This window comes from Diplotaxodon limnothrissa, linkage group LG3 (genome assembly GCF_057381915.1).
Source record: "Diplotaxodon limnothrissa isolate DT_005_m linkage group LG3, D_limnothrissa_male_GT1.1, whole genome shotgun sequence".
Taxonomy (NCBI): Eukaryota; Metazoa; Chordata; class Actinopteri; order Cichliformes; family Cichlidae; genus Diplotaxodon; species Diplotaxodon limnothrissa.
In genome coordinates, this window is record NC_140598.1 from 45930356 (window position 1) to 46060100 (window position 129745).

General features: G+C 40.2%; 3 protein-coding genes across 6 annotated transcripts; all 3 read right to left on the minus strand.

The window, feature by feature from the left end:
- Positions 1–9744: 9744 nt before the first annotated feature.
- LOC146636110 (uncharacterized) lies at positions 9745–26412 on the minus strand. 2 transcript variants are annotated; one of them, XM_085350714.1, is made up of 21 exons: positions 26273–26412; positions 25723–25768; positions 25548–25607; positions 24012–24068; positions 23860–23925; positions 22152–22211; positions 22015–22071; positions 21643–21702; positions 20921–20983; positions 20761–20811; positions 20598–20675; positions 20223–20282; positions 20085–20135; positions 19857–19931; positions 18369–18446; positions 18035–18076; positions 16216–16293; positions 16076–16115; positions 15956–16001; positions 12380–12794; positions 9745–10265 (listed from the first exon to the last, which is right to left on the minus strand). In XM_085350714.1, exons 2-21 carry the CDS (start codon positions 25765–25767, stop codon positions 9786–9788), a joined length of 1962 nt encoding a protein of 653 aa, XP_085206840.1. In that variant the 5' UTR covers position 25768; positions 26273–26412; the 3' UTR covers positions 9745–9785. The 2 variants fall into 2 exon arrangements, with proteins under 2 accessions (XP_085206840.1, XP_085206839.1); XM_085350713.1 differs by lacking the exon at positions 26273–26412 and having other exon boundaries at positions 25723–25779.
- Positions 26413–34033: 7621 nt separating this feature from the next.
- LOC146636111 (uncharacterized) lies at positions 34034–45195 on the minus strand. Its single transcript, XM_085350715.1, has 30 exons — positions 45178–45195; positions 44938–45009; positions 44232–44297; positions 43671–43712; positions 43170–43226; positions 41919–43064; positions 41651–41770; positions 41463–41552; positions 41265–41324; positions 40675–40734; positions 40528–40563; positions 40373–40429; positions 40228–40278; positions 40079–40147; positions 39669–39734; positions 39480–39587; positions 39289–39348; positions 39121–39186; positions 38952–39005; positions 38780–38833; positions 37527–37589; positions 37217–37327; positions 37028–37126; positions 36868–36927; positions 36715–36783; positions 35891–35959; positions 35733–35772; positions 35577–35631; positions 34611–34956; positions 34034–34438 (listed from the first exon to the last, which is right to left on the minus strand). Exons 1-30 carry the CDS (start codon positions 45193–45195, stop codon positions 34034–34036), a joined length of 3669 nt encoding a protein of 1222 aa, XP_085206841.1.
- A 14338-nt stretch (positions 45196–59533) lies between these two features.
- On the minus strand, positions 59534–108568 carry ndrg2 (NDRG family member 2). Of its 3 annotated transcripts, none has more exons than XM_085349452.1 (16): positions 108326–108568; positions 79834–79919; positions 75696–75737; positions 71052–71157; positions 70833–70953; positions 70173–70235; positions 69817–69877; positions 64857–64943; positions 64545–64601; positions 64340–64443; positions 64208–64246; positions 64064–64115; positions 63894–63941; positions 63768–63803; positions 63206–63257; positions 59534–62500 (listed from the first exon to the last, which is right to left on the minus strand). In XM_085349452.1, the coding sequence occupies exons 2-16, from the start codon at positions 79906–79908 to the stop codon at positions 62337–62339; spliced, it is 1107 nt and encodes a 368-aa protein (XP_085205578.1). In that variant the 5' UTR covers positions 79909–79919; positions 108326–108568; the 3' UTR covers positions 59534–62336. The 3 variants fall into 3 exon arrangements, with proteins under 3 accessions (XP_085205578.1, XP_085205580.1, XP_085205579.1); XM_085349454.1 differs by lacking the exon at positions 108326–108568 and adding an exon at positions 107459–108289; XM_085349453.1 differs by lacking the exon at positions 108326–108568 and adding an exon at positions 99995–101078.
- Positions 108569–129745: the final 21177 nt, after the last annotated feature.

Genomic DNA, 129745 nt, shown 5'->3' on the forward strand with positions numbered 1-129745 from the left:
ATAAATGTAAGCATATTAAATTAAAGTACTGAACAAGGTTATCTATTTACTGACAAATTATTTTCAATGTCAATCCTGCAGATTTATTCTTTCTTCATCCTTGGTAGAACTACTTTGTTTTAAGGGTTGTAAGCTGTGAAACAGACCTTTAGCCGCTTATGAATTGCCCCAGTTTCATTTCTAACCTGCCAGACAGTACACACCTTGTTCTTGAACTATTTTAGTTTTCACTGACTACCCCGCAGAAGAGTAAAAACAAGTAGACTGAATTTCTTCTTCAGACAGCCTGACTTTGGATTAGTTTTTGTCACATGTTATTCAGCATTACATTTGTTGTAAATGTATAATGACAATACAGGGCTATTCTACTCTATTCTGTTAGTTGGCGAGAAGACAAAAAAAACACGTCACCACATCCATGCTGACAATGACGGTGTTTGTTTATGGAACATAAGACGTACGAAAGGTTTCGGAGCTGTCGTCATTCAAATTGGAGCATTAAAAAAGAAAGAAAGTGAAGCATAAATAACACATAAATTTCACGATTATTCGAGTTTTCCGAACAGAGAGCGAGAGAGAAGGACTTTGTCATTAAGACTAAACAAAACAGTTCACACTCGAGCAAAAATAAAACATCTGCTCCAAAAGCCCTTCTGTATTATGAAATTAATGAATAGTGTTGTTCTATTTATTTCCTCCATTCACAGGGTTTTTTCGATGGCTCTGTATGCATACTTTAAAATAAATTGTCTTTAATGTGCAGTCTGGCTTCAGAGTTTCTGTAATGGCACCTTTAGGTTTCTTTCTACATTTCTTGGTAACAGTTGTGATTCTTCCATTTGTCACTGATGGTTTTGTTGAACTTCTTGCTGAGATTATCAAGCATTATCATGCATGATAATCACCATTGACAACGGGAAACTAAGATAGAATATCTAAACTTCCCCATATCTGTGTTTCCAGTGCTTCTTTTACCGTAAAAGCTTTAAACATGGTCATTTTTCCTGTTTGAACAAAAAAAAAGTTCACCATTCCTGGGTTACGGTTACAACATAATATTTATGCAGGAGGTGGACACTGCATGTTACATAAATATATTAACTGTTACAGTAAATTAACTGTTACAAAGTAAGGCTAAATATGCCATGCCAGATTAGAAGAAACCTCTACAACAGGGATGTCAAACTCATTTTACATTGTGAGCCATTTGTTGGCTGGACTAGTGATACTCCCTATTCTGTCAGTGTAAAGTGTAATTACACATTTAATCCCTGAAACATGTTAATATTTTTTTAATGCAGTTTCCAGAGTTTTCTTTTGTTTTTCCTCTTTTTTCTACTTGATTAAGACTACATCCACACGTACATGGGTATTTTTGAAAACTGAGATTTTTCGTTTTCATTTTTTAAAAAGTCCCATCCACACGTACATTCTTGAAAAATATTTCCGTCCACATGTAAACTCCAAAAATGCAGTCAAACATTGCCAAGAACATGCCAAATCCAAGCCGTGTTGAAATGTTGGCCAATTGGAAGTCTAGAAGCCTGGGCAGGAAAGAGTAAACAGGGTTTTATGCAAACCTTGAGTACTTCTGAAAAGTTTTTGTGTTTTTCTGGAAATTTACATTTTCAAGTGTCTTCATCATTTCAAATGTTAATAACCAAGAACAGTATTTTACCTGGTGTAGACTCACAACTTAAGAATGAACAAAAAGCATACAGCATGCATACATTTCTTTTTTTTTTTAAATTAAGTTTATTCAAAACGACAACGGATTTAGGTTGTGAGAGCATCTTGAATAGTTGAATGCAGAAGTTCACTCTGACGACTTTGTCTTTCTAAATGGAGGGAAAGTAACTTAGTGTGCATATGTAAGCGTGTAAAAACTGCAGATAGTCAGATTAACTGCAACAATATTTTGTCTATATCCGCCATTGTAGAACTTCATCTCATGTAAACAACAACGCGGCGCACAGCGTCACATCAAAAAAAGCGCACACCTTTGACGTTGCGTGACTAAATCTCAGTTTTCCTCGTCCATACGTAAAAGCAAAAACAGAGTTTTTGGTAGGAGTTTTTAAAAATCTCTGTTTTCAGAGATTTCAACATTTTTCTGAAAATGGTCAAGTACTAGAAATGGACTGAAAATAAGTTTTACAAAAAAATCATTCAATGTCCAAAGAAAAAGTTTTTCAGACCTTCAGAAAGTCTGGAGAATTACTTCTCAGGGTCAAGTCTGGTGCTTTGGAAGCTAAATGTAAAGATATGAGAGATAGCCTATGACTTTTTACGCAGTACATCATTAAAGATACCAGAAGTTATTTATTGATAATTTCCCCAAAGCTATAGTGAACGATTCATAAAATGCAGGGTTAATGTTAGTTAGTTATTCCTAAGATATGTTAATATAAAATAAAAATGAAATAACTGTGTGTGTGTAAGTGTGTGTGTGTGTACGTGCCAGTTTTTGTACTTCGATTTGTAGGTCAGAAGTATTGGCCCTGTCAAAACTGACACAAAGTCAAGGCAGAGAATATTTAAGAAAAACTGTTTTGTATTCTAAAGTCTGTGAATTTAGGCTTTAACACCAGTGACTGCATCTTCAGCCATGTTTAAAGTTATGCTTCATGTTGTGTAATAAGTAATTAGTACAAAAACATAAAGTAGTTTGACTTATCATTACATTTCTCTTTGGCTCTCGGAGGAGGCAGACGCACTTTTTCTCCTCTCCCTTATCTTCCCTGCTTATGTCCTTGTCTAGTCTCGTGGTTTTTTTTGTATTACTTTCCCTGGAACACTCTCTCACAGTCTGTTTCTAAAACCTAAAGAGAATTATGGAGCCCTGGAGGGACTTTCCCTGCCGGATACACGATGGACAGGTGGCAGAAATGGAGGGTCGTATGCCTGGCGGGACTGTCCATCGAGGACGCTGAAGATATCTATCTATTCGGAACCATGATAACAGGGTTCTTGCTGATCGGAGCTGGCTTGGCCCTGGCTTATCGGAGAATTAAGAGAGCGGAACCGGCTGTTCAAACCCCCCCAAGGCTGCCCGCTGGGATTGAAACGATGGGACGAGGCGCGACTTCTCAGAACGGGCTCGAAAGCAGAATGGTTAAGACCTTGGAGACGCTTACAGCTGCCGTAAATACTCAGAATAACACCTCTGAACGTATATTGGGATACATCAAGGAGAGGCCTGCTCAAAATAACCCCTTGAGCGAAAGTTGGATTGCATCGCAGAACAGCTCACTGCAGTTGTGAGTTCTCAAAATCGGCTGTTTGAGCAAAAGAATGAAAACACCAGCAAGTTTGATACCATCATCGGGAAGCTCGCGGTTCTCCAACGGGAGATTGAGAGACCAGTGTCGGAGTGTTAAAAACAGCTTTGAAATTCTCATGAGTTGTCGCAAAAGAAAAATCACCATCATAATCCGGCTACCCCTTCGGCGCCAGCTGTGGGCTCAAGGCCGGAGCTGAACAAAAACTCCCTGATAACGACTGTGTTGAGTCTGTTCCTTCCCATTCCCTACAAGGCCACCTGGGTTGGCTGGAAGACTGTTTACTTAGCTTGGCAGGGCGAAGGACACTGTCTCAGCTGAACTATGGACACACGCTGTCTGGGCAGAGCCAGTGCTCAGCACAGCACCCATTGCCTTCGTGTCTGCCAGAGGACTCCGTGCCTGCTGGAGGGTCCAAGGGGCCCATCCGGCCTTCGTCTCATGTCTCCGCTGGAGGGTCCAAGGGATCCGTCCAGCCTGCAGCGCCACCACCTGCGGCTCCCACGCCATTCCCTGTAGCGCCACCACCTCCGGCTTCCACACAGTCGCCTGCAGCACCACCATCTCCGGCTTCCACGCCATCGCCTGCAGCGCCATTCTCGTCTGGTCCAGCCTCAGAATCTTCAGCCTCGTCTGATCCAGCCTCAGAGTCTTCAGCCTCGTCTGGTCCAGCCTCATCATCAGCTTCTGCCTCGCCTGGTTCAGCCACATCATCAGCTTCTGCCTCACCTGGTCCAACCTCCGTGTCTTCGCCTTCAGCGTCGCCTGGTCCAGCCTCCGCCTCGCCTGGTCCAGCCTCTGTGTCTTCAGCTCCAGCGTCGCCTGGTCCAACCTCCATGTCTTCGCCTTCAGCGTCGCCTGGTCCAGCCTCGTCTGGTTCTGCGGTTAACTTGCCACTTCCTCGTCCACACTTTCCAGGCTACTGGTCGGGCGTCATCATCGTCGTGGGCGGCCTCCAGACCCCCTTCACCTGAGTCGCCACCTTTGCCTTCCGCGCGGTCGCCCCCCGGACCAGTGCTGTCATCGCCGCCGCTGCCTTCCGCACGGCCGGCCTCCAGACCCCCTTTGCCTGAGTCGTTGCCATTGCCTTCCGCGCGGCCGGCCTCCAGACCCCCTTCGCCTGAGTCGCCGCCGTTGCCTTCTGCACGATTGGCCTCCGGACCAGCTCCGTTGTCTCCTTTGCCTGCGTCGCTGCCCTCCGCACGGCCGGCCCCCTGAACTGTTCAGACTCCTGTGCTGTCGGCCTCCGGGCCGGCTCCCTGAGCTGTCTGTTTTGGACATCTGTGCTGATCTCCTGGTCGGCTCTTTGAACTGGTTTTTCTTGGGCTCCGGTGTTTTGTTTTTTTTATTTTAGACTTGTGTTTTGTTTTGGGACCTTCAGATACTCCTGTTTTGTTTTGTTTGTTTGTTTTTTTACCTCTGTGCTTCCTGGGTCCTAAATCATTCACACACGGCTTGCCCTGGAAACCCGTGACAGTGTTCAAAAAACAAATCTAAAACTAATGTGATTGGGCCACTGAATCCGATTGACATGCTGTGGCATGATCTTAAAAAGGCGGTGCGTGCTCGAAAACTCTCCCACAAGGCTGAATTACAGCAACTCTGCAAAGATGGCTTTAAGAGAAAATCACTGTTTCACACAGGGCCATGTACATAAGTGTGACAAACAGAGAAAAAACAGGAAATTGGGAAGAGAGGGACACACTTTTTCACACCACTGTGTATTGCAGGAATTGTTGTCATGTGGTTTGCTATAATTTGTAATTATTTTTCGTGCAAAAGAAGGAGTTAACAAGAAATTCTCCTTCAATTTTAAACATCAATTTGGACAAGAAGCCCGGTTTTAAAGCATTAACGTGAGTGTGTGACTTAAAGAGTAGGAAAAGGACCATTCCTAAGTGTCTGCTTTGAGGCAGGTGCAAGAGCAAACCTTCCTACTCTAGATGCTAACTACTGGTCGTTGCAGAACTTTACAATGTAACAAAAGATGTAATGTAAAAAATGTTTGTTTTGTTTTTTTGTTTGTTTTTTTGCCTGTCCCGTTTGGCTCTTTTGCCATCAGAATTGTTGTCTAAAGGCAAAGAAAGATGCCCAACGGATTTACTTTACCAAATTGACCATCCCAGCCTTGCCGTAATGGTCCATTTGATTCACCTTTTATTGTTTATTTTATTTTCACTTGCTGAATATGGGACAGACTTGACTGGGGGAAAGAAGGGGAGAAAGAAAGAGGGAAAGAGAAACAGCTGAGAAGAGGGACGGGGGAGAAGGGCAAAAAACAAAAACCAACAGAATATGCAGAGAAAAAAATGCATATATCGATCACCTGGATCACCTGTCGAGAAAGAAAAAAGAAAACAAGCAGAAGAGAACAAGAGTAATAGAATAAACAACATCACAATGATAAATGGGAATATGACAGTAAATACTAAATATTAAACATTATTGTGCAGCACGCAAGATAGACAGAACACAGTGTGTTTTGAGGTAGGATGTAATGATCTGCTAGAGGGTGTGGGGGGGCCACAGCCCCGTCCTCCAGGGCATGAAGCAGGTATGGAGGAGATCAAAACTCCAGACATCCAGAGGCCCCCAGAACACAACAGACCAAGGAAGACCAACAGAGGGGCAGCCGCGCCACTGTCCCAGAAAGAGCTGAGGAGAGTCCCAGATGAGGGCTCACTCAGCAGCCGCGGAGCAGAAGCCAGGGGGAGTTGCAGTGACGCGCCCGTGAGCTCCGCCGGCAGCCAGCTGTGCCTGAGTGACTGAGCCCCAGGCCGAGAGGCCGGGGGCACCCCACCTCCGAAGTGGCCCGAGTGAGCCCCAGGCTCCAGGCCCCGATAAGCGGCCGCCAAGGAGTGAGCCGGTGTGTACCTGGACGCCCATCCCCAGACACAAAGAACCACCAACGCACCGATGTCTGAGGGAGTCCGCCACTGGCAGGGGAAGTGGTGGTAGGGGGAGATAGGCCTCCAAACCTTGGAGGGCCTGAGATGTCCCCAGAGAGGTGGCGTCTGATACCCAACCTGACATATAGACACAGACATACAGGCACACACAGATACAAACATCCATTCCCACCCTCATGCTCTCATATGCACTTACTCCACACTCAACCAACGTGGAGACAGACATAAAGAGACGCTGTACACACGATCACACTCCCCAAGCGTACTCTACAAACCGGGTCTAGGTACCCCTGCCCCTGGAGGGGGGAACTGCACCCAGACCCAGGTGGTGTTACCCTTTTCCCTGCGGTGGGGAGAGGCAGACCGCCCCGACTCCGCAGCAGCAGGGAGGCCCCACACTCCAGACCGCAGTCGGACGGCCAACTCCTCCTCCTAGCCCCCCGCTCCAGCAGGCCGCAGAGAATGGGGGTGAGAGAAGAATCCAAACCTCCCTCTACCCGCTCATTGTAATGTTGATGCATGTGTGTTCTAAGGTGCATTTAAAACCCAGGAGGGCTTGGAGCTACCTGCCAGAGAGCAGCAGGTAAGCGCATAGTCCCTCCTGCTAGCCCTCAATGTCTACGTGTATTTAAAATTGAGAGGTGGGCAACGATGCCAGGGGTGAGGTGTACACCCTGATGGTAATTTGGATTCCGTGTATCGTGCCCACCCCCAAGATCCTATATGTATGTGTAATGAGAGTGTGAGTAATGTGAATGTCTAAGTTGTGGGATAAAATTGAGGCAGAGGCAGCCAGAAGGGGACAGAAGGGGGGGTAGCCTCCTCTGCACCCTGGGGACATACCCCTACTCCAAGGCCCTGCATGTGTGGGTGGTTGTGGTGGAGCGGGAAGAGGGAGGCAGCTGGAGATGGGGAGGGAAGGAAGGGAGGGGCAAGTGACCCCTCCCTGGGGCCAGCTCCCCCGCTGACCCCAGTAGGCACCCCCATACTCCGTGACCCGCCAGGGAAAGGGGACCCAGGCCCATCCAGACCGGGCCCAGTGCATCAGCGCCTCCCGGCCCCACAGAGCCCGGGACAGTCCACCCAACCCCACCACATAGAAAACTGCACCCACCCCACCATCCACTCATCTTCCAGACTACATAAGACAATAGACGCCCAGGCTGAGATCTTCCTCCACCTCTCCTGTATCTCCCCCTCCTGTAAAGAGTTCCTGAAGAGAGGAAAGCTCCTGCAAGATGTGACAATCTCCCCCACCAGTTGAAGAGCCCCCCAGGTAATGTAAAAAATGTTATCGTCCAGCCCAGGTCTCCTTATCTTTACTACACCAATGCACCAAATATTTTTCTTGTGATAAATGAAAAATCACAAGTGCACATCTAAATCTACGGGCAATTGAAGGTTAAGAGAGCTGCGTTTCATGCAGGTTCTTTGTTGAATGATGTTTGAGAGTGTGTTAAGTGACGATAAGGTTCTACTTTAAATCAGCAAATGTCAACATACGCATTACTTTCAGAATGATAGCTGTTCAAATGTTGTACTTCGTGTTTGGCGTCCATGTTTCACGCTCTCTAAACACTCACATTCCACAGTATTGTGTCAGTGCAAAGCAGTGTGTCTTTACATTTCCAGGCAACATTACAGTTTTCTGGCAGTGACGGTGCAGCCATCCTGCAGCACCTGCACACGACTGTCACCACTGTTCCATTAGGGTTTTGATGGTCAACTTTTCTGGTTATGATAAGCTCTCATACAAAGTACGAGAGTGCAAATTTACACAGTGCACATAATACCCGGAAAGCAGCATACGCCCTTAAAATACACACCGTACAACATTAGTCATGGCAACTGAAAATTACATGAAAATCTCTGTTTGAGAAGCAGCTGCAACTCTTTTCTAATTCTTAAGTTATCCGTGATGTTGTCTGTAAGTTTTACCGATAACGTTATAATTATCAGGCTTCTTTATGCTCTTCTGTCATGCTCTGTGTGCGTAAGATTGACCAGTCTACGTCACCAGCTTTATCCCCAGGATTAGTCGGACTTTCCGAAAAGAGCACACACTCTGACAGCAAGGTTATTTTTACTTTTCTGTGGGATGCGGCTTACGCTTCTACACCTCATTACATCAGCTCAAATTAAATACCATTAGCCTCTACTTCGACACACACATGCTCAAGAATTTTGCACAGTACGGTACAATGGAAGCTGTTACAATTACTGCCTGTTGGTCATTGCATGGTCAATATTTCTGCTTTGCTACTTTACCAGTCTTGGATTTTCCATTTTGTTGCCTGTCTGCAATCAAATAAGGCTAATTAAAATAACCAAACAGGCTGTATTTGGTATAGATGTCACAAAATGTCAGTGGCTGGAAGACTAATCAAAGGGTTATGTTGGTGCTATATTTTTAGGTAAGGAAAGGGGCACGGGGGTGGATTATGCGAGTAATATGAAACTCAAACTGTCCACCTCCACTAACTGGCGGGCTAACAACTTTTTTTTTAATTTCACCTCAGAAATCTCAGAGACCTCTATAGCTCACTCCAGATTTGTGCAGATTGCAGTAGCAAGGCTGCTAAAAAAAAACAACTAGCCGGTGGTCACATATGACACCTATTCCTGCACCTTTGCTTATGTAGCTGAGCTTCTAAAACCTTATTACTACAGCTGACCTCTCCAGTCATCCAGCCAGGTTCCCCTGACTGTCCCTTACTCTGATGTTTAAAGCCAGAAATGATCATGTATTTCCAGGTCAGCTGATTCTGTTATTTGCTTTAGACAACTACTGAAAACTCATTTTCATAGGTTACGTTTCCCTTAATCTTTCATATATCCATCATTTTTGGCCATAGTGAAAATACTTGGGTGTATATGTGTGTGTTAGAATGAATGTCTGACCATGTGGTTCCTTATGTGTCTGTTTATGTGTTTCTGTTTTCACATGTGTACTTATCGACTTATGTGTGGATTTTATTTAAACTGTGAAGCACTTTAAAAAGTGCTACACAAATAAAGTTATTATCATCATTTCATCATGTAAGATAAAAGCTGATCACTCAAAACCCATCTGAAGGTGGAACAGTACCCTGCAAAGATCCCCAAAGTAAAACCAAGTAATATGAAACCCTCACTGTACGGACTCAAAGGCTGTCATTTAAACTGTGTTTCTTCAGCATGCATGTGCCACATGTCAGCATAAGATTGATGGCTAGGAGCACCCTAACTCCTGGACAGATGAAAAACTGAGATAGACTAGGAATTCATGATTATAACTTTAGGAATGAGATAGGCAGACTCGACCTTTAACATTCTTTTATTTCTGGCCTTTGACCCCACCCGTTTGAGTAAAAGGTCACCTCACCTTGTCCACTGATAAAAGTATTGCGGAGCGTAAGTCAGATCAACTCACCAATGCAGCAAACCAGCAATAAATGTAATACATTTAATTAAAATTGACTTTAAAACAAACAATGACAATATATTAATATAAGAAACTACTGAGAACTATTTATCAGCAATTTCTGCTTAAACTTTATTTTTGGTATCAACACAAGACAATGAGGACCTTGTTTTGTTTTCTAAACACTGCCCTTCAGTCTTCAAGGTCAGTGAGTTTCTTCAGATCAGATTTCAACTGCTCTTCATCCTCCACCTCCTCTACCTCCACTTCTATCCCATCCATAGTTTTCTGAAGCTGTTCCTTGATTCTGTTCAGCTCCAGCAGGCCATTCTGTAGGTCCTTGCAAACTTCTCGGATCTTGACAGCGAACTCTGTTTTTGCCCCCTTTTTCAGTTCCATGGAGTCCTTTGCCAGGAAAAACACATCAAGAGCCAGGAAGAGGCCTGACATTACTCCGGTAGTGACACTCATCACCTGGGCAGCTTTGGCAGCACCACCAGCAACATTCAGGACTTGAACAGTATTGATCAGACTGTCTGTGTTGACCACCAGAGCTTTGCCAGCTCGACCACCCTCTTTGATTACATGCTTGACGTCCTGGTTTAAGTGGTTTTTTGCGATGCTCTCTGCATACTTCTCAAAGTCCCACTGCTGGAGTGTCTCCATCCCTTCCTGTCAGGTATATGTGAGATGAAAATTTTACATTAGCAGCTGTGGCCATACCAACACTAGAATTTATTTCTAAATGTAGATTAGCTGAGTGACTTTTTTTGTCCTTGAAACTGATTGTACTGAGATACACTTTTAAAAAAACGATTTTCTGATTTCTGAGAGAGAAAAAGATGCAAGGTTAAGTCACATGATTAATATAGTACTGTAGGTATGTTTTTTCTAAAGGCCTTCCACAACTCTTCTTTCACATTCTTGTCTCCCTAAAAACACTTCCTCATTGTTTTGTCAGCATTTTTTTTTTTCAGTTTCATTGTGTTTTATTTAACTTCTACTGTGGTTTTTTTTTTTCAACATCAGTATTGTTTTGTATGCTTTTGCTGCATTTTTCCATTTGCTGTTTTCTCAAGTTGGAGTGTATTTTACCTTTAAGGGCCACCATAAAACTTAGACTCATCTAAAGTTAAAGCTTACTTGGCTCTTTATGTATACTTACTATATTTCCTTGCATTATTATTGCAGTCAGTTGGTTAAAAAACAACAGTCGTACCTGACAGTCAGGTACGATGGAAAAATGAAAATAATGCTGCATGACAGCATCTCATTGACAGAATGATTGTTTATGTGTTTCTTGTTTCTTTCTCGAGAATTCACTCCGGTAAATGGTTATCATGAAAGTTCAATTCAAACTATGCATCAACAGGAACAAGGCAGCTGAGCTGTCAATGCTTCTGTAAACACTGTAGTTGATGTGGTTTAACCACAGTGCTAAATGATGCTTCACTGACCTTGAGCCAAACATTCAGATTAACAGATTTTTCTTTATATGTTGAGTAAATGGAAGCCTTTCAAACGTGGCATACTGAAAGTATTCAATGCACTCCTATGCCCCATGACAAATTCTTGAGCTAAGAAATAAATTATGTTGCCAGCTCTTCACCAACATCTTACAGGTTTTACATAAAGGACTAACAAACCCAGTGTCAGGGGTTGCTGAGTGGATGTGGAGAAAAGGACTCAAACGCAGGACTCACGGTGAAGATGCAGGGTGTTTATTGTGAGGGACGAATGACGAAAACAGGAGATGGCTGACTGACTGAATAACTGAATGAACGGCTGACTGATCTGAACTTGGAAGGCAAACATGGGGCATAGACAGCAGTGACAACATTAATGACGCGACGCCGACCAGGAGGGAACTGAGGACTTAAATACACTGGCTGAACAATGACTGATAGGTGACAGGTGAGTGAGCAGCTGAACACAATTGAACTAACGATGCATGGAATAAGAACTAGAACACAAAACAGGAAGTGGAACGTACAGGGGATAAACAGTGAACATGAACTGAAAATACTGGGTCAACGACCCAGAAACCCTGACACCCAGTCAGTGAATTCATCAGGAACCGACAGCTGTTTAATTGTAAACATATCACCCAACGCTTTTCAGCAATGTGAGCAGAGTTTGCAAGTAGGGTGGGTTTAAAGAATAGATTTCCCAATTCATACGCTGTCGGGTGCTGAAAGTCGACATCTCAGAGATTCTAAAACTGCAGGTTTTATTACTCTCCAACCTAAAATCACTGATCCAACAACAAAAGAGCAAACTTACGTTTCGCCTTTGAAAAACATTGTCATGAATTTCCTCTTACTTTCGTGTTCTTGCTTCCACCATGATAAAATTGCACTTCCTGCACAGCTCTCTTTTTCAGTATGCTGTAAAACCAGTTTCCCATCAAAAATCGTTTGGCTGCCTGCTGTTTCGTCTTGTTTATACGGTATCAGCAGTATCATGTAATGTGCATAGGTTGATTCACGGTTTTCTTTAGTTTTTCATCTACCGCTGAATATTTTTATTTCAGTCACTTTGACACAAAGGCGTCTGCTGTGATGTTTGCACCTCTGATGAAGTCTCACAAGTGTCGGCTTTGTTTTTATACTGAGATAGTTTACACTGAGTTTTTAATAGCAAAGAAATAGGCAAATAATTTAGAATTAAATATTTTCAATTTAAAAGGTTTAGAGGGATTGAATCAGTTGTAGAAATACGTGACGATACCCAGCCCTACTTGTAAGCCAGCCATCGTGTGTGTTCCCTTCTTGGTACGTTCTTACCTGTAAAAACTCCAGGCACTCTTTGATGTCCTTGATCTCCCCCTGGTAATCTTGAATCATCTTCTCCACCTTCTTGCGGTCCGTCTTTGAATGGACAGTGTCAGTGATATTGGCCGAAGCAGATGTCACGCCACCAGCTGTAGCTATGCCAATGCCTACAGCTGTGACAATCAGCGATGCTCCAGCTGTGAAGGGAGCCAGGATGAGGCCGGTGATGGTGGTGATAGACCCGGCGACACTGGCCAATCCACCACCGACACTGGCCGTGACGGTTTTTTTGTGAAAATTGTCTGCTGCATCAGCCAAAGCAAGGAGCTCAAGGATGCGCTGCTGCAGTGAGGCGCCATGTTGGTTAAAAAAACGAACAAAAAGTCGAGCAGCCATGAAGACGCGATCAGCTGCTTGTTCCACCACTCTGAGAAAAAGGCACAGGAGAAGGGTTTCACAGGGAAAGCAATGAGTGAACTTCAACCAAGAAACATGTTTTTATATTAAAACTGTAGCTCAACATTGCAAAGCTTCCTATGGGAAAACATATTCTGTGAACAATAAAGAACACGTCTACCTTGCAGCAAGAAATGACGGAATGGTAAATACTTTACTGTCATGGCAAAATAGTCTGAGGTTTTAGGCAGTGTACTGTAACAGAGGTTAAGACTTATTTTCTCAACACAAATGTGTGATTTTAAATGGGATCAGCATCTCAGATGTGGCTCAAAGTGCATCAAAGAAATGTGATATTTGAGATCTCTCAGTTTGTGTAAGAAGGTGGCTGTGAGATTCCAGCAGCAAAGCAGCTGGTTAACATGGAGAGGGTGTGTTTCAGCACTTCCTAACTACTTCCTGGACAACTCTTTATGGCTGGTGGACTATATGATGGGATAAAGGAATGGAAACTGTCTTTAAGAGAAAGAAAGGAAAGCACAACGACCAGTTATTCGTGTGTTTACAAGAAGGGTGGTGGACAGCAATATATCCCGTGTGTTAGTACAGTAATCTGATCCACCCATCAGTGCCTCAGGTCTCTCCATTATGGGCTTAAAGCTAAGGGTGTCTCACAAAAACCTGATAGACATGCAAAACAAGAGACCGTCTTGTTCTGGCTACCAAGAAAAGACAAGATGTGTGGGCAGGTGAATGCTGAGAATGGAGATAGGGAGACATCAATGTTGTTGTTCCAGTATTCCAGAAACCAGGATTACACATCCTGAGTCAGGAACCTACAGTTGGTTTAGCAATGCTGCAGCTTACAGGTGACTGGCTGCAGGCTGAGGACCACACCCTCTGTAAGGAGTGAAGATGTCAACAATCTGCAGAGAATAATTTGATTTCCCTTTCATCCAACCAGCTACAGCAGTAATTTTTTGTAAGTTGCAGCTTTTTCAGGTGTGAGCTGGCGTTTGTTCATTTTATACCGTAATTGTCGGGCTATAAGCCGCTACTTTTTGCACAAGCTTTGAACCCTGCGGCTTTTAGTCAGGTGCGGCTTTTCTATGGATTTTCCATGATTTTTGTCATATCGTAAGACGATTTGTTTTGTTTGTTCCGCTGTTGTACGGCACTACGTTGCCTGGCGGAAGGATCGGGGTTCAAGAGTGGTATGTTAGTCACATGTCCGTCCGCCAGGCAACGTAGTGCCGTACGAAGTAGCTCGAAAAACAAACTTCAAAGTAGCGCTACGCATTCAGCGGGAGGCGTGGATGATGAGCGGCGATAAACTTGCGAAAAGCAAGTTATGCTCAACTCCACCGGTGGATTCTGACAGCGTGGAAAAGTGTGAAAACATCCACAATCACCAACGGATTTTGAAGGGCTGGACTGCTGCATGATGGAGAGGAGGACACCGCCACGGCCCTTCTGAGGGTGTTCGACTCTGACACTGACAACAAGGATTTCTTTGGTTTTGAAAGTGACAACGAAGGAGAGAAGCGGAGAGTGGATGACGAAGCCATCCTGAGCCTGTTCGTATCCGACACTGGAGAAGAGGACTTTGGTGGTTTTAGTGCGCAGGAAGAAGAGAAAGATGGTGAATGACTGACTTTTCTTCTTGTTAAAGCCGTGTCACTGCACCTGAGCCTAAAAGGTAGTCCGAATCTATTTTTCTGGTGTGCTATAGGTTACTGTTATGTACTACATGTGCAAATATGTACCTATAACTTGTTTTTCAAAATATTAATAAAAGGGATGTGTCTCCAAACAGCCATCTCTTTCCTGACAATTCGCTTTGTGCATATTCTCTTACATATGATAAGTCAACATTGAAACACCTGCGGCTTTTAGTCAGGTGCGGCTAATGTATGTACAAAACAGGATTTTCCCCTGATTTTAGCTTGTGCGGCTAATATTCAGGTGCGCTTTGTAGTCCGGGAAATACGGTAACTATTTTGCCTGTTTTGTTAGTCTAGGGAAGTAAACCCTTGTTTTTTTACAGTTTGAAACTTCCAGGCAGGTTCTTCAGAGTTTGTGTTGGTGAATAGTTCTGCCTGTTGTTTGTTTCTGCTTTAGACTTCCCTGAAGGTTTTGTAGTCCTGTGTTTGTGAATCTGCTAAATCCTAAATAACGCAATAGTCTTTAATAGAGAAGTTGTTTCTGTGGCTATGTGTGAGTCAGTTATTGGTGGGAAACACTTTGGTTAAAGTTAGTTGTGTTAATTGTGCTATACACTCACCAGCTACTATTTTAATTCTCCATAACATGGATGCAACAAGGTGCTAGAAACATCCCTCAGGGATTATGGTCCATATTGACATGACAGCATCACACAGTTGCTGCAGATTTGTTGGCTGCTTGATAAGAATCTCCTGTTTTACGACATCCAAAATGGTGCTCTATTGGACTGAGATCTGCTGACTGCTGAGGGCATCTAAGTAGAGTGAACTCATTGTCATGATCAATAAACCAGTTTGAGATGATTTAGCTTTGTGACATGGTGCGTTATCCTGCTGGAAGCAACCGTCAGAAAATAGCACCACTGTGTTCAAAAAGGGATGACTCTGGTAGGCTGTGGCATTTCATGATGTTACGTTGGCATTAAGGAGCCAAAGTGTGCCAAGAAAATATCCCCCACACCACCACAACCAGCCTGAACCACTGACACAAGAATGGATGGATCCATACTTTCATTTTGCAGCCAAAACTCATCCATACCAAGTAACAATTTTCCAGTCTTCTACTGTCCAATTTTGGAGCATCCATATGAACCGTATCCGATCTGTTTCAAGGTTCAAAGAATTAATTGAGTTACTGTAGTCTGACCATTCTACCCGGTCATCAAAAAGGGATTCTTGCCCAAAAAAATGCTGCTGACTGGAGATTTTCTCTTTCTTGGATCATTCTCTGTAAACTGTAGATGGTTGTGTGGGAAGATCCCAGCAGATCAACAGTTTCTGAAACACTTGGACCAACAACCAGGTTATGTTTAAAATCAGTATCAATTTCAGTGAAATCGCATTTGCTTGGCTTGAACATGTCTAAATGCCTCAGTTGCCGCCATATGATTGGCCAACTATTTGCACTAATGTGCAGTTTAAGAGGTGAAGTGGTCAGTGAGTGTAATAAACTGATTGTTCTACTTACTCTTCAGTTTCATCATTCTGGTTTGCCTCATTCCACTCATCCCAACCTAAGGCACAGAAAGACATTATGAGGTGCAACTTTCAACAACAATAAATAAGGTTAACAGTAAATCAGTGATACCTTCGACTGTTCTCCACCAGGACAAAAGGCCTTCGTCATCCTGGAAATAAACAGTCTTTTAACTTACTGCTTTGTGACTGTATGGAGAAAGAAATTTAAAATCCACAGAACATACACCAGAAAAAATAAGATAAACATACGTCTAGAGGATCCAGGTCCGTTCCTTCCCTGCGCACTGGTACTTCAGCACACTGCAATGTCTGAACTTTAACTACCTCCTGGAACAAGGGGTGACACATGGAACACTAGACAGAATTTCTAAATGAGCCTAAAATCTCGTCTAAAAAGATTAAACCTGCGTTTGTGTTGCGATTTCAGCAAAGCTTATAAATCATCTGAGGTTTAACACAGTGACGCTTCCTGTTGTGAAATATTAATGTAAGCTGTAAATAACAGCTTCACAAAACTGCCTACAACTAGGCATTAACAAACAAAAAAATGTTACTGTGTAAGTTTTTTTTTCTCTAAAACATCTGTACACTGCCGCCTTAGCTTTACTATAACTGTATTTACATGCTTCAAAATTTTATGCCAACCTCGACAGACCTGACTAACCACCTAGTTTCACTTTTCTATTTTTTCATTTAAACTGTCACGTAATCATATCAGGAACAGCAAAAATGTAAATCTATAAACTATATAAACACTATAATTACTTCTTAGAAATTTCTGTTAGCGAACAAGAAAAAAAGAGTTTTTGATGTTGTTTGTGTTTATATAAATTTAATGACGTTGACAGCAATAGATTAATTCTTAATGTTTTGTTATATGAAAGGCAGAAACCCGTGAACTGCAAAAAATGAAATCATGTTGTACTCAAGAGGACTCGATAAAGAGAGGACAAGATCAAGTGAGCCAAAGAACCCATGCATTAGACTAATAATGCATTTTTAGTTCATTTAACTTCATGAGATGATAGATGATCTAGTTTTGGTGAAAAGAAATAGTCCCAAATTGAAAGGTTACTGCAGCGTTGTTTACCAGGTGTTTAAAGTAAAATATGTCAAGCATGGGGACCAAAAACTGGAATGACAACTTCAAAGTCACAAGCTAACCAAACATGGAAAAACAATTAACATCTCTCTTTTAAATCACCAACTGTTTCTGGTAAGTTGTGAAATGCCACGTCACCCTAGTATAATATTCCTACCTCAACATCTTTATATGTTTAGTATTTAAACATAGCAGTTTAAACCACCCTTTTTCTCTTTCCTTTGTTTGTCGTTACTCAATGGGTCAAATGTAGAGCAGGCTGTATCTTCTTATGTATACGTGGCTGTCATATGAGGCACTGTTCCAATAGATGTAAGCACGTTTAACTCACTGATTTCAGTATTAGTCGCATTTATATTAGCCAGTTTATGAAACAATTATTCTTAAGAGGAATTCTGACAGTTTGATCACAGTATATTCTACCTAAGTACTGCATTAGAGATTACATGAGTAAATAAAGACCGAATTCTGAAATGTCTGTGTGTAGTTTTATTTACACAATGACATAATAGCACTGTGCAAACATATTAGCATGCTCACCTCCCAATTGTATCTTGAAAAAAAAAACCACCGATAAACATTTGATTAAATTGTGTGTCAAGGTTCTCAGCCATCCAGGTCACCGTAGTCTAGGGAGCTTGGGAAGAAAAGCGTCTGGACTTCTATAATTTTCTTGAAGACATTTCACCTCTCATTGGAGAAGCTTCACGAGTTCTAAGAGCAAGTGGTGACAAGTCCCAGATTTTAAATCCCTGCCTTAACGCCCACTCACATCCTGGGCCATTTGACCTCTTAGAACTGAAGAAGCTTCTCGGATGAGAGGTGAAACATCTTCAAGACACCTAAGAAGTCCAGATGTTTTTCTTTCAAGCTCCTTAGGCATTTGATTACATTTATCTTTATTGCTTAATGTAAAGATAGCATGTAAGTTAGAAAGGTGCTATATACATTTACTTCATTACTAACCTGGGGCGTGGCTTGAGTGTCAGAAAATGCATTTGCAGAGTCCTGTGGGGTCAAAAACAAAGCAAATAAGAACTCGATATGTTTGAGAAGAAACTGCCGGTGGTATTTCAGTATTCCTGTGAAATCTGGAAAATAGTTTAAAAGTCTTCAGGAAAGAGGAAAAAAAGTCATTACAAATATGTTTTTCTTGATTTTTTTCAGCCACCCACATGAAAACAGTGACATCAAACCATCAGTATCAACATGAAAAGAACCAGGCAACATGTAAAACAATGGTGAATATTAAATTAGTTTATTCTGAATTCATAAGGACCCAATACTCTGCATAACATACCCTGGTTCTTCTCCTTTGGGCCTGTGTTGGCTGGGTTTTTACATCACAGCTGGTGTCAGCATCTATATACCAAACAGACTTTGGAAAGGGAGTGAACTGAGTGCTTAGGGCTTAATACTGTGTAAATGTTACACTTATGCACCTGACAAAGATTTTCAGAAGGTACAAAGTTTCTTGTTTGTTTGTCTGGTTTTCTTCACTTTTTCTCCAGTGCATTTGGCTTTATTAGCATAGTCTCTAAATCAGGGGTGGGCAATCTCAGTCCACGAGGGCCGGTGTCCCTGCAGGTTTTAGATGTGTCCTTGAACCAACACAGCTGGTTTAAATGGCTAAATTAGCTCCTCAACATGTCCTGTAGTTCTCCAGAGGCCTGGTAACGAACTAATCATGTGATTCAGGTGTGTTGACCCAAGGTGAGATCTAAAACCTGCAGGGCCCTCGTGGACTGAGATTGCCCATCCCTGCTCTAGACACATTCCCGTACACTGTTCTTATCAAACTTCACCAGTCCGGGAAATATGAGTGCCATTTTCCTTGTTATCAATCAATCAATCAATCTTTATTTATAAAGCACTTTTCATACAGAGAAAATGTAGCACAAAGTGCTTTACATAGTTAAAAGCAGCCCACCCCACCCTCCAACTCACTCCCCACACTCTCAATACACATATATCCCCCCACCCACACACACATACACACACGCGCACACTTAAAGAGTAAAAATTGGGCTGGGCTCGCATGAGCCAAGTGAGGAAACACTATAACAGGGAGCCGTCTGCACCGGGAGCCGGTCACAGACCGCAGCCTCCAGGCTGGGCACACAGCAGGAGGGAGGCAAAGGAGCCCCCCAGCCAGGCTGAGAGGACCCCAGAGACCCAGCAGCCACGGTCAATAACAGCCCCGGTACAGAGAGCGCCCTCCGAGGAAACACTGGAGATATGACGCAATACAATATATATAGGGTAAAATGATAAAATAAATAAGAACAGGATACAATATAAATATAAATAGAATAAGAAGATTAAAAAATGAATAAGAATAAAATCAAACAAATATTAGGTAAATCCTAAATTAATAATAAAATAGCAGGATAGAATAAATAAGCATAAAATAAATAAACGCTAAGTAAAAGCTAAATTAAAAAGGTGGGTCTTGAGCCTGTTCTGGCTGCAGTTAAGACATCGACAAACATCATGACGAAAATGCTGATCGTTAAGTAAGCACTGCTTCAACCTGGTCACATGCTTTGCATTTTTGCAGACTGACAACATGCTAGTATTTTTCACTGAACAATAGGTTCTGGAAATCACCAAGTGCGAGAAGATGGTAAGATAAAACAACCATTACAAGAAATGCAATTAGGTTAACAAAAGGTGATGTACTAAATGAAGTCATACATTTCTGTGTGTAGCAGGTGAACAAGAAATAACTTTGAGCTTGGAGGGCTGGGTTCATTTTAAAGACAAGGAGATGTGGTTATTGCCTTACATGTCTCTCTATTGTGCTGTCATCCAGGCTTTCAGAGCTGGTGGAGTTGTCACTGTGAATATCTGCTTGGTTTTCCTGATAATTGTTGAGAGGAAAACGCAGGAAATCACAGACAGAGCCAAGTACACTTCTGTTATAATAAAATCTGTCAAATGTGTTATGTTAAAAGTCCTTAACCATAAGAAATACCAGACATGTGCATCTTTTTATTTCCATCTTAGGCCTTACCAGTGTCTTGACAGAGGTAACCGTCAAATCTCTCTGACATTGATCCTGAATCTAAATTGCAAACATACTCACATTAAGTAGAAACTCCAGCTAGGTCAGTGGGAAACTCTAAAACTGAATTGATCGTCGACATCATACCTGTGTGTACGACTTAAAGGGATTTACTTTCTGCATCGTCTCTTTGAACCTTCCAGGGTTCTAAAAACACAAAGTAGAAAAGAGCAACAGACATTACTCCTTTAAATCTATGTGTCTATTAAAAGCTGTAAACAATCAATGTAAGCACTATTCATGAAGTGGATTCAAAATTAAAATTGAAAGGAAACAAAATGGTCAGGAAGTATTTGGTCTGTGGAGATTCTATTGTTTTTGCTTTGGCAACATCTTGTGGTCGTGGAAAGAACAACACTGAGAGCGTACTCTACTCCAAATTACACAGCTGACTTTCTTAAACTAAATGTGGGTAGGAAAAATAAACGTGTATGTAATGGTATGAAACAGACAGAGATCGACCTGCTTCTCTGGCAAGTTGATTTTGCCTGTCAGGCTTCCAGCGCTGCATGTGAGGTCATTGTGTTGAGGCTCGACATCCTGAAAATATAAAATGCAAGAAGAGGACAGTTTTCTGTTTGCGTTCAACAATTAAATTATCAGTAATTATTATTAAAAATGAAACCTTTGGCTGTGAGGATCTGAATGGGTTGACTTTCTGAATCATTCCTGGATTCTAAATTATTATTTAAAAATAAGTCAATAAATAAGGAGGCCCAGCACTGCAAGAACAAGCCACAAATTAACACAGAGGGTAGTAGATTATGCAGAACTTGGAGCAGTACTTGTTTGTCTTGAAGTTCTTTCCCAGTCTCTTGATGATTTGCAGAATCATCTGGAGGATCACTCTAAAGTCAAAGGAGATGAGAGGAAGTTTCAGGTTCAAAATCTGTTTTTTTCTTTATTTGTTTTTGTTTTTTTGCAGAAAAAGGTCTCAAAGTGAGCAACTAAAATGTAGATGTTACAGATTCAGTTTGTACTTTAACTGATAGATTGGAGTCGGACCAAACAGGAAGTGAAATGTTGCCAGCCCACAAATGTCTGAGCCAATGAACAAGACAACCACTTCCTTACAAAGTTATTATGAAAACATTTTCAGGTTAATGTTTTTTGCTTTGCGTGTCGCCACAGGAGCTCCAGATGAATGCAAATAGTGACAACAGGCTTGACCTTGTTTTCCCATTGCCAGTGGCTTTAGGACCCATCATAGTATTTGCTTCTACTTGCGTCACCTGCTGTGTCTTTGCATTGACTTTGTATCTAACTTCTCTAATCAGTCTGAACACGCCAATTGGCACAACTCCCAAACTTTGTATTAAAATAAGAATTCAACAGGCAGAATTAGAAAATTTCATTCAGTCATCCATAGACTAGATATTGGCGTCTGACAAAGATACAAAGCTTTACAATTTTGAAACTGCGGTGTCTTTAAACATAGTTCATATAAAGATGATTTGACCTCCGAGGCCGCATGCTGAGAACAGACATCAAAGGTAGAGTTGCGTACCTGTGCAGAAGACTTGAAGGGGTTGACTTTCTGCATCATTCCTTTCAACATTCCAGAGTTCTGAAACAACAGCATAACTATCAGACTTTGGGGTTTTTCCTTCCACATCTGTGTGAATTTTTGTGTAACACGATGATCAGATGTTAAAGGTCATATGGTATTTTGTCCCCATTTTGACCTTTTTTGTCTTGTGAAAATCTGTAGGGGCTTTTCTGCAATGTCATCTCAAATGTTAGGAAATCCAGTTTCAAGAAATGCGTGCGGATGTACAGGTCGTCACTAGTGACTTGAAGGAACCTATGATCAAGTGATTTTTTTTCTACCATCAGATTTCTGACATCAAATTCATGCAGATTCTCAACTTTTTCCTACCTGAGTAGAGTTTTCCTTTCCCCGCTCCGGCAACTCTGAATATGGTGCTTTGGAGACCTGTGTGAGAAACCCAGCTGAGTGGACGACCTATTATTACTGCCACTATTTTCTTGGTAACATTGAAACAATCCTATTACCTGTGAGGTAGGCTTGAATGGGTTGACCTTCTGCATGACCCCTTTCAGCATACCAGGGTTCTGAAAGTGAGCAAACACTGAGTCACTGTGCACCAAACCATGACTAGAGGAATGCACATTTAATATGCTAACTGAAGGCAACTAATCACCTTGACTCGACCTCGCTGAGAGAAAACAAGAAACAGCAGTACTGAGGTTAAGTCTTCAAAACACACATTTCTTGTAGGAAATCCCTGCTGAGACCCCGTTACTTAAATGAAATTAGCGACACCACATTAAGAATATTCTCATAATCAGGACAGAACTTTTAAATTTTGTAGTTTTTTGTGTTTAGTTTTTTTCTTAGCTTTCTCTTAGCTTCTTAAAGCAGCTGTGAGTTTCTAGGAATAAAAAGAAGCTATTTTTTGTGACCTTGAGTTAGTTAATTAGTTTTCCCTTCCTTCCTTCCTTCCTTGACTGATGGTGGTGCTGTTTGCTCCATTTTGGGTTCTTTGTTTCCCTCTATGTTGGCAGCTGAGGATCACATGGGGGAGCAGTGATGACTAACTGTTTGTTTTTTTTAACTCTGTGTTTGGTAAATCTGGCTTTACTGCATCTGCATCCACCATTTACAAGCACCAGCTGTACGATTTAGAGGTCATGTCTTTTTTGTTTTATAAGTCTTCTTTATTTGTTTAAACATGGGAATAACTTTATAAATAAATTACTGGAACTAGTTTTTGTGCAATGTACTGTTTATAAGGTTGCAGAAGCCTGCAGTCAGCTGAGACTGAAGAAGTCACTTGGATGAGTGATGAAACATTTCTCCTACTGAAAACGCTACGTCCAGATGAACAGAATCAACCTTTTAGGGTGCTGGAACTAGAGCTTTCCTCTTTTCATTGAAACTGGTCATTCTTGGGGGGGTTGTTCATACTTTTAGAGCAGCCATGCATCCCTTCCATCTCTCCATCTACAAGTTGTACCATAGACTCTTTGATATAAAATGTCTATAATTTTTAAATCAACAGATGAATACAGCGCAGTAAAACGCAGTAGATTTCATCCAATACAAGGCTTTATTCAAGAGTTTTGAATTGCTCAAATAAGCTGCGTCTTTCTGCATCCAGTTTTAAGATAAAACCATACAGCACTCGCTAATTTTACACTGTTGCGGTATCACAATGTCTTGTTTACTGTCGCTATCTATGTATTTGGAACTACACTGATAAGAAAATAAATTCTTAGCATAGAAAGCAGGTTTCAAGTGAAATATTTTGGGAAGATAGGCAGCAGGGTGGTGCAGTGATCAGCACTGGTGCCTCACAGCAACAAGGTTCTAAATTTTGACGCCACCATCTAAACCGGGCCTTTCTGTGTGGAGTTTGCGTGGGTTCTCTCCAGGTACTCTGGCTGCTCCACACAGTTTAAAGACATGCAGTTAGTGGGGATAGGTTAATTGTGAGTGGTTGTCTGACTCTCTGTGTCAGCCCTGTGACAGACTGGAGACCTGCCCAGGGAGTACTCGTGCCCTATAGTAGTGGGGACATGCTCCAGCCCCACTGCAACCTTGATAAGCAAATGAGGATGGATGGATGGATAACTTTGGAGGAGTGGTAGTTGTTGTTCAAAAGTGACTTTGCATAACTGTACAACTGGCAAAATTATCGTCCATGGCGTACTTTTTACACAGAAGAATATCACATATTAGCAGTACTTTGCACCTCACCTGAGCTGTGTCTGCGGGTTGTTCCAGTGAATCTGAGGAGGGAGTTGTATTAACCGTGAAGGAGGCCTGCATAGAGAGTTAACGTCCTGTCATTTTCAATGAGGTACCGAACAAAGAAGCTCTTGTGTGTCAGACTGTCCATGCATTTTTACCTGAGCAGTGGATTTGAAGGGATTGACCATCTGCATGACACCCATCACCCCCGTCCTCTGATGTTTATGATAACAACACATTTATTATAAAAAAAATTCTTTCTGCATCCAGTTAAAGTCGATCTTATTCACCAACAAGAAATGGATGGGCCTTGGCCTTGTCAAATTAAAAAAAACATCCTAGAGGGGTCATCATCACTTAATAAAAGATTGAAATATACGTTTGCATTTGACCCTGTGTGGATTAATTAAACTCCAAAATAAATTCAAACCTGTTCCACTCAATTATTGTTTGTTTTGCTTTTGTTTTTTAAGTCATGTGCAATCATTCCGCCCTGGAAAAAGAACAGTTCAAAGAACTCATTATAAGCCCAAACTTCCCGTGACATTCATGCCCACGAGGAGTGTATGTAAGCTTCCGCACACAACTGTAAAAGCTTGTGAATCAAGTGTTTGTTCTGCAATAGCCATTCTGAGTTTCTTAAATCAGTCCCTGACAAAGAACACTGAAATTTTAAAACATGAAACTAACACAGAATCTTAAGAGGAACAATTAAAAGTCATAGTTGTAACATTTTCAAAAAAAACTATGATACACTCAGAGTGGAAAGGGCCAGGGCTGTAGTAAAAGTTTGTTTTATGGTGTTTTTATTACAATATTGTGACTTCAGCCTGTTATGGGATCATTGTGATGTCTTGTGGTGTTGTATAAAAAAATTAAAAAGTGTTTGTACAGCTCTCTCTATGCCCTTTCATATGATATATTACTCAATATGGTTTCTTGAATTTTTTTCCAGCTCACATTGTGTACTAACGGAGTCAGTTAAGTCTTAAGTTTCAACTGATTTACAAATTTGTTGTGACCTTGACCTGATTTTCACCTAAATTAAATGAGCTCAACGCTGGACTGCTACAAACAAACAGGCAAACCATCGGGATCAGACTGAAATGAACAAACACACTGTAGGAAGTAGCTGAAACTAAATTCATAAGACAATTAACTCAAATTGAAAAATAAATATTTAAATAAAAACACTGATTTAAATTGAAATTATTTTGGAAGAGTGACAGATGTTTGTAGCAACTGATGCAGAAGTCACTTTGCATACTGTACAATTTGCATAATAGTTGCCTAGTGTGTACTCAGCTTTTCCACAGAAGAGTTTTTCACTATTATCAAACATAATAATTTTCCCTGTGATCACATTCAGGTATACCTTTTTTTTTCTGTCTCAAAAGAAGATTTGCTTGCACAACTATGTCAGGAAAGGCACCAGCATCTTCATGGTGCATTTTTACCTGATAGGTCAATGTGAAGTGATTAACTTTCTGCATGCCCCCATCACCCCCACCCTCTCGTGTCTATGCAAAGCAACACGTTTATTACAAAAAGGGAAATAAATGCAAAATTCAAATTGAATCGTGCCAACTAAAAACAAACTCTCAGCTTTGTCTTTGGTTTAAGTTCAATAGCGTCCTCAGTGGTGTCTTCCTATATGAAAAACTGTGTTTTAATGTCCCAGTGTGAACATTCACCTGTGAGCCATCCCCATCATCCTGCTTGTTCTGGCTGTGTCTGACGGCACTGCCGAGCTCCTGATGATAAAGGAAAGCTTGTTTGAATGGCAGGGAGACATGTAGTATTAAAAAAAAAAAAATCAGGACGTTATCACACTTCCTGTACTTCTCTCCTGGATATAGGTGGGACTACCTGAGTAGCAGCCGCTGAGCCTTTGTCTCGTTTGAATATATTCATTCTGAAACACATTAAGTTTTCATAATTTCGTTGTACATATACAATGACAATAAAGGGCAATTCTGCTCTATTGTATTCTGTTAAGGAGCTGTTTTAGTGCGTTAAAGCACTTTCACTGTTTTCACGGCAAAGCTAAACAACAACATACTTAACAAATTATAGCGCTATGCCTGCGTTATAAGCCAAACACCAATACTAAAAATGTTAGTTAAAGCGACATTAATAATAACAGTTGCAGTCGTGCTCTCGACTGTTATTATTGCGTCAACTTGCGCAACTCTGCGCAACTTGGCGGAAAAAACTTTCTGCTTATTGAGTCACTTTAGACGACATAAACAAGAAAGGCGGCACAGCCCGAAAGTGTCAGGGTTTAAACACAGCCCCGCGTGAGATGCACAAAGCAAAGCCACGTTCAAAGCTCTGTGCACTGTGGCCGTTTTGTCCGGAGGAATGTTTGACAGCAGCAGAGCCACAAACAGCACGGCGAAAAGAGCACGGATCCTACCTCGGTGTCGAGTCTGGAAAACAAGGCAGCCAACACTCACACACACAAACACACGACACTAAGTGGGAAAAGTGAGGTACTGTTGTCAAGCCAGCGTCCAGTTCGAGAAGTACAGACGAGCGAGTCCCCACTTTTTTGTGTGTTTTGTGTGTATACTGAGTATTATGGTAAGAGACGTCGAGACCTGATTTCAAAATAAAAGCCCCTTCAAGTGAATTTAGGTTCAACATTAACTAACTTATCTGTCCATTATAACAATAGTTAATTAGTCTCCTTTCCACACTCTAACGATAGATTAGTACTCTAGTCGTACCCTGTCAGTATCAAGGCACTCTTCTTCTGGATTTCAAAGTAAAAGCCCAGATTTTTACCTTTTTGAGCTATCTTTCAATGACTTTAGAATCCCGTTAAAAGGAAAATTCCAGTTTCCACATACTAAATGCAGCCTATATCAACAGTACACACCCTCACACAGGTACCATGTCAATATCAAATCAATCTGATTTTGCATTTCAAAGTAAAGGTCCTTTGAAATTCCTTGTATATGAGGTACACTTTCAAGAACTTCATGATGCTAGTAGGAGCCATTTGAATTTACCTATGTATGAACTAGTTTTTGAACGTTAAGGACACTGTTAAAAGGAATATTCTTGTTTTGATGACAGGCAACCAGTCAGCAGCCTGTAGAGAGCAAATGAGGTGAACAATTTTTTCATGGGGTTCTGTTTACAGGTCTCTACTGCCTCTTGCACTGCACACTCTGGCCTCCAAACATCTCTAATGCCTATGATTATTTACTGCTCCTCCTGTTCTTATCCCCGAGTAAACTTTGTTGCTATAAACCTGACAAACATCCTTTGCTTGACTATGACTTCGGTCCTGGTTATGTTGAAGACTGTTGGAGAAACTACACTAGGGTAAGGAAGGACAGGTTATGGTTGGTATTAGCCCCAGGGTTCTGAGCACTCTCCCAGCTGTCTATGATCTTGAGCAACATTTACAAAATGTTTCTGAAGCAGGAGAAGATACTGATGTTACACACATTTTATGTTGTACATATTTTGCCCAGTTCCTGATGAATCAACACCGTCACAGTTTAAGAGTGTCCTCCTAGCCTGATAACAGTGGCCACACAGTGAGAACTTCGGAAATCAACATCACCTTGTTTGATTTCTAAAGTGAATGTAACACAATCATTCTACTTCTACTGAGGGAGACAGTACACGAAATACCAGCAAGCACATCCACCATCTCATGGACTGCTGGCCAGCTGTCAGACAGGCCACAGTATGTGAGACTGGGCAGAGCTCAGTTTGATTTGATGGTGTGTAGTACAGGAGCTCCACTGGAGACAGTGATCTCTCCACCCCTTTCACCTTCTACGTCTCAGACCTTCAGTACACCTTCAGGAAATTGTCACAATGGGTGTGGTTTCACCTTACTGATCTGGTTACTCCTCACGTGGCATGTGAGGGGAGAGGGCGAGTAGGGCTCAGATATTTTCTGTTGTCCATGTCATCGATCCTGTCTCTTGCTCTCTCTTCTTGTCTCTTTATCAGATTCTGATTTTACTGATGCAAACACAATGGTTTTCAGAATGGATTTTGTTGAAACAGTCACAGTAAAGAGCTCCAATTAGCCTCTTGGATTTCTTCTTTGATTTCTTAAAGAGAGTTATCGCTACAAGACAAATTTCTATCCTGGGACAGGATGTTGACATTTTGAAACAGTAGTACTGCCCGGGTGTCCTCGATTACAACTGGATGAACTGGAAGACCAACATAGTAAAAATATATAAAAACAGGATGTTGATCTTCAGCGCTATAATATGTTGTTTTAGAATTATTGTGTTGTCCGTGCCGAAATGTGAAAACATTGATACACTTCGTACACTTCCTCAGATTTATACTATATACTCATTTATACTGTAATGAAAGTTAATAGTGACCTGTACATGTAAATGAAAGAGAGAGTAGAGGAGAACAAGTTATCAGTACATCATGGGGAGTCCATATACATATACTGACCAAAAATAACCACGTTCCTGACAGTAATACCGTGGCCTAGGTAAGGTCATCTTCAGAAAGTATCTGGTTAGACACATTGTTTCTAAGGTCTTTGGTAATTGTATTATTTTTGAATTTAGAAAACAACTGTTACAGGTCAACCTGGCATTACGCTTGTAGTTTGGCTAATTGATTTGTGTTGATTTGCTTTCAGTACCATCCAACCAAGCTCACAGAGATTGGAGTAGATTCCTCTTTTGTTTCCTGGATGATAGACGACTTGACAGAAAGGCCACTCTTTGTCAGATCCAGGAAATTCGTTACTGGGACATTATTGAGCAGCACGGGGACTCAACAGGGGACCGTCCTGGCCTCATTCTTTTTCACATTCTTTTTCTAGCCAAATCCAGAAATACTCAGATGACACTGCTATTGCAGTGGGTGTCTGAATCTGAATACAGGGGTCTTGTAAAAGCCTTCACAAATTGGAGTCACAAAAATTACCTCATAGTGAACACCTCTAAGACAAAGGAAATAAATAGATTTCTGACGATTCATGCCCCCCTCCAGCCTGTCAAAGTTTGTTGGGGTGGTCATAGAGGTGGTGACAATATATAAATATATAATTTTACACTTAGATAACAAACTAGACTGGTCCCTGAATACAGACAAACTTTACAAAAAGGTGCAACACTGCCTCTTTATTTCAGAATGCTAAGCTCTCTCTGCAGTAACACACGGAAAGTATTCTATCAGTCTGTGGTGGAAAGTCTGCTGTTCTTTGCTGCACTCTGCTGGGGAAGCATACTTGTTTGTGTGTTTTGTGTGTATACTGAGTATTATGGTAAGAGACGTCGAAAGCTAGTGGGAAAAACTGGCTCTGTAACTGGAACCACGATGGAAATGGTAGTGGAAAGATGGACACTAAAGACCTTATTTGCACTCACAGCATCAGGCTTTTCAATTCTCATACAAATATCAGATTAAATATGAATTACCCTCTAGGATCAATACATTTTTTTCTTATTCTTATTATTGTTCCTAAGCAGTTGTCTGGCAAACTGCTCCACAGTGGACCATCTTTGGTTATAAAAACCTTTACAGACTCCACTGTTGGATTATATGTGATATATGTTGACATGAACTGTTGTCCATGGAAACAGAAATTTTCCTTTTAACAGCATTCTGAAGTTACTAAAAGAATAGGTCAATTCTGAGGGCTTTTACTCTGAAATCCAAAATCAGATGAACTTGATGTTGACATGATACACTGTAAGGGCATGTATTGATGATATGGACTGCAATTAGTCAATGGAAACAGGAATTTTCCTTTTGATAGCGTCCTCTATTAATTATAAAACGTATCTCAGATACAGGTTATTTCAAAGAGCTTTTACTTTTAAAATCAGGCTGACTTGAGATCGACGTTATACCAGCATGAGAATCATCTACTGATGATATGGACTGCAATTAGTCTGTGGAAACAGGAATTTTACTTTTAACAGCATCCTGAAGTTACTCAAAGTGTAGCTCATATACAGGCAAATTCAAATGGCTTTTACTTGAAATGTAAAATCAGATTGATTTGATATTAACATGGTACCAGTGTAAGGGTACTGTTAATATAGACTGCAATTAGTATGCAGAAACTGGAGTTTTCTTTTTAACTAAAGTTATTAAAAGAATACCTCAAAAAGTTCAATTCAGAGGACTTTGAAATCCCAAAGAAGACAGCTTTGATATTGACGAGGTACTACTAGAGTACCAGGGTGTGTCCTGTGGATCTAACGTTAGAGAGTGGATTGATTATTGTTATTATGGGCAGATGTATTTGTTAATGTTGAAGGTTAATCAATCGAATGTGGCTTTTATTTTGAAATCAGGTCTCGACGTCACTTACCATAATACTCAGTATACACACAAAACACACAACAAAGTGGGGACTCGCTCGTCTGTACTTGTCAAACTGGACGCTAGCTTGACCCCAGTAAATGGGCCTGTGTTTAACCTAACAACACAAACGAGTTTTCAGACGTGTACACCGCAGAGTAGTGGGCTTCCTCTTCAGAATTAAGGGAGGGGCGACATGGCAGTCACACCGTGCTCTGATTTCAGCACAGTGTTGCTGCACATTGGCCAACAACAGCTACTTGGCGTCACTGCTCGACACCCTGACAGCTGTGAGAAGGCAGAACGTGACACGCCATGCTTTCATTAATTCTACCAGTTTTTTCCTGCGGCACCGTGTTACCTATAAGGGGCGTGGCTTTGCGTTTACCCATTCCCTGGGGCTTGTTTTGAATGTGTGCCCAGAAATGTGGAGCTGACTGAGCATTAAACATCCACAGAGGCAACACTAAACTGTTTGGCCTGGATATAAACACCCTTTGTGGGCCTTTCTTCATTTGTCATACCTATTTTTTAATTAACACATAATTAATCCCACAGGATTACACAACAATCTTCAGCCCTTATTTCTCAACATACTGTAGCCTACTCATGGTTAACTTTTTTAACGTTTTGCCTGGAGCATCAAACTTAAGACTGTGCAGTTTTCTTCATTTCAATTGCCACGGGATTAAAAAGGATTAGATTAAAGTTTTTGTTTGTTTGTTTGTTTGTTTTTTACAAAGGTAGTCTTAGTTTTCTAAGACTTTTTTTAACATTCTCTGTTAAACAAGTATTAGCACCACATTAAGAAGAATATTGATAGTTTTGAGAATAAATTCAAAATTTTGAGATTAAAGTCCTAATTTTAATTGTAGAAAAAATCCTGTTTTGAATTTTATCTTCAGAATTTTACTTTGAGAGAAAAAAATCAAACTGAGTAGATTACATTTCTTGTTTCAAGATAAACTGCTAGGCCAGCGACGCATATTTTGTGACAATGGTACATCCTCTTCTAATGTCTAATCATTGATAACGTTTCATTTTGTACAAATGCATTTTTCCAAGTTTATGTTTATGGGACAAAAGGAAAATAATGTCTTTTGTTGTCACTTAAACTGATTCTGAAGTACAATTTTACTAACTCAGAGGTCATAGCAACTGTGGCAGTAGATACAACTGTAATGTCCACATTTTGACTTTTTTTTCTCAAAATGCTCAATAATTTGTTTTTCTTTATGTGCCTCTAATTCTCCTTTCTACTATCCTTCCCACCATCTTCAAATAGATGTGGGGGAAGTATCCGATATCTACAGTATCACTGCCAACACTGATGTTGGTACAGAATCAATGGTAGTGCGATTGTCTAATAACCGGTCGCGGCAGATGGCTGCTCCTACTTGAGCCTTGTTTTGCTGCAGGTTTCTTCCTGTTAAAAAATTTTTTTCTCCTTCCCACTGTCACCAAACGTGCTTGCTCACAGGGGGTCTGTCCTGATTTTTTCTGTGTTTTCTTACAATATAAAGAAGGTTTAGGCGACAGTGTTGTGATTTGGAGCTATATGAATTGAACAGAATAGCATGGAATTGAATTGAAAGTAATTTGTTTCTATCAAACACAGCTCAAACATGCACTATGAAAACTGTTTGAACCTTTTTGTGTGGACGTCTCCTTTTTTATAGAACATTTAAACAAGAAATTTGACCCAAAGTGCATTAGAGATTTATTTTTATTTTTCAATTATTAAGCAGTGTCACTGTGGTACTTTAAAATGCTCTTTCATCAGCCTCTGACTGTTTGGATTCCTTGTTGCCTTGTACTTGTGACATGTGCAATGACAATAAAGTTGAATTCTATTCTATTCTATTCTATTCTAAAATACCTTACCTACCCAATGGCACACTGGTTTAGTGTGTCTAATGCCACTTGATGTCAGTGTTGCGAAGCTTTCAGCTGAAATTGTCAATACAAATGATTGCTTTTAGTTTCCAGGATATGAACTCACCTTTGTTTCACATCAGTTGGATAGGGACTTTCTGATATTTTACTCTCTGTGGTTGTTGTTTTTTTAAAGAAATTAAGAAATATTAAGAATCATGATTTTCACAGCTTAAAGTTGCCTTATTGTTAGCTGCTAATGGCTAAAACATTCTTAACCTGTAAGGTGTGCTCTTCTCACCTTTCTTTTAAATGATATTTCTTAACAGCAGAATCTTTTAATGCTTTTTTGATTTTTCATTTTTTGGACAAAGACATGACTCAGTGTGTGCATTAGCAGTCACCTAGACAAGATGGAATAAACTAGCTGTCCTGTGAAGGAGTCTTAGGATATTGGATAGATTATATGAGGTGAAAAATGAGTGCCTCCACTGTCTTTTTTTTTTTTTTTTGGAATCACAGTTCTGTAACCCAAACTATTGATTCTAGCATTTTAATTATGACAGTAAATACTCACAGTTACAATGTTACAAACAAACCTTTTATTCTAGCTTCTCACTAATACACATCTCTACCCTACAAACCTATTTACTAACATAACAGCCTGTTCATTTCTTTGATTTTTAATTTGTTTTGGTATTTTTTTTCTATTCACGACTTCATTTTTAACGCAATTAAAGCACATTTTCCATAGATTTACAACAACTTGCTTTTGACAGCCAAAACACAAAATGAAGAAACTAGCGTCAAACTGTGGGCCCAGTCTTTAATTCTACCATAATATATACACTTACTGAGCTCTAATGCTAATTTCATGTCTATTTATGTTAGGTTTGCCAAGTCAAATTATAGAAGTAAATATTTACTTTAAAGACCTAGTTACATTACATATAATTACATTTTATGATTATTTAGCTGTTGAACTAGTACACAAATAACAGTTTATTTGTGCGTAGTCTACAGTACAATACAATCACCCCTTTTCAGTTTATGCAACCAGAAGTGCAGGAATCTGCCAAACAGGACAAAGCTTCAGTGTTACAGGAGCATATTTCTTTATTTCACTGTCTTGACAAACACATCTTACTCAGGTTAAAACTAATGCAGGAAGATTCACAAACTAAAGCCTTCCTTGATTCATAGTTAGGTTCAATATAGCAGTTAATATAGAGACTCATTCAGATTACCAAAAATAAAAGAAGGGTTCTCATCAGAAAAGGAAAATGTTAAAGTAACAAAGTAAAATCTATAGTAATCTGTAATATATCTAGCAGCACAGAACATCTCAAATCCATGCCATGTAATATAATTTAAAAAAAAAAAAAAAAAACACCAGTAAAAAGCTGCATTATAGTGACATCACCAGTATTTAAAAAAAAAAAAAAAAAAAAAAAAACATAATGCGCATGCAAATGGGTTATTTCTCTTCATAAACTTTAGGCTTGTTTGTAGGAGAACAGTACAATGATATATTAAAAATAAATTAACATTCAATAAATTACAATTACCCAAACATTTGATTGTGAATATGAAGCACTGTCACATTTTCTCTTTAAACATCTAAAATGAGTTCAGCTCTTCTAAAGTTTTTCTTACAGATAATTAAAAAAAAAAAAATAGTTGCGAGAGTAAAATTTACCAAACACAATACTACTAATACTTCCACTGCAAACATTTTAATACGTGTGACAGGAATGTCAATCATGAAACTGCATTGTACTGTCTGCAGCCAAAGTGACCATTACAAGCGTCACATGTGTTGCACTCCTTGCAGCACAGTTGTAATTTACTCAAAGTACCTCGAATAGAATAAACCAATCTGAAACTTCATATTTAAAGGCAGGTGCAAAATGAATCAACAGTTCGATCAGTGAGCCAGGAGAGGGTGTTGGTAATCTTTTATAAATGAGTAGCAATGTGCTGGAGTTGCTCAAATACTTCCAGTGGCCTCCTGAAGCTCCTCTCTGAAGGTGTTAAGTTCCACTATTGTGTCATTGAGCACGGCTGCAACTTCTTTTAGTCTAGCTACCATCTCCTTCTTGCAGCTTTTCTTCAGCTCCCTGGAGTCCTTGGTGAAGAACTTATCCATGCCTTCAAAGAGTCCTTGCACTGCGGCCACCGCTCCGTCAGTCATTTCCGTCGCTCGCATCACGGGGGAGTCGACCAAGCTTATTATTTGGACGGCCCTGCGGATCTCCCAGTCCTCTGAGTAATGCTGGGTTCCAGACCTGAGAAACGGATGGCCTCGCAGTTTGTACAAGCCCTCATTGACAAAGTGGAGGATTTTGTTGATGTCCAGCAGGTGAGTCTCATACTCTTGCAGCACTATCTCAACCTAAAGAGAGTCAGAAAAGAAAAAGGCAGGTTCAAGCATGAGATGAGACGTGATATTCAGTTTTAACTTTTACAAAAAAGTTGCATTAAATCCTCAAATGAAAAGTAAAAACACTGCTCTGAGAAGTTTCCAAGTAATCTACAGCACTGCGCTTTATAAAACTGCAGCTTACCTTCTTCTGGTCCTGCATGTTGTTAACATTGTCCGAGATGGCTGCAGAGGCCGAAGTTATTCCTCCAGCTGTCGCCACACCCACACCTATAGCTGTAATTACCAGAGAGGCGCCAAAAGTGAAGGGTGCCAGAGCTAAACCAGCAATAGCTGTCACACCGCCCACAGCTGTGGTGGTGCCACCAGTGATCCCAGCAATCTTGGCTTTCTGGTGGAACTCGTTGATGTCGTCAGCAATGGTGTGGAGCTTGATGATGTCCTGCCAAAGGACCTCGGCTCGCTCTGTGAAGACCTTGTTGAATACACGCAGGCCTCGATGAACCTTGTCTGCCAATATGGTGAACGACCTGGGAAGTAATCGAGAGCCAAAGCAGAGAATTGGAAGCAGCGAGTTAAAATCGGGTTCTTGATAAAATAACATCTGGGATCCCATCAGCTTGTCTGCTGACCTGGCCTGAAGAGGCCAATTTTCCTGGCTTCCAGTTTAGCCAGAATGTAAGTGAACCAATATCATAGATTTGACAGGCAATGCTATTTTTTCCAGGCATAATTTTGCACCACCAAAATGATTCACAACACATGGCATGTAATGTGACCTTAAAATCAAAATGACATCAATGGGATCAAAATGTCAGGGAACAGAGCAGAAGGCAGCCAACGGGGCAAAGAAGCACTTTTATAAGAAAGCTTCATTAAGAGAGTTCAGTCTATTATAAAGAATAAAGGTGGCCAATACCTGATAATTAACTTTCAATCACATTACAAACTAGTTCACCTTATCTACTGTATTTCCACACGTTTTTGAACATTTAAAAAAATAAAAAATAAAAAATAAGCACTGCACCCATTTCCCATTTGCCTGGAAAAAAAAAAAAAATTTAAAAAGGAGGGGTTCGTACTTATTTACTGAATGACAGATTACCACAACATTAACTTCTGGTATCAAGCTGGAAATTACTGCACGTACTTTGATTCATCTTTCATGACTATCTCCTCATCGTCTGATGCCACCTCGTCCCATTCTGTAATGCAAAACAAGCAAGAGGTGTTATTTAAGCTTTGAAAATATGTCAAAGTGTTAGCTTCCTTTATTTCAATGTGAACAAGTCTGATTGTGACTCACGCTCCACTGTGTTCCACCACTCCATCAAACTATCAGTGTCCTGTGAAAATGAAGTGTGACAGTTTACTTGAAAGATCAGTAAACAAGCCTGTTTAAAACAGAGTATCTGCAGTGTTTAAAAAAAAAAAAAAGAACAGAAAAAAACCCCAAAGACTGACCCCATCCTCATCTTCATTCTCATTATCTGCCAAAGCCTGCTCATCCATCTGAGCAGCCCGCCACTCTGCCTAAATTGGAAAGGAGGGGTGGACGTGACCAAAAACAAACCAGTGATTGAGTCAACAAGTCTCTGCAGCACACATTCATACATGACTTATCAAAACAAGCTGAGCCCTTGCACATATCAAGTTGTAGTTGGTGTGTCAGACTATGCAACTAAACCAGTCTGGCCGCATGTCAAAGGAATGTGGTTCAGAGAGAAACAGAACGAAGGCAGCAGTGGGGAACAAAACATTTCATTGTCAAAAAGCAGCCGACGACTGAGAAACGAAAGTTTGCCATGTATAAATAACGACAAAATGTTCTTAAGGAAAGGAAATCACTCAGAACAGTTTGTTTGATCCTGTTTTAGGCTTTGGTTCTGTCACAGCAACACACTCTTCATTTACTAAATCAGGTTTAGAACAGAGTTATTAGTGTAAAATAGTAAAACTGGTAACAATGCTGTACCCAGCACTGATATGTGTTCCAAGTTTATCATGACAGCATTCTTAATTTAAAGATTATTTAAAGGTAAAATTCTCCATGAAGATGATTCGATGGAAAATGTTTTAACTGAGCCTGAAGTTGTTATCAAACTCAAAGCCAAGTCAAGAATGTGTATCACATTCCAGAATAACCTGAGAGGAAGTAAATGCTTCTTATTAGGACATCAATACTGGTGTGATTAGATAAGGATTATGGACAGACTATTCATTGCTGTATAAGTCAAAGTACTTTTGTAACATTTAGGTTTTTTTCATGTTAAAAGTTGTGAACTCACCCTAGCAGCCTCTGATAGGTAGTCACCAGCTCCTGGTGGATCTTCACTCTCTGCATGTGTGGCTTTGTTCTATGAAACAGACAGAGTAATGATGCGGTCTTGTACCTGAAGACCAGACAGCAATAAGAAAAACTCCTGCAAAGTTTAGCAAACCTTATGTTTCAGTTTTTTGGGGACTTTTTTGGGCGACTTTTGAAGTTTTGAGGCCTTTTTCTGCTGGCAGGGGAGAAAAAAAAACAACAAGTATTTTTCAGTCATATATTACATGATGGCAAAAGAAAGCAGTAGAAGTAAATCAAAGTGAAATGAGTACCGGTTTGTAGAAGTCCACTTCATCCTGTTTATCTTCATCATACATCTCTCCGGGACTCGTGAAATCTCTGTCTGTCGTGTAGTCCTCAGCAAACACATTCTGCAGAAGCAGGAAGTAAATAAATGAAACCCAAAGCTCAATAAGTGTTAGCAATAGTGTGTTATGCTAATGATTGTAAGATAAACATACACTTGATGCATGCCGGGGTGTGTGGTAGCTGAATCCGATTAGTTCACTCTGTCCATTGGCTGTCTTAGCTTTTCGTGGCACAGGAAGGGGAGGTTTAGGTTTTGCTTTTTTCTAGCAGGGAAAAAAACTATTTTATTTGTCATGGTGACGGCACAAAGATGTATTTAACAGCACGAATAGATCAGAATCAATTTACAAGTCACTCGGCAAAAAAAATAAATACCTTGTTTCAAAGATTTTAATGGTAATGTTACAAAACACAAATTTGAGAAATTTTAAATTAAAAAAAAATTAAAAAAATCTAAAATACCGGTTTGCAGTCCTCCATTTCATTTAGCTCTTCATTTTCTAGCTCCTCTGCACACCAGCTGGTCTTTATCAGATTAAGAAAAGAAGAAACTTTATGAAAATCAGAAATCAAAAACTCATTACTCCCCATCCTGAATCCAGATAGTATTACTCAGAGCAAAAATATTATAATAAAATTCCTGAATATTCAATCTGTTATGAATTCACCCTTAAAGCTGTAACTAAATCCTGCTGAGGACAAATCATTCACAAAGCATACAAAAAGCTACTAAAGGCGATACAGAAGCCGTATTTTTCCCCTTCAGAGGAAACCAATAACTTGAGTTTGCATAATCCAATAATCTTTTTAAACTTTCGAGGACACACTCATCTGTAAAGTATGAAATGAACGACGGCCAATCAAAACAAAGCAAACTTGTCCTATTAAGATTTAAGGTGGGTTCATTGAGTCACATTTAACTCATGCATTCAATAACACTAGTACATGCTCATGGCGCAGTATTATTTGGTCTGTGATTTTAGTCCATTGTCAGGTGGTTGCTAGGCAACAACACATGTCATAGGAGGCATCGTCCTAATTTTGTGGCTATAAACAACATCTTAGCATTGTGAAATAATATCATACAATGCTATAAAGAATACGGGTTAAGCCCGTTGGTAGGTAGGTGGTTGCTTGGCAACATGAAGACATAATGTGATAAGATAATTGTCACATTATAGATAATTTTCAAGGAGCCAAAATATGTGTCAAATTTTATTGCGCAACTCTTAATTGCAGGCAAACAGAATCTATGTATTATCGTAAGATATAAGAAAATATTTCCCTTTCATTGGTACAACTCCTGGTAAGCTTGCAGTTTGAATTTCCCATCCATGTGATAATTTCATTTATCAGTTCTGATGTTAATGTCACAATATGACAATATTGGTGGGCAGAGTGATTACAAGGCTTCATTACATCAAATGCCATTTCAAACTACAAGGTTTCTAAATAGCAATTAATATGGAATGTAATCAATAATAGTAATTCATTACAAAAACTAAACATATTATAAATAATGACAATTAGGTTAGTCAAGAATACATCTTTTTGATGTACCCATTTACTTATTTTCATTCGACTATAAAAAGTGCTTAAAAACAAAACCATGCTAACTCTGTTGCTTCGCCCTTTTTAAAGGGTGAGCAAACTGGTTATAAACAGGACACCGAGTTATAGAAGACAGGTTTATGCAAGCCAAATCTGACTGTTACCTTCTTATCAGGTGTGTAGCCATGTGCACCAAAAGCTCCGTCATGTGATTTCTCCTACATGGAAAAACAACAGTTTCAAGAATGTGATATGCCTTCATACCACAAATACCACATTTGAGCAACTTCACATGCAACGTCCAAACTACAGGAGTCCTAGTTTACACACTCCTACCTTTGAGCCTTTATGAGGTGTATAACCATGAGCTCCCTTTGAATCATCATTTGTCTGAAGAGAAAATGGTTTAAAACATTTTTAAACTGTTTTTTTGCAAATTACATGATTTTTACTTACAAAGCAGTAAAAGCTGAAATTTAAATAGTGCTCTGTGTGTGTGTAATACCTTAACTGGAGTAATGACGAATCCTCTGCGTGGCACAAACTTTACTTTCAATAACTTTTTGGTTTTCTGGAGAGAGAAAAGACCATATTTCTTAAAATGCACGGCAGTCTGCAGACTCTGTTATTTATCATAAGCATAACAAAAGCAAACAAATTTCAGAGCATCAACCTCTCCATGAGTTTCCCCTTCTTCCTCCTCTTCACCACTACTTTGCTCCAAAGCTGCCCCCTGTAAAATGCACATTATCCATTGTTAATGCAAATATCAGGCCCCAATCACATGGCAGCAACTCAAAGCATTTACACAAAGATTGGGGGAAATTAATGTATCCATACCAACTACTCATTCACACAACCTACCTTTGATGCATAAGGTGAATGTCCATTCAAGTCCTTTTCCTCCAGCACAGGGGAATTGGCAGATGGTCTCCTAAACAGGTGACCAACCTTTGGCTTCACACTTTTCTTCTGGTAATAAAAACATATTGTTAATGAACAAAGTTATGAATTCTACTGAAATGTTAGAAGAGGGAGGAGCATAATCTATACTTTGTAGTCCATCTCCTTGTTATCTTCAAACTCTCCTGCAGACATTTGCAGCTCTGAAAACTGTTCCTAAAAAAAGAACGACACTTATATTAGTGTGCTCGCTAGGAATCTAATTATGACCAACTTTATGGTGAAGCGAAATGTCATGCCCAGGTTTTATTAATATTTATTACTTTAGAATTTCCTTAAAGTTTTATAGTTAAACTATTGGGAGTGTAGTGGTTTACAGATTCGCCTAGCATTTGAAAGGCACAGATCACCCGAGACACAGGAATGTTTCCCACTTGAACCATTTCTCAAAACATTGATCATTTTATTTGTTCTTCCAAGAATAATGTTTTCCCATTTTTTCCCCAGTTTTATCCTTTAATATTGCACAACCACAGAGAATTTGGACAATCTAGTGTTACCTTGGACGCTTTACTCGTGAGGGGCAGCGTGTTGCTCTTCCCATTATTTATGACATCGGGAGATTTGCTCTAAAAAGTGAGAATCCTTGGCATTAAAATGACAAACAGTCACACAGAAAGAAGCAGGGAAACGGTTTTTCGTAGCGTACCTTTGACCCTCTCCTGGACAAGTGGGACATTCTGAATGCCTTGTTCTTTTTCTATAAGAAATACTGGAGGTGAAGCTACATGCAAGACATAGGATGTAAAACAGCCGGGAATGTGTAACAATGAATAAAATGAGATCGATGATACCTTGCTCTTGCTGTGACTCCCATCTTCACTACTTCCTCCATCAGAATCGGCCATTGCCTAAAGAAAATATTTGACTTTTAGCTACTTTTTGGTTTAAAATAACGATTAAAAAAATAAATAAATAAAAGCTAGTCAAATAACGAACGGTGTCTGACCTTCAGCGACTCCCTTCGCAGTCTCAGTGTTCCTGACTAGGGGAAAAAATATCACAAGTTTAGTAGCTTGAATGTTTTTAGCATAATTTTGATTAGACATGAGTTCATGATGTTCTCCAAGGTCAATTTTAAGAAATGTGTTCTTACAGGTTTGAAGTTTGGGTCTAGCTGAGGACTGTCATCAGGCCAGTCTTCCACACACCTTTCCTGTTTTAAGATGTAAATAAAACAGATCTTTATATTGCCAGTTGCCCACCCTCTTGTAATAATTCATGTTACAATATGTGTTTGTGCAACAACAGCATAAGAGCTTATGTGACGCAGTGGTGGTGCCATTTAGTTTTAGTATGCATATCCACCCTAAACAGAACATTCCTGCATCCCCTGAGGTTTGGCTTCCATTTAAGATTGTCTCTCTTTACCATCAGGTCAATATACAGCATCAGTTCATCATTCGATAATAACATTTTCCAATAGACAAACTGCCTTGAATGTGATCGATTGGTAGTCATAAAGGTAAAATTTGACTTCACTGGTCTTGTATCTTTATATGGAAAGCATATTAAGCCAACTGACATTATCCAGTAGTAAAAGTGTCTTAATGTTCATTCCATCCAACATTTCCATAGGATCTCATAAACAGTGTCGCCTCGGTCTGTCTGTAGAAAGTCCTCATCTTTATCGCAATCTATGGAAAATTTGTGATCAAAGTCTCATATTTGATTAATGAAACTTACCTGCCCAATAAACAGGATGTCTTCAAAGACATAGTTCTCAGGCTCCACTGGTTTCATTTCCTGCACAATTATAATAAATAAATATTTATAAAAATAATATATCCTATTCAGAGCATCATAAAAACAAACTACTGTTTTAATCTCTTCTGTGCAAACCAATTAGCCACATAAATTTGAAATTTGAACCCCATGGCGTACCGGAGTTTTTTGTTTACGGCGAGTAATCGGTTTTAGATTTTTGAAGGATGGTTTGGGAGAGACCTTCGGTACGCTTGGTTCAGGTTCACTCTAAACACAGCAGCGAGGAGACAAAGGAGGCAGTTAAAAGCAAAGCAAATCCAGCATATTTGTCAGCTCAACAAGAGGAAACTTAGTTTTTAGCCTACAGGGGATTCCAACTGTGGTGCCATTTCTGGTTTTAGTGGCTTTTCTGGCTGTGGTGGCCGTTCTGGCCTTCGATGTCGAGTTCGAGGAAGCGGCTTCGGCGGACGTTTAAAAGACTGCATCTGCGAAATTGATTATAAAAGAAGCTATCAGGCGCATGTCGTACAAATCAGAGTTAAACTTTGCTGCTGATATACAACCTACTGCACAAAGGGAACTTCATCACAGCACACTTGAATGTACAGATAATGAATGATGGTTGTTACATACGTTGCTCATTCTACTTGGAGATTGGCTGGGCGAGTCAGACAGATCCCCGGCCTGAATGATGGGGGTCGGCTGAAGAATGTCATGCTTGGTTCCCCGAGGAGTTGTCAAGGTAATCTCTTGTGGCTTTTGGAAAGGCTTTGGTGGAACTGGTGGCGGAGCTTTTGATTTTTTAAATACATGTGAAGATGATGCGTCTGGCACATCCAATTTCAATTCTGAAGGACTGTTAAGAGAAGAGTATGAGGAATCTGAGGCAATATTTTTGGAGGCCCTTCTCTGTGATGGAAGTCGCTGAAAAATGTCTGGGGTCCCACTAGAAACATCCTGGAAAGGGTCATATTTTGTAAAGGGAGTGGAACCAAATGGGTCACCCAAACTGGAGACATCTTGGAATAAATCCTTTGTGATCGGGCTTGCGAATGGATCAACTGAATTCGTCGATGAAGTGGAAAACGCACTCAAGTCTTCTTTAAAAGACAAGCCAACAAGTTCCTTCTCTTTAGTATCTTGTTTGTCTTTCTTTGTTGAATCTGCCTGAAATAAATCAGTTTCTTTGGTTGGGGCTGTGTAAAATGGCTGTGGTGACTGAAACAGATCATCCGCCTTCTCAGTGGCAGTATAAAATGGATTTGCCACAGTAGATTTTGGAGTCTGGAACAAATCATCCTCCTTATTTAAAGGAGATGTGAATGGGTCTACAAATGTACTGGCAGCTTTATCAAAAGGGTCCGCCTTCTTAGCCCATGCAGTTTCGAACAAATCTTCCTTTTTATCAGCCTGGAAAAGATAGTCCTCTTCGCCTTTAAAGAGGTCAGAGCTTCTGGTTGGAAAACTCTTAGAGAGGTTCTGCCCCTGAGCCGGAGTTGCTTTAAATAAGTTTGGAGAGTTCAGGGTCACATCATGAAAACCATTAACAGTTGCATTATGACTTGGTGCTGATCTGTGGAAGAGGTCTTGGTCATTGTTGTCATTTTGGCTTTTGAACAGGTTGTTCTTGGGTTCAGGAAACATGCCTCCATTTTCCTCAGTCCTATTTTCAGAGGGAAGATCGCTCTGAAAGTCAGGTGGAGACACAAAAAGGGAATCGCAGTCGACGCTCTCCGAAGTTTTCTTTCTTTTGTCCTCTGTTATGTCACCTTTGTTTTCCTGATAGTGGGGCACAAGATTATTCTTTAAAAAACAAAAAACTAAAACAAAAACGTGATGTTGTCATCTGGGTTTAAAAGCATGAAATCAGTGTAATGTACATACCAAGTAATATGCATAGAAAGGGTTCATCCTGGAAGAACTCCCATTGACTCCATTCGTCTTTTAAAAAGAGAGAAAAGGAAGTGATTTTAGTCATGTCATGCAAAAACATCTCAGGGCTTAACAGGAAATGTTCCTCAAACAATTACAGATTGTTTCATGGTGGCAGGGTAGTATTTATGCCAAGTTTAACTTTAGTTGCTTCAGTATCGCCCACAATTGATCTTTTCTTAATATTTCAATGGCCACACACCAGAATCGTTCCTCTCGCAAAGTCATTTGGAAAGCATCGCTAAGAAATGCTTCTTTTAATGACAGTCTAAGATTAAACGCTACAACATGCTGACAAGGCACTTTATTAATAGAAAAGTCCAGTCAGACAAGATCTCTTGACAACAGCGTGATTAGACAAAGGGTGCAGCTTTAACCTGTGACACAGACAGAAGAGGAGGTCTTCTAAAAACACAAAGATGAGTTTGAATTAACACAATCTCACAAACTCACCTGTGGTTCAGCGTTGTCAGTCACATCTGACCACTCACCACCCTGTGGGCAAAAAGTCACTGACACTAAAAAGAGATTTCTGGAGTGAAGTGTTTACATAATGACATTATCAGGACGTATCATGTGTTTGTTGCCTGAAATGCTAATCAGTAAATACACTTTTCCAGGCATGTGACATGCACTTCCACACCTGTCCATTAAACACTAACTCGTATTTTGGTGCCGTTTAAACCATAACTCACAAGTATGACAGAGGCAAATTTTACACAACCTGCAGTTCTGTGTAAGTGAAAAACTGCTTTCTACCCTCTGTGTTTTTTGGGGGGTTTTTTTCCATTCATTAGTCAGAATTTCAGGTTGTCACAAATTGTAACTTTCTCATTTAAACTTTGGAGAATATAACAAAAAAAAAAACAAAAAAAAAAACCACACACCGAACTTTAGTTGTTACGTCAAAATTTTTAGACAACCTGAAATTCTGACACCCCCCTCGCTTCTTCCTCCAAAGAAAGTATGGATTGTAGATAGAAAGCAAGAGCGTGCATTTGTGTGTCTGCTCACCTTGTACCGATTATGGAAAGGACTCTGGGGAACTCTTTTCAGCATATTCTGCAGTTCCGCAATACTCTGTAAAGATAACATGCATGGATTATGGTCCACTTTTCTTTGTTGTGAGCCAGCGAGTACAATACCAGTGATAGTTTGGTATCAATGGAATATTTTCAGATTGCAGTTAAAATGATAATGATTATCTAAACAAAATAGCTACATGTAACTTTCTGAGACTTAAGGATGTATTCCTGCAGAAGGTTCTTCTTTTACTTTTAATTCACAGTACATACAGTATGTAGAGGCTTAAAAGCAGCTTTACATTTAGACTAGACTGTTGCATGACATAAAGAAGTTACGCAACATCTACTTTAAAATGAAATCCGGTAAGCCTACTCCTCCTGTAGAATCTCGTGTTTAGAAATTAAATGAATCAATGTATGTTTGTGATTGAGAAGAGTCCAACAGCAGTGATCGCACAAAATTAGCTTTGCTGTGCAAAAGGCACGCATGACAGGAGGCATCTTGATATTCTGGGTATGTCAATCTAGTTCGTTTGCCTGAACAAAAACAGCACAACATGCCAGCAGCAGTACAGGGAAACTGGCGATGACACATGAAACCATGAAGAGAGAGTGCTTACCAGTCTGAGGACATAATGCGAAAACTGTAGTATATTTTAAGTGGTTCATTGAGTAGTGCACTTTTAAGTACTCACACGTCGTCTCTCTCCAGATGCAGCTTCTGATGTTGTCGCCTCTCCGTGTTCGTCCCCTCCCTCGATATTTTCCTACAATATTCAAACAAATCAAAGTAACTGATTACCAACAATGAAGCTGCAGTTTCTGACAATGGAAAGTTTTAAATCTCCTCAAAGCGTCAGCCTGCACATTCTAATTAGCTTGCAACAGTCTCACACTGATTATTCGCTATTTATTTGAAATTCTTTAATACTCACAGCCGCATCTTCCCTCATGATGAGCAAAACTGGTTAATTTTTTGATGTTGAAGGTGAACCGGTATGTGTTTCCCCACCTGTGTGAGTTATCCTTTAAACGCAGCAGCTCCTCTGGACCTACTGGAGTGACGTTTATAATTAGCTCTGAGTCTCACTCACCTGTGACAGGTCGGCCGGTCCGAGGATTTTCAAAATAAGAGGATTTTCTGCACATGCGATTCTTGTTTCGTCCGCTTGAAACCCAAATAACACCAACATTCACGGCTTAAGAGTGCCTTCGACCTCTACACATTATATTTTAATGCTTTAATTTTGTCACGGCCGTTTAAAAAGTCAAGAATGTAATAATAATAATAATAATAATAATAATAATAATAATAATAACGATAATAATAATAATAACGATAATAACAATTTGATAGCACCTGTTTAATTTCCCGGCCTTAAAACGTTGTTATTGTCCTTTGATCGCTCTTTCATGTCAAGGTTGTGCAACCACAGCTAAAAATTATGCTTCTGAATTTGTTTAAATTAAGAGCCGTTTTTTCACAATTATTTTGAAGGTAAATTTCCGGTCTCTTACCTGTTCGGCCGGCTTGTCGTAGCTGCTTTTCTTCTTGATGTTTTTTTAGCTGTAGTGCGAACCGACCAGTTATCCTCTCCCAGCTTAACCAGGCGGACGTGACGGTGTATTGTTATTTATGACACCTACTTTGAAAACAACAAAACTCTCTAATGTGTAACAAATGGCATGAAAGCAGACGCAGACTGACTGAATAACAATTATTGTTCAGATTTGGAAATGCATAACAGAAAATACATCATATCTTCGTCTTCAGTTGAACTGTTATATAAGTAGTGAACCCATATGAACAAAAGCCATCCTCATGTCCAGAGCCCCTTGTTACTCCAGGGCTTTGGTCATGTCAAAGAATAGCAGTATGTGGCCACTCAGGGAGATTATTAAGATTTGCCTCCTTTGCTGACTGAAGACACTGGATTCTTAGTTTAACAACGTCAGAAGCTCTATAGAAGATCTGTATAATCTGATTGTGAGAAATGGTCTTATTTCTATGGGAAAACTGTAAAATACAGCATAACAAAGTGTATGTGCGACTGTAAAATGTGCTGACACCTGCTTGCCTCTGCAAAACCTTGAAACAGGAAGTTCAACTGAAATGACTCATTAGACCAAGCTCGCAGACAGCTCAAAAGCTCATCAGCTTTTCAATCTTCTCCCACGCCCACTCTAAATACGGACTGGAAACTAACAGCTTTACCAACACACATGCATGTCAACACACAGCATATTCAAATGTAACTCTTTATTTTCTAATACATAGTCTTTATAGGATCTTTTAAGTTTTGTGTGCTCTTTCTCACACAAATGTTACTCTTCCTCCATCCCAAAGACAATGCTGTGTAGTGTTGTCCAGCACATTCATTAAAAGACACAACATGAGCAGTGATGGTTCTGGTTGGCTCGTGCTACTGTCCTTTTTTGTTTGTATGCCTGTATCATTTATTCAGTTCATTGTAAACAAACAGTAAAATGCCACCAGAAGTTTCTCTATACATGAGTAAACTTCCTAAAATAATACAGAGACTTTATAAATGGATTTCTTTCAAAAATCTAGCTAAACAACACAATTATTCATAATAATTAACACGTGGCTTATAATGTTTAATCAAAAGCTACAAAGAAATGGTATTTTTGGCCCAATACCAATAAATTAAATACTTGTAAAGAAATGAAAGGAAAACCATTGACACACATCATGCAATTCTTTCCACAGACAAACAAAGAAACTTGGCAAAACATGGCATGACTTTATCCAAGCTGGAATTACCTGCCTCAGGTATGCTTTCATCCACACCTGACTAGGTGTGGCCAATTAGCACCAGCTCAACACATTGAGGAGATAAAAGCATACCTGAGGCAGGCTTTTCAGGGAGCTCACTAGTCTTTGCCTTGGTGGCACTAGCCAGTTCAGCCAGCCTGCTATGCCATTTTAAGATAAAACCTCTTCTTACTAACACTCTGGTATTCGTCTCCTGTTTTTATGTTGCAGCTTTTGATCCGGGTCGTAACACCAGCTAATCAGTGGACACTGTCATGGTTGCTCTTGTTCTCTCTCTCTTGGTCAGTGTGTGTGTGGCATTTGTGGTCACCTCCCTGAGTCCTGTCGTGTCTCTATGCTCAGCTATGCTGACTCCCCTCCAGCTCATTGGTGATCAAGCTGACTACGTAAGGCTGGAACAAACATTCATTCATAGCCAGAATGTTGTGTTAGCCAGGTACGAACTCTATTCATGCGTTTGTGCGCGCCCTGTGAAGTATGCAATGCCTGACTGCCACTATTGAAATTGCTCAAATGTCAAATGCTCACTCTGTGGTTACTGCCTTTTCCCCTCTGTTTAGTCTGCTAATAATAATTTCTACTGTGCTCTGCCAGTCTACGACAGACAAATTGATTTAGGCTTAATACTTGCTACAGAGAAACTGTTACAGTGTCAAAGAAATGAAAGAAAAACCATAAAACCAATGATTCGTATCGTGCCATTCATTCTACAAACAATCAAGCCTTCCAAGAAGTGACATGACTTTAGCCAAACAGGCAGGCTGTTTATAGTCACCATGTCCTGCCCTACAGAGCAATAAGTTCTAGAAGTGTTAAGTAGAAAAGTCTGAGGCTGAATATCTAACTCTTATTTATTATTATAGAACTCTTATATGTCCAACCATATCTAAAATATCATGGACATATTAAAAATGCATCTGAAGGGTTCAACTCTGACGATGTTAATTATGCATTTTTGCTGTGAACATTCTTCACAGTCCACTTTCGGGACAGTTAAAGAGGTTCTGAAGATTAAATATTTCACAAGCGAGAGGCATGTCAGATACACGTACAGGGAAAAGCCCAAAATAGTATGTGCAGAAAAAAATCATTGCCCATGAGTGTTTGACCCCTAAGGGAACCCATGTTTCTGTTATGCTATAGGAGCATGTTTATAGTTATAATTGATTGATTGTAATAGTTATAGGGATTTAGATCTGATTCAATGTTTAATCATATTAAATTAAAAATGCTTGCATCAGTTAATCAGAGCATAAAGTGTTTTAGACTTGATAGTTTGCTATCAAGAAAATCCATGATTGTCAAAGGGATGGAAAAAACCTACACATGTTAAAATAACATGTATTTTACACACATGTGTAACACATATGATGAAATTCATTCTGCAGACGAAGGTTGGGTGTTATGTAACAGTTTTCCAACCGACAATCGTCAGCCCATTAAATTACGATAGGTGATATATTCACTCAGGTGACTTTTGATGGGCGGAGCAATGTAATCATGCACGACTGATTTGCTCGTTTAGAATTTATAAGTTTGGTTTGGAGGGAATATTTTACCTTCTTCTCTTGTTTCTTTCAGTATTATTAAAGCTACTTTTTGGATTATAACTCAATTGTAATCGTAATCAATTTTATATCAATCGCTACATTTTGCGCACTCTGACGAGGAAGAGGGTGCTGTCAAAACAGCTCTATTACTTTTTATGTTGACTGCTTCTCTTAGCTTCAACCAACATTATTAGCTTACTCATGGGAAAATAAATCGCTCTTAATAAATAAATCGATAGTTTATATATTCCTCCAATCGCCCAACTTTACTTACTGCAGACCAGGGGCGGAGCGTGGGGGTGGCTTACTGGGCCCGGGTTGTTTTGTCAGAAGCCCGGGGTCTTTTGGAGTGTAATTTTTTCATAGTTAGATGCCTGGCTGACAACTGTATAAAACAAAAAGTACACACAATATTCGAAGCACATAGTGCACACTGTGGGAATTTATGACTGTGCGTGAATCCCCCCTCATATTGGTATGATCCGAGCTCAGGCACTAAGCGACTGAGCGAGCAGAGCAGCTGCTGCCTGTGAGTGCGCTGTTGGAGAAACGGAGCCAGCCATAGTAAGGAGAGCTTAAGTTTGACCAGGTACCAAAGCAAATCATTCGTACCGTACAAATAATGTAAATATGATGGTGCATCACCAAAGATTGATATCAAACTGATCACTTGACCAATATTACGTTACTCGCTCTTCGAGTGAATCAACAAACGGCGAAATGAAAAGCCGAACAAATGCTATTTTTTTAGAGAGTCTTAGCTTACGTGTGTTTATTTCATATTTTCAGTTCTTACCCTCCCCGACTAAATCGGTTTCAGTTATGTACTGAAATATAAGAATGGACATTAGAGTAAACTTTTGTTTTAGATAAATATTGAAATATCTTTTGAATTAGTTAAATGTCAGAATAAAGAGAGACAGAGCTGTCTATTTTTTTATCACTTTGATCAAATTTAGGAGTACATATACATTAAGTTTATTGTTAATTAATAAGAAAATTCCAGACGATTCCATTCTGAGCTGAAGAAGCTTCTGATTGGTTCGTAGAGTCCATGTGAGTAAATTGGTGGCACACCTGTGGATGCATATAAGGCAAAACACAGAGCCTGTTTCTGTGACATGGGAAAATCAAGAGATGTCAACCAAAACACCAGGAAAAGAACTGTGGAGCTCCATAAGTGTGGCTCAATTTGAATACAATTTGGTGCCATTTGCAATTAAGAAATACAGATAGTTTCTCTCTTTACTCTTAAAGTTAACAAATATGTTTTTTATATTTATCAATCTAAAAAAATAAACATTTAGTCTGATTTGATGTTACAATTAAAAAAGTGTTTGTGTTTTGATCTGAAGAGTAAATATCTGGTTTCAACTGTAGATTTGATGATTGTCAGCACAAAGAGGGAGAGAGAGGAGCAGAGAGGGAGAGAGAGGGAGATGGAGAATGAGGACAGAACAGAGATGAACAAGAGCAGGTGAGACACACATGTTAGTCAAATGGTTGTTTACCAAAAGTATCACCGTATCATAGGTTCTCATCTATCTCGTACCTAGTGTTTCTTTTTAGGTTTGTTATTTTTCAAATTCTACATTTATTAAGTTCTGCAGGCTTGTTTGCACAACAAGGCTAAATAATTATATAAACTTTTCTCAATCTAAATATTGTACTTTGGTAGAATTAAAAAAATCAGTGTAGTGCAGGTCTATGATGATTTTTAGTGCTACTATCATCTAGTTCTGATTCTGGTTCTGTCTTGGTTAAGTCCTCAGTAGTCCTGATTTTGAACTGTTGTAGTCCTGTTTTAATTCCGGATCAGTTCTGGGTCTGGTTGAATTGGGGTTTAGTCCTTGTGTCTTGATACAGCCCCGACTTTGTTCTGCCTTGCTGCTTAATTAAAAAACTAGTTCAAGGTGTCCTGCATATTTGATATATATTTTTCCCTATATGAAGTCATTCTTTTTTGAACAAAACTCAAAACAGAGCCAATTAATCTTTCAGTCATTTCTAACCCCCCCCCCAAAAATAAAAAATAAAAAAATCCCACATGCATACTACCCTTTAAGGCTAAGCCCCGGGTGTTTCAAATGTCTGGCTCCGCCTCTGCTGCAGACAAACAAGTTTGCCAAAGATGTGGCATGACTCTTTCCAAACAGGCAACGCCTGCGGTGTCTAGTTAAAGTTACAATGCCCTGACCTGAAGGGTACCAAGTCTAGAAAGGATGAAGCAGATAAATAAAGCGAATAAATAAAATGATTATGAAAGCTTTATTCCCTTTTTAAAACCACCATATGAGAGAGAGAGAGAGAGAGAGAGAGAGAGATGTGATTTGAAAGTATTGTTTTCAAATGCAGATAAAAGTTTTGCTGTGGCAAAAATATAGACTTTACATATAGACTTTTTTGTAGATGAGTTTTTAAGTAGCAAATAAAATACATTTTTTGGTTCCTCAAGATCTGCTTCTTTGTATTTGAAGGACACAGTTTGAAGGTAAATAAATTACACTAAATGCATCATAAAGGTGGGAATTGCAGGAAATTCCCTTGTAGGCAGGTGAAAGAGAAAGTAAAACAAACTAAATAAAGACCTGGTATGACACACAAGAGGCTGCAGTTGATCTGAGGAGTTGACAAGCACAAGTCGACTGTGTTCTCATCTCATTAACAGGCGAGTATCAGACGTAAAATACAAAAAACGTAAAACTGCTAAATTTGTTGCAGGTTTTAGTTTTTGATTGTCACTTCACAATATGCAATGTTGAGAATGACTGCAGCTCTTTTCATTTCAGAGAGATAACCTCAACCTTTTAAGTTCTTTTCTGACCAGATTTTTCTACTTCTTTTCTGAAAATGGATAATGATGAGGAGCTTCTCCTCAAGAAGCTGGACAGTCTGGTTACAAACATTAAGTGGGGCCCAAAGGAAGTCAGTGACTTGTTCAAAGCTCTTCTGAAACGATATGAAAAATCAACCAATGACAAATTAACAAATCTAGTGTCATGGATGATAAAAATGTTGCATTGCATAGAGATTCATTATATTTCTCCACGTTGGAAATATAATGGTGAAAAGTCAAAGGAACTTGAAAAGAAAGACGGACATAATGGTAAAAAGAGACTTCTGGATCTTGTCCAGGATGAAAGTATAACAGATGAAACCTTAAAGAAGTTTTTGGCTGAAGACAAAGAGAAGACCCTGGATGAAATACTTGATGAAATCCGCCAAGAAAATTTGAACCAGGTTGATGGACTTCTAGAAGACGTCAAAGACATTGTATCAACATTTGATAATAAGGATCGCAATGATGATTCTGAGAGGGGGGAATTGAAAAACACCTTGCAGAAGCTCTGTTGGGCAGTGGAAAAAACGTTTAAATATAAGCCACGACTGACACAGATGGTGAGCTGGTGTCTCATGGCTCTTTCAAAAACAGGGCGGTTAATTCAGGTTGGGACTGGGGAGGGCAAGTCCTGTATAGTGGCCATGTTTGCTGCTTTCAGAGCTCTGAGAGGTGAAAAAGTAGACATCATGTCAAGTTCATCAGTTCTTGCAGAAAGAGATTTTGGGGAATGGCAAAGATTTTATAAACTTCTGAAGATCAGCGTAGACTGCAACACAAACAAATTAAATGAAGAATTAAAAAAGTGCTATGAGTGTAAAGTTGTTTATGGCACTGCTGAACAGTTTGCTGGTGACTGGCTTAGACACCACTTTCACAGGGAGGACATACTTGGGCAGAGAACATTTCAGTGTGCAATAGTGGATGAAGTGGATTCACTGATGTTGGACAAGGGGCATCATATGGTCTATTTAAGCAGCGACATGCCTGCTTTGCAGCATCTCAACCCACTCCTGGCTTTCATATGGAACACTGTTAACCAGTACGGTAAGATTGATACAAAAACAGTTGTAGGGCCAAAACACCTGTGTTGTCAGGTTGCGCTTGAAAGCATAAAGGGTGAAGATGATGGTTTTATTACTTTTCAGATAGCTGAAGACACAGGCATACTGACGAACGGCTCAGTCGAGAACTTAAGAAAGAGTCAAGGCTCCTTAACTCTACTAAGTGTCAACAGTAGTGTTACTGTTAAGGAGCTGGCTGAGTTCTTTAACAGAGTAGAACAGAGATTCCCATCCTGCCACTTTGCTCTGTACTGCATAAACAGCAGTGGCACAATAGAGGAACTTAACAAAGAGGCAGAAGGTGAAGATGGGGAAGCACAAAGAGTGTCACTGCTTTTATCCAGTGGCGGCCTCTGTCAGTACATGTACTCTGATGAAAGCACTGCACTGAGAGCTGCAGAAGAAGAAGTAAGAAGTGTACTGCGCTTTACTCCATGTGAACTGAGCCTAGCTGAAATCATCTGCTATGTCCCAGGATTCTTTTCAGATCTGGTCAAATCGAAATTAAATGTTTGGATTAAAAATGCATTCTATGCACAAACCATGACAAAGGATCATGAATATGTCATAGAGAAACATGGGATAGTGCCTGTAGACTACAGCTGCACAGGTGTTGTTGAAAACTGCATGAAATGGAGTGATGGACTACAACAGTTTCTTGAAATGAAGCACGAGTCAAAGCTGAGTGACATGACAGCCATAACAAACTACATGTCCAATGTTGGCTTGCTTCAGAAGTATGGCAATCAGATCTATGGGATGTCTGGGACTCTTGGCAAACAAGTGGAAACTAAGACTCTGCAGAAAATCTATGATGGTATCAAAACCTGTCAGATCCCTTCATTCAAACGCAGGAAGCTGTTTGAGGTTGAAGGCGTGGTCGTGAGCAGTGAAGAAGAATGGGTTGAAAAAATCTGTCATGCTGTCATTGCACAAACAACGCGCACATCATACAGGGATCCAAGAGCTGCGCTGGTCATCTGTGAGACCATCAATCGCGCAAACATTATCCACCAAGCTCTAGGTGATAAAGTCAAAGAGAAAAGTCTTTATATAAACAACAACATGGACAATAGTTCAATCTTTTCCAAGGAGCTTAAAGCAGGAGAAGTTATAATTGCAACAAACCTCGCAGGTCGTGGGACTGACCTTCAGATTACTAAAGAAGTAAAGAGAGCTGGAGGTTTGTTTGTTGTGCAGACCTTCCTCCCTGAGAACGCTCGTGTGGAGGCGCAGGCTTTTGGTCGCAGTGCCAGACAAGGAGCTCCAGGATCTGCTCAGCTCATCATCTCTTCTAGTCATCTGTCAGATCCAGTTCAAATGCTGCTTTTACCATGGAACCTTCTCTCTTTAATGGATGATTTACTGAATTTAACTAAACTTAACCAACATCTTTTTGTGAAACAGATTAAGATGTATCAAAAAAGCCCCAATAATAAACGATTTGAAGACATGTCTTCAATACTGGAACTAATTTTGACTCTAAAGTCAGAGCCAGAAATAAACTTGGCTAAAGATGGCCGAGAGAGCTCAGTGGCTCACAAACTATCAAGCTACTTGGAGTCTGACATCCCAAACATAAAGAAGAAGGAGGAGCTCTTCAATCAGTATCTGGATGAACTTGATGATTTGTACAAAAGCAGCAACAACAAGCCAGCAGCTTCAGATTTGTCTGCTCTGAATGAGTTTTGGGGTATGTGGCTACTCACAAGCTTCAATGCCAAAGACTCTACTGAGGAATTGAAAGGCAGACTAAAGCGAGACCTGGACGCAGCCAGGCTAAAACTCAGGCAAAGAGAATCACCCTCTTCTAATCTTTACCACTACATTGGCTTTGGTAATGACTTACGCGAAAAGGGGAACTTTGCAGAGAGCATCGACATGTACACTAAAGCCACAGAGCAAGACCCCTGCTGGGGGGCTATTGCATATTACAACCGAGCTTTTACAACTCTGAAGCAGCAAAACAGGGCTCAGAGTCGAGACTGCATCAGTCAAGCTTTGGATGATTTGAAAAATGCGCTCAAGTCTGTTCAGCTTTACTGTGACCAAATTCAGGTCACTTATAGAGTCTCCAAACAGCACACTGAGAACCACAGCAGTGATTCACCCAGCAGAATTCACAAACACTTCATAGCCAGATACAGTGTGTTAAGTTTTTTTAAAGAAAACATTACAGACGCCATAAAGAAGGTGGAGAGGAGCAGAGACATGGGTGGGAATGTAAAAGTGGAAGAGAGTCTAATCTACTTTATGGTTCCACTGGGGTATCTCCTGCCCTCATTTAACCTTTCACTGGAAACACTCCGTGTAACCCACTCTAGAAACCCTCTGGCGCGGCAACAACTCATCAGTGACCCCTCCTTTGATATTCTAAATGAACTTAGGTGTCTTGAATCTTTGGGCCTGAATTGTATCTATACTTTAGACACAATTTTCTCGCTGGGAGGCTTTTTCTCAAAAATAGGAAGGACACTAAAAACAAAGAAAAGTTCTGATTAGAAGACAGGTATTCCAACGCATGAGCAAAACAATATGAATATGAGCAAACAAGAGCTATTTTAAAGAAACTGAAAGCCACATCCTTTCAAGACTAAGAAAAATACAAATTTAAATCTCTTAACTAGTAAAAGCAGGTGTCCCTTCCATTATTTGTTTTCAGTTTACACGAGCAAAAAGTTACCTAAGATTTTCTTTTACTTGCATTTATTTATATTTTTAAAGTACTGATTAAAACACTAATGTCATGAATTCTATTTAGCAGTTTTTATGACTATGAATATCATATGTAATATATGGCATGCATTGCTTTGTTTGTACTATTTGAGACTGAGCCTGTAACGTGTTGTATAAAATTACTGATGTATTGGTATCTGAATCAGTATGGAGGATGGATATGTTTAAAATATAATGACTGTAAATTTGTATAATTGAAACATTTATCTTTGATAGCTAGTTATTAGTCCTCTAGGACCTTTGTCCTTGACTGCTACCCAAACACTCCCCTTATATCTCAAGGAAGCTGAAAAAGGTGGCTGGAAACAGGGAGGTCTTTGCTTCTTTGCTTAGGCGGCTTACTCCCATGACTTGAACTCAAGGAAATAGAAAGAAACTGGATGGATGGATGAAATGTTTATCTTAATTTAACCTTTTTTTTATTACTAAAGAAAAGATGTCATATGGTTTATAACGTTCTAAGATTTGGGGTTTTTTGCTTTATGGACCATAAGGTTATGTTACTTAATACTTTATGCTGTTGTTAAATTGAGTTATTTGGCATCCAGTTACCAGCATTTGATGACTGCTGAGACATATGTTTTGACCAAGTTTAAAGAGATCATAGTGACATTAACACATTTAGTTCCTTTAAGTGTTGAGATCCTACCTGATGAATTCAATTATCACCATAGAAATATGTAAATAAAGTTCAGCAGTAAGTGAGACAGTTTGTGGAGTTGCATTTCTTATTTTCATGCATTTAGCTTCATCCAAGGCACCAAGGCATTCAAATGTATGTGTCTTTTGTTTTTTGAATGTATAACACTTTTAAATGTGTTTTTATCTTACAAGTAGTAATTTATGCACAAGTTTGAAGCACTATAAAATAATGCACTTTTTCTCTATTACTTACTTACTATTACAATCTGAATTTGTTCAACAAAACACTTATATAACCACGCAGAGTGTGGTGCTCAGTGACTATTTACTATACTTCAAATTATCTAACAGTACACTGTATTCACAACTTTCTAGAAATATTACTATAAAATTTTGCATCACAATTCTCTTGTCCTGGTAGTGTATACTTACACTTTTTCTTTTGTGTCCTCCTGTTTAGAGCCAGAGTAATGATCTCCCTGTTCAGGAGATCATTTCAGCATTAGAGGCAAAAGCATAAAGGATGAACAGGGATAATCATGACATTGATAATCATTTCATTGCTGCTACTTTCTGGTGTAACGTCATGCACATGTCTCACTCTGTATATTTTATTTTATTTATTTTAAATATTCTACTTATTGTTTACTCTATTTAATTTGTAAAATATGTGTACACACACACACACACACACACACACGTAGAAAAATATTTAGTATACACATCCAGAAATGCATATACTATTATATATTGTACATATATTTATTAGTTTCAGATGTAGCCATTCTTGTATTTTGCTTGTTTACATTATTGTATTTTGCACAACTCTGTTGCTTGTGAAGCTCGCACACAAGAATTTCACTCACATGTGCTGTACCAATGTACCTGCACATGTGATGTGACAATAAAAGTGATTTGATTTGAGTCATACTGAAGCTTGCAGACACTGGACATTATAATCAAGCAATGTTATGATCATTTTAAAAAATATATATATTTTATATCTATTTGGGGGTGGCTATGGCTCAGGTGGTAGAGCGGGTCACCTACTCACCGGAAGGTTGGTGGTTCGATCCCAGGCTCCTCCAGTCTACATGCCAAATATCCTTGGGCAAGATACTAACCCCATGTTTGCCTACTGGTGGTCAGAGGGCCCGGTGGCGCCAGTGTCCGGCAGCCTCGCCTCTGTCAGTGCACCCCCAGGATGGCTGTGGCTACAATGTAGCTTGCCATCACCGGTGTGTGAATGACTGAACGTGTAAAGCGCTTTGGGGCCCTTAGGGACTAAGTAAAGCGCTATACAAATACAGGCCATTTATCATTTAAAGATTTCAGAGTGTATTAGTTTAGAAATTAGTGTTATTGACAGATGAGAAAAAAGCTAGTATTAATTAGAATTATCAGCTACAAAATGTGAAATTCTTTACCTTCCCCTCTCATCTATGCAGGTGTTTGGGTACTTTCAACATCTTTATGCTTTTTTGTAAGAACAGGTGTAAAACGCTTCTAAATGTAGGAAACAATGGAAATGTAAATTGCAGGATTGCAGAAGTAATTTTTGGACACATTTTTGAGGCACTGTAAAGACATGCACTCTTTTTATTTATTACTTAGAGATACTTTGATTTAGTGTAACAAAACAAATATCAGCCCACATGATAGTCAATGACTACTTATCTGATATACTTAAAATTCCACTGTATTCACATCCGTTTAGAAACAACACTATGAAATTGTTCAACAGCAAAGATTTTATATTTCTTCTTTTATCTGTGGCTGTTTAGAGCTTAGTAGTTTTATCTGTTAATCACATTTTAATTGCAGCGCTACATCCAGAAGCACGAGACACTTCATTGCTGCCACTGTCTGGTGAAATGTAGTAGTGAAGCTTACCTGCACTGGACTCAGTAAAGCAGTATCATAGATTTTTATTTGCAGGTAAGTAAAAGAGCTGATACTGGTTAAAAATTCTAATGTGTAGTTTTTGGACTCAAAAGTAAAAGAATGTACAATCTACTTCAAAACTTTTCATAAAGGGAAAATAAACCTCAGAAATGAGATCTATTAAAATGTACATGTTTAAATGCTACTATTCTATTATGCTAAAGCTTTGAGCTCAAAATAAATTTTAGCATGTACCAGCCTATTTATCCATTTATGTGAAAATTTCAATGTGTTTGTAGAGAAAATTGTGTGGAACAAAACCTAATATTCAATTATCTTTCCAATTGTTAGTAGGCAGTAACAATAAGAAAAGTGAAAAGACAGCTAGCTTAATTAAAATGTACTATAGACTACTACTATATGCTAGCAAGTTGGTCCTTTGATGGCACTACTCTGCTTACCATGTGAACCCACCAGTTCCAGGTGAACAACTATTGACGTTCCATAGGGATGCACCGATACCAGTATTGGTATCGGTGCATCCCGGGGCCGATACTGTAAAATGTGTGTGTACTCATACTCGTAAAAGTTAACCGATACCATGATACTAACTTATTTCATTAATGAGAGGGTGGCTTGTCATTTTTGTTGTAGTTTTTTAGATTGGCCACTAGGGGGACATCCCGTGCTAAACAGGCACAGGGTTAGACGAGTCAGTCTGGCAGCTCCAGATAAAAAAAAGAGAAACTGGAGGCTGCTGTAGCTAGGCTAAACAAAATGTCAGCAGTGTGGACTGGAACAGCCAACTTTAACTCAGGTTTTGAAAAAGGGATGAAAAATGTCAAGAGAAAATCCACGGGATGTTAAAATAACAGAGGCTCTGACTCATTTTATTGCTCTGGATGACCAGCCAGTGCCAGTTGTGGAAAACATAGGATTCTTCTCAGCATACTCGAGCTGCGATATGAAATTCCCAGCCGCCCACACATCAGGGAGATAATGGTGCCAAAACTTTCTAAAGAGGTAAAGACAAGCAGTGTGTGCGATGTCAGTCCTTGGTTTAACGGCACAGTGGACTGATGATCCACGGGCAGATGGGGAGTTCGTTCGTCAATGCCAAATACTTTCGTTATTTTGTTTGTTTGTTTACAATATGGACACTCTGCAACAATTTAAAAGTTTCTTTTATTCTCAAACCTAATTTGTATTTATTTTATTCCAAACAGAAGTGTTTATTTATTATTCCGAAAGCTCGAGACAGTGCCAATAGTTCAGTGATGTTTTGTTAAATTACAATGTGGAGACTCTGCAATAATTTAACAGAAGTGCTTATTTTTCACTTGAAATTTTTTTGTGGTCATTTTTATTAAGATATTATTGATTATCAGCAGAGAATAAAATAAAACCTGTCTTCCAATTCATTGCATTTGTGTGTGTGTGTGTGTGTGTGTGTGGTAGAAGTATTGTACTCTGTATCGGCAAGTACTCAGATCCAAGTATCGGTATCGTATCGGTTTGAAAAAATTGGTATCGTTGCATCCCTAACGTTCCAGAATAATACAAAAATAAAAACATAAAAAAATCTTTGGTTAGCACAGAACAAATACGAAACATCTTTAAAAAAAGTTGTTTTTTTTTTATTTCTTGTGCCCTCACTGGACTGCTGCTCAGCAGCACTGAGCTCATCGGTGTCACCAATGGGTACAAGCTAGCCTATACATTGTACAATGCTGAACACAACACAGAAAAAAGAAGTCAGGAGACAAGACAGTTCTCTTAAGCTTCTATTAATTTTATTTTCTTTGCTTTTTTTTAGGATGTTCATTGTGTTACACAGAGCAATTAGCCACACAAGTTTGATTCTCTTTAATTTTTTTTTTTAATTGTTAATTATATTATTCTCCCTTATAAGCGCTAATGCTAAAAAAGTTACTCCAGAACTATCACACGCTTAACTAACTTGTGAGTACATCGGGACAGTAAACTAACACTTCATATACATAAAACAAAGAAAGATCATTAAAACAAATCAAAGGGGAAAGAAAAATGTAATTGAACTGTAAAAACTAAGAGACAAGAAAAAAGACAAAATGGACAAGCATTTACAATCACATAGCCCTGTTCAACCACTCTGATTTCCTTATTTGGCCTTTTTAAAATTTCTAGGCTTTAATCCTGAAATGAGCCCAGCAATTACATTGTACACTCCAGCACAATGGTCTGCAACCCACATGCTTTAATGCCACAATCTATCATGCACAAGCATGCGGCATGATATCATCAGTATTTGTGTTTTCCACATCTTCTGCAAAAGATGTTGATGGTACAATAGGCCGTTTATGCACTGCATAAGCAGCCTATTATGGATCGGAGGGGAGTGACTCAAAAACAGGTTGCCGTCATCATTCCGACCATCAATTATAATTCCAAGCTCACATCTAAGGCCTTCCATCGCATCACAACCATGTCCGCTTCATGAGTCAGGTTTGGAAAAAGGAGAATTAAATAGCATTTAAATGAAACAGGCATCTTCCAACTCAGTGGTCGTGCTTTCATGCATTAGAATATAAACGCATGCAATGGACTGGGCTCAAACATGGTCCTTTAAAAGCACAGTCCGTGTAATGGCTACTTGGCACAGGGCAGTGGTAAGCTTTGACTTTATTTGCAATTATTAAGTATTAGCAATTCAGTGAGAATCTGGATGAATTTATTTATGATAACTGATGCTTAAAGGTGCACGTTTAGCTCAGAGCACTTCTGATGGCAGAATTTGGTCAATAAACACCTCGATTCTTGAGGGGCTTTTAGTTTTGGCAGGACGCTTAAGCTTATTGGCTCCAACCGGTTGGCTCAGAGTTCAGAGAGTGGCTGAAGAAACTCTTGTTTTCTATTCTTATATATTATCTGAGCATGGTGGCAGTGAAGGGGCTGGTTCATTGTCACTGATAAGTCACAAGGGGTTTTATTGGTCTTAAAACTTTTGTAGGTAACCTGGGCCTTTCTCCATCTTCATTGGTTAACTGTGCTTACAAGACACGAGCACTGACATTTGCTCTCTCTCTCTCCCCACACACTCCCTCTCACACTCACACATATCAGTATAAACATATGCAAACATGACTCTGTTGTCCCCGTTGGTGAATAAAGTGGGTGGAGAGGAGTACGCATTGGTTTTACCCGCACCCCCCCACCACCGCAGCACACATGAAGTCAAGTATGCTAGCTGGGTTTGTTTGGAGGTATCCGTGCATGGGCAAGGCTAAGAGATTACAACCCAGATAGATGATGAACACAGTGATCCCTTTCTGGCCACACCGAGCACTGAAATGCAATATCCATACGAGCATGCTACCGATGATGGGATGCTCCCTGGTGAGTGGTAGAACACAAGTGTGGATATTAAGACACGCAGTGCAAGACTGCCAGCAGTATTGGAAGCACTTCTGAATGTGCGGCGACTACTATCAATAGGGTGATAATTAAAGCGCGCAAAACACCCTCAGTCTCACCTATGTTTACCTCCAGGCCATAACTCGAAACAGCACACACACGAACACAGATTCACACAACTTAGCAGAATATAAAAGAAAAAAAACAAAACAAAATTATCCATTCAATATTAACATGAGTTGATAGCAGGCATGCAACTTCCAAACAGTCCAGAAGAAAAAATAAAATAAAATAAAAGCTTCTTGTCCATCACATCAAAATCCAATGGAGGGGGGGAAAGATTACAGTCACTTATAGACGAGGGCCAAATGGAAGACATAAAAAATCTGGCAACATCAAGGAGGAAGTAGTCACTACAATGGATCTCATTGGCTGTCTCCATATGATGGGGTCAGCCAATCAGTATCTTCAGCCCCTTGCTGAGACAGGTTACATATAAGAAGAAAAAAAATCCCATAAAAGAAATGATTTAAAAAAAAAAAGAACACAATAAAAACTAGCTTTAAAAGTAGTAGACACACATTGTTATAAGTATCTCTGCTATAGTACGTTTTTTTTTGTCTATGTCGTTTTTAAGTCATTATGTAATAAAGAGAAAAGTTACTGTTTTTTTTCTATCATCATTAGCTTCAATATCATCATCATCATCAAGAACATCAGAATCATCAGCATCAACATCCACAATACCGTTTTCAGGATTATTACTATTGGTTTTGTACGCTGCACTGTAAATCTAAATTAAAGGGCTCTATTGGCTGACAATAGAGGGAGAGAGGACTAGTTGCTGTTCGTCACCCCCTCCTTTGCTTTAATAATCTCTTCATGCCTTTTAAAGACTCATGTTTATGGCAGAACAGCCGGTTGTACTTTGCTTTGGGCTGAGGTTGTAAAGAGAAGGGTTTCTATTTTCCACTCAAGTCACTCTATTCCTCTTCCTCCTTCCCTCCCTCTCTCTAACCATCCATATTCCTATGCTCTTTGTGGGGAATGAAAGGAGTTGTTTAGTGACAAATAAGTAACCCATTCATCTTGTCTCTGCATTATTGTCATGCTTCATCTTTCCCTTCCTTTTGCTTCCACCCTCCTCTCATCCCACTCTCGCTCTTTCTTTCTATCGTTTTGTTTTTCTTCAGCAAGACACCTCCATCGTTTGGGAGGGGCTGGGCGGCATCTGGCCGCCCTGCGAGCCCTGGGACAGGGTGCGGGAGCGAGAGCGGGAGCCATCCATGGAGTAGGAGGAGGAGAGGGAGGTGGTACGAGAGCGGGACAGGCGAGTCATGCAAGATGAAGCCACTGTGGAGAAACACAGAGAAACGGTCAGTAAGAGTACAAGTCATGGAAACAGTCAGGTATCAAAAGGTAAGGAAATGTTGCTGACAACACATAGTTGTGGTCATCCACACTCATAATGGACATGATTGACAATTTGTGGCCTTTAATCATTTACTTGAATTGTTATTTTTCCAGCATGGAAAGACTATACAGCATACATCTTTAATAGCATTAAAAAAACAAGGATTAGGGGGGCAATTTTCAATTTATTTTGAATTTTCTCTAATCTGCACAGGGTCAGATGAGGCCAAGACCTATTAACATCTCACTAGACTACCTCCAAATTCTTCAACTTCCTCTTAGATCAATAGCTGGACAGTTGAAACACGGTTTGGTGTTCCAACAGGATCCCGAACACACATCAAACCTGGTTTTGGAATGTATAAAACTGGCTAACATTAAGCTTCTGGAATGGCCTTCCCAAAGTCCACTCCAGAAGTCAAAGCTTTTAAAGTCAGATGTATGCTGTACAATCATTACACCGTGGAAAAAAGAACAGTTCAAAGAAATCATTAAAAGCCCAAATGACCACAACATTCATGCTCACGATGAGGGTATGTAACTAAACAGAGTATCGAAATAAAAGTATGAAGCAAATAGGAAACAATACTAAAGCCATGTCTCTGTAGAAATAAGGAAGATAACTGCTTGATAAAGTGAACTTACTGTAGCCCATGCCCTGGATGAAATACTTGAAAGCCTCAGTAAGTTTAGCAGGCTGCAAAAAAAACACAGAACATTACATATCAGGCCAAAAACATGTTTAACTCGTTTGCTGCACTGAATAATGGTGCTCACTGAGGACCCCATGTGGAAGCCCAGGGTATCCGTTTTAGTTTTGACACCTAAAAACATTTGCCAACCTCTGGGGCTAAAAGACAATGAAGCTACCGCGTATGTGTGAAAAACTACAATTCGCCTTGTGGCTACCTGTAGCAGACTCCTAACACGAGTCAATCCCCACAAACCAACAAGACATCAATATATTTACTGCTTTGTTTTAAATGGATCTTGATCTCTGTAGTTAAATCTTCCTTTCATGACAGCTAAGTGGGAACAGAAGCCAAAATTTGGCTTGTTCTAAGTTTTTTAATTAGGCACCTGTGAGTGTGACACAATGGAAAAGTATCAAGATGTTCTTTTCACACTGAAGTATTGCCCAGGGTGGATTTAACATCCACACCTATGTCACATGTGTGTTATTATAGAGATCTTAAGGTGTTTTTACCTGAGTCAGCTGAGGCAGACCACCAGCATCAGCCATCTGCAGAAGAACAGAAGATGTAAGTAAAGGTGAAAAAAAACAAAGACAGACAGACGATGCAGACACTGAGGACACACGTATGAAAACCACCTTTAAGAACGAGGTTGTTGTCGGGTCCATTTTGCTGTTGCACTCCACCTGGTGGTTACAGAAAGAAACACAGTCTTTGTTACAACCCATCAGATCCTTTTTTTGCACAGAAACGTACAATCGGTGCAAACAGCCGTTCAGGTAAGTGTCAAATAATAAAAGAAACTTACAGCAGCATCCTCATAGGGAGCATGATCGCCCACCACCAGCATCACAGGACATCTGAGGGTCAAACAGAAACAGGTGCTGATTAGAAGTTTGAAGATTTGAGAGATTAATGTTTAGTAAAAAAAAATCAGAGAGTGGGTATTTACTTGAAAGCGCTGTTGCGGTCAAAGATCAGGTCTCTACGACTGCAAGGAGAAAGAAATGGTGTCAGTGGTAGTTTGATGTAAGGTCGATTATTTGTATTTAAGTCATGATGCACGACAGCATGTTATGTTTACCTGTTGTAAGATTTCCACAGGAGCTCCATGTTGGACAGGTTGGGAGCTTTGGAGATGCGCTCTCTGTAAGACTGCACTAGATCTGTGCTTGACGACAGCTCCTCCTAGAAAAACGGTTTAACATTTGATCCTTTTTTCTCAATTTTTTATTTAACTCACAAAAAAAAAATCTGTCATTTAAACACTTATGGATCTAATAATGTACCTGACTGAAAAGGTGGCACAGAATCTGCTCTGTGAGGGAGGACGTCACGGAGCTGAGCTGGAGAGGAAAGAGGGGGGATCATTCAGGCAGTTTATTTATTTTAATCAAGCGCGATGAAATATACGATAAACAATTACATGATCAATAGCACAGAACACACAGACCGTGCGTGAAGTCACGTAATTTCATTTCCAGAGCTATTTTTACATTGATGAGTAACTCCCATTAGGACTAACAAGATTAAATGATGTTTCTGTGTACACGGCCACTGCAGCCCTGACGTGGAAGGAAGGAAGAGAGAGAGAAAGAAACCTTTTGAGCAGCCCAGTCTATCCATCCTCGGGCGTTAGTGTCGATGTTGATCAGAACCAGACCTTCCACTGCATCTGGGTTTGTGAGCTGAGGAGAGAAAGCAGAAGTGTTCACTGACAGTGTGACACTATCTCACATACATCTATATTTACGGCTCACGTGGTGAAGGGAAAACAAACCGCACATTAGGGCTGGGCGATATGACACAAAATTCATATCTCGATATTTTTTAGCTGGATGGCGATATGAGATATATATCTTGATATTTTTTTAAAGCCATAAAGTAAGAACAAAAAGAGAGTTCTTAGTCAAAGCTGTGTCCCAGATGTCACACAGGCACTTTTATTAACATAGAGCAGATGTACATGAAATTTACTCAAAAATAAATTATGAGCATTTATTAAATAATAATGCTCCATAAATAAAAGAAAACAATGTTGTTTTTGTGCATAACAAAAAGCTCACAATTGTGCAGTCAAAATGTAAACTAAAAGACGCTGAGCACAATAACAAAGACAGATTTCACAGCTGCTCTGTTCCCAACTTGTACTGCGTGACTGACAGCCTGGAGTTTGAAATCCGCTTCGCAACCACGTCTCTTAACAGCTGCCATTTATGGACCTTATACACAGTAGGGTAATATTACGTTGAAGCACTGTACGTATCACTCCGCGAGGCTCAGCCGTAATGCTCCGACAATCCATCAAGCGGTGCAGCTCCGTAGCTTACCAAAGTCGTACTAAAACATTTTTTGACAGATTGCTGAGCGCCGTGTTCCACATAAAATCGGTTCGCAGTCATCAAGCACAACCAGAATTCATACATAAGGCGCGCTGTCAACTTTTGAGAAAATGAAAGGATTTTAGTCCGTGCAGCACCTCTGGGCTGCATGGCGTTAGCGTGGTTAGCCCGTTAGCGTGGTTAGCTAGCTAACACGTTGACGCACATGGGGCGATGCGCAGTAACTCGTTAACGGAGATTTGCCGTGTCCATCTTGTTGCTTCCTGCAGGTGAAGCGATGGGGGAGGAGGGGGAGTTGTGTTCAGTGAAGGAGAGGCGAGGCGGAGTAACGTTGCGTAGAGACAAAAGTGGACGAAAGAGAGGCAAACTTGCGGCTCCACAGGTATAATTATAACGTAACATAGACTATATCGATATAAAGGATATTGTCACATCTTATATCTCGTATAAAAATATATCGATATTTTTTAAAAACTCGATATATCGCCCAGCTCTACCGCATATCGGATCTTAATGAGTGAAATATTCAGGATGAAGATCTTTGCTGACATTATTTAATTTGCAGAAACCAAAGCCATCAACTCTTTGAAGGCTGGATTCAAAAATCCCACCAAAAGTCAGTTAAAAATTAAAATCAGAGGCATAATGTGGTTCGGTAATATGAATGTGTGCTTCCCATGTGGATGTATGCACTCTCTAATGTGTGTGCATGATCCTGATGAGAAGCAGGATGGTGTCCTCTGGGATCTCGTCCAAGTTCAGGGATTCAGTGATCTCCTGGACCGTAAGTGGCTTTATTTGACTGAATCTGATACTCCCAGAAGTTCTCAGTCGGATTCAGATCACGGGCTAGTCAGTGACATGATTGCTGTTGTTTTCTAGGAACTGCCTACGTACAGTGACTACGAGGCCAGACAATGTCTTACACCAGGATCCACTGCACAAAGATAAGGTTAAGGTCTAAAGATTTCACCCTGGTACCCAACAGGAGTGCTGTTAGTTAACAGGTGGAGGCCTGTGTGACCCTCAAAGGATTTGCTTCCTCAGATCATCACTGACCCACTGCCAGACCTGTCATGAGCCAGTTTAACTAGTCACATCGGTCGAGCTGCAAGCAAACAGTGACGTGGCCACAGCTCTGTACTGGTTATACCACCGCTGAAGACACAAATAGTGTTCTCCTGAGCGATAGGTGTTACAATTCACACAAAACCTCCACATCAGGGTTGGTACAGGAGGAAACGTCGAAACTGGAAGCAGTTTTCGATCACTACATTAGCTAGGGCAAGAACAACAGGGTATAATAAACCAGGCAGTTTCAGGCAGCATGATGTCCAGACTCTTTTATATCTGTCACACATGCTCAGTAAGAAGCTCCTCACCGGTGGCAGCTCTGCCAGATCTGCTGTTTTCTGGAGAACGGCACAGAACTCTACAGTGGCCCTGAGAAGCCAAACGGACTGCAACTTAAGAAAACACCAGCAATAAGAAGAATGCTGCAAAAACACAACGGAAATAGGAAAAACTAAAACAGAAATAAAACAGATTTCCAAAAGCACAAGGGAAGTGTTTCTGGGCAGACAATAACCTGACGGACCAGTTGCAGGAACCAAAATATGCTAAGAATTGTGCTGGAGACACTTAAAAGAAGTGGAGTATCTATCGGTTTTGTGAGGAAAGAAAAGATGAGAGGTAAGTAGAGCTGGGCGATATGAGATTTTTTCATATCACGATATGTTTTTTTCATTTCAGGCGATAACGATATCTATCACGATATAAGCCAAATAACTATATTTGTAAGATTTAAATGTGCCGTTGCTCACAAGTAAAATGTGAAATAATCAGCAGCTTGTTTTTATTTAAATATTTATTTCCCATAATAAGTTCAACAGGGTAGATGTACTTAAGGAACATGAGACTTTTTCAGATAAATAAAGGCAAATATTGCAAACTACACAAAAGGCAGCCGCTAAAGCGTTTAAGTTTCAAAATAGAACAAACGAAACAGACTACTAAATTGTCAATTCCACTTAGAAACAAAATATTAATTCTAAAAATAAATCTTAGTTTGTTTTACAGAAGAACAGACAAAACTGACTAACTTTTGTCAATATCAAATAAACTGAGAACTAAAAGGAAATTCTCAATCTCTCCTTGTTGTATAGCTTAGCTTTTCAAACAGTTTTAACAGTTACTTTAGTCTGACAAAAGCCGAATGACGAATTAGCGCTTCCAGTCAGAGACTGAGGCTACGTCCACACGTACACGGGTATTTTTGAAAACGGAGATTTTCCGTTTTCGTTTTAAAAAATAATCCCGTCCACACATAAAGGCAGAAATGAAGGAAAACGCTGCTATGAACATGCCAAAGCAGCAGGTGGCGCTAGATTCCTAACCGTGCAGAAATGTTGGCCAATCAGAAGTCTAGAAGCCTCGGTGGGAAAAAGTAAACAAAGCTGGGGCATAGAAGCAGAACTGAGTCGTATGTGTGGAGGGACAGTAACTGTGTGTATATGTAAGCATTTAAACACTGCAGAGAGTAGAATTAACAGTAACAGTATTGTAGAAATTCATTTCACCGAAACAATAACGTGGCGCACAGTGTGACGCATGCACCAGTTTATTGTATTTCCAGACTTGCTTTCGGCACAATTTACAGTGCACGCTACTCTGTTTTTGTCAGACTTGAAATAGCCGAAATACCTTCACACTACGGACCTTCTTTGGCTCTTCCGTTCGACAATCTCTCCGGCATTGGAACCATCATCTGTTTTCTCTTCGGTCACGCTCGGTTGATTTTTCTAGTCGGCACACTCATTTCCTCCATTACCCGCTGGCTGCTTCCCAAACAAACACACGTGCGGCTTGGCACTTGTGCTGTACGTAACAAGTCACGCGACGTGACGCTGCGGCTGTGATTGGTTCGGCTCTGCGCTGCTTAATTTGGATTGGCTGACCTTTTTTTTTTTTTTTTTTTTTAAGAGGACAAGAGCGGCGAGGTCTATCGCGATAGCTTAATTTCTCTATCGAGTAAAAGTTATATCGCGATACATATCGTTATCGTTCTATCGCCCAGCTCTAGAGGTAAGTGTGTTAGCCTAACTATTAGCCTAAAAATCCGTCATCAGTATTATATGAATCATGATAAAACACATCTACCATGTTTTGGGTTCCTGCAACTGGTCCGTCGGGTTATTGTCTCCCCAGAAACACTTCCATTGTGCTTTTGGAAATCTGTTTTTCCTATTTCCATTGTGTTTTGTGTGCTTTTGCAGCATTTTTCTTATTGCTGGTGTTTTCTTAAGTTGCAGTCTGGTTGGCCTCTCAGGGCCACCGTAGAACTCTCTATAAGAAAGTCGAGTGACCTCTTCTGTCACGGACCCGGCTCTGGGGACTCGGGGTCCGTGGGCAGTGGGGACTGTGACTGTTATTGTTATTATTATTATTATTATTATTATTATTATTTGGTGTGTTGTCTGCACTGCCCCTATGCACATCTGTATGTAGGCAGGTATGTGTGTGTTTTGCCTTTCTGCTGTGGCCAAGTTACAGGCACCTTCAGCCCTGGGGGCGTGGTCTAACTTGAGGGCTGGCCACACCCGAAGTCCTGGCCGCACACCTGCTCCTCATCTGGGCTCGTCGGGGGAGCTATTTAGATGAGCGATGGAGCTTCCACCGACGCGGGATTATTGCGTTTGACTACACGTCAGTCTTCAAACAAGTCAAGTGTGAGTGTATGCCTGCTGGGATAAGTGTTAACGGCTGCCTCTATTGTTTTCCCCTGGCATCTTCCCTGCACTTAATGTTCGTTAATAAAAAGCCCTTTGAAGTTGAAGTTTTAACATCAATTAAAAACCATTTCAATTATTTGGGAACTCTTTATTCGACATCAGGAAGTGACCCAGAAGAAAACTAATTTTGTGGACGCATTTTGTCTGGAGATGATGTTGATTTTCACATTTAAACCAAAGCTAATGAGCATTCAGCTTTTTCTTATTTTAAGAGGTTTGCACATAAATATCCACAAGCATCAGAGTTTAACATTTATTTTACAAAGTGTTCCTGCTGAACTCTTCTCTCTTACAGTCAGCCCCACGCAAAACTGTAAACAAGAACTGACACCATCCTGTGTTAATGCAAAATAAGACCTCTGTCGAGTGCTAAAGCAGGATCTGAAATGACTCATCAGGACAGCTCTACAAAAGAAAAAGATGCTTACCGCGAACCTGGCCAGGATGTATGCTCCTGCTCCCACACCCACTCCGATTACAGTACGGAAGCTGACAGAACGATAAAGGTTATTAACACCTACAGCATACACATGTGCACACAGTGTTATTTGTTGCTGAACACTCTGGTTATTTATATATCTACAGCATTGTGCAAAATTCTTGAACCACCCTTTTCTTTATATTTTGACAAGAAAATGGAAATAGTTGCAAAGATATGAGGCAAAACAGTTTCAACAAGGTCACCACAGCAGGTAGCGCTGTGTGTCTCAAGGCCACTTAGCTCTGTTACACAAATCCAAAAAAATTGCTTGCGGTCACATCACAATAAATACGGTTAACTCACTTGAAAAACTGCAGGACAGCTGGGATCATCTCTGATATGGTCTCCATGGAGGGATACTGGTAACTACAACAGCACACACAAATGAGCTTAATGCAATTAAGCGGCTTAATATGAAAACAAATATGTGAAGAATGTTATGTTACCCAGGAAATACTCATTCTTATCTAAGATCTCCTCAACCTATTCATGGTAGCTGGGCAGCGCTGATCCATTAGATAAATTTCATAAGTAAATACGACGGCTAACACCTCTATCCACAAGGATTTAAGACCACAAAGAGAATGAGCTTCAATTTCGAGAAGCAGCGGCAGAAGCGAAGGGTCAGAGCTGAGAATCTGTCACAATACATGAAACAAAATCCTGCTGAGCCACTAAAATAATCTCACAAGGAAAGGGAGTGATAGAGAAGTACTCGTGGGGGAAGGAATAAGAAGTACGGGGAGAGAAAAGAAGGGATTTTGTTTAAACCTCTGACAAGAGCGCATTAGAGAACAGAGATGGTGCAGGGGGAGATGTGAGAGAGGAGAATGGTAAGGATTTTTAGAAGAGATTAGGTTCAGGCCTGTACGGAAGATTGTTTCCATTTCTCAGAAGTTTACTTTAAAAAAAAAATTGCAAGGTTACTGCAGGACACCTTATCAAACACGATGACTGTCTCACCCTGCAGGGTAGGCGGCGGCCCCCTCCTCTTGTCCTGGGGCGTCGATGTGAATCAGGGTGAAATTCTTGACAATCTCCTGCATCTCTTCGAATTTGAACAGAGGCGAGAAGCAGCTCTTACCTGCCAGGTAACAAAAACAGAGTAAACAAAGATAATGAGGAAAAAACGCAATCGGTAACAAGCAAGAGACTGTTTGACTTGGAGAGAGAGCTACTCACTGTCCAGACCCACATCGTGGAAGGTGAGGATGGCGGGCCTACGGGTGGTTCGCGTGCCGTGGAGGGTCACGTGCAGGACGCCATGCGGAGTCTCAACACTGTGCTCCTAGAGAAAGCAACACGAACAAACACAGACTTAACAACGTCAACCTGATGGTAACATCTGGCATGGAAAACAAAAATAATAACCTTTTCGGTGCATGAACTTTCTTTTATTTTTGGCTGTTTGCCACAGCCGATCGTCTGCCTCCCTCTCGCCCTGTCCCTAGCATCCTCCCCTGTCTCACCAACCCTGCACCAACTCATCTTCAACAAGTTCTTTCTCTTTTTCTTCATATTCAACAACCTTTGTCAAAGACATCCACCACTGCTACACTGCACATGTCCAAACCATGTCTTGCCTCTTATTTTGTCTCCAAAAACTGAGTATTCCTCTCTAGCTCTTTGCAAATTCTGTATGAATGTGGTCCTTGTATACACTCAAGTTAATAAATTGCAAGTTCTATATCCATTCCTCCACTTCAGGTCATCCAATTTTTCTAGACTGCGATACTTGAGACAGGCTGACAGATAAGAGTGTCACAGGGGGATGTTTCTATCCCCCTATTCTATCTATGGCTACGTCCACACTAATGCGTTTTCGTACAAAAACATTGTTTTCTCTCCGTTTTGGCCTCCCGTCCACACTGAGACGGCAGAATGTGATGATTTTGTGGATAATTAAAGTCAGTCATATATCCACAAACACAACAAGCTGAAAGTCAGTGATGCTGCTCGGTTTGCAGTCCTGAATATCACGGCACAAGCAGGATTCACTGCACTGTTAATGTTAGCTATGTTATATTGCTGCCTCTGTTCGGTGGTGTCGAGCCAAACGGACTTTAATGTGTGTTTGAACGAGCTGACGGTTCACTCGTTAAGCTGAAAGAAAGATTCTTTAATCACAGGAGTCACACATGTGTCCACTGTACCATCTGGGAACTCTTCTTGTGTAACACTCGTAATAACACAAACACTAAATCCTCCTTCTCGTGTGCTGTTTTGTAGCAGTGTATACACCTGAGACTGTCACCTGTCTGTCTGTCCTGCACTCTCTCTCTTTTTCTTTCTCTCTGATTGTGTAATAAAAGTATGAACATGTATTAATAAGTCACACTTGTGTTTGAATCCTGCAGCTTATCACACATTTGATTTCCATGTGTGACAACTGCAAGTGTCCAGAGTGAGGACAGACTGAGGGACCCACTGCTGCACATCATCTGTGAGGCTTTGCACCCCTGATGATCCACCAGGACAAACTCAACAGTGTGTGAGGAAGAGGAGGAGGAAGAGCCAGCAGCAGCTGACAGATGGAGAGAATAGACAGACTGTTCCCTGTTTGTGAAGGACTGCTAGAAAAGTTTAAAATAACTAACTGTCTGTCCTGAATCAGTCTTATTAGGTAATGTTCAAATAATTTGATCATTCCAGTGTTTTCAGTGTGGGAGAAAGTACTCAGGGCCTTCAAGTTACACACTATGAAAGGCAGCAACAAGTTTAACATTCAGAAACCTAAAGTATGTATCAGCAGCAGAATGGAGCTAAAAATAAATGTTTGTTTCAGTTCTATGAAGCTTTGAGTATTTTGGATTAGTAGCACTGCTGTGTTTGTTGCATCATATTGCTGTAATTGTTTATATGCTTTATATATTCTGAGCTAAGTTGATCTATAGTGTTACATCATATTCTATAAGGATGTTATGTGTTTGTATACTTTCTGCCCAGTTTGACCCATTTAGCAGAAGACAGCCTATTTAAAGCTCTGATATCTATTCTGTATGACTTAAAGCAGTTATGACATGGTCTGATTTTCTCACCCAATAAAGGAATATTCAATATATCAGTCTACCCTTCATTCTATCAGAAACAGTTATCACAGCTCGTACATTTGCTTTTTCCACACATATATAAGCATTGAGCCAAATGTAGTAATGCCAACATATTAAATGAACAATATTTGTCTCTTATTTATAATACATCTATATATGCACTGTCACAGATACTTGTCTTTGAGTGAAGATTTAAGGTGATAAGACATATAAATAACTGCAACTTGAATCTTTACTGAGGCTCAGTGTTTGACACGGAGTTCAAACTCACTGCTGTAATAGCTAATAATGATTAATATAATATTGGCCATATTATATTTACATTACCACAGTGAGATGACTTTAGTCTCATGAACAACATTAGCTAATTGTTATTTACTAGCTAATCTTGAAATGACTGTTCAGTACAGATATGAAGCCCAAAAATCATGTTTTACAGTCCTGTGGTCTCAGCCTCAGATACTTTTTAAATCACACAAAGCTCACGTAGAAACAAATGAACAAAATATATTCTCCTTCATTTCTGTCAAACAAAGCTGCATGAAACGTTTCCAGCTGTTAGTATCATGGTTGCTAGGCAACCTGGGCAGCGCGACGGAGGCTAGACCGTCCCATTTCACAAGCCTCGCACTTCCGGCGTTAGCGGTCTTTGAGTACGCGGCCCTTGAGGACTGTTGAGGCTGCGTACTTTAAGGCTGCAGACCCTGAATTGGGATACAGCCAATATCTCTTGTGTTTCTTTTTGTATTCATAAGTTTGTGAGATCAGCCACACCTGTGGCTCCTCAGCTCCTCCCCCTGCAGGGTCTGTTTACTGCAGCTCACCACTCATTCCCCTCTCCTGTGTTTGGATCTGATTTCTCCTGTGCTTTCACTCAACAGCTTGTTTTCAGTCCATTCACATGGATGCCAGCTTTCAGTCTTTCTGCAGCCTCACTCTGGTTTACCAGCAGACTCCACAGCCTTGTGCTTCATTTCTATCGACCCATCTCGATTACTGGAGTATTCTTCTAAAATCATTGCCAACCTGAGCTTGTGTTGCCTTTTTTCTATTTCTGTCCAGAAAGTTGGTTTGACCCTAACATGCTAATGTTAAAACGACTGTTTTTCTTCAACCCTGCCTTTAAGTTTTAAAGAGCATCATAAAGACTGGAGCTTGAGTCCTTGACAGCCTTTGGTCTTTAATTAGCAAATTATATACAAAGTGGATACAGATGTGTTTTCACATTTTCAACCATCACTGTACTAAGGTTTAATGTAGCAGAAATAAATCCATAAAAAAAGAAAAGGGAACAAATAGCCCTGAGTTTTGGGACACTGTGATCTGTGATGATTCACAAGATGCAGCTCATAGATTTATTCATGACTTTCTGTCCATGGGAATTCAATGCAATTTCATTTCAACTACCATCCTCTGACAACCTAAGCATACTACCTGATTCAGCAGCTTGTAGAACCATCTTTAGCAGCAATAACTCAATTACTTTTTTTGTGTGCGACTTTATCAGTCTGTCGCATCATTGTGGACACATTTTAGCTCAATTTTCTTCACAGCATTGCTTCACTTTATTGAGGTCTGCAGGCATTCATTTATGCACAGCTCTCTGAAGGTCACAGCATTTCAATCAGTCTGGACTCTAACTGGGCCACTTGATTGTAGACTTGCTGGTGTGTTTGGCGTCCCTGTTAAGGCCAAGCTTTAGGTGTCAGACAGACAGCCTCACATGTGACTCTAGAATACTTTGGTCTACAGAGGGGTTCACGGTCAACTCTGTGACTGCAAGGTGCCCAACTGCTGTGGCTGCAAAACAAGCCCAAACCGTCACCCCTCCACCACCTGTCAGTTGGTATGAGCTGTTCGTGCTGTTATGCTTTGTTTGGTTTTCTCCAGCCGTGGTCTCTCCACTTTGGTGTCATCTGTCTAAGTCTTGCGGTTTGTTCAGATGCAACTTTGCAAACTTAAACCATGCTGGCATGTTCTTTGTAGAGACAAGGGGCTTTCTCCTGGCAGTCCGTCCAAGCTAGCCAAGCTTGTTCAGTCTTTTTCTAATTGTGCTGTCATGAACTTTAACATTTAATATCCTAACATTTAGAGTCTGAGATGTAGCTCTTGTATTTTTTAGGGTAGCTCTGAGTGTTGCACATACAGAAACTGGGGGGAATTTGCTCCAATGTCCACTCCTAGAAAGACAGTGGCATTGTGTGTTAACACACGTATGAATGCTCCAGAGCAGCAAATCCCCAAACCTTCTGCTCACGCTTGCTGATGATGAGTTAATCAAGTGCACCTCGTAATTCCTATGGAAGCAGTAAGAGTGCACTTAATTTTTTTACATAATTGCAGAGAGTGCAGTGAAAATGTTCTTGTTACATGACTGTACGATGCAAAGTTAGTTCTCAACTGCTCAAAAAAATGGGCTGATTTTCAAACGTCAGTGGGACACAACAGGATGGGCACCATATTCATGGGAAAGGGGCACAATGAAGAAATAAAACACTCACAGAAACCTGTCTTGTTGCAAAAATCTGTAAAATACAGCTAAATCCATTATTAATAGTTTCCAAACCCTACTAACAACTCTTCTGTGCAGCGATTTTCATTCCGCTTCTATATTTTTCCTATCGACTACTGACTGGAAAAGAAGCCTCTGTAGAGTTACTAAATATACTTGAATAAAGTTGAATAAAATAACTGTGTATTTCATTTATAACTCAATAATAGTAATAATGCAATGCTTATTCAAACACATTAGCATGCATTTCACAGACAGTCTCACCTGTCCTTGGTCCAGGAGTATCCTAGCAGCCAGTTCAGCATCCTGTTAGAAAAAGAGCGACAGTCTCATTAGCAAAATGTGCACAAAGATTTCTTTTTACATTTGGAAGTAAGTGATGTCCTGCCTGTTTGGGTACTACGGGGACAAGATTTATTTAAAAGTAAATCAAGCTAAAAACTAAGAAGGACTCATTACCCACCAACTGAACAAATCAGAATAAATTCTCACTTTGCTTCTTAAAAAAATCTTAATTAGGACTCCTTAAATTTATCTTTTTAGTGTGCATTACTGAAAATTGAGTCCAAAGGAGTGACATCTCAGCCTGCTGTTCTTTCATTTCTTTGTTCTTTCATGTCTAGAGAGGCTTTGCTTCCTAATTGACACCCACAAAGGCAGGATGGATAGCATTACGCGGCTGATACCCCAGCAGAGAGCCCCTTCAGAGGAGCAGGTGGTTGTGACATGCCTGGGTTTCAAACGGGTGGCTCACTTGCAGCTTTGGATCCGTTTACCCCCACTAATGAATTACTAGCATCACAAGCTCTTAGAAAATTAACAGTGTGGGAAGTTGAAGTGGAGATGGGCGTGGGCACAGATGGAAGTCATCGCTGAGGAGAAAAGAGGAAGTCCTAGAGGGTTGGTGACTGAAGAGAGGCTGCTGGCTCGATTAATTCAATTCAGTTTTATTTAGATAGCATCAAATAACAACAACAGTCAACTCAAGGCACTCTATATTGTAAGGTAAAGACCTAAAATAATAAAGAGAAAAACCCAATGATCAGGACAATCCTCTCTGTAACACTTGGTGTCGGTGGGAAGGAAAAGCTCCCTTTTAACAGGAATAAAGGTCTGGCAGAACCAGGCTCAGGGAGCGGGGTTATTATACTTTACAAAATGAAACTAAATACTAATACTAGATTTGAAAAAAACACTTTATAGTTAACTGAAATAAATGACTTGAAATAAATAAAACAAACCGAAATAACTGAACTTTGATAATAAAATAAGTCAAATAGGTAGAAATGTCATTAGTTTTAGTACCTGTTAGTTTAGTAAAAACGAGAGACATGTTTATTGTGACTGGTGTCTAAAAGGATATTGTGAGTGATCTTACTTTCAAAACTGATTTTTCTTAAATCTTAAAACTAAACATTTTCATACATTTAAAACTAAACTGAAATTAGAAAATCCACTCTAGAAACTAACTGAAAGTAAACTGAATTAAAAACAAAGTTAAAATGATATAAAAATACAAATGAATTGGAAAATACGAAACTATAATAATTATATCCATCTGCCGCAACTGTTTGGGGGTGAGGGGAGGAAAACAGGACAAAGACATGATGTGGAAGAGAGCCGGAGAAAATTTTAATCTAATGATTACATGCAGAGAGGTGTATAAACACACAGAGAGTGAAGAATTGCATCATGGGAAGTCCCCAGCAGCATAAGTAAGGGAGGATTCAGGGTCACCTGATCCAGCCACAGCTATATGCTTTAGCAAAAAGGAGAGTTTTAAGCCTAATCTTAAAAGTAGAAACAGTGTCTGTCTCCTGAATCTAAATTGTGATCTGGTTCCACAGAAGAGAGACCTGAGATCTGAAGGCTCTCCCTCCCATTCTCCTTTTAAATTCTCTAGGAACAACAAGTAGGCCTGCAGTCTGAGAGCAAAGTGCTCTAATGGGGTGATACGGTACTATGAGGTCGTTAGGATGAGATGGGGCCTGATTATTGAAAACCTTGACTGTCGATCAATTACTGTGGAGGTTGTGACCTGGGTGGAGTAGATACCAGTGAGTGATACATAATGGTCAACAAATTGAACCATTATGTGACCTTTTCCACAAAAAAGTTGATCCACATCTCACACCCTTACCCTGTAGGGTAAGGGTGTGAGAACTGTTTTATTTTTTATTGTTTTATGTAAAGCACTTTGGTATGCCCAAGGCTTTTAAATGTGCTCTATAAATAAAGATTGTTGTTGTTGTTGTTGTTGTTGTAGGGTGAAAAACACATTATTACAGGCTGTTACAGGTTGCTGCTTTTTATTTCCAGTTTAGTTTATATGTTCCATATCTTTAGAGCTTCTGTCTGCATCACCCCTCTTTATTCTGTCATTTTTGCTCAGAGGTCTCTGAGTTACATGGACAATACATTTTTTTGCTGCTGAAATCCAAAAGGAAAGAGGAAACTCAAATTAGACCAATCACAAGCACAAATGAACACCATGATGCAGATCATCAAGCTGAGAAGCACTCCAGTTCTCATATGTCATATATTTAGAGTTATAAAGAATAAGCAATAAGCCCACAGGCAGACTACGGCAGTAAAAGCTACTTGTTATCAAGATGTTTTGAAGTTGTTGCCCTGTGAAAGTCAAATACTCTATGCACAAACAGACTGCTATATTAAAATGATCAAAGTCATGATGATGTAGTTCTCTTTGCATTGGTTAAAGACCCATTCCGTCTGTCTGGCAGCCCAGCTTTAGTAAGTATGAAGGCTGTACTGCCAGACTTTATGATTATCATTAATTAATCTGGCTTCAGTCGCGGATGCTGTGGGTCTTGCCTAAGAGTTAAATCATCTCAGCGGGAAGAGAAAACATAAGTTGAGGGCGAGCACTTCATTTAACTTTGTGACTGGTAGGACGCTGTGGGTGCATGAAGAACCGACAGGGCCAAGTGTGTCCGGTAGTCCACAGCAGAACCACGTCAACAACAGCTACTGTTTCATAAGTGCGGTCACACTCTCTGGGCTGATTTTGTCCTCTTTTACAAATTTTGATTTAATTCTTTGACCTCATTTATTTTCCCACTGAGGTCAAAAACTTGTATGTAGAAGACACAGGAGCTTTTTGTACTATCCTCCTGTAAACCCTGACTTCTTGATTGTTTCTAACTGTTCCCCACGAGCTCCTTGTGTGTATATAAAGAGTTTAGCACTGTTGCCTCACAGCAGGAAGGTCCTGGGTCTGAATACTGTGTGAAGTCATGTCCTCTTTGTGCTTGCCTGGGTTCTCTCCCGGGTTAATCCAGCTTCCTTCCACACTCCCACGATTAATCGGTGAGACTGATTTGTCATCTTTTAGCCCTGTGACAGCCTGGCAACCTCTCCAGGGTATGCCCCGCCTCTCTCCCTATGACGGCTGGTCATAGGTCACCATGTGTGGTGTATATAAAGTCCCGAATCTTGCTTGTCCATTACTGGTTTGTCTGTTCACTTCTAATTCTCTGTGAATTTCTTGTGTTTTTGGTCATGTTCCGATAAAACTGCTGTTTACCATTTTACCTGAAGCATATATCAAGATAGAAGAAGTATTAATTAATTATTAAAAACAATTAAAAATCAGGAAATTAGTTACTAAAAGAGATCAATGCTAGTCACAGCTTGGAAAATAGATTAAAAAAATCACTGGATCGAGTTAGAAACTGCAGAGTCCCTCACATTAATGGCTAGTTTAGAGTTAATTACCAGTTATCTTAACATGCACGTCTTTGGACCATGGGAGGAAGCCACACTGTGGAGTGCCCACATTGTCAACTAGAGAACGTGTAAACTCGACTGAGAAAGGCCAAAGCTGGGGTTCACACCAGGAGAACCACTGCAGAAAAATCTCTGTTGTTTTTGTTTCACTACTGTGTTTTGCTCTTTGTCCACAAGGGGGCTCTGCTCTGCAGCGCTGCATCTGCACGGCAACATCAGCCCAGCAGAGCAGAGGATCTGCTCCCGATCCTTCGGGGCTTTGACGTCAACCTGGCAGATATGAGCCAGTGCTGCAGCTGTGCGCACACACACACACACATCTATATAAGTACACACTGACGCACAAAGTCATGCACAAATGTGCTTGGAACACATGTTGTCACATGTAGGCTTTGTTCAGACTCAAAAACACTTTCATTCATGCACACATGCACAGCAAGGACACATAGTGACACACTTGCACATACACCAGCCCTCTTTTTCTTTCTCTTGGTTTGCTTGTGCTTTCATGTCATGCTCACTGTGTGTGTGTGTGTGTGTGTGTGTGTGTGTGTGCGGATGTTCTTTATTGATCAGATTACATTAAATCATAGTATATTGGAGATTTAGTCTTGTATAACATTCATGTATCTGTAAGAGCTCCATCTCAGACCTTGGTGGTGTCAGCCTGACCCGTGAGTAAAGGCTTATCCTCCGTGATGGCGATCTCCTGCATTTCTGTTGTCATGGTGTTGCCTCCTGCACGGAGAAAAAAAGGCACAATGAGTACTTCTTATTTTTAAAGTCAATCCTCCAGAAATACTGGATACTGTTATAGGGGCATGGAGCACACATAAAAGGGCCGATGCAGGCATTTATGCACACGCACAACAAGTGATTAAATACTGTATGTCGCTGTTGCCCTCTGCGACTCTGTTTGCGCTGTGGGACTGAAAGTTAATTAGTAATTAGTCCCAGTAGAGCAGAAATGGATTGTGGGACAGAGGGAGAAGGAGCTAAAAGACAAAAGGACAGATGGATAAGTCGAGGTACACTTAAAAAAAACACAAGTGTTCAGGATATTTTGTAAATATTCTTTATTCATTTGTTTATTAGTACAGAAAACAACAAAAACAATAAGATATATCAGCCAAGTTTTGGTTTTTTTTCCAGTGTTAATGCGTACTACTGATGATATATATTATATCCATTATATCAAAATTATATTATTATATTAAAACACTTTGTTGTGTTGATATTTGTATAAAGTAACAATAAAATGAGAAAGTGCATCAACATTTCTTCCTAAGCACTTTACATAAGTTAATGCACCATTGTGCGATTGTGAGAAACGACAGCCAACAAACCAGCGGCTGATAACAATGTTTTCAAAGGGGAAAATGAAACTTGGTCAAGCGTGTCGCTTAATTTCAGGCACCTTCACACCTTTACAGCGACAGTGTTTGTTACTGCACGTTACTGTCGCTCCACCGCAGCAACTAGGAGCTAAAAGCTGCTCCCGCGGGCATCGCAAAGGTGGAAGGAGAAGCTAAGCTTATTTAATTTCCCCGCATTGATCTTTGCACTGGTCTGGGAATTCAATCAGAGGCCCTCCCAGTCACGACTCCAGACATCCCACTGCCACAGGATTTTTAAGGTGCTACTTTCATGGTTAAAGAAATGGCAAAATAACGGTTCACCTGCACGATTCATTCATTCAGATGTTAGTATGTCACCTGAGATTGATCTGGAGCAACTGAAGGGCTTTTGCATTTATTCTCATACACTTTAGTTATCTGCAAGACCTGTTAATAGACTGCATTTTGCAGCAGCACATACATAGGGACCTTTGACATGCAAATAACATCAAACGACGCTCAGATCGGTGCAGTGGGAGAAATTCCACACATTGACTTGCCGCTTGCAGCCATGTTCTATTTTACTTCCTTACATTATTGTGAGAATCTGACTTTTTAATCACAGCTTGCCCTGATTTATGGCACAAAACCAGCAGCAGCTGGAATACACACTGAAGGTCTGCAGCCTTGAACTGTTTGGGGTTTTCTTCCTCACTGGGACAAAGTAAACTGACAAACTGTCGCTCAGAAACCAAGTTAAGACATTTGATGTTGGATCATGTGGAGATGACAGCTGCACATACACACAGCGGGACATTTTTCAGAGTGGACAGCAGGTCTGTCAGCAAGAACTGCTTTGTATTACTACCATCCATGCTGTCATCTTACACTATTTTCTGTTATTTTGGAAAATTACCCACACTGAGAATCTCAAGTGCCACAGAGCAGCGATTTTTTTGTGGTTTGGCTTGCAGCATTTACCGAGGCTGAAAGGAAGTGAGCGCGCTCAGGTTGTTATTGTGCCTATCTGAAAGCATTGTGCTCAATCTGACATTTAAACGTGGAATAGGGGACCTTGTGACATCACTTTTTGTGCGAGCGAGCGTGCCCGTGCGCAATTCATGCTCCCATAAACCGATGACTGTATTCTGTCTGCAGATTATTAAAGGAAGCGGGTGGGTGGGGGTGGGGGAGATTGCAAGTTCATGTGTGTGTCCTTGTGTGCGTGTTCGCTCGCATGTGTGCACTCATCAGAAAATGAACTGCTGGCCCCGAGGGAGCTGTGTGTCTCTCTCTGTGTCGCGCACGGAAATGATTAGTCACCAAAGAGCCCCAACACACACACACACACACAAACCTTCAGTTCCTCCATTGTTGACCATCCATCTCTCCTCCACTCCCTTTACATTCATCTGTGTATCAGTTTATTGCATTTATCAGCATCTTATTTTTTATCACCCCTGCCACTGTGCCTGTGTCTCTCTCTGCCTTTCCTTCACTCAGTATCAGTTTCGCAATGACAGCCACTCAGTGGAGGCATCCACTCATTTATTTTATGATTTTATTGCATCACTTCAGCCTCTGGAAGCACTCAGATTTGTCCTCCTCAGCATTTGTGTTTCGGAGAAAGCAGCATCTGTTTACCAGCCTCCTGGATGCTGGACTGGGATATAATACACTGAACAAAAATATAAACGCAACACTTTTGTTTTTGCTCCCATTCCCCATGGGATGGACGTAGAGACCTAAAATTCATTCCAGATACACAATATAACCATCCCTCCCAAACAGTGGTCACAAATCAGTCCAAATGTGTGGTAGTGGGCACATCTGCTATATTGAGATAATCCATCCCACCTCACAGGTGTGCCACATCAGGATGCTGATCTGACATCATGAGTAGTGCACAGGTGTACCTCAGACTGCCCACAACAAAAGGCCACCCTGGAATGTGCAGTTTTTTGCGCTATTGGGGGTCTGGGGACCCAGAACCGGTCAGTATCTGGTGTGACCACCATTTGCCTCATGCAGTGCAACACATCGTCGCATGGAGTCTATCAGATTGTCAATTGTGGCCTGTGGAATGTTGGTCCACTCCACTTCAATGGCTGTGCGAGGTTGTTGGATATTCGTGGGAACTGGTACACGCTGTCGTATACGCCGGTCAAGCACATCCCGAACATGCTCAATGGGTGACATGTCCGGTGAGTATGCTGGCCATGCAAGAACTGGGACATTCTCAGCTGCCATCTGCCCTGAACAATGTGAACCATGATTCATCCGTGAAGCGCACACCTCTCCAACGTGCCAGACGCCATCGAATGTGAGCATTTGCCCACACAAGTCTGTTACGGCGACGAGCTGGAGTCAGGTCAAGACCCCGATGAGGACGACGGGCATGCAGTTGAGCGTCCCTGAGACGGTTTCTGACAGTTTGTGCAGAAATTGTTTGGTTGTGCAAACCAATTGTTCCAGCAGCTGTCTGGGTGGCTGGTCTCAGACGATCTTGGAGGTGAACCTGCTGGATGTGGAGGTCCTGGGCTGGTGTGGTTACACGAGGTCTGCGGTTGTGAGGCCGGTTGGATGTGCTGCCATATTCTCTGAAACGCCTGTGGAGACGGCTTATGGTTGAGAAATGAACATTCAATGCACGGGCGACAGATCTGGTTGACATTCCTGCTGTCAGCATGCCAATTGCACGCTCCCTCATTGCTTGTGGCATCTGTGGCATTTTGCTGTGAGACAAAACTGCACATTCCAGGGTGGCCTTTTGTTGTGGGCAGTCTGAGGTACACCTGTGCACTACTCATGATGTCAGATCAGCATCCTGATGTGGCACACCTGTGAGGTGGGATGGATTATCTCAATATAGCAGATGTGCCCACTACCACACATTTGGACTGATTTGTGACCACTGTTTGGGAGGGATGGTTATATTGTGCATCTGGAATGAATTTTAGGTCTCTACGTCCATCCCATGGGGAATGGGAGCAGTAACAAAGGTGTTGCGTTTATATTTTTGTTCAGTGTAGTTTTGGCTGAAGAGGAAAAGGAAAAAAAAATGAACAAAAAATGTTAATCATCTAATGGCGAGAAAATCCTGTAGACAGATTAGAGTCAACTGATCTGTGAGCCAACAGATGTCAGTCTACAAAATTGTATACAAATCCATTTTGGTGCCGTAACTACCTACAGTGTTGTTGTCATTATCAATTATTCACTGAACGGAGGCTGTCTGTGGTTTGGGCAGGCACACATGTCTGCTTCGCCTCGTTGCTCCATATACCGTCCTGCCATGTGTGTCCTCGTGCTATATGTGACACTATACAGGCAGCTTGTATTTGGCACTCAATCAGTCTGTAGATAAAAAAACCAAGCCATTCTTCGCTGCTCCTGAAATGCAATTCTGTAAAATCATGCAATGCACAATGTCTTACATACTTCCTATGCTTAGCAGACAACTGCATAAACTGCTCATAAAAGCTGGAGTCTTTTAATATTTGGTCATTTTGGCACCAAACTAGCCCACAATTACCTAAATAAATAAATTTGTTTTTTCTCAACTAATTCATTAAATCATCATTTATTGACTGAAAAATTATTAACAACTAAGACAGATGCCCAGAATTTTATGGCTCCAGCTTCCTAATTATCTGCTGCTTTCCTTTTATTAACATGGAAATTTTGTCTGACAAGATAAGTGTCAGTTAATGAAGAACACAAATGGCTGATTAATCAATAAGAACATAATTTATCACAGAAGAATCGATCAATTTACAATTAAGGCAGTACTGAAGCAAACATACAATTCAGCAGGCAGATTATTAAGACAGAGCAATTAAAACATTTAAAGACAAGAACACCAACAGACTGCAGTGAGTGGATTAATCAGCCACATATGTTCAGTGAATTACACTTTGAGACAAAGAAAGTGGGTTAGTTTTAATTAGAGCTCAACTGATACTGGGATAATTTCCCGGTAAGTACTGGAGTTTGATCAATACAGAATTTTAAGACCAATATCGGTGCCGATATTTGTTCATTTGAAAATCTGAAAGGTCTTTATTTTGAATTTATCAGCTGTTAAAAATACAGATTCCAATTGATCGGGAAATAATAACACTGGCATTAATCAGTAAGGTCGATTATTCTTGTTATCAATATATAGGAAAATATCTTTAATATACACATTCAGTATGTGAGGAGTAATTTTAGAAAGAAAATAACGGGATCGTTGATCATTAAGTTTCTAGCAACGTATTTAAAAACAAGAAAACAGTGAGACACTGGCTCTGCTCGACCAGAAGTTCAGGATGCTGCAGATAGTTCCAAAAGTATTGTAAAAAATACAGACAATAAGGGAGAAAAAGACAACCAACACACAGGTGATGTTCACATTTTTAAAAAGAATGTATTTTTGCGTGAATCGTGAAAATGATTAGGTCTTCATAGATCGATGTGAACACACTTTAGTCAACTTTAATGCAGGTCCAGGAATTTTTATGAACATCAGAAGAATGCTAATTTTGCTGCTATCTTACAAAAGCAAAAAATAATAGAGAAGTAGTAAAGACTAAGCTCCCCAACCCACCCCCATCTCTTAGATGTCCAGCGGGTATATCAAGCCTGTTTCTGGACTGTGGCTTTGCCAAAGACTTTGACTGCTTCACTGGGGATTTAATGCCTTTAGCATCTGGCACAATAACACATGCACTGATGCAAATACAGGATGTGAGCACTTGGACTAGATGCTACTTCATCTGGGGTATTTTCACTTCACTGCTATCAAATCCACACTGACTGAAATGACAGAGGAAATGGTGTTTGTGAGTCTTAAGCGTACTATGGTATTTATAAAAGAGGCACCATGAGGCTATTTTGAGAGGCTTATAAACAGAACTGGAATATTCTATGTAGAAACAACCTGATCCCAAATGCAACTACAGGATAGGACTCAAGTTAGTGAAGTGTGTTACCTAAAAAAGGGCAGAGTTAGGAATTTAAAATGACAATATAAACACATACACACAAGCCCAAAGTCTCTGTTTTGTAATTTTGTACATTATGACCTTAGCCTTAATCCTGTCCTGCTTGATATGTAGATTACTGTGCCACAGCTTGTCCCATGTTATTATCATTGGTCTGACATGTCCGGATATGCCTGCAAAGTATATTTGTTTTTGTGAGTCTTTAATTGTCTCTTGTATTTTTAAGGGAAAGTATTGAGTTTCTCCATAAAAGAGATGACTAGTAGCTATGCAGAGTAGTTATTTTCCATGACACAAAGACAGATACCATATTTAGCACAAAGATGACTTCTGTATGCAACGATTGCTTTACTTTTATTGCCCTCCTGGATCAATAATCATTTAGTGAATCAAGCTGCTTTAGCTGTTTTGTTAAACCAATAATCCATAACTGAAAAATAGGAATGACGTTAAAGCCTTGATGTACGTCAAGAATGTAAAACTTATAATATCGACAGTAGAGTCGGGTTTGTTAACCACCACGTTCATATGATTTTCACTGGCCCAAAAAGCTTTTCATGAAATGCACAATTGTTGGAAAAAGTGTGTCTGCATGACAGCAAATACATTTCTCAGTGCATCAAAAAAATTAAAATTCTGATTATAATCATAGCTTTTTATTTTGCCTGAAATGAACCTGGCCCAGTTCTCAAAAACTGTATAAGACCAAGTCATTTTTCCCACTGATAGTTCTGCTGACTGATTGATTAGAGCCCTATATTATACTATAGGGCATTATCGGATTAGACCGATACAACACTTGGTACTTTTAAATTCCATATTCCGATATAGATACTGATATATTTTTTTCCAGACTTGGCTGAAGGGTGTTTCCGAAATTTCTTTTTTACCTTTTATATTTGCCTTTGTTATAAATCTTGATATTGATCGATCAGAAAATGGCTAATATCAACTGATACTGGCATGATAAATCAGACGAGCTCTAACACAGAGTTCCCAGCACTAAAACACTCGATTAATGATCTGCACACACACAGAAAATGACCCCATGTAATTCTGTGATTTACAGCAGCGTCATGCAAAGACATGGCAAAGAATATTGCTGTCTATTAATACAAGTCTGAAATGTTGATTAGCTAAAAAATGTGTCTCAGATTTCTTTATATGTGGAAGCCTTTGGCTCTTTTTTCTTTTGCTCTCCACTGCTCACTGCATTGGGCTGATAATTAATTCTCTGTTGGCTTGTCATTTCTGGAAATGTCTTTCATATTTCATGCAGTCGTTTTTCCATTGTTGATGCAAATATGTAGATTAGTACAGCTGTAAAAGAGTCATCAAGCTCAATGTCAAACGTTAATCAGTTGAATAATGAATCAAATAAGCACAGAACACATTTAGGACATCAGTGTGGTGACAGGTCTTCCATGCTTGCTATGACAAAAGAGTAAATTCAAAAGCTGGTAAGTACTGTTTTTTGTTTTGCTTTGGGTTTTTTATTTTTTTTTTATTTTTGGGGAAGATTCCCAAACCAATGGCTGTTCACTTAGTTGGAGGTCTTTGTAATCAAAGACTGAGTTTTTTTCTTCTTCACTGGAGCAAAATCTCATCTTAACACTTTGGAGTGCAAGCTGTCATTTTATAAATATGCAAAGGCCTGACTGTTCACGCAGCAACAACAGCTACCACAGCATATAACAGAGACACTCTGATTACAACACACTTAGAGAGCCCTTCATTCTCCATTAAGCACGCCGCTGCTCTGCTCTATATCAGCAAGTAGTTGTCTGCTACTATATTTGTCCAAAATGATCAAAAACCTGGTATTTGGAGCCTTTAATTACGCACTGTGGGAGCAATTAAAGATAATATATTTATCACTGTAGGCATAAAGACCGCTGTGGCTGAATACTGCTGAAACATCACATAGTGCTCAGCAGCCAGTAGTAAACGAATCTAAATGATCTTCAGGAATACAAGCTGCCAAAAACAGCAGTCACATGACGACCTTGTGCATCAGTAAAAATGGACATTACGTCTCATGTAACTCACTTTTACATTTAATCTGATCTCACTTACACGCACACACTTTTTATATACAGCTTCCCGACGCTCTACTATCATCCATCTTTCTTTATCTGTGCCTCTCCGAGTCAGTGTGTTCATTGTGTTTTAGAGCGTGTGATAACTGCTAAACTGCACAGGAGGCAGCATCTGTCACCATAGAAAGAGAAAGATGGAGAGAAACAGACAGATTTGCATGAAGAGTAAGAAGTGAGGGAAGGTGGTAAGCTTGCCTTTCATTTGCCTCTACTCTGCTTCCACCCAGCAGCTATCAGAGAACAGCTGTTTGGTTGTTGCTCCGAACAGGTTCATTGTCTAATCAGGTTGTGTCACATAATTGCTTCAACTAAATGAATCCAACCTTGTTTTATACACATTCCTAATCATGCAGCGCGATGGCAGCTCACTTGTTTACCGTTAGCGGGCCCACTCAGTCCAGTGTGTCACGTTGGGTTTCTGTCAATCCTTGCTGTCATTCCTGCTCCCTTCCCCCCTTCTTTTCCTCATCCTGCTCTGTCACACCGACTCCATCTCTTCGTCCTTCAGCACAATGCAATGTCACCACGCGGTGACTTCAGATTGAGGCTGCCAGCAAAGGTTTATTGCAGCTACATAATACCGGTGAGGTTTTACTGAAAAGCCTTTGTGACCACTTTGGAAGAAGGTTACATAAACGACCAAAAAAAGAGACCTGAAGTAAAAAATTTGAGTTTCTGAATTTTGCAAGCAGAGATCAGAGATCAGTGGGTTTGTAATGGATCAGTACTGGTTTCTAAATTGGAGAGAGGTACAACAGCAAATGTCTACAGCCTTCTGTAAAACACGGTGGAGGCTTTGTCATTGCTCCGGGCTGCATTTCAGTCAATGGTGTTGAGATCTCGTCAAACTGGATGGAATTATGAACACAGAAAAGTACCATCAGATTTTAATGGAATACCATTTGCAAAGCATCTGATTGGCTTCAACATGACAATGATCCCAAACACCTTGCCACAGTACTAGAAAGCATACCTGGTTAGAAACACATCCAATGGAACACAATCAGTCATGGATTGGCCTTCCCAGAGCTCGGACCTCAACATCACTAAAGCAAAGTGGGATCATCTAAAGGGAGCCAGCAGCCAAATAAGAGCTTTAAATGGACTTGAATGTGGGCTAAAGGAATAACAATAACCTTCTTCCCCGGAGATAATGGTGATAAATATCCTGGCATGGTAAAAGTTTTCTGGAACAAACATTATCAGAGAAAATGCTGGCAAACTTACATTTTTTAAGTTTGGCATGCACCAACTCTAATATCTACAGCCCGTCCTCATCTTTTTCCACCTACTCAACTTTTGCATTAGTACCAAACAAACTGCCAGCACTTGAACAAAAAACAACATAATCATGCAAAGTACAAACCAGAGTACTTCAAGCGTCCTCTAGCTGTATGCACCTGATGCTGACATTGTTAGGCACTATGAAACTTCATCATATTCCTACTCCAGTGCAGCTGCATGTGCTACTAGCTTGTATGCACACTTTAGTGTCTACAAAGGCTGGCCTGCAAAAAACTTGTGAAACACCTCCACAATACATAAAACCTCCCAAGCCTGCTGATAGCGAGGCAAATAAAAACACCCCTTCTGACAATGATGTTCAAGAAATACTGCTAAGTTTACAGTACACTGTCTATATATCCACTGAACTGTTTTCTGTCAGCATCATTTTCAATCCCTACTGCTTTTTTTATTTCCTTTAGAAGACTACAAGGTGTAGTCTGGGTTATACTGACACCTTTACACACAGCTAGTTAGAAGTAAATCACGTCTTCTCAATGTTTTGACTTAAAGAAAACATTAAAATATCATGTGAAAAAGGTCAGCCAACAGCGATGCATATTTATAAATGGAGTTTGCGGCACTGCAAGAGTAAAAAGCTTTTGCCAACAGACTCAGCTGCCAGCAAAGTTAGAGACACAGAAGCTTGTACTCATGCCATCAGAACAAGCAATTTGGTGGATTTTTCTTATATCATAAACACAAAAGAGAATCCTATAGAGTAAAAGCATCCACATGAAAAAAGACAAATAAAAAAGCAGATTTTTTTTGCTTTGATCAATCATCAGCCGTCAAATTTTGTTTGCTGAGCTGGCAAACCAAGTTGCTGACCAACAGGGAAAGTTTCCCTCGCTCCAGCTGCCCTCTTTCTTTCTTCTCTTAATTTAAACTCTCTTTCTCTCTTTCTCACAGCTCTATACTCTTCTCCATCACTCTCCATCCATCTTTGTCCACGTTGCTGACATTCACCTTCCTCTCGATTCCTGCCAATCATCGCTCCCCGTTCTGTGTCACTGCAGGTCTTTGTCTCATTTCTCCCATCCTCTTTCTGTCTCTTTCACCGCCCAACAGCAAGTGGGAAAGTTTAAAAAAAAGGCAAACGTTTCCACTGGCACACTCTTTTCTTTCATTTGCTCTCACTCTCCACCAGTGTTTGCAGTTCTGAACAAAAAGGGGCGACCAGACACTCAAATTCGCACACGCACCCAGACACATAAACACTGAAAGTAGGGCGCTGAGCATTAAAGTGGCCTATATCAGGAATGTAGGCTGAAGGTTGAAATTCTGAATGGTTAAACCAGTGGCATCTGGCGCGGCCGCTTCAACGTGTGAAGGCGTTGCTATCGAGGAGATGAAAACATGAGAGGGTGATGAGTGGCAGGAGGTTGAGGGATTAATATTTGTCTCTTCACAGTTCGTGACATTTTTAAAAAAAGACAGCTGTTTGGGGAAATATGACTCAGGAACAGCATTCTTCATGTGCTCAAACTCATGTAGGATTTTAAAACCATTTTTTTTAACTGGCAAAAATAATCTACCAGTCAAATGAATAACTCAAATAAAATTATAATTCAGTCACTGGGAGTTTGTTTTACCCTGTTTTACTGTAGGGTCAGTATGTGGAATGACATGAAAGCATAGATCCACCCTGCTTTGCTATAACAGTGTAGGTTTGTGGTGGTGTAATGGTACATGGGGATTATTTCCTTGGCCCCTTAGTACCAAATGAGCAGTGATTAAATGTCACAGCTGACTTGAGTGTTGTTTCTGACCAGCAGTATTGGGTGTAATGTGTTGCAAAGTTACAAAGTAACTCGTTACTGTAATCACATTAGACCTGTTCAGTAAGTTTTTTACTGTACTTAACTCAGTATCTTGATGCCCAATCATCCAGGTAAATATGGATGATTGAAATTCCAAAAGTTGATTCTGTTCATCTGAACGTAGCGTTTGGCCATTCCCCAACTCTCTGTGAATGGTACTTATGGCCATTGATCAGTGGTCTTTGATCAGTGGGTTTTGGTCAGTGGTTGTTGATCATTGGTCATGAGAATTTGCATAATTAAGATTAAGGAACTGACCTCCCAGCCCATTGTTCCTTCAGTGGGCTGGTTTCAGTCATTATGCAAATGTACTGTTTATAAGGTTGGGGAAACCTGCAGTCAGCTGAGACTGAAGAAGTCACTTGGATGAGTGACAAAACGTTTCTCCCAAAAAACGCTACATCCAGATGAACAGAATCAACTTTTGGAGACTAAACTCAGTAATTACATAAAAGATACAAAATGTTGTTACTTGTGTTACCAAATGCAGATAGAAAGAAAAAAATTCAATATCTTCCTACGCACTTCAACTACAACCAGCTGATTTCAGTTTGTGTGCAGCAGAAGGAAATTGGTAGAGCGATATGGATCTTGAGGAGCAGTGATAGTGACAGAAGCAAGGGGTTGTGTTGGTGTGTGGGGATGTAGCCTCAGGTTTATATTGTTCAATGGTAATCACGTGACCATGCATTTCAGGTCATTTCACAGAGAAACGAGTAAGTAATGTAACAAGTTTTGTAACAAATTACTTTCTCCGGTGAGTAATCAAGTAACATACTGCTTTATTTAAAAAAAAAAACCACACACATAAGGTGTAATACATTGCTTTCCTTGAGTAAAAACCCAGACACTGCTATGCCATATCACATCTTCCACAATAATCAATTTTTATATGACACAAAATTATCATCTCTTTCTATTGTTGGTATAGCAACACCATGCATTAATGTTCCCTGATGCATACAACAACAAGATAAGCCTGGGCATATAGCGAGAGCTGTATGTCAGCTACGGCAGCGGTCCCCAACCCCCGGGCCTCGGACCAGTACCGGTCCGTGAGTCGTTTGGTACCGGGCCGCGAGGGTTGAGGCTCAGGTGTGAAATGTGTGGTTTTCAGGGTTTTTATCGGTTTTCAGCGTTATTTTGTTATCGTTTTTATTGTTAACTCGGTTTTCCTGGGTCTTTTCACGTGTGTTATGAATAAATCTTCTATTTTTCAGTAGCGGTACTAGTTTTATTTTGTTGTATTTTTTCGCGACACCTTAAAGGCCGGTCCATGAAAATATTGTCGGGCATAAACCGGTCCGTGGCGCAAAAAAAGTTGGAGACCGCTGAGCTACGGGTGACGTTTTAGCACCTATAGTAAAAAGGAAGCTGGCGGTTTGCAACACAAATATAACCAAACCACTCTGTCAGTCACTGGTTGTACTTCATACAACAGGAAGTGCAACGACTAATTTAATAGTCGACGCACGTTTGAAGCTTTGTGAGATCCCAAAAGACACAGGAATAAGTAGTAGGATTTAAGGGTGTAATAACGGGCTGAAACAGAAGGTGGCAGCACTGCATGTACAAGGATGCCAGCTGCCATTAAACACCACAGAAGAAGAAGAAGCAGTCTCTGGTATCGTAGCTGTGTTCAAATTCAGGGGCCTCATCCTCCGGAGGCCGCGTTTGTAGGCCGATTACGTTATAGCGATGCGACGAAGGTTGTCCAAATTTGAAGACTGCAGCCGACAAATGCGTTCTTCATTTCCCCTGATTTGAAGGACGGGTCGGGTGTATCCTTCGTGGCCCAACCTATCCCAGAATTCATAGCGCGGCCAAGTCAATTCCAGATTCCAACAATGGTGACAGCTACTTAGTTTTAATATTACTCTTATTTTTTTTTAAATTAGTTTTATTTGTTCCTGAGTAAATCAATTTGGCTGAGTTATAGTTTTCAAACAGCTAATAAACGCCACACAGAAAACTGATTAAACAGAAGTGTGAGATGGTCGAGAATTTACGCCAATATCCTGTTATATTCTAGATAGCAAGGAACAGATGGACGAGTTTATTAGACTTTACTGAGACAATCTGCAAATTTCATTAAAAGTTTAAAAAACTATCATCTTGTCTTTATTTTTAGTTAGCACATACTTGAAACACTTAAAGCTGTAAGGCAGGGGTCCCCAATCCCAGTCCACAAGGGCCGGTGTCCCTGCAGGTTTTAGATGTGTCCTTGATCCATCACAGCTGATTTAAATTGATAAATTACCTTCTCAATGTGTCTTGAAGTTCACCAGAGGCCTAGTAATGAACTAATCATGTGATTCAGGTGTGTTGACCCAGGGTGAGATCTAAAACCTTCAGGGACACCGGCCCTCGTGGACTGGGATTGGGACCCCTGCTGTAAGGTAATGATAGTTATATAAGAGCAGATGCATGCTGGTGCAATAAGCTGTACGTTTTACCTCAAATAGATGCATGATTCGATTAGTCGACTAATCGCATAAATAATTGGTGACTAGTTTGTGGCAGCCTTAGTCACGGCTGTCGCGCTGTAATACTGCTGCTGCTGAAGCCTCTTTTCAATAGTCTCTCTTCAAATTAACAAGTGTGTCACTAATAAGAACAGCTCATTGGAAAAGAAGGATGAAAATGCCCTTCATTTACTTGCACTAATAAGTGATGCTGCCTGCAAGTTGCAAGGCTAAATAAAGCTATATCACCCATCCATGTATCTCTCTTTAAGACCACAGTGTACCCATCATCTGATGGCTACAGGATACAAGCCATGTCACAAAGCTCAGATTGTCTCAAAATGGTTTCTTGAACATAGCAATGAGTTCACTGTACTCAAAAACCTTCCACAGTCAACTCAGTCGGTTCCCTGAAGTAACCGACTCAGGCAGTAAGCAGTAGGTCTCCTGGGAAGAAGGGAACTCATCCTTGGTTTAATTTTTCAGGTCAAAAAGCTACATCAATCTTTTATATACAGTCTGTGATGCATTTTCGATATAAAACATGTACAATGGCAGACTCTTCCTTACACAGAAAAAAGTCAAAGGGAGTAAAAGTAAACTATCTCACAAGAGATAAAAAGTTGAATGCAGTAAAGCACATTTTGCCCCATTTTTTTTGCAATTCCAAACTAAAGTCACTGGAGATTTGCAGTTTTCATGTGACATGCACAAAAAATGCAATCCCACACATTTATCACCCTGCTAACACAAATCTGCACAGCGAAGAGACCCAGGTGCCGAGGACATAAACACTCTCAGGACCAAATCTGTCCTCTGTCCTGAAACAAATCACGTTAGTGTGCAGTACTTCACTGCTGTCACACCTGGGTACCACTTTTCCAGTTTTATGTATGCAGAGTGACACACTGCTCTACCTCGGGTGTGCCTGGATCCCTTTTTTCTTATATAATTCTGCACACTCGTCTATCAAAGGTAAACACATGGAGGGACCCGCTTTAGCAGTTTTTTTTACCCTCCATTTAAAATATAAAGATCAAGTTTTGGGAGCCACTATGAAATATTTTTATGTAAATTTTTGCTTATAACATGAATACACATGTCAATGCCCCAAATCTGACAGCCTTACAGCAAAGAATTTTAGCTAACGCTGACATAACTGGGAAGGTTTGCTTTGGAAAGTTTTTACTTTTCTTGGCTTTATTGTCTTTATTATGCAACACAAAATAACAAATGAGTTGAAGTAATCTTAAACTGTCGTTTTTAATCAGTCGATTTAAGAATTTTGAAATGACGCAGAAATGAAAAACAGAAACGTGCTCCAGGGAGGTGAAGTTCCTGATTTATAATGACACTTAGATCCGGAGATCGAGTTTTGTTTTCTTAGTGATAGCCTAGAAAACCTGACGTGTGGAAATGATGGGAGGCGAGGGCTATTTTAGGGACTTTTTTTTCACTCTGAAACTTTCTTTCTATCCTCAAACATGCATGCAAGTACAAAAAAAGAACAATTTCTTATTCAGTTAGTTTTAAAGCTGCATTAACCTAATACCTACATGGAAAAAATGCATGAGGATCCATTAGATCATCCTTTTACTACACACTGCAGACATTTCAGCATGATGTTATATGTGAACCTGAGGGGCTTCTAAGAGAGGTCTGAGTAACTGATTGGGAAATAATTCAATTTGTGCTTTGAAACCACAAGAATCAAAGTTCACTTTATCAATGAGGGAGAATTAGATTGTAGACATTCTGTGACTTCTGCTCATTTAAAGCAGGGCCACTTTCATGCAGTCAGTTAAACTATTTAGATGTTTTGTAGGGGGTCTGTTGCTAAGTCTGCTGGACCAGAAGCAGTTCAACAGCAGAAAAAAAGAGGAAAAAATGAGCGACGACTGTCTGCTGAGAAAGGAAGCCCAACAGCAGCCACCATGGAGACTCGGAGAGGAGCCAAAGCTCCCCTCGTCTCCTTGCTGAGCCAAGCCTTTGCTCGTTCTCATCCCATGTGAAAAGCCTGTTTTCTCTCGCTGTCTCTCAGCAGACCACTTTGGGCCCTTGTCTCTTCAAATTCTCGTTCGTCCATCACTCAGCGGCTCAGCTCAGTTTCTTCTTTTCATTTTCAGGACACCTATTATTCGCTCCATCATGATCTCACCTCCACGCAGACATCCAGTCTCTGTATATCTGTCCTGGGAGGTAATTAAACGCTCTGACAAAAGGATATTCACCACAGATCACATCCTCAGAGAGATCATTGTTAAAGTCGTATATGTTTCTTTGAATTTCGGTCATTATTATTAATAACTGGATGAATAGAAAACATAACAAATAATCACTGATTTGTTGTATTGTTATCAAATTCATAGGAAGAAAATGTTTTGGGACAAAATCTAGGCCAGACAGCCACTGCAGCAGTTACCTAAGCCTCCTTATGTACGCATGCAGCCTGCAATAATCTTTTATCCAACGGCAATCCTGTATTTGCTAGGTTAATGATAACAGGTAGCTAATCTAGCTTTCAGGTAATTGCTAACAATTAAACAGCTAACATTTATAACTGTTTAATACTTTTCCCTGACCTCTGACATTCCTTCTAAACTGTTGTTCAGCTCTAATAGAGAGCTTGCCTCATTCCAGTTTTTCATTTTTCTCTTAAGTGTGATCTGCTCACACTGTTTATGTGGATTCTGATGTCTTTCTACAAACTGCAACTATAACTAACAGCATATACAAAGAAAAATAAACTTTACTTGAAAGAAAAATATTATTTTTATAATAAAGAACTTTTCCCATAAACTGCAGTAAGTTAAATGTCTGTAAACAAAGTGCTCTGCCAATTTTATTCCCACCTTTACCTAAAATATTTCACCTTAACAAACAAAAGCAGGTGCAACATAATAAATGTCAGGGAAATAGCATTTTCCAATATGTTTATAACTTTATAAAAGCGTTGTCTTTTGATTAGATAATTCAGAACTGTTTTGTTCCTTTGCTCATACCGAGGCTCCCACTGGCTTGTAGCTGTGGACAGCTTTAGCTTTAGCCACTTTTCCTTTGTTAGTTTCTTTAAAATGTTCACGTTTAAACATCTGACTAGTTTTATTGCTACAAACGTTTCGGTTCCTCTGCAGTTTACTCTAGCAAACCTTGTGTTTCACTGACTTCCATGTTAACTGTGTGTGCCTGCTCCACTGTTTGGACCAGCTAATAACTGGTCATATGGGAGGCTGACTGGTGGGTCACCGGTCAAGGCCAAGAACACTGTAAGTCATCTGATTCTGGTCCCTGGCTGGTCAAACGGTGCATGTAGTTATCAACCAAGACAAATCACTGTATTACTCTAGAGGCCCTCAAAAACTGACTCCTGCAAACCCAGTCACGCAACTCTAAATGGTCCATCACATCAGCACTGCTATTTGGGCTGAAAATAAAAAAGGTGTTCATTTATGTACAGTGGCTAAAATTTGAAAATGTCACCTTTCAAATATCAGTAATATTGTCAATACCATTTATCAGCAACTGCAAAAATGTTTTTGGCTAATTTATGGCCAAAATGAAGAACAACTTCAAAGGCGTCTAATGCACTGAACATAAGCAATAATGGCTTTATTGATGTGAGTGGAGACTACGCATTTCATCTTTTCTTTCTCTTCTGTGAAATTCAGAATTGCTTATCTTTTTGTTCACCCCTCAGAGAGCACTCGAAGTCCACTGAAAGGCTTTTAGTTTGCTCACTCAACAGTTGTGAGAAAGTATGAAAGTGAAAAATGAAGCAAACCAGTAACTAGCTTGAATAATGATGTGACTATAGAACAGACAGCATTTCATCTTCTGAAGGTCCGGTCTGTGAGTGTATTTCAGCAGCATTAAAAAAAAAAAAGACTGGGCAGAATCAATTGTTTTGATCCAGGAAGCAGACAAGCCCGTGACACACAGAGAACCATGCAATCAGGCACACACTCAAAATAATTGACCTTCAAGCTAGGGTAAATTGATATGTTGGACCAATTGGCTGAGAGCTGATGGAGATAAATAGCCTGGTGATGGTTAGCTGATTTCTGTAGCAGATACACACAGAGGAGCGTTTCGTAAGCTCAGACCCCTAAAGTGGCCTCCGACGTCTGTTCAAGGAGCCATTCAGTGCCTTGCTCAAACGCTGACTGAAGGATATTTACTCTACACACTTTTTAAACTCTGGATTCATGCTTCTTTTTTTAAACAGGGGAAGATAATCTTACCAAACGATCACATCACAGTTGTTTTTCTTTTGGTAGAATAATCATCTAACTACAGTTCTCCCTGCAAAATTTAAACCACATTTGCCTCAATTTAAAAAAGAATGCATCACCTTATCTCAAGAATAAATGTCGAGCACACATCTCTAATCATGCTTTAAACTGATACGAATCTTTAATTTCTTTCTTCTGTTTACAAATCATTTTGCAGCCAAGGTTTGAACAGCCTCGATACTTGTTTATGAGATGTTGTATTTATTTTTCATCATTTAAAAGCTGCTAAAAAGCAAACTCGTAGCCATCTTGTATTATGTCCTTGGAATCATTCAGCTACCTCTCCAGTAAATCACTTATCCCCTGGGTTAATCCTCTCTGAGAGATATCTGGCAAAATGGTGGGCCACTCCAGCTACAACCACCACCAAGTGGAGGACTTCTTCATGTGTTGCTACGCCCACAGAGCTTGGATAGCAGAACAGGGACTACCATCGCCAACTGCCGTCCAAGACAATGGAACCTATCTACAGGATGTGACAATGACTAGATCTGAATGACATCATAGAGCACAACAACAGTGGCACAGCTAGCCTGCAGGTAAGAAAACATGATGGGACAGAGTTTGTTGATTAGCAGCAGCTGAGCCTTCAAAGTAAAAGGTAATCTGTATTATTCATTTGAAAATCTGACAATCTGCCTACTATGGAAGCATGTCAGATCACCAGTCTCTAATATATAATTTTTAAAAAAGGAATGTGGACATCAAACGTGACTTACATCAGTCGGCTTTGTTCAAAACAATGAACAGCCAAAAATGTCATTAAAACACTACTCCAGTACATTCAACATAATTTCGCTCAAAGACTCTGAACGTTTTTGGATTTATTCATTAAAATCCTGTCGTCTTATCATCCTTATCATCTCAGATATGGACTACACAACCTTTAACCAAGAGTAGAACTAGGGCTGCTCAATTAATCGAATTTTGATCTAAATTACGATCTGGGCTTTCAACGATCATTAAAAATGACTGAGCCGATTATTAGCACCTCCCTCGTGCTTTACTCTCACGCTGCTCCGTGTAACAAATCGAGCGCACCTCTCTGCGTTTCGAACACGCGTCACAACAATTAAGAGGACCCGAGGGAAGCTCGGAAAGCTAAGCAGGAGTTATTTGGAGAGGAGAGTGACTGCCGTTGGTTGAAAAGAGGTAAAAAAAACTTCAGTGGTGTGGAAACATTATGGGTTCGCGGAGTCAGACGTGGATCAAGTAGACACAGTGTGTAAACTTTGCTACGGTGTCGTAGCTGCACCACAGAGCAACACTGCAAAGTTTACTAAACTTAGATGTTTACATTTCTCATTTATTTTTTATATTGCAAACATTTGCACTGTTATCAGTATTTGCACACTATTTTATATTATTTTTGACAATCTTTAAAGTCATTATTCAATACATTGTTATTGTTAAATAAATAGCGTCAAATAATCGAGATTATTGAACCGTAATGGCTGCACAGAAAGATTATGAAATGACATCAGCCAGTCAGCATTATCATCTCAGATATGAACATTTAATGAGGGCATTACCATGTTTGTGGTTGACTATGAAGTTAAATGAAATATGACTAAGTTAATAATAGATTGGATGTGCGCCTGAGAAGCCAAATGTATGCCAAAAAGCTTCTCATCCCCGTTACCGTGTCTGTTTATCACAGAGCATATTGGAGAAAATTGACATGATGAGGAATGACTGATTTGGAGCTATTATTACAGCAGGTGTCAAATTTTCATTGATTAGCATCTCCTGTAAACGGTTACACTGGAATAAGTACAAATCAGTAAATGCTGCTACCATGCTAAATGATTCCCTTCTAAATACGATTTATGTTGTAGTGCTCGTTCCCTCACATGGAAACTGTGCATACCAAGAGGGTAGAGCGTTACCCCTGATGCCTGTTTGTGCCGTTCATTTTCTGCCCAGCTCAGCTCTTCCTCTGCCTGAGGAGCTATTGACAAACATCCCAGATTATGTAACACGCCTCTGACAGCACCAGACTGGGCGCACTTTTTGACATATTTAGGTTGAGGCTTAAAATTTTCACCACAGAGTTCAGCTGAGGGGGAAAAAAAACATACATCTGAGCACGCTCTACTCCCAACGTCCAACTGAAGAAATATGAATGAGCTCAGGCAGGGCGCTTGTCTATAAATAGGGTGTTGTGAAGGCCTGTTTGGACTTGTGGGAACAGACAGGGCATTGTGCTGCCTGGCCTATCTGTATCAGGACTCTAACCATCAGGCTAAGGACTGAGCTGCCCTGATACAAACAAACACACATACTCTGGCCTAGATGCTTCTATATGCAGGCTGCTGTAATCTCACCCACCTACACATATAAAATCCATACACGCTGACCCAGATGCCGAGACTGTTACGTTCGTTTACACCTACACAGGATATAAAAAATACAAATCCATATTTCTACACATACTCATCTGCCCTAGACGCCAACATCGGCCAATAACAATTGATATTATAAACACAGTGCCACTCGCATTGTCCCAATTTAATCTCACTTGCCTGATGTTAAATTCCCAGAAGTTAAGCGTCGCTCTGTGTCGTTTCAGGCAGTTCGGTAAAAATACAACTAAGCTCATATTACTAATGCCTGTACTAGTGTGCACTACTGCCAAACAGCTATAGCAGGTGTCATATCGCAGTAACTGGCCCATCTGCAGTTGCACAGGCGATGTTAAAAACAGAACTGCTTTGATAGCCCCGTGTGATTTTAAAATTTAAGCAGACAATGAATCTCACAGTTTGTAGAAATTAATCTGAAATGGTGGTAGATGAAGATTTCGGCTTTCTGTAAAAACACATTTAAAAAGATTCAATAAAAAAAATCTCTGTTCTTTTTTATGTGCTTTTGGCTGTCATTATGCTGTTCAGGAAACTATGAAATGCTCTGCTGTTGGTCTTCCTTCTTCTTTAAGAGCTATAAACAGATAATTATCATAAAAATAAAAATAATCCCAGTACGCAGCCAAAAATACAGGTCTGAGTAAGGAAATCATTTCAGCTGCGCTCAGCGCACTTTGGTTACCATCCAAAATAAATAAATTGATTAATTAAAAAAATAAAAAAAACTTTTTTAGCAGCCTGTGAGCAAAAACTTCAATATTTATTTTGTATTTTTGTCTTTCATGTAAGGCTAGCTGGGTTTTAACACACAGATGAATCTGTCAACACAGAAGAATCAATGTTTCTGCTGGTGCCAAAAGGCAGAAGCTGCACTCAGCTGGGCCATACTCTGTATATAAAGGCTAGGAAGGGTTTTCTTCTTGTAACACATTAATTTCTCCCTTTTAAAAAAGTAGCTCTGTCTTGTTATTACAAACTGTATTTTCTTCACTATGTTCAACATAATCTCAAATCTCAATCTGAAAGTAATCATTGTTGTTAAATAACAATCCAATCTTTTCTGTAATTATACAACTGGTCTCTAAAGGTGTGATGTCGTATCTATTAAGTATTTTACTAAGTGATCAACATACAGTAGTTCCACTAAGACTTCTCTTCATGATATTTTTGATCACATGGATGCATCCCAAGCTAAAAACACAACAATTTTTGACATTAAATTCTACTTTATTACTTTATGTAATTTGATTACATTACTTACATTACATTTTTCATGTAAATTTCTTATATAAGTACAATGTAAAACATTACCTTTAATGGAATCTCATGAAATGAAATTTAGTTCATTTGTATTTTCCTTAATAATTTTCATGAATAATCCTTTGAATCTATTTGAAGCTACTTCGGTTGAATTTGACTCAAAATATTGCTTCATGTTTATGAGGTCATTAAGAATTATTTTGTGATTGAAGATTTTACATTAATTATACTATTTGGGGCAGCACAGTGGCACGGTGGTTAGCACTGTTGCCGCACAGCAAGAAGGTCCTGAGTTCAATTCCACCATCAGGTCTTTCTGTGTGGAGTTTGCATGTTCTCCCCGTGGGTTCCCTCCGGGTACTCTGGCTTCCTCCCACCGTCCAAAGACATGCAGCTTGTGGGGATAGGTTAATTGAATAATCCAAATTGCCCATAGGTGTGAATGTGCGAGTGAATGGTTATCTGTCCTTGTGTGTTGGCCCTGCGACAGACTGGCGACCTGTCCAGGGTGTACCCTGCCTCTCGCCCTATGACAGCTGGGATTGGCTCCAGCACCCCCCGCGACCCTGAAAAGGATTAGCGAATGGATGGATGGATGGATATACCATTTGGCAGTTGTAAAATTAAATTCTCGAACAAGCTATCCCAGTTCTGCTAACCGTTCACTAGCTCCCTACACACTGAAAGTGCACCTGTATAATTTAATTCAGTATGTTATCCCCAGATTTTTTCCCATGCAGATGCTGCACCGTGTTGTTCATCAGATTGCCAATTTTCCCTTTAAAAACAACTCGAAACGCTTGAGAAACACATCACACATTGCTCAAAATACTGGTATTTGCCAGCTATCTGCTAACCCATGTGCCAGTCCTATATTTAGACTGCTTTTATAATTTACTCCTTATCTCCACTCGTGGATGAAATATCTACAATATATTCACCGACTAGCCAATACAATTGTTAGCATTTTCTTAAAAGCTGAGCAGCTTTTTCCTTCTTAGCAATTGTAGAACTTTTGACATTTGCAGTGTAAAGTGAGAACTGCCTTTGTGGCTTTTCTGTTATGGATATTGATTTCCTTCTCACTTATTTAAAAATGACCTACAATGTTTATGTTTTTGTTCGAGTGGCAAAGAGATTAAACGGGCTATAAGCCATCCAAATCTTTTTGGCAACACTGCTATAAACAAAGAGTGATACACAAACTCCACAGTAAAATAAAACTCTTAGACTTAACAGGCAGTTACACCCACAGATGTAAACATCAGCTCCATATCAGCATTGAAACATCATCAAACACAAGAACACAGTCCATTGCTGCAATGACACCTAAATTTTAAGCATTAGTAACACAGCTACACTCTTACAGAAAGACTGTATTCACCCAACAGCTGGCATGTACTTTAGTGGAGATCATTTCAGTGTTGTCAACGACTCAACATAAGGATAAAGGCTATTTCTGAGCAGTGGAGATGACAAGAGCATTTACTTTCCTGATATTCTGGGACATGAATGCACCTCTGAAGCAATACTCAGAGTCCAATTACAGCTGTTTACTGCCCCACATTGCTGCACATACACACATTCATCTCCCTTCCAGCATTATCAGTGCTAGTTATTTGGAAACACCCATGAGTCCTCAGGGACAATTTAAGATGATGAAACATGTAGGGTATTTGGTGACGATTTCAGTGTCCCTCAGTTTAAATCATAACATGACTTCGAGTATCTTCAATACCTTTCTTTTTAAATCAAATTGATGAAAAACAAATCATTTTATATTTGTTTTAATGAAGTGGTGTCAAGTTTGAAAATAAGTTTCTGTCATTTTCAAGGGTGTGTCTGTATCCAATAAAAACATGCTCTGTGTGCTTTCACTGTAGTGTGAATAACTTTTTAAAAACTCCTTTGGCACGTTAGTAAGGAAGCTTTGATGGTAGACACGACTCCTGCCGTGTCTGGTTTAATAAAACAGAAAAGGTAAACAGGTGCAAGATGCTCCAGCATTTTCCCATTAGCATGTAAAATAGATCAGTTGGTTAAGAATATGAACTAAACTTTTTTTTCGCTAATACACCACCTTAATTTGTCTTTTCTTTTTTTTTACTGCTAGATTTTGGCAGTTAAACTGTCAAATATATCTCACATACTAGTTAGTTTGGCTTATATTGTTATACATTGTTCTTTTAAAATATTTCTTGTACTTGTCCTTTTGACTTTATACAGTATGATGCATTACTGTAGATTAAGCAGAATGCCAATTATTTGAGCTCAACATGTGCAGCAGTATTATTGATTCATTTAATAGTGATGGGAAACATTTTTTTAGCAGAGTAATTACTTTAATTTTTAATACTTTATATACAATTTGAGAATAATTCAAAGTTTTATGTGTAAGTATGTATTTTATAATGCTGTATTGATACTAATGATAAATGTAATAATATTTTACAACTCTTCGGCTAGGAAGTACTGCAGAGAGAGATGCCCACGAACAGTACAGCAAGAGGCACAAAGATGAAATCATGAAAAACAATCATAAAATAATGAAAGGCAGAACAAAATCATAAAATGGCATGCTGTCAACTGGCAGTTTGTATTGTTGACGTGTGTCAGATTTATTTTCCTTTTCTAAAAGGGGTGGTCACCGTTTGTGTTTGTCATTTTGTAAAAGTCACTGTGCAACAGGGCAGGGTAATGTGGCCAAAAATATTTATCGCAATATATGTTTGAAAATTTGCAATAACAATTTAACTGATGATATAATTGACACAAGACAAAACACTTTACAACTCCACAACTTTATTAGTGCAAAAAACACATCAATGTATTTTCACTTGAAGAAGCAGCTGTTTTTATGTGCATTAAAGCTATATAAATATTTAACAGTGCAAATGCAAATTCCTTGCTGACAGTTTAACTAAAAAGGCATTTCTAGAGGAAATGGGCCGACATATCCTCAGCATAACCATGTACAATATCCACAAAAGTTAAAAAGAGCTTATACACACACAATACGGTAATATTATGTTGAAGCACAGTACGTATCACTCCGCGAGGCTCCTGCCTACGATAGTCGTAATGCTCCGACAATCCATCAAGCAGTGCAGCTTCGTAGCTTCCCAAAGTCCTATTAAAACTAGTGCTGACAGCGTTAACTTCGTTAAAATGACGTTAACGCGGTTATGGCGGTAACGCGGCAAATCTCCGTTAGCGAGTTAACAGAGATGTGGGGCTGGACGGCACTAATGCATTGACGCCGTGCAGGTTATTCGGCCCGCTTGCATGTTCTACCAAAAATTGTGTTTTGGTGTGTATCTGATGGATGAAAACCAAACCAGTTCCACACCACTGAAGTTGCAGCATTCTTACAAACCAATTCTGGTTCATCAATTTCATTCAACAATCTGCTTCCACCCTTCTCATTCTCCATGCTTTTTCCGCCATGTGCGTATGAAAACAAAGGCACTGCGCATGCGCGTTTTACTCATGTTCTATAGCGATATTTCATTTTCTTATTGTTGAACTACATTATACCGGTATTACCTTGAACGGTATGATATGGCCCAGCCCTACTGCACAACACTGCTAAAATTTCAAAATACACAAAATTCAGAAAAAACTCACCCTCAAAAACTACCAGCTCTATTTGTCCAACTGCTGATCCCTGTCTAATGCCTTCCATCTACAATAAACTTAAATAATAATAAACTAAAAACAGTAAACTAATAAAACATTGAGCATGTTTAAGCTGACTTCCCAGAAGGGCAAAAAGTCAAATTGTTATTGACAATCCATGTAAACCCCACAGAATAACTAATCTATAATGACGTCAAGTTGTTCAGTAGCCAACAGGTTTGCTGGTGCAGGAACAATAGTCACCATGTGTAGTTTTTACAGTGGCGAGCATCTTGCAAGCTACAGAAGAGCAACACTGAGCAAAATAAAGTGTGTGCAACACAGACTGTCACTGTTCACCACAGTTTAATGATGTCAACAAGTTTATCTCCTTGGATTACTTGTGTGTCCAGAACACAAATACTCTTGTACCATCGGATCAAAGGGCAGCCGTTCCAGCTGAAGGGTTTATTTTTGGCCCTGACAGATGTGTTTGACACAGCTTCCAAAAAAAAAAAAATACTAAAAGTCAACAGCCCCGCTCATTCATAGTAACACCATCCTGCTGCTTAACTGAGCTGATCACGAGGCATTTAACATAGTCTGCGAGAAATGTTACCAAATATATATAGAATATATAATGAGAATAGATGTTACTGGTGTCTCACAGTCACAGTGTCTGCAGCTCATCAGCTGTGGAACCTATATCAATATAAAAAGATGTACAGCGGAACAATTTGTTCTCATGTCCTCTATAAATAACCAGTGTTTTATAATGTTCTGACGCTGAACAGATTAGAGCACCAGAAACACTTTGAAGTCAATAAGCAAGTCTTCCAACACAGCACTCTGCTCTCAGACACACCAGCACGGATCTATAAGTCTATTCAACGTCAGACACATAAAGAAACATAATGAAATCATTTGAAGTAAGTAAGCTGCAGAATCAAAACAGCACTTCATCAGTGATGTTTTAGTGTTGATTTATTACCGGGTAGGTCAATGTTTAATGCTCCAGTCAGCTCACCACTCTCTCTCTCCCTATCTCTCTCTCTCTCTCTCTAAATATATATATATATATATATATATATATATATATATATATATATATATATATATATATATATATATATACATATATATATATATATATATATATGTGTGTGTGTGTGTGTGTGTGTGTGTGTGTGTGTGTATATATGTATATTCACATGCAGCTTGGACCCGCGCCTGTTTCATGAGCTTACAGTGTATGATTTGCAATTTAAATTTTAAGCCTAAACATGAATGACAAGTGCACAGCTGCTATCTTTAGTGCAGTAAAAATGCAGGAAATGCTTGTTTTATTCTTAGCACACTGAACTTCTAGAATATTATCAAAATACAAACACTGACTTGCTTTTTTAGCATGTTACAGATGTTTAGATATCACAATTGTTCTGTATTTTAAACTCTCCTCCTTCAAATACAACTATTTCATGCTCAAAGCCCTGAAAGGACGCGTCAGAATTTTGTTTTCTGCTGCTCTCACAAATGTGTCAGTTCTGACTGTAGGTGAATGGTCAATATGGGAAATGCAAACAGTATGAAATTCCATCAAAGTACAGTTTGGAGCTGCTGAGGCAGAGTGTTATCTGGGCACGCACACTGTTCAGCTTTCATCTGCTACACTTCTGATATATCATTTTGTGTCTGCCCTCCTCCACACCAGCACAACTGTTGTGCTGGTGTGGAGTGCTGTTGTTGTGGATGAGGCCACTCAGAGTGCTGACATGTGGCGTCATAACGCTTTTCATTAATAATGATAAAACTCTTCCACAAAATAATAAAAGACCCACAAAAAATAACAGATGAAATGCATTAAAGGCCTCGTTTTTAAAAAGACAAACACACATATACCACCCAACCCCCAAGAGGCATATACACACACACATATATATACACAAACACAAAGCATCAGCAGATAAGACCAAAACTCTGACATTTGGGTGAACTAACCGTTTAAAATACTCTAAAACAGAAAAAAGGAGGAAGTAACTTTTTTGCAACGCTGATTATCGTTATTGCCATCATTACCATCATTTCTCTTTTAGTTTTATTTGAATACACCGACACAAATTTGGACTTGGCTCCTGGTAACACCACACCCACCAGCAAAAGAGAAACAATACACTCCTGCCGTGTTTCTGGGCTATGTGCATCTCCGCGCACCCCGTACGTGCAGAGTCGGGGTGCGCTTGCGTAACGCAGCATGTCCACGTCTCAGAGCCTGAACAGTTCTGGAACGAACGTTCACTTTTTCTTCCCCCAGAAGATGAGGCTGTCTGTGCGCGCGCGCGTTATCAGCAGGGGGCTCCACTTCACTCAAAGAGCAGCGAGGCCGCGAGTCTCCAAATGCGGTATGACTCACAGAATCTGCGCGCGAGCCTGTTTGGGCGCGTGCGTGCGTTCGTGTAGCTCGCGGCAGAGTAAAGACAGAAAAGAACTGTCTCTGGAGCAGTGTGTAGACAGAACAGTGTGTGTGTGTGTGTGTGTGTCCTTGGTTTGGGCACGACACACTAAAGCAAAACATTTCCACTCGCGCTCGAAGATATTCCGTAAAAGGAATGCGAAACGCACATTTTCACTCAATTTCTCAATTTTACTCCTTTTTTCCTGATGTTTTACTCGCGCAATAACACGGCCCGTGAACACACACACTCACAAAAGACACACCTCCATTTGACATTGACACATATTACATACCCTCTCCAAAGAACCACAACACCCTCCTCGCGCCCCTCTTATCAGCAGATTACTACTCCACCAAAGCCCAAGTCCCCCTGTTCACACAGACAAGCCCAAAGCTTTCCATCTAAGAAAAAAAAGTATGAGCCCCGAAATTCCCACTGCTGCTGCCCAGTAAGGACACCTAACTGGAAAACACCACAAAGAAAGAGCGTTGATGCTTCTCTCTACTGAAAGGCGTAGACAAAAATAATAAGGTGGGGGGCGGGGTGGGGGTATGTATATGAACATGTCAATAGTGGCCTTAATTCTGTGTACGGGAGATTTGAGCCGTGCCACTGAGCTCATGTCTGGTTCAGTCATGACCGACAGAGGAGGCTGGGAGAGGGAGGGGGCAACAAAGACCCGCTGGCTATGCCACATGTGCGTGTCAATAACGCGCACTGCACTCCCTCTGTCACGGGCTCACTCTCACCAAACTACAACTTAAGGCATACTGTTGGCGTTTATTAGCACTCGTCTTATTAAGTGAGCACATACCTGGCCCAGAGGCGTAACGTTTGTTGAGTTTTTGTTCGGTTGCCGTATTGTTGTTGAACGGTGCGGACTACATCCTTGCATCTCTGTGCATTTTTGGCACCGAGTCCACCAACACAAAACAATACCCTCTGAATCCCACCACCCTTTTTCTCTTCTTCTTTTTCTTCGTTTTTTTTTTGATTGTTTTTGTTGTTGTTGCACTGCTGTTTAATGAACACTGACTAACCACAAAGGCTACTCCCAGACTTTCTCCAGGACGACACAAAGAGATTTTTTTAAATAATTAATTGCGGCAATAACTCATTTATTAATATAGAAGAAAATAATGCATATAAATAAACTCACCGTTTATTCAGCAAGTGGGGAATACAAAAAAAATCTTCGAGAAAAATTGTGGGACTTGTAGAAAATATATTTGTGTCTGTACGACAAGTCTCGTTCTCCGTTATTTTCTCCTCGCTCTCTTCCCAGCCTGTCCCTCCAAGCTTCCCGCTAATCTCCTGTTACTTCACTTTTCCTCCACCTCCTTTATTTTTCCGCTGCGCCTTCCTTCTCTGTGTGTCCACCGGCGTTGGGTTTTTTTTCTCCTTTTCTCCAGCAGGAGGAACATTCAGCACACGGGGAGAGAAAAAATACTCAGCGGTCACTCAAAAGGCAAGATGGAGCCATTGAGGTTTTAGGGGTGTTTTTAAAGTCATCTGCCGGTAAGTCAACAGCGGGTCTCGGTGAAGTGGGTTGTTTTCATTCAGACAAAGGGTAATGTATAGAAAGATGGTGACAGCTACGGTGTGGATGTGATAAAACCTGACGAGACGCCGAGAGAAAAAACAGCGGGCTTCTATTTTCTGGCTCACCCCTCTGCTTTGACGCCACAGTGGTACGGCCCACCCTCACCGGGCTTGTGGAATGGAGCCGAGCATTCCCGCCTGGGCTCGAGCCAGCAGGTAAATAAACACACCTGCCCACGCAGAGAAAAGAAAGATAAACTTAACGAAGACCAATAATGAGCCCCACTCCCCAACCAAAGACGGTCTGGTGGCATTTAGGGATGGGGTCAGGGAAGGAGGTTCTGGTCACTCTGTGTATTTGTGCCCCGGAGTATGCCACCCTCAAAGACTGGGCCATTTAAAAACATCCACGAAGCAGGGCTTTGACTTTTCACGAGTTTCCTTTGGTCAAAACAAAACTAACCACCAAAAACAGCTCAGTAATAACAAATTACTTACAGTAATTTTAAAAATGCAGATTTTACATGTAAGTGCCAGTGCATGGATGAGAAATTACCAAAGTGTAAGATCTTTAAATCACCCACTTTGCACAAATTATTGACAGTAATTTTTGTGAATTCTGTACTGATTCATAATAATAACAATAATAAAATTTATTAATAATTTAAAAAATTCAAGTAGAAAAATTAGATACCTTGCTCCATTTATTTGCCAACAACATCCCAGTAGTGATAGTAAGAGAGTGAAGCGTAGAGTAAAAACAACTCTGTGACAGGCCCCTGGGCACATTTTCTTTTTCTTTTTTTATTCTGCATATCTAAATAATCCAATAATATCAAGCATAATTCTGTCTTTTTATCAGCTCCATGAACAACAACCACAGTGAGAGGTTGGCGAATGTACAAATTTATATAGGTGTATGAATTCATGTGAACATCTTCAGACATATTACCACAAACCCAAAACAGATTTAATTGTCATGCTGAAGTAACGAAGAAAGCTGTAATGTCTAAAAGCACAGAACAAATGAGACAAGCTTATTAACCACAGATCCTCACAAACAAACCACTTATTTCTACAAATCCTCATTCAACAATCATCTCCAGTGGACCAGGTACATATATCACGCGCACACTGTTCGGTATGAATGCATATTTTCAACAAACACAAACTACGGGCATATCAGAACTTCATCTTGCACTCAGCAAAGTCATTGACAGCACTGCTCAAATCCAAACTCCTGGCAATATACTCACAATACTCTCTTCTCTTCATCCATTTTTAAGCACTTGAGACTTTTAAACACATGCCACTGTGCCCATGAACTAATCTATAAAACACTTTGTGAAAAACTAATTGATGCTTGCTCGATTTTCCAGGTAAAAAAATAAATCCTAGAAAGCTGATTCTGTTCCTGTGGATGTTGCGTTGTCAGTGTGAGAAACATCTCCATCAGTTAGCCGAGACTGGACAAGTGATGAAACATTTCTCCCACTGGAAACGCGACGTCCAGATGAACAGAATCAGTTTCAATTGCGTTTTGGTCATCATCCACAAATGAGAGAGAGCATGGTCAGGAAGTACAACTTGCTTCTGCACCATCAAAGATTTTCAGAAAAGGTGCCGATTATGATCCGTGGAGTGTAAAATGACAGAGTAAATATTTGCATAGCTGGAATTCAGTTCTTGAGGAAATTGTATAACGTATGCTTTATAAATAAAAAGTTAGGCTTTGGTTTCACAAGGTAGAATTATGACGTAAACATATTAGTGGAACTCATACCGTCGGCCCACTTTACCATAACACATTTAATATTTGTTTAATGTGGAAGAGCCCTCCTGACATTGAGGTAGTCCGGGCCTCTCCTCCTACCTTCTATCCTGTTGGATCTCATGTCTTTGATAATCGACATCTAGCCTATATACGTCCAACAAATTGCAACTGAGGTGTGGATAGGTTGAAAAGGTTAGCATAGGTTATCAAAGCAGTTAGCAGTCCCACTTTGGCAAAAGCTTAAATAAATTTTGCATGACTGCACTGAACGTTAACTTTGTACTTAGACCCTGTTTGTTAACTTAAAGGCAGATTAACTGATTTGGTTATGTAGCTATGTGATGCAGTCTTTATATCCTTTCGGCAAACTAAAGTTGTATAGCGGTGTCTTGTTGATATGTAAATGTTTCTGTATATATACACATCTTTTAATGGCATTTAGCTACAATTTAGTCCAGTTGCATAGTTCTATGTTCTGCGCTAGAACTCATAGTGGGCTCTTTCACTCACGGAAGGAAAAATAAATATGACACATGCAGTTCCAGCTAAAACTGTACTGTAAGCTACACCCAACTACTGAGAACCAGAGCGTCGCTCATCGGCTCTGTGGTTGTGTAAGTCAGGTTAGAGTTTCCCCAAGTGGGACACATATAAAGACTTATATTGCCACTCAATTACATTATTTCCTCATGTGTTTCCTCACAGCGACAGTCAAAGTGAATGACTGAACTATTCCGGTGGGATTTCATACGGAATGTATGGTTCCATACTGTGGCCTTATTTTTTCACCTCTAAAATGTAAAGGAGTTCCTATAAATATTGTAGCTGTATGATTATTATCCTTCAAAGAAAATTATCCTAACTAAATGGTGCTGCATGAGGGCATTTTTAGACAAGTTGTCTAAATGCTGCATGTTGTAGTGGTATTATGATTTTTTTTCCCCACATCCATTCAAACATTGTGCTCTTTGGATAGATTTGGCATAAAACTTCATCAATATGTTCTGTGCATCATAGTTGGCGGTTTAAAAATCTCTTCACAGCTCTAAATGCACCCCCTTACATAATGATCCTCCAGCCTGTGCTTCTGCCATGCTGTTGTAAGCCAGATATTTGTTCCACCAGAACACACTGACGCCCATTTAAATAAGTTACAGTGTCGCTGTGAATTCAGTCCAAGTCGGCAAATACAATACGAATGCCCTCATACTTCACTGTGTAAAGAAAATCTGACTCATTCTATCATATGTTCAAACTCTCCGTTACAGAAGACAGATAGGCTCACTCTAGTGAGCTGACACAGATGGAAAGAACTCAAGACACGCACTGTCGCAACTGCTACAATTGCCTCACTTATATATCCGTGGCCACTGCTTATCTTGACCCACCAGCTGTGCAGACAGGCTGGATTAAAGGGCTTTCAGGTGACATAACACACCCTGTGGTGGACTCACTAGAGGCCCAATGACGTCTGATAATATTTGTTGCTGCAAACATAACACGAATCAATGTCCTCAGTTTTGGATAAAATGATTTTCTCTGCATACAAACAGTAAACTAAGAGTCTATGCAGCGTAAATCGTTATTGTCTGCGTGTGTGTCTTTTTTGTGCCCCTTCCAAACTTTCAGAGTAGAGGGCTGCCCCTTGCTCTGCCTGATTCTGCTGCTGTACTCTTTATGTTAAAATAGAGTTCTTTCTTTCTCTTGTTGCCAAGTGCTTGCAGGTCTTTGCTGCTGAAAGTGATTATTGAGGCCTTGAGGCAACTATTGAGGAGGCCGACTATTGTTACAATCTGGTACAAAAGATGACAACAACTAAAAGTGAACTTAAATTAATGAATTTAAATTAATGGATGTTCATGTTAGACTTTTAACAAAAAAAAGTGTTTCTTTAACAACTCTATTCTACATTTCTAGAATTTTTTTCCAATTAAAAAAGTTTCTCAGTAGAAGAATAATAAACGCTGCAGTGGCTCAAACTCATGAGCTCATGCGTTGGAGTTCACAGCTTATCACAAGGTGTTAATTAACCTTGTATAGATATAACAGAATTCCTGAACTTATTATGCTGACAGAAAAGATTTATTTGTAAGAGTCCGACAAGTTCAGATCGTCATGCAACAAATGATAAAAGAACAACTTTTTTGATTTATTCTAAACTTACTACAGTATTTATGGTACTCTTATCATGTCACTATGCTTACATACAGCACATTCCACTGAAAACTAATAGTAATAGTTCCAGGTCTATAGATTAGAGAAGCAGATTAGTTTGAGTGGGAGGCAGATGGATGATTTATACCTGCATGCAGATTCAGATTACATCATACATGTGCATAGCTATGTAAAACTTGGCTGGCTGGCTGGCTGGATGGATATTGAATTTGTTTGCCTATCTCAGCCAACTACTCGGCTGGTGTTGGAGTTAATTGGACAGCCAGTATTAAACTGGTGCATGTTTTCTGTCTTCCAACTAAATGTATAGGAGTCAGCAGTCATTTCCAGATGTGTTTTTCAAAGCTGTCCCAGGTCAGCTTATTTGCACCACGGGCTGAAACAGCATGTGAGACGTTCTCTCCATCTTGTCCCGACCTCTGTGTGACCTGAAATGAACTCGAACTTTAAATCAGGCCAAATCTACTGTGTCTGCAATCACTAAAGCACAGCAGGAGCCAGTGATTGAGCAGCGTCGCTCCACCAAACAATAGTGAGTCACTGAGGTCATGGCAGGTTGATTGGCCCATGAAAAATTTTCTCCTTCTTGGCATCTATTACATTTACCGGTCCTGAGGATAAAATACGTGTGTGTGTATGTGTGTGGTCTGTGGGGATTTCTGGCACCCTTGGAGCCAGTCAACACTGTAACAAACAGATACCTTCTGGTGTAAACATGTCATTGCGGGGAACTTTGTTTTTGTACTACTGCCAGTAAAAAGGCTAGTGAGAGGACTGAATTATTCCAGTGTACAGCAACTCTCTACATTAAAAAAAGTTTGACGCACAGCGTGTTACACGACACAGAGAGAACAATCAGCCTGGAACTAGTTTTGTTTGTTTTCTGATAAAACACTGACTGCTGAGCTACAAGGACACGCCAGCAGCTACATGTTGAGCACAATCTGACACTGCATGCAGTATTGCATTCAAAAACATTTAAAATTAAGGATCATTTAATTTAACAATTAATTCTGAATTGTGAGTGGATTTCAGGCAATTTGAAAAATAGGTTATTTCTCATTTGGACTGTTGATGAAGCAGAAGGCACAGGCTTCCATTAAAATCATGTTCACCCACAGCTCCAATTAAATATTTGCCTGTGTGGTCTTATTCACTCTAGTGCTTTTAAAATAATGAGATTTGAGCTTTATCATGATTGAACTGCAGCCACAGTAGGTCTGGGTAGCCGGTCATGGGGAGGAAAGTATTTGTCACATGTTTGAGCATCAACACAAATCTAGCTTTGGTTGGGTCCGAGATTTTTTACACTTCAAATTCAAATTCAAATTTTTTATTTGTCACGTACACAGTCATACACAGTACGATATGCAGTGAAATGCTTGGACAACTGCTCGTGACCTAAAGAAAACAAAAAAAGGAAAAGGCTATGAATAAGATAGGAAATAAATATGAAAAATTAAAAAGGGTAAATTTAACTAGGAAGGAATAAAATATAAATTAAGGTTAAAAATGAAATAACTGTACAACACAAATTAGAATGAAGGGTAAATTTAACTGGGAAAGAATAAGATAAAATATATAAATTAAAGTTTGAAAATAAAATAACTGTACAAGAAAATACACAATATAGAACTATATAAGAATGTATGAAGAACTATAAATAAATATATACACAATAACAGCAGCTGTACAAGACTTCAAGCTGTACACTTCTAGCAACTCGTTTGCCACTCAGTCGGTTCAGTCGTGTTCCCAAATTCTGTTTTTAGAAGTATTCTGGTTCATGTCACACCAGCCAGACTACACTTGGAGTTTACAGCCAGGTGTAAACGTAATCTGTCCAGTGTGACCAAACACTGAAGAGGAAAAAAAAAAGTCCTGGAATTCAAGAAAGGTCAGTGACTATTGGTGTTAACTGAAGCACAAGGCCAAGTACTATTAGCTTACCAGTGGAAAAAAACACAGCCCGTGTAGCTGCGTCAGTGCAGTTGGGCCTGTTTTTTAAAAGTCATGGGGCGAACTACTTTCCAAATTAAAGCCAGATGAAATTTAAGATACTGAGAATGCATTTTAATTCCTGATGTACATACAAAGGCATGTGAACTGCATAACAGCCTGGTGTAGTGTATAGTAAATAGAGTGCCACAGCAACTTTAATTCAATCAGGACCATTATAGTCAAAAGAAGATTGATGTTTCCATCTGCAGTAATTTATATTTGGCAGTTCTGGGTACAGCAAACCATCAAGGGCACATACAAAGAATACAAAAGGTCTAGAAATCAGACGTCACTGTCCTTGCATGCACTCCTGCACAGAATAATAAAGACTTCAGGGAAGACAGATGTGATGAAGTCAGAAATACCATGAAATGAGGTGTAGGGTTGCAAAGCAGCTTGCAGAGACATGTCTGCTAAAGCTGTCTGCTAAAGCAGAAGGAGAACCCTGTTTAGGTTTTGCAGATGTGACCAATAACTATATGACATCAACATGCCTACTGTTTGGATGCGTGACAATAATGGTGACAATATATGATCAGGTGAATAAGATCCTAGAGACACAGACCTAGAGACCAGTCTGCAACCATATTTTAAGCACTGGTGATGAGCGGAGAATAAAGTATTCTCTGACCATGGTTGCTGGAGGTTGTTGGGAAATTCGTTACAATAGCCCCAGCCTCACAGGTTTAGAGACCCCTGGCAACCACCTGTTGCTAAGGAAAACATTTATAACTCCAACTGGTTGGCAAAAACCTACATGCAATTGTTAGGATAAGTGTTTGAATTAAAATTATGGACTATTTTTGTCTTCAAAGCTAAAACTGTGCCTTTTGAAAAATGCTGGCTGCTGCACTGTCAAGACTTTTTGAAGTTTTACTACAGTTGGGCTAGTAGTTAGCGGAGCCAGCAACCTCCAGGAAGCTGATGTGGCCTCTCACCTAATCAATTCCAACATCCATTGTCCTTTTAGCTGGAGTTTAGCCTCCTCCAAAAACAGAATTATGGAATTTTATCGGATTCTTTTTTCCCCTCTAACATCTAATCTATTGACTGTGGCATCCCTGCTTTCAGAGCCTTTTTTTCACAGTGACTAATAAAGATATGTGGGTATATGCATGTGTGGGTATACTGCCTTCTTTGAACTACAGCTGTTGCAATGATGATAATTATGATTGCAATGTTTCTCTTCTCCTCCTGAGATGGATGTTAAATTATAGATGGATGTGCTGTAGGTGCTTCCAAGTGATCATCGAAGAGAAAATATACCAGGCACTGAAGCATTTTCAAATATGGCGCTGTACTACTTGATGTGTATTTGAATAAGAATACTCTTCGTTAATGTAGTGGCTCGTGTTGAAATTACTGCTGTATTCACATCAAGGTATGTGTCATTATTCCTGAAATGTAACATTTCTTCACATAATCGCTGCCAGTTTAAAATGAATGAGCTCATGTTCTGCGCCACGATCAGCCTGACGCTCGCCTTCATTACCATCATCACTTTTTCTGCATACTCTCGTCCACTGCTACGTGTCCTTCCAGGTTAACAATTACAAACTCAAAGAAGATTAACTGACAGATTGGTCTCATTGCATTTACTTTTTAAAAATGTATCAGCAATATTGAGGCCTTTGATCCCTTTGAATTGACTTACAAAAAAACAGCTGATCAAACATCTGCATCGTTCCTTGTTAGTCCCACATTTTAACTGGCTATGGGCCTTTTGGCTCTCCTGTGGGGGATGCTAACCCAGAATTGGAGATTTAAACTTTCATCTCCTCCATTTCAGCTACTCTACAGCAGCTTCGTTTTCCTTTTGTTCTTCCTCTACCCTTGTTTTGTGGGGAAAAAATGATTCTTTGTGAATAAAGTTACTTTGATCAGTTGTCTCTTCCACTTTCAAGTACAACTACAAAATGTGCTGCAGCTTCAGTTGGTGGTCCTCATCGGCTCCTTTTAATCACTGCAATTGACCTTGTGACCCTGTCTTCTCCCTCTGCACACTCACACACATTCTCCCATATAGCCTCATAAATACATCCTCCCCTATTTTACCCTCCAAGGTCAGCCTCCTGCTGACTGTAGTCTCCCTGGTTAATGCTGATGGAAGGAGAAGAAAATAACAATGGACAAAAAATTGTCATTATTAATGACCCTGGAACAGCCAGGCTTTTTTTTATTATGCCTTGCACATGCCTTGAACAATGCAACGTTTTCCACAGAAAAAACACTTTTGCATTAGACAGAGAGCAGTTTTTTAAAAATTCTTTTTAGTTTTCATGTTTTTGCACTTAGTCTTAACACTTGTTCCTGTTATTTGTTGCCCAGTTATAGACGGTACATGTAAGATGGACACAGCTAATGCAACATTTCCCATTAGGATCTGAAGTTGTGTTATGACCAGAAGTTGCTCTATTTTCTATTATGCTGGAAATGGGGCTGCATTATGCTAGCAGCTGAGACCACAATTGCTAAAGGAAAGTCCTCACTTACGTATATATATATTACAAGTGAGAAGTATCAGAATCAGAATCAGAATACTTTATTCATCCCGAGGGAAATTAGGGGTTGCAGCAGGCAGCACGCTAATGGCGCATGCGCACTCACAAAGGAACCTTCTGACCAACTTTACACAAACATCACATTGGGCAGACATGTCAGAAGTAGGGTCATTTTCTCATAGATTTCCATTCATACTGACTTGTTTCACAACCAGTGGAGTCGCCCACTGCTGGCCATTAGAAAGAATGCAGGTTTAACACACCTTCACAGTAGGTTCACTCTCCGACCCCAAAGAGGCATCCATCTATTGTGTACATAATCAAAAAAGTGATACTGTCATGGTCCATGGCTCTGTATCTGAGGAGTGTGTGGGATGCCCTGGTGGCCACACCCCCGGGCTGGGCCATCACCATCACACCTGCATCCCATTCCAGGCAATTGCCAGGAGGACTGTTTAACCCGGCGCTGACGAACGCTCCGCACCAGTCCGTTAATCACCCCTCAGTGGTAACTAGGCTTCCCGCAAAGCTTTGTATATATATAAGTGTTACTTCAACTGTGTTAATTCTGCCTCCGTGTGCCCAGATTACTATCCGGTGTTTCTGTGTCTGCCACCTGCCTGTCCTCCTGCCTGCTCTGATCTTTTTTTTTTTTTTTTTTTTTTGCCTGTCCCGTTTGGCTCTTTTGCCATCAGAATTATTGTCTGAAGGTGAAGAAAGATGCCCAACGGATTTACTCCCAGCCTTGCCGTAATGGTCTATTTTCACTTGCTAAATACAGGACAGACTCGACTGGGGAAAAGAAAGGGGAGAAAGAAAGAGGGAAAGACAAACATCGGGGAAGAGGGACGGGGATAAAGGGCAAAAAAACCAAAAACCAACAAAATAAGCAGACAAAAGATACATATATCAATCACCTGGATCACCTGTTGAGAAAGAAAAAAGAGAAAACAAGCAGAAGACCTTGGAGGGCCTGAGATGTCCCCAGAGAGGTGGCGTCTGATACCCAACCTGACATATAGACACAGACATGCAGGCACACACAGACACAAACATCCATTCCCACCCTCATGCTTTTAAAACCCAGGAGGACATGGAGCTACCTGCCAGAGAGCAGCAGGGAATCGCATAGCCCCTCCTGATAGCCCTCAATGTCTACATTTATTTAAAATTGAGAGCTGGGCAACAACGCCAGGGGTGAGGTTGTACACCCTGATGGCCTGCTCGGATCTCTAACTGCACCATCTGTCCTCATCCCTGCCTCAAATAGTTGCAGACACCAGCATTTTTACAAACCAGTTCTGGTTCATCCGATTCATTCAACGATCCACTTTCACCATTCTCATTCTCCGTCATGCAAAGGCACTGCGATTGTGCGTTTTACCCATATTCTATTGCGATATTTCATTTTCTTATCATTGCCCAACATTATACCGGTATTACCGTGAACGGTATGATATGGCCCAGCCCTACATTTAAGTACCGTCGACATCTGAATCTTTCTGCTTACTCTATTCTCCATTATTCCCGATTGATTTACAGTTCAGCCAAGTGTAGCTTCCTCACTAGAATGACAAAAGAAAAATCTTTCTGACGGGAAGCCTTGTAAACAACATTTTAATTTTAAAGAGCAAGAAACACAAGCAATCAATCAAGCAACTTTTTTGTGATTCCTTTTCTTGAGCGCAGGAGGTGAAAATGAGAACATTTATAAACAAATCAGCTCAGCCGTGCATTTTTAGTGATAATTAGGATCATGTTAGTGTCACTGTCTCATTATGTTGTTTGAGAATACCGCACACTGCTTTCCTGCCTGTCTGACCTCCGCTAATGGAGCTTACACCAGAATCCTTCCCAAGTTATTATCTGTTTTTATTTATTTTATTTATTTTTTTGTAATCTTTTTCGTTCTGTCAAATGTTGTATGGATTTCTTGGGGAATATAAAGCTATTGTCAAATTAGGCCTTTACACTGGCAAGTTTTTATCTTCTGTCACAAATAATGTGCCTCAGCCTCGGGGTTGGTATGAATCTAACACACACACACACACACACACTTATACAACAGAATGTGAGAATCTGCTATCAAGTCTTGATGAAGGGGAAGTGGATTTGTTTGATGCTAAAAGTCAAAAGAACATCAGAAGCGGCTCCACTGTTACATGCAGCACAGATGCCTCCTTCAGTCTCGTCTGACTGAGTGAAAAGGCTTTTCATTTTTGGAAAGGGGGCAAATGCAAAAAGAAAGAAAAAAGACTAAGAAAAGATGAGACAAATAGAAGCTGCTGCATCTTGAGAATTACAGTAGTGTACTGTTACAGTCAGCAGTGGTGTTTATAGCTGCAGGAATGTATGCGTGTGTGTTACTGGGTGTGTGCATATGTGTGATTTGAGACAGCTGCAGAAAAGAAGGGGCGAAGAGGAGGGGGGTGCATTTTATTATCCTGGTGGCAGCGGTGGTGGAAAAAGGGGGTGTGTCCCCGCACGCCATTGGCCCAGTGGGTTGATTCCAGCGTGAGTGACATCACAACTCCGTGCCTGACCTACTTAAAGTGGCCATGACGTCACAGCTGTCTCTTTCAGTCTGTCTCTTTTTTTATCCATTGTCCCCTATACCCCGTCTGTTATACAACCCCTTTCTCTCAGCCTCTTACCATCTTGGCTCCTTCATTCACATCTTTCTGGTCCTTATTTATTACTTTTTTCCCAGCCTTTCTGTAATTATGCAGAGGCAAACACACGGGAGAAGAGTTCATCAGCAAAATGAGACACAGAGGAGAGATGAGAGTAGTCCTGTGTTGCCAATAACCCAATATCTGGAGATTAAAGCTATACTGATGAATTTTAATGTGTTGGAAAGCAGCGTTGGCCCCGATGACGTGACAAAACGAGGCGGCAAGATTCCACCATATGGACGGAAAGGCACTGTGGGACCTCAAAACCCTGTTTTGGAGTGATGGTTTTATATAACCGTGGGAGGGGGGGGGGGGATGCTGTGCTTGCGCAACGATTTTAGTGAGGTTGAATATTCTAATCCAGCACAGTAAAAGCAATAGATTTACAAAATATTTATATTTATATATAGTTATATTCCAGGGACCAGAATGCACTGCATGTTTGCCCTAAACGTTGCATCTGCACATCTGCATTTCTCCAATGGGCCACATTTAGCATGTCAGATGTGTCTTAGCAGTTGGTTGACATCTGGATGACATGGTTGCCGGTTCCTTAAGCGAGGCTGGAAGTGGCAAAAGCAGCCCAGGTTAGGTCAAAAGGTTTTCACTACTGTACAGTTAATTACTGTCACAGTATGAGAGACTATTAATCTCACCCTATAAGTGACCAGGTTTGAATGACAGGATGGGCTCATTTATGACCCCATTATATTTTACACAATAGGATCATAACGTTTTCACAGGACTCCCACGGGGATGGATGTCCTAGCAAAGTCAGACCATGCAATTCTCAGAAACTGCAAAAAACGTGAGAGAGACTCATCGTGATTGTTAAGGACATAGAAAACTTAAAGTTCATGACAGCATAATTAGAAAAAGACTAAACAATTATATCTTACTTGGAAGTGTTGCCAGGAGAAAGACTCTTCTCTTATTCATTTTGTAAAAATGTATCTAAATACAAACACCTTATACCAGCTGTCAAACACAGTGGTGCAAGGGTGATAATTTGGACTTGCTTTGGAGTCAAAGGACCTGGGCACCTTGCAGGCACTGAATTGACCATGAACTCCTCTTTATACCAAAGTATTCTAGAATCAAACACACACATACTCACACACACACACATATGTGTGTGTATATAATGACAGACAGTAAACATAATTTACTCCAAGAACTCTGTGTGTTATTCATACAATTTTTGCTGGAACAAACAGATATAAGAAGCTACTAAGTAGCTGCAGGTACTTGCATTCAAAAGTTGTCTTCGATATACTATTGGTTTTAAGGTTAGAGGTTGTTTACTGTGTATATGAATATCTAAGTTAAATAACAATGAATCTGCTTAAAAGCTTCTTAAAAGTAAAAAGGATACTTTTTCAGTCAACTTTAGCCTAATTTAAACCAGGAATCCTTCATCATGTTAAAAGCAGTGAAACAAATTAGTTACAGCTTCTGCGTGTAGGCCTGTAAAGAGAATACAGTATAGAGACAAAGATATTGAAGTCCTTACACATTACACCTACATGAGCTGCTTGGCCACTGAAACCGATCCCATGGGTGCAGTTTTTTTGTTTTGTTTTCTTTGCTGATGTAAATGTCAAAGGAGGTTGGAGCTTTGAAGTTTTTAGTCAGCAGAGTGTTGTAGACGTTTACGTGTTTTGCACTTCAGCACTCTGCTATCCCAAAACCAGAAGAGGACAGGTATGTTGTCTATGTTCAAATGTAATAATAGGAAGCTGTAAAATAATGTTTGATGTTTTACTGCAGGAAGTTTCTTGCCCAGTCAAGAAATATCCCATAGCTCCAGACATCAGAGTGGTGTCGGTTATCTCATTTAACTCCGCAAGAAAGCAAAGAAGCATGTTTCGCAACAAGCTGAATTATTCCCTTCACTGAGGTTGAAAATGGAGAATGTGTGTTACAGTGTTTCAATACTGCGATGCTGCTAGTTTTACCTCAGCAAAGTAGGATGGTGTATTTTCCACTCGGTGCTCTCTGCCGCTAGCAGAAGCATCAGTGTGGTGTACATGTATAAATGTATTTCAGTGGGAAACAGATTTATCGGCAGATTTTTGTGTTCCTGAACACAAGCAGATTATCTGCGAGGAGCAGGAAAGCTGGCGGCTGATTATGCCTGCAGGGTCGTATCTAATCTGAGGCTACAGTCAGATCAGTCAACAGTGAGAGGGTGAGAGGGAAGGAAGGATAGAGGGAAAAGAGAGGGAGAGTCTTTAATGATTTACAGATTGGACAGAAGGATGGAAGGAAAGCGATGAAGTGTGGTGGAAATAAAAAGGGTAAGGATTAGGGAGAGATGTAGGGCAAGAGCATAAAGACAGGGGGATAGTAGTAATTAGAGAAGCTTGCACACATCAGGAAAACACAAAGAGGGACACTCTGGGAAAGAAAAGAAATGGGAGGAGGAAAACAATCCAAGTTTTCCTGCTAAAATGGAGTCCAATAAGCTCAAAGCAACAGTTCCTCCTCTTCCTCTTCTCTCCCTCCGATTTGTCTCCAATGGGAACCTCCCTTTTCTCTCTCATTTATATTCACAGGAGCTAGGGGGCTAGTCACAGGGGGCAATCACCACACAATACTACTTTTCCAAACACACACAAACTCACATGAATACGCACAAATACACGGTTGGAATCTTCTTTGTAAAGCTAAATTTAGGGCAACCAAGTGCAGCCACAACAGACTGAAGGAAAAAAACAAAAACAAACTCAAAGTAGTATTCTTCTTTTTTTGGTTCAAAATATTAGAAAATAACAACAGATTAATTATTTAAGTTTGCAAAATGTCAGTAATAGTAAGAATCAATATCTTTGTTTCAGTTATTTTTTAATAAATCTCTCTGTCTTCGGGAGATGTCATTTCAAGGTCGTGCGGCTTCATAATGTCGCTTTGGAGAAAAAAACCTCTCAGTCATAAATAGTGCAGGCTCAGGTGGTGCCACTTCTCTGGTGTGATTAAATCATAGCAGACTCCAGAACCACGAGGCTAGAGCCGACTCACATTTAGTCTTGAACACATTTCACTGCCAGCAATCAGTTTCAATCAGCCTGAATGTGGCACTCACCTGCCTGCTCAAAGCTCTGTTTCCTAATATAAACTATCCCAGAAGGTAGTAGTGAGAAACTGTCATTTTCTCAAGGAAAAATGGACAGAATGTGTTGCCTCTGCCAACAAATGACACAAAAGTAGTAGTGACAGGCCTAAAACAACAACAACAACAACAACAACAAAACTGTCCATCTCTTAAGAAATCCAGCAAAGATCTGAGACAGAACCCAAGAAATGTATGTGGACCAATAGTTGATCCATCTACTGTTCACCGAGGCCTCGTCAGAAATGGTCTCGGTTGGCGGTGAAGAAGCCAGAATAAAGGGAAAAACACAAGACCTGAACTGAAAATCACAAGACCTGAACTGAAAATCAGCGGCAGCCAATGGTAAAACTTGGTATCTTGTCAAAACTGATTGTATTCTGAACACAGAAAAGTACCATCAGATTTGATCCACCATAAAATATCATTGGTAAAGTATCTGATTGGCAGCAGTTTCATTTTTCAGCATGACAATGATCCCAAAATCATACCTGGATAGAAAAACACACAGTGAAACACCATCAGTCGTGGATTGGCCTCCCCAGAGCCCAGACCTCAACACTGTTGAGGCAGTGCGGGATCATCTAAAGGGAGCCAACATCCAAAGAGAAGCTTTGCATGTCTTTCAAGAAGCCTGGAGTACTATTCCTTAAGACTACTTACAGAAATTACAAGAAACCTTGTCAAAGAGAAACCTTGTGCTAAAGAATAAAGGTGGACATACCAATAGCGACTTTCAAGCTCATTAGAATGATAAAAACAGTTTTTGCCTTAACCTTATGAGAACCAAGGAAAAATCTATCTTTCCACTGAACTTTTTTGGAGTTAAAAGAGGCCACCCAAACATGGGATAACAATGGAAAGCCCATAATGTTCTCTATTTAGTACATAATGACTTATAAGAATAGCTCAAATAAGTCAAAGGTATAGACGAAAAACAAATGTCCATCACAGAGGACACAAATGAATAGGCTGGTTCTCAGGAGGCTATACACTGCATTTCCAAATATTTGTATGCATGTTTCAATAAGCCAATGCACCTATTTCCTAATTATCCTACCAAGATATAAAGAGATTAAACATTTGCGCAGCACAATACATTTACTTTCAATCCATCTTACTAAGGCAGGAATTACTATTTCTCCATCCGGAGCAAAAGCAGAAACAAGGAAGGTAGCTCAATGTAATTTATTGCATCCATCTATCAGGGGTTTTTTTTTATGAATTAATTAACCAAACAGGATTGCTGGCTGTGGGTTTCCCCAGCCAATGTTTGCGGAAAGGCAGGCTGCACCCTGGACAGGTCACCAATCCATCATAGGCTAACACAGAGAAACAGACAACCAGTCACACTCACATCCATACCAATTCCAATTAACCCCACATAGATGTGGGCCAAAGCAAGTCAGACTGAGTCAGCGGGAAATCTGAACATCCAAAATGTGGACTGGTTAAATTGTTGTTTCTCTCCTTAATCCCACTGAAGGCCAGAGCTTGTCTGCTACACTATGGGTGGGACTGTTTCTTTAGACAGGTCTTTAGGCTGTTGCCAAAGACCTGGGACATTACGATAAATTTATGAGAACTTTTTATCCTGGTTGTTCACAATGATGATGAGCTTTTCGCAACCTATTACTATCTATAAATTTTAAGGCACATGTGGCAGCGTATCTGGCCTTATATAGCTACATCTTCTATGCCAGATGTGCTCAGTCACTATGCTCACAAGACTGAGCCTTGGAGGTGGAGAAATCTGCCCTTTAGAAGCAGCGTATTTAAAATAGGGACACCTTGACTTGAATTTAAACAAAACGAGAAGAAAAAAAAGATTAATTTACTTTAAGTATCTCTGAAGGACGGGGTGCGGGGGTGGGGGGTACATTTGGTGTTTTTTCAGGGGAAGCAGGTCAAATATGGACACATTTTCTTAGTTTGAAAGGCCCAAACTGAAAGCAGAATGAGAATATTTTCAGGGCAGGAGGTTTTTTCAGTGCAGAGCCTTGATGACCATTAGTGCATCAGTTATTACTGCATCTAATGGATGGGGAAATACGTGTAAATCAGACAATTAAAACAGTTTCCACTGTGCTACCGGTGCCTGTTTTACACACACAGACACACACACACACGTAAAGCTAGCTGTTTTGCTTGAAACCAAAGTGAAATACACCCACAGGCAGTGAACTTTCCTCTCCTGATGTTTAACTTGTATTTCATTCTGTTTTCCTGACACATTATCTATTCCCCGCTATCTATCTCTCTCACACACACACACACACATTCAAAAAAAAAAAAATAAGCTCACACATTATGAACAGCCTGGTGTGATTTTCTGAGACTCACACCGACTCAGATACTTTTATGCTCACACACGTACAGTCACACACATTCACACAAAGAGCTCCCAGTGACACAGAAATCTCCTTGGAGACTTACAGCTCCATCCCTGTACCTCCTTTCCTCCCCCTCCCCTCCCCACCTCTCCTTGCCTCACGACCTCTGTGCAGTCCTGCAATGCCGCTCGTGTTCATCTCTCTCCTCTGTCTTCTCTTTCCCCAACCTTCTCATCCTTCCCATCTCTCCCCACGACCTCTCGGTGGCTCAAATTATTTCTTTGGTTTTATCTCCCTTCCCTCGCTCACCGTCAGTCTTTTCCTTCTTCATGCCTGTGTCACTTTTATTTCCTTTTGAATTGTTGCAGATTCTCTTTTCCCATTGGAAAATATCTCTGTTAGGTTTTTACACCCAACCCAAACTGCCGCAGAGTTTCAGGATGACTTCCAGAGCCCCTTTAATCTGTAAATCTCACCCAAAAAACTCCAATGCTACTAGCTCAGCCAATGGTTACATACGATATTTGCATATGTGCATGACCGTGCATGACTGCATAACACAAAACACAAGCATAAGCAATGCTAAAAGAAAGATGGATCGCTTGGCCACAGTTTAGTTGTGAAAGCTGGTTCAGGTTGTTCTAGGTGGGCTCAGCTGACACACCTGAAAGCACTACAGCCTTTCATGAACACTGTTTACACCTTTCCTGTTGTACGTGACACAAAGACCACTACAACAATGATTTATGGCTGTTTTTCTGGTGACTTGTCTGCAGTATTGTTCTCAGTACAGTCACAGGATAGAGTGACTTAATGGTTTAAAGCAGAGGTACATTTTTAATGAACTATCAGGCACTAAATGCTTCAGTAGAGTCAAATTGAGAACAAGGCTGCTACTCATTTAGCTGTTGCTTTGGTGTTGAGACTTCTTTCTGGATGGGCCGGAATCAAACCTGCGACCTAGTGCACATGGTTTACTAAGGTCAAGAAGCAGTACATATTGGAAAAAGAAAAAAATTGAATCTGCGATTGAGCTGCAATATTTTGCTGACTTTTCATGGCTAATTGACGCATTTGCTCAAACAGATTGCATGCAACTAACTTGATCCAATTCACTGCAAACCCATAGCAGGCTGAATTTATATTACTGCTGTTTTATCATCATCAGAGTTGCTTTGAAGACGGAAGTTGAAGTTAACGGTTGCAGATCTGTCTTTGAATCTCAAGTTCATCACCCACAGACGCCGTAATTATGGCTGTGTGATGGTGTCCAGTTTTTCCTGCAACTGTACCATTAACCATGTGCGCATTCAAATACAGTGGAACCCCGACTTACGAAATTAATTTGTTCCCAAGGGTCTTTCATAAGTCAAAAATTTTCGTAAGTTGAAGCACCCATCGCGCCTTTTGAGTGAACGATAGGCTATAGGCTAATTGCTAACTGCAACAACAATATGTCGTTCAAGTGGAACAGCGAAGTACAAATGCCAAGAGGTTGTCACATGATTTGGAAGGCATTGTGGGCATTGTGGGCTCAGCCAATCAGAGCCAGCGGATTTCGTTACGCGGGCATTTTGCCGTAACACGGGCAGAAATATTGCTGTTAAGTGCCTTCGTAACTTGAATTTTTCGTTAAATGGGGTATTCGTAAGTCGGGGTTCCACTGTATTTGAACCGCATAAAAATGAGCTGATGTAAGAAAATCAGTCATAAACGGCACTGCAGAAAGATTTTAGGAACTCAAAGTGAAGTAAGTGTGTTTTCACAAAGTGCCACCCAAATGTGTGAAGGACAACGATCTAAACACGTGAAGTCTTTGCGGAGTATGTTCGTAAATGACAAAACCAGAAAGTGAGAACAACTGCGGCTGCTTGTGAAGAAGCTCTTCTGTGCTGCAGGCCCACCAAGTCTGCTGGGCTGGGAAATGTTCCCCAGATAATAGAGCTCACACCTCTGTAGAGTGTTAACAACCCACTGCAATGTCACCACTTTAATTTCATTCATGCTCACTTAGTTACAGTCATACAGTGTGGCGTGTGCCCAGACAGTATGCGGGCGAGGTCGTGCAGACGGACATCGTCACCTGAACTGCTTCATTTAACACAATTTCAGGTATTGTCGGGAACCTCGTGTGTTATTAGGCATACTCACCTTCACTGCGCCAGTTTGAAGTGCTTTCAAGGCATCTATAACATAACAGCATATTAACGGTGCTCAAGTCATGCGAGTTCATGCTTTAACCTCGATTTTTAACTGATTTGAAGACACGGTGTGGTGCAAGCATGCGAACAGAGAGTGGGCATTCAAAAACGTGTTGATGATCAACTCATTGTCGCAGCTGCAACGGTGAGTGACGCAGCTTCCTTGAAAATGCTGTCATTTGTTGCAAGGAACACAAGGGCAACAGTGTTACCTGCTGTGTAATGGGACTGTTTGATATTCTCTTCAGTCGATTATCTAAACGGAGGCCCGGAAGTACAGTTTCAGAAAAACTTTAAGCCTCCGATATAAAAAAGTAATGTTTTCCATCTTCCATCCTGTGCAACAGTGTTTCAGGACCTTCCGAGCTCAAACCACTCTGCAATCACTCACTTTAACTGTTTAACTGTTAGACCACTATCACATTTTCCCACCCCCTTCCCTCCTTCCGCTCTTCCTGTCATCTCTCCATCTGTTAGCGCCTCCTCCATCTGTCTCCACTCTTCTGTGACCTGTGCATCCATCCATCCATCATCTATACTATCATTATCAGTCTCACCCTGCTTGTCTGCCATACCCCCCCCCATTATTCACCCTTCACCCCAAGGCCCGCCGCTTATTGATTAGTTGTTCCTCCTCTTTATCCCTGCCGGCTTCACGTTCCTCCATTTATCACAGAGCTTTAAGTTCTCCAAGCTGCGTGACATATATTAACAAGGAAGCAGCATCGACGCGTATTCATTAAGCTCTGGGCAAACAGGCTCCATAGCTTCCTGCAGATTTTGGTGTCTGACATGAGATTCGGTTTCTGTTGCTTTTTCCTGTGTGCTTCATTAGGTCGGGGTGCTCAGTGATGAAAGTTTAAAAAGTCGTACCTACCTTGAGAACATCTGTGTGTTCTAAGGAGAGCTCGTTGTGACTTTCCTTTTCGAAGAGATCACCTTTCATATCCAGTGAATAAATATTTTTGCTTCCTCCACTTCTGTACCATTCATTCATTAATGTTGAATTCTCTCGCAGCTGCTCTATTCCCATGTTGTTGCAGTATATTAATGACCTCGAGTTGATTATTTCAGTTGTTCTTCTGACTGAAGTTTGGTCTTTTTACAGCATCCTGACCTGCGATTGCATTTGTCCCTAACCATCGGGAACCGTCACGTTAATTTTTATTGAGTGGAAAAAAAGTTAGCATTCATCCTCCAGCTTCACCTGTTTGTTATGCTAACATAGCTGTGTCACTAGCGGTCACGTAGCACATCATTATATACCAGCTAGTCCAACTTAAGTAACCAAATGTCACTGCTGTTTAGTTCTGTCTTCATTTATGTTGGAAGTGATAGCTGTAATGTTGCCAACTCCTCAGTAAGAAAAATGCTATTGGCTGTCCTAAAAGTCGCTGGAACTCGCTAAATGATGTAATCGCCTAATTTGCATAATTGGTCATGCGCAGGTAATTGTAACAGACGTAGGAGAGAGAAATAACATTGTGGAAGAGACATGAAGTGAGTAAAAAACACCCAAAAGCATTTAAAATATGTTTAGAACTACATATATATATATATATATATATATATATATATATATATATATATATATATATATATATATATATATATATATATATATATGTTTTTTTTTTTAGCAATTATTGTTTTTTTCAATGTCACAATTCTGACCCTCCCCCTTTGTGGACTTGGGACCGGTGTTCTGACAAAACGTCCTACCATAAGTGGTTTATGCACATTTCTGCTGTCACAGAGTAACTCCAGCACAAATGTAAGTAGGTATGACGGTTTGCCACTTAACTTTGCCCATCTGAGTATGCTTGTAGCCCACATTCATAAAGCCAGGACGGTTTGCCACTTCATTTTACCCGTTAAAGTATGCTTGTAGGTCACATTCTCAAAGGTAGCATGGTTTGGCACGTAATGTTACCCGTCAGAGTATGTTTCTAGCTCATATTCACAAAGGTAGGATGATTTGCCACTTAATTATAGCTGTTAAAGTATGCTTGTACGTCACATTTACAAAGGTAAGACGGTTTGGCACTTAATTTCATGTTGTGCGCATGTGTAGAAACAATGGGTAGGATGGATTCCCAGAACACCTGGCAAAAGTGACTCGAAATAGACACTTTTGCCAGTTACTTTGAGTCTGTGTGTCTTTTTAAGTAGTTTTAAACCTTACTACGGTACTTATAAACTGCTTACCTGTCATAGAAACCGATTTCTAAGTTTTCAATGATGGGAATGATGCCTTTTAGTGCC

What these genes read in the sequence shown, in the direction of transcription:
- LOC146636110 (XM_085350713.1), bottom strand. Translation starts at nt 25,779, where the DNA reads ATGTGTTTCAGAATGAATATATTCAAACGAGACAAAGGCTCAGCGGCT. An exon ending in CCTTCAAGTCTTCTGCACAG is followed by an intron (nt 20,984 to 21,642) that starts GTACGCAACTCT and finishes CTTTGACTTTAG; the next exon opens with AGTGATCCTCCAGATGATTC. An exon ending in CAGAATGATGAAACTGAAGA is followed by an intron (nt 12,795 to 15,955) that starts GTAAGTAGAACA and finishes CCTTTTTCTCAG; the next exon opens with AGTGGTGGAACAAGCAGCTG.
- LOC146636111 (XM_085350715.1), bottom strand. An exon ending in AGAATGAAGATGAGGATGGG is followed by an intron (nt 35,773 to 35,890) that starts GTCAGTCTTTGG and finishes TCATTTTCACAG; the next exon opens with GACACTGATAGTTTGATGGA. An exon ending in GTGGTGGAACACAGTGGAGC is followed by an intron (nt 35,632 to 35,732) that starts GTGAGTCACAAT and finishes TTTGCATTACAG; the next exon opens with AATGGGACGAGGTGGCATCA.
- ndrg2 (XM_085349452.1), bottom strand. Translation starts at nt 79,908, where the DNA reads ATGACAACAGAAATGCAGGAGATCGCCATCACGGAGGATAAGCCTTTA. An exon ending in ACATCCTGGCCAGGTTCGCG is followed by an intron (nt 64,944 to 69,816) that starts GTAAGCATCTTT and finishes TTCTCTCCTCAG; the next exon opens with CTCACAAACCCAGATGCAGT. An exon ending in CATCCAGGGCATGGGCTACA is followed by an intron (nt 62,501 to 63,205) that starts GTAAGTTCACTT and finishes GTTTCTCCACAG; the next exon opens with TGGCTTCATCTTGCATGACT.